This window comes from Ictidomys tridecemlineatus, chromosome 10, assembly GCF_052094955.1.
Source record: "Ictidomys tridecemlineatus isolate mIctTri1 chromosome 10, mIctTri1.hap1, whole genome shotgun sequence".
Taxonomy (NCBI): domain Eukaryota; kingdom Metazoa; phylum Chordata; class Mammalia; order Rodentia; family Sciuridae; genus Ictidomys; species Ictidomys tridecemlineatus.
Genome location: NC_135486.1, coordinates 123,331,845 through 123,455,405, shown reverse-complemented (window position 1 = coordinate 123,455,405; position 123,561 = coordinate 123,331,845). Strand labels below are relative to the sequence as shown.

General features: G+C 45.0%; 7 protein-coding genes and 1 pseudogene across 18 annotated transcripts; 5 read left to right on the top strand and 3 right to left on the bottom strand.

Annotated features, from left to right (window-relative positions):
• Positions 1-7,588: 7,588 nt before the first annotated feature.
• On the top strand, positions 7,589-38,905 carry Itgad (integrin subunit alpha D). 3 transcript variants are annotated; one of them, XM_078024010.1, is made up of 30 exons: positions 7,589-7,681; positions 9,432-9,537; positions 12,112-12,215; positions 12,351-12,421; positions 12,547-12,661; positions 15,684-15,814; positions 17,090-17,235; positions 21,601-21,754; positions 21,835-21,985; positions 22,167-22,240; positions 23,435-23,564; positions 23,653-23,795; positions 23,960-24,100; positions 24,196-24,405; positions 25,232-25,362; positions 25,485-25,642; positions 26,744-26,898; positions 27,117-27,245; positions 28,376-28,449; positions 28,675-28,816; positions 31,011-31,124; positions 31,235-31,314; positions 31,410-31,493; positions 34,229-34,307; positions 34,466-34,573; positions 34,696-34,773; positions 34,979-35,092; positions 35,218-35,319; positions 35,582-35,692; positions 36,256-38,905. In XM_078024010.1, the coding sequence occupies exons 1-30, from the start codon at positions 7,636-7,638 to the stop codon at positions 36,367-36,369; spliced, it is 3,495 nt and encodes a 1,164-aa protein (XP_077880136.1). In that variant the 5' UTR covers positions 7,589-7,635; the 3' UTR covers positions 36,370-38,905. The 3 variants fall into 3 exon arrangements, with proteins under 3 accessions (XP_077880136.1, XP_005328623.3, XP_077880137.1); XM_005328566.3 differs by having other exon boundaries at positions 31,008-31,124; XM_078024011.1 differs by lacking the exon at positions 34,466-34,573 and having other exon boundaries at positions 31,008-31,124.
• On the bottom strand, positions 36,988-38,188 carry Cox6a2 (cytochrome c oxidase subunit 6A2). Of its 2 annotated transcripts, XM_005328567.5 has the most exons (4): positions 38,074-38,188; positions 37,730-37,866; positions 37,520-37,632; positions 36,988-37,210 (listed from the first exon to the last, which is right to left on the bottom strand). In XM_005328567.5, exons 1-3 carry the CDS (start codon positions 38,144-38,146, stop codon positions 37,552-37,554), a joined length of 291 nt encoding a protein of 96 aa, XP_005328624.2. In that variant the 5' UTR covers positions 38,147-38,188; the 3' UTR covers positions 36,988-37,210; positions 37,520-37,551. The 2 variants fall into 2 exon arrangements, with proteins under 2 accessions (XP_005328624.2, XP_077880139.1); XM_078024013.1 differs by lacking the exon at positions 36,988-37,210 and having other exon boundaries at positions 37,508-37,632.
• A 16,994-nt stretch (positions 38,906-55,899) lies between the features above and the next one.
• Armc5 (armadillo repeat containing 5) lies at positions 55,900-63,862 on the top strand. Its single transcript, XM_005328565.5, has 6 exons — positions 55,900-57,914; positions 59,270-59,377; positions 59,478-60,264; positions 61,351-61,850; positions 62,544-62,676; positions 62,777-63,862. The coding sequence occupies exons 1-6, from the start codon at positions 57,446-57,448 to the stop codon at positions 63,573-63,575; spliced, it is 2,796 nt and encodes a 931-aa protein (XP_005328622.2). The 5' UTR covers positions 55,900-57,445; the 3' UTR covers positions 63,576-63,862.
• Positions 63,863-65,555: 1,693 nt separating this feature from the next.
• Positions 65,556-71,343, top strand: Tgfb1i1 (transforming growth factor beta 1 induced transcript 1). 5 transcript variants are annotated; one of them, XM_005328563.4, is made up of 11 exons: positions 65,556-65,790; positions 67,038-67,153; positions 67,267-67,319; positions 67,428-67,570; positions 67,735-67,822; positions 67,940-68,045; positions 68,156-68,350; positions 69,554-69,727; positions 70,020-70,101; positions 70,351-70,499; positions 70,673-71,343. In XM_005328563.4, exons 1-11 carry the CDS (start codon positions 65,673-65,675, stop codon positions 70,937-70,939), a joined length of 1,491 nt encoding a protein of 496 aa, XP_005328620.2. In that variant the 5' UTR covers positions 65,556-65,672; the 3' UTR covers positions 70,940-71,343. The 5 variants fall into 5 exon arrangements, with proteins under 5 accessions (XP_005328620.2, XP_021584298.1, XP_077880134.1 ...); XM_078024008.1 differs by lacking the exon at positions 65,556-65,790 and adding an exon at positions 65,797-66,130; XM_078024007.1 differs by lacking the exon at positions 65,556-65,790 and adding an exon at positions 66,138-66,414.
• Positions 71,344-75,332: 3,989 nt separating this feature from the next.
• Positions 75,333-82,035, top strand: Slc5a2 (solute carrier family 5 member 2). Of its 3 annotated transcripts, none has more exons than XM_078024005.1 (14): positions 75,333-75,457; positions 76,039-76,110; positions 76,191-76,295; positions 77,083-77,247; positions 77,558-77,663; positions 78,419-78,499; positions 78,640-78,869; positions 79,193-79,328; positions 79,561-79,668; positions 79,815-79,965; positions 80,103-80,271; positions 80,344-80,559; positions 81,339-81,468; positions 81,555-82,035. In XM_078024005.1, exons 1-14 carry the CDS (start codon positions 75,377-75,379, stop codon positions 81,779-81,781), a joined length of 1,977 nt encoding a protein of 658 aa, XP_077880131.1. In that variant the 5' UTR covers positions 75,333-75,376; the 3' UTR covers positions 81,782-82,035. The 3 variants fall into 3 exon arrangements, with proteins under 3 accessions (XP_077880131.1, XP_077880130.1, XP_077880129.1); XM_078024004.1 differs by having other exon boundaries at positions 75,342-75,502; positions 78,419-78,493; XM_078024003.1 differs by having other exon boundaries at positions 75,342-75,502.
• Rusf1 (RUS family member 1) lies at positions 80,747-93,305 on the bottom strand. The gene is made up of 13 exons (XM_005328562.5): positions 93,009-93,305; positions 92,488-92,602; positions 88,826-88,871; positions 87,711-87,743; positions 87,515-87,620; positions 86,447-86,548; positions 84,497-84,567; positions 84,233-84,417; positions 84,094-84,151; positions 83,616-83,686; positions 82,864-83,007; positions 82,693-82,770; positions 80,747-82,201 (listed from the first exon to the last, which is right to left on the bottom strand). Exons 1-13 carry the CDS (start codon positions 93,303-93,305, stop codon positions 82,104-82,106), a joined length of 1,404 nt encoding a protein of 467 aa, XP_005328619.1. The 3' UTR covers positions 80,747-82,103.
• Positions 93,306-93,352: 47 nt separating this feature from the next.
• Ahsp (alpha hemoglobin stabilizing protein) lies at positions 93,353-101,327 on the top strand. Of its 3 annotated transcripts, none has more exons than XM_005328560.5 (4): positions 93,353-93,766; positions 100,389-100,487; positions 100,661-100,739; positions 100,977-101,327. In XM_005328560.5, exons 3-4 carry the CDS (start codon positions 100,665-100,667, stop codon positions 101,208-101,210), a joined length of 309 nt encoding a protein of 102 aa, XP_005328617.1. In that variant the 5' UTR covers positions 93,353-93,766; positions 100,389-100,487; positions 100,661-100,664; the 3' UTR covers positions 101,211-101,327. The 3 variants fall into 3 exon arrangements, with proteins under 3 accessions (XP_005328617.1, XP_021584296.1, XP_021584295.1); XM_021728621.3 differs by having other exon boundaries at positions 100,366-100,487; XM_021728620.3 differs by having other exon boundaries at positions 100,337-100,487.
• A 6,567-nt stretch (positions 101,328-107,894) lies between these two features.
• Positions 107,895-118,790, bottom strand: LOC101974389 (uncharacterized; annotated as a pseudogene).
• Between the last annotated feature and the right edge of the window lie 4,771 nt (positions 118,791-123,561).

Sequence of the window (123,561 nt, the reverse complement as noted above, 5' to 3'; positions counted from 1 at the left end):
CCAGTTATGGGATTCCTTAAAAAAATTGGACCTGGTTATACCACTAATCAATATATATCTAAAGGAGTTAAAATCAAAATGTCATTCTTTTATCATGCCACCTTTCCATCATAGAGCTCACCACGGTGCCTGGCAGTTAGCTGGGGATCAAAACATGGCAAGCCATTCTCTGCCTTCAAGAGATCCTACTGGTGCTGCCACCACCAAGGTACTTGGGCCATATATGTTTCAAATAGGAATAGAACAAGGAGGCAGTTGATCATAAGATCTGAAGGGAAGTTCACCTCAATCCAAAAATATCCTCCATTCACCATAATAGGGTCAAAAATTCCTTTGGATTTTGAAGTTTTGAGTCCCCAGAATGATCAATTATTGTGCAATGTCCCCTGGCCCTAGAGTTGTATTTCCCCAAATGTGTTTCATAAAACCATTAATGATCTCCTAAGTGGTAAATTTTGGAGAAAAAATAAAGCAAGAAATGATTTTATCCTCATAGATCTTAAACACTTGGAACTGGCAATTTGAATAGAAATAGTGCTGCCCCCTTAATAATTGTGTTCTTTTTTTTAAAGATTATCTTGTTCTTAAAGCTTCCACATGGCTCTGAGGACTGCAAGGGCTCTTGTTTAACATTCAGGCAACAAGATATAAATTTCATATAATATTATGTTATTTTTTATATCCATTACATTTGCATTTTGGGGGTGCTATTGTGTTGTACTATATCCCCAAATCACAAAAATGAACCAATGGATTAAAACCCTGAAATTTTTAATAAAAATAACAATTAATACAATTTAGAATAATGTCATCAAAATCAGCATTGACTTTGAGTCCAATGCACACATAGAATAAAAATATATGCGGGGCTGGGTTGTGGCTCAGCAGTAGAGCACTTGCCTAGCATGTGCGAGGCCTTGGGTTCGATCCTCAGCACCACATAAATAAAAATAAAGATATTGTGTCCAACTACAACCAAAAAATAAATATTAAAAAAAGAAATATATGAAATCTGGCATGAGTGATTTTTGAGTCAAAAACTAAAATATATCTAGAAATTATTGTACCATCTAAAAATTGGATTTTCTTGGTCAAGGTGCAGGTTGTCTAATTCATTGGTTTGACAATGACAATAAGATGCAGATTCTGACAGGTGTGGTTAGTCCTAGCTACTAGGGAGGCTGAGGCTGGAGAGTTGCTTGAGTTCAGGAGTTTGGCACCAGCTGGGGCAACATAGGGAAACCCTGTCTCAATTTTTAAAAAAAGATACATATTCTATCCAATTTTCCATCAGCCACCCAACCTGCCTAATGGGAGACAATATTTGCAATTAGTGTGGCTTTTGTCCTTACCATTCTCTTTTGGTTTCAAGAGGGATGCCATAACTCTGGGCATTATATTCTCAGATACTTTCAGATAACTCAGATAGGAAAGAAGGAGAGTTTCAACCCACATATCTCTTTATCAAGGAGGTTCTTTTAAAAATATATTCTCATGTTTCCCTCCTCCAGGATTGATTCCACTTCCTCACTGTATGAGAACATGATCTTCTGCTTTTTGTAGGCCTAATAATAAGAGGAAACTCTGCCAGCCATGAGGAATTGCTGAGGTGAGGCTGGTGGTTGTTGAATAGATTTCCCACAGTGTCTGGCAAATATTTTGCTTGAAGAATAAGCTATGGGCAAAAATTCTTCAGCAAAGAAGAGCTTGGGCATTGTGTGATGTTAGGATTGGCTATTGAAATTTCTTAAATTTCTTAATTTAAAATTCATTTAAATTAAAATGAAATTATGTTACATACTTTTCCCTGATTTGAAGTTGTTATTTACTCATTAGGAAAACAAATAACAAATGACACATCATTGGGCATAATCAAATGTGACCTAAGACAGGATTAAGGTCCATTTACCACTATCCCTAAATCCAGAACTTAACTCTCCCTTTTAGAAAGCTCATTGACTTAGTACTTGATGAAGGTCTGAATATAATATGAGAAACTTCTCTATAACTGAGGGATTCATGTTTATCAGAAACTCCAGAGCTATCGTACACAGCTGTCAACACATGGCACCATTCCTGGTGACCTATGATTGATTGCAAGTTAGGATTTTCATGTTTAGTCAAAGAATAAGTGAGTAACGGGACAACCTGCCGAATGGGAGACAATATTTGCAAATTATTCATCTGACAAAATATTAATATACAGAATATATATGGAATGCAATAGTAAAAACCTCACAATATGATTAGGAAGTGGGTAAATGATCTGAAGAGATATTTGTCCAGCAAATATATGGAAAATGCTCAATATCATTAATTATTAGGGAAATGCAAATCACAATCACAATGGTATATCTTCTTACTCTAGTTACAGTGGATAATTATTTTAAAAAACCCAAAGCTAACAAATGTTGGCAAGGATTTGGAGAAAGGGGTACCCTTGTTTACTGTTGGTGGGAATGTAAATCAGTACAGCCACATTGAAAATAATATGGGTGTTCCTTAAAAAATTAACAAGAGAACCATAAGATGTAGCAGCCCTGTTACTAGGTAAATATCCAGAGAAAATAAAATAATTATACCTGCATTCCCATGTTCATTGCAGCACCATTTATAATAGCCAGAATATGGAATCATCTAAAGTATCCATTGACAAATGAATTAAAATAGAAAGTGTGCTTTATATACACAATGGAATGTTTATTTGGTCATAAAAATGAAATCCTGTCATTTGTCACAATGTGGATGGAAGTGGACATCAGATTAAAAATAATAAGCTGGGCATAGAAAGACAAATACTGCACTCTCATTCATTTATGGAAGCTAAAAATAATTGATCATGTAAAAATATAAGTGGTCATTATTGTGAATTGAGCTGCAATAAACATTAAAGTGACCATGTCATGGTAGTATGCTGACTTTTAAATCCTTTGGGTATAGACCAAGGAGTGGGATAACTGGATCAAATGGTAGTTTCATTCCAAGTTTTCTAAGGAATATTAATTCTGCTTTCCATAGTGGTTGTATCAGTTTGCAGTCCCAACAGCAATGTATGAGAATACCTTTCTCCCCACATCCTTGCCAACATTTATTGTTACTTGTATTCTTTATAATTGCCATTCTGACTGGAGTGAGATGGAATTTAAGTGTAGTTTTAATTTTACTTCTTTAATTGCTAGAGATGTTGAATATTGTTTCATAAATTTTTTAACCATTTGTATTTCTTCTGCTATGGAACCAACCTCAGTGTCCTTCAACAGATGAATGATAAAGAAAATGTGATATATATATATATATATATATATATATATACACACACACACACACACACACACACACACACACACACACACACACAATGAAATATTACTCAGTTATAAAGAAGAATGAAATTATGGCGTTTGATGGTAAATGGATGGAACTGGAGAATATCATGGTAAGTGAAATAGCCAATCCCCCAAAACCAAAGGCCAAATGTTTTCTCTGATAAGCGGATGTGGATCCATAGTGGAGCAGTGTAGGGGGAGGGTGGGGAGGAATGAAGAAACTTTGGATTGTGTAGAGGGGAGTGAGTGGAGGGGTGGGGTGGTAGGGATGGGTAGGATGGTGGAGTGAGACAGCCATTGTTACCCTATGTACATGTATGATTGCACTACTGGTGTGACTCTTCACTGTGTACAGCCAGAAGAATGGGAAGTTGTGCTCTATTTGCATACAACATGTAGAAATGCATTCTGCTCCCATGTGTGACTGATTGGAACAAAAAAAAAAAAAAAAAGGAAGACCAGTAGAATAGAAGAAGGGGAACAGGGAGAGGGAGGAGAGGGAAAAGGGAGGGACTTGGGAATGAAATTGATCAAATTATACTGTTTTATTGTGTGAATGTATGAATATATTATAACAAATAAAAGGAAATTTTTTAAAAGAATAGGATCCTAAATAGAATAAGTTATACTCAATGTATGTATAATATGCCAAAATATATTCTACTGTCATGTATAACTAAAAATAACAAATAAAAAGTAGTGGTCATTAGAAATGGAGAAAGGAAGGGGTAAAATGGGATAGAGAGGAATTAGATAAGTATCAAAACACAGTTAGTTAGACAGAAGGAATTAATTCTGGTGTCCTATGGCAGAAAAGGGTAACTATAGCCTGAAAGAAGACTCCATAGGTTCCCAACACATAGAAATGAACAGTATCTGATGGGATGGAAATGCTAATTTCCCTGATTTACATATTTTAAACCTGTACAAGCTATTGGACTGTACCCCATAAATATGTGTGTGTGTGTATTTTGGTGCCAACGATTGAACCCAAGAGCATTTAATCACTTAGCCACATCCCCAGCCCTTTTTTGTATTTTATTTAGAGAAAAGTCTCACTAAATTACTTAGGGCTTCACTAAGTTGCTGAGGTTGGCTTTGAACTAATAATCTTCCTGCCTCAGTCTCCCGGGCCACTGGGATTACAGGTGTGCATCATCCCATCTGGCAATATATATAATTACTATGTGTCAATTAAAAAACAAATAAGAACAAACAAAAAGACAAGAGGAAAGAAGCAAAACACAGCACTGAAAGTGTCACTTAAGCTGTGAGGACCTGTAACTCAGGCTCTCCATTACTGGGGCAGGCCTGGGTCATTCTGGTAAAAAGTTATGAAAAACAAATATACTTCCTCACACTGATTTAAGATTATGAGATATGTGGTTTGATTATTTTTTAGAAATAACTTTTAAAAAGTTATTGAAAATTGGTGATTCTTGTAGTTATAGAGATCCTGGGAAATCCTCTGAGGATGCCCTGAGCTTGGGAAACATCACCACAGCTTTGGAAGCCTTGGCAGCTCTGAAACTGGACCTGGAAGGAAGATGTCTTCATGGCAGTGTGTGGTGTTTATAAGTTTGAATCTTATTGCATTCTGCCCTTATTGTTCTCTAAAAATGAGTGGGAAAACAAATAACTTTTGCTGAGATAAGTGATAATAAAATGGAGTCAAAGTTGGACGCTTTAGCAATTGTTGAAATCAGCAAAACTTTGGCCTCAAGCACAATTTGTGAAAGGAAGTCCAAAATTAATGATTATGTATGAAATGTGATACCATTCAAGATTGTGTCTAAAAGATAAGATGTGACGAAAATGGAGGAAACGAAAAGACCTTTAAATTTTTGCATTAAACAGAAAAATCAGAAAAGTTATTTTGTGGTTCCAAACTCAGAGAGAAGTTCACAAACTCATTGAACTGATGACAAGGTGCTTGCAGGTCGCTCAGTACGAGAGGGAGAAAGCTGCCTTTCAACCTGGCTTGACAGCCTTTGCAAGGAAGTAAGTAAATCAGCCCCAAAGTCAGTAATCACTGTCCTTGGCCTAGTGTCCTCCAAGGGCATTGTCCATATGTCAGAATTATTTTTTTCTGTCCATTAAGCATTAGCTTGAGTAAATTTAAGTATTTTTTTTGTTTAGAAAAGTTTTATATTGTTCATTCTTGAAAATCCATGTTTTAAATGTTTTAAATAACTGTCACTTATAACACAAAATAATTTATGCCATAGGTGGAGATTTTGTCGTGTGTGTGTGTGTGTGTGTGTGTGTGTGTGTCCGTGTATAAACAAATAAATTAATAAATCTTTTATGCTGGGGATTGTACCCAGGGTCTGTCATATTTTAATCTTTAGTATGTTTCTGAGCTTTTTTTTTTTCAGGTTGATGCACTGTTTTTCACGATGGCATATTTGTACACGCACAATTTCAATCCCCATTACCTCCACTTGCCTATCCCTTCTCCCTTTCTCTGGTCCCTTTACTTTGCTGGACTAGTCTCCTTTCTATTTTTACAAGATCTCTGGTTTCCACATATGTGAGAAAACATATGACTCTTGACCTGAGTCTGTCTTATTTTTCTTAATATGGTACTCTCCTCTTTCAACCATTTTCATGCAAATGACATAATTTTGTTCCTCTTTATGGTGGAATAAAGATCCAGTTTGTATATATATACCACATTTTCTCTACCCATTTATCAGTTTAAAAACACTTAGGCACTTTCCAGACTTGGCTATTATGAATTGTGCTATTATAAACCTGTGTGTGCATGTATGCTGACCTTAATTCTGTGGTTAAATACTGAGGAGTGGTATCATGGTCATAAGGTGGTTTCGTGTCTGATCTTTTGAGGAGCCTCCATTGGTCTCCACAGTGGCTGAAACAATTTATCATCCTACCAACAGTATATTAGTGTTTCTTTCCCCCCAAAGCCTCACCAGCATTAACTGTTGTCTTCTTGATGATTGCCATTCTAACTGGAGTGATTCACATTTTTTAAAAAATATTTTTTTTAGTTATAGTTGGACACAATACCTTTATTTTATTTATTTATTTTTATGTGGTGCTGAGGATTGAACCCAGTGCCTCACACGTGCTAGGTGAGCACTTCACTGCTGAGCCACAATCCAGCCTCATGATTCTCATTTCTAACTGGAGTTTTGATTTTTCTGATGGGTTGAGATGTTGAACATTTTTTTCATATAATTGTTGGCTATTTATACTTATTCTTTTGAGAAGTGTCTGTTTAATTTATTTGCCCATTTATTGAATGAATTTTTTTTGGTGTTGAGTTTTTTTGAGTTTTTTACATATTCTAGATAGTAATCCTCTGCCACAAGAGTAGCTGTCAAAGATTTTCTCTCATTCTGTAGGTTCTCTCTTTGCACTGTTGTTTCCTTTGCTGTGCAAAAGTTTTTAAGTTTGACGCCATCCCATTAATCAATTCTTGGTATTATTTTCTGAGTCATATCTTCCTGGGCTTTCCTACATAGGATGCTTTTTTCATGTTTTTGAGAAATATTTACTTATTTGTGCTTAATTGCAGAATATTTTGAATAGGCATAAAATCATACAGAATAAATAACAACCACTCATTTATCTACTTGTCAAGCTCCTCCCCAATTAAGCAAATATTAAAATATGAAGTGTTGAATGATAAGTTTAAGAAATGTTAAACAGTCCCTACCCCAACAGAGTCAATAGCTCTTCTTCATAGATTAATTTTGCCTGGTGCTCATTATGCATTCTTCTGTCTTTCATTTAAGATGAAACTGAATTCATTTATGTGGTTGCCTACTTCTCTAGTCTGTTTCTACTACTCCTGAGTCCACTGTATGAAGTTATATAACATTTTGATGATCCATCCTCCTCTTGTGGGGGCCTGCTTTTTAACCAACACCCTGACCTAGGGGAAGGTTACCTCCACCTCCCCAAGCCCTTGACACTCTGGGGTGGTACCCCACACTTCATGCTCCCATCGCTGTGTTGGGGCCTCTACTGCTACCTATCCAGCTTCCTTCCCTTCTACTTATGTGCAGCCCCAGGAAGTCCCAGAGAGCTAGGGGAGGGTGGTCTACTGAAAGAAAGAAGTCAGAACCCTGTAGGTGGTGGTAGTGGGGAGAGTAAGAGGCATTTTTTTCCCAGATTGTCTTTGGCCTCTGCCCCAGGTCTGTTCTATGATTAACCAAGATCCTCTTCCCCACTTGCTCCTCCTCCCACCCCTTTGAGGGCCTGAGTCATTATTTTAACAACCCCCCAGGAGGCTGAACCCCTTCAGTGCTCTGTTGTCCTGCACTTCACTTCCCAGTCAATGTGCTGCTCAGTGATGGTTTTCAGAGTTTTGCTTCTCCTGAGTGGTGAGTTTGGGGCTTTCAGGACTGGGGAGAAACTCTGTGGAGCTGTATGTGTCTCCTGTAGGTCGGGCTGGGGGCTGGCGTACAGTTCTTACAGTTCACATGAGTTGCGAAGGGAATGGTGTTGGGAGGAGGGATTGCTCGGAATTTGGAGAAATATGATCTGAATGAAGGTGAGGGGGAAATGGGCTTATGAGTTATGCTCAGTGGAGAATGAACATCTCTCCAGTTAGCCATGTTTTCCAAGGTCTTTCTGCTCCTCATTCGTGGAGGCCCTGGTGTGGGTGGTGTGTAAGAAAGAGAAGTCTGCCCTAGCATAATCCTGGGTGAGAAAGGCCATAGAAACCACCAGGGAGGTGGTCAGGATACTATCTCTCTGGGCCTGATTTTCCCCCAAGTCCTGATTTCAGACATGCTATCCTGTTGAGAATATAGTACGCAATTTGACAACTGTCAGGACCATATTCATATGTCATTTAAAAAATGAGATCTCACACAAAAACTCAAGATTTACATCTTCTCCTTAGAAATTGAAAGGCCTGGCAGTTCTTGTAACTAGATCCTGGTAATGGCTGCCCCCCCTTAGAAAAGGCACAAGCTCTAAAGGATCATTATTCCCTTGTGCTCACTTCTACCCCACTTCACTACTGAAGTTACCTGCCTAATCCATGAGGCACTCGACTCTGTGCCCCTTGATATCTTCCCACTTATTACATATTAAGAACTTCTTTCAGGCTCAGAAACAGTATAACTTGAAGGTATGGAATGTGAGGCTTCTTTGCATGTGGCCACAGTAGCGTCCTGACTCCCTAAACATTTGGTCTCTTCCCAGAATCCCAGCGTTCAGGTGTCTCTCTGTCACCACCTCTCCAGATACTTATCCCTCTTAGAATTCCCCTATTCTTGGAATTGGAGTTGACTCCTCAATCCAGAGACAAATGGAAATTCTAGAAAAATGGGAAAGAAAGATGGCTGCTTGGGAGTAAGAAAAAAAACCTATTGATCTAGGGGTCACCTCCTGATGCTTTGGAGCTTAGCCACCAGCAAAGGGATGGTGACCAGTTGACGACTGGGAGAGCAGGTTGGGATCCTGGCTGTGCCAGTGACTTGTGCTGTTCAGAATCAGTGAACAAATCGGAATTAGACAGCTGTGAAAGGCACTATGTCAAACACTGAAAAACAAGAAAAAAATCTTTTCCTCATGTTGCACTGAGAGAGGGGACATGAGAAACACAATTACAAATAATTAATCACAAACTTCTAAGTCTGTTCCCCATCTGATTCTTGGGGTCTCTGTGTAATGAGAAGATGGAACAGGATAGTCTTTATGGAGGGTGCCCAAATGCCTTGGAGAAGTCCCTGTCACATTGTTAATGGTGTCCCTTTTACTCACAGAAGGTCCCATTTTAGACAATAAATTTTATGGGCACCTTATTTTTAAGGGACATTTGTAATCTAACATACCAGGAAGCAATTGGCAATTTCAGATCCTGGATACCCTTTGAAGTAACTTTGAGGGGGGTATTTCCTCAGATTGCTGTTCTTTGCCTCGAGGTTTGATCATATTTGAGGTAGGCAGAGGGATGGGAACCGCGCAGATGGCAAATCAGTAGGCACAGTGGAAGGAGTGGCTTGGTCCTCCTGGGCAGGTGAGAACCAAGTTAGAGTGGGGTGGGGTATCAAGAGTCCAGGAAGACAGAGAGGATGAGGCTTTTAGAATCACTTCCAAGCCCCTACTCCTTGTATTCCTCAGTCCTGGCTTCTTATCATGGATTTAACCTGTATGTGGAGGAGCCCACAGTCTTCAGCGAGGATGCAGCTGGCTTTGGGCAGACCGTGGTGCAGTTTGGTGGATCTAGGTAAGCCCTGCTCACTTCCCCACTGCCATTCCCATTGGGTCCTGTAGGAAGGGTGGCATCCTAGGAGTTGTCCTGGAGGAAGGGTGGCCTGGGTGAGGAGTCTTCCCATGTCTCTTCTGAGGCCTCTGACATCACCATATGTACTATCACAATCCCAGGAAGGGCCACAAAACCCTAGGAAAGATCCATCCTTGAGAGGAAAGCCTTGAACCTGCTGTCCAGATAGGGCAGCTTCTTGGTTGGCAAACTGTGTAGTTGCACAATGCCCATACTCATTATACTGGGAGTTTGATGATCTGCTCTCAGGCTCTTGAAATTCTTAATGATTTTATTTTTGTAGATATATATTTTCTTTAGTAAAGTCTGATGGGAGGGTGGAGATGTGCTAGGAGTTTAGGGTCCTCACCTTATGAGAAGCCCACCTCCCACCACCTCCTTGGGAAGGAATTTCAGCTGCCTGCTCCCCTACCCCTGTCCAGTGACTGCTGGTGCCCTCCTCCCCTGGCATGAGCTGGGCAAGGTCAGAATTGGGTGCCCTCGCCTGGTAAATATCCTGGAGCTTGAGTGTGACACTAAATAGAAAATAGAATGTACCAGAGAGAGAGGGAGGAAGAAAAGGGTGTGTGTGTGTGGGGGGAGAGAAACAGAAAAATGGACAAAGCTCTTCTCAACCCCAAGAGGCTCCACATTTTCATCTTGCATTGGGACCCATAAATTATGTACTATCCCTGCCCCCGCCCTAGGAGTTTCCATTCTCTTGTTCCAAAGATGGGGACCCAAGGAGTTCAAGTCACCATGTGACGCAGGTGTGACAAAAGCATGGGAAGGCCAAGAGGGGAGAGAGCAAACCCAGGAGGGGAATTCCAGGAGGCCCACAGAGGAGGTGGTGTTGGCTGAGAGCCAGGAGGACAGGTTTTTGATTGAGTTTCAGAGGTCACTGGGTTCTAAATGAACATCCCTCCCATTTCCTCACCCAGCCGCAAGGCGGGGGAGATAGAAGCAAGTTTCAGGGGTTAGGTACAGGGATTTTGTTTATCTAGATATCTATCTATCTTAGAGATGTGATGCATACACCAAAGTGCATAAATCTGAAGGTTCCAATTCAATGATATTTTGTGGGGGGGGGGAGATACTGGGGATTGAACTCAGGGGCACTTGACCACTGAACTACATCCCCAGCCCCATTTTGTATTTTATTTAGAGACAGGGTCTCACTGAGTTGCTTAGTGCCTCGCGGTTGCTGAGGCAGGCTTTGAACTTGTGATTCTCCTGCCTTAGCCTCCTGAGCCACTGGGATTACCGGCATGCTCCACCATGCCTGACCCCAACTCAATGATATTTTTATGCTTGTGTATACTTGGGTAACTACCACTTAGATCTGGCCTTCCCCCGGTCCTGCCCCTCCTAACCACTCAACAAATGTAATCACTATTCCAGCTTTCATCACCATTAAATTGTTTTCAGACCCTATTAATAAAAAGGGATTACAACACTGATTATTATTTACCAATATTAATTACCAATATTATTATTTACCAAACAATATCAATAAACACTAAATAGTTGATGATATCCTAATTACTACTAAGTTATTGTTCTTCCTGGCTTCTGTTGAGTTATAATCCAAATATTTAAAAAATTGAGTGCACCTGTAAGGAATGGGTTGGATAAAGAAAATACTTGCAGGTTGACAGTTTAGACTAATGCTTGTTCTGCGTTTATGCCAGCAGCTTCGGATCCAAAGCTGCTACTCCTCTGGCCATCTGTAAGGTTTTCATCTGAAAAGTTTTAGATATTCAATGAGTCATGATGCAAAGGAATTGGGACTTTCTGTGAAGAAACAGCTCTCCTAAAGGAACCCTAAAACTGTCCATTTAACTAAGCCTTGCTCAGCTAATTAAAATACCCCAGTATTCTGTCTAATTTTCTCCTCTGGGTGGGGAAGTTGTTGGTAGTGATGTTTCCAAAATTTAAAAAAATTTTCTTAGGGAATTTTGCAAATAAAATATTTGCATGAATATGATAATAGATGTGGATATGGATTCTGATATAGCTCCTATAAATTGTGCACCCAATCTAAATTATTTACATTGTGTTTAAATTAGTTCAATTGTTTGAAAAATCAACTTTTTTTTTTTTTTTTTGAAAACGTGTGGCTTCCTGAAATTGTTCCATTTAACTTGAGGTGATTATTTTGGGAGTGGATCAAAATGATAACATCTCAGGAACACAATGTACTTACCAGTATTTGGGAAATGTCAGTTTTATTTTCAGATAGTTTTTCAAGGGGCAGGTGGGGGGCAGGTAGGTAAATGTTGTAAAAGTCCAAAACATTTATATATCCAAAATACATAAATATTTTTATGTGTGCATACTGAAAATCAAACGAAAACCCCAGCATGGTCCTTAGCATTTGTAGTTAAACTCAGGCCCTGATTTTTGAACTGCCGCTCAAGAAGCAAATACCAAGAACTTCCCTCACAAAGTCTCTCACTTCCTCTTTGCAAGATACTTCCTTGCTTCCAATCTGCCATTCTCACACCTCCTTCTACTCTTTCATGGTTATACCTCCAGGCTTGTGGTAGGAGCCCCCCTGGAGGTGGTGGCAGTTAACCAAACAGGACAGTTATACGACTGTACGTTTGTCAACGGCATGTGCCAACCCATCTCATTACACAGTGAGTGATGACCCTGATATCGGGACCCTCCACTCTCCTAGGCCCAAGCATCCCCCCTCAGCAGCTTCCAGCCCAGGCTCTCCCCCTAAATGAAGGTATGCTGTTGAGTGTAACCATGTGTATCTGTCCTCTCAGTCCCACCAGAGGCTGTGAACATGTCCTTGGGCCTCTCCCTGTCAGCCTCCAGTAATGGCTCCTGGCTGCTGGTGAGTTGCTCTGGGTCACCAGGAGGGTCACAAAGGGAGGAGCTGGGGCTGGGGGAGGCTGGGGCAGAGAGGAGGGGAGAAGGAGGGGGACTGGAGGCCTGCTACTCACAGGTCTCTATCTCCAGGCCTGTGGCCCAACTGTGCACAGAGCTTGTGGGGAGAACATGTATGCAAAAGGCTCCTGCCTCCTTTTGGGCTCCCATATGCAGATCATCCGGACAGTCCCAGTTGCCCTACCAGGTAGGTCTCTCGGAGACAGGGATTCTCTGAAGACATGCTGGCATTGAGGTGTGGGTGGAGCATGAAGACTTCTTAGCCCTCTGTGCCCATGTTCCTCTCCTAGAGGACTGTGTGTGGCTAAGCAGAGGCTCAGCAGGTCCAAGAGGGCGGGAGGCCTCAGCTGGTAGAGGGGGGAAAAGGTCTAATGAAGGCAGAGAAGCCCATGCATTGACTGTGGGAGGTCTGAGGGTCTTACAGTTGCCGACAGGTGTATGGACACTTCTTGGGTTTCAGATAAAAGGCCTTAGATGGTAAAAACATGCAGTAAGGATGAGAAATCCATGAAGAGGCAGTTCTGGATGGTTCCCTGCTGCACTGCCAGGATTCTCCAAAGGAACTCTTCCCCTGTAAGGGGAGCAAATGTCAGAGTTTTGAGAAGTGTGATGGACAATTTTGTCAGTGTCAATGTCTTCCACAGAGTGGGACCTTGGCCATGACAGCAGCATCTCTCTGAGAGTCAGTCTGCATAATGGTGGTAACCAAGTTTAAATTTTCCACGTCCATGTGCAACAGTTTAATTTTCTATGTTTCAGTTTCCTCACTGGTAAAATGATGCTTAATAATCATGGTGATTGTAGGGATAAGGTCATGGCTCAGTGGTGGAGCACTTGCCTAGCATGCATGAGGCACTGAGTTCAATCCTCAGCACCACATAAATAAATAAATAAATAAATAAATAAATAAATAAATAAATAAATAAATAAATAAATATTAAAATATAATAATCATGTTGATTATAAAGATTAAAGGATTTAATGTATATAAGGTACCTAGATCCCTGCCTGGCACATAATAAATATGTAATAGCGCTTATGATCATCTTCAAGCTGAGGACTCTTAGGACTAAGAGGAGGATACAGATAAACTTCCTCATCTGTAATACAATTAGGAATTCCAGCGGCTACTCAGGATGCTGACTGAGAACAATGCTTTAGATTAGAGAAGACACAAAGCCAGGCATGGTTTTGTGGTGGGCTTTTCACCAAAAATGAAGCAACAGAAGAAATATACTGAAACCAAATTGTGAGAAAAAAATCTATACAGGAGACAGAATGGAAGAGGGTTGTCCAGGGGCCTTGGGGAGGGGGACCATGTCCAGTCTGAGATGTCTGTGAAGCCAGGGATAGATAATGTGGCATTTAAACATGAGGAAATAGCTGTCTTCTCACAGATGCTTCTGGAACTCATAGTGTGAGATACCTAATGGAAATGAACATAGGATCAGAAACCTGGTACAGCAAGGCAGGTTTGGGTAGAGATGGAAAGGTTCACTGAGGTCCACTGAGTACCACCAGAGTACCAGGAAGTCCATGGTGCCTGATAGACATCATCTTATTACATCCTTACAAAATCCCTGGGTGGTAGACTGGATGATTCCCATTTAACAGGTAAAAACACAGATTCAGAGAGATAAGTTCCCACCAGTAGAAAGAGGCAGAGCTCAGAGCTTGAGCCAACATTGCTGACTGCCTTAGACCTTTTTCAAAAGGTGCTCAGCTCCATCCAACCAGCTGTTGGAAGCCCTGTGGATACAGTAAGAGGAGCAGGAAACAGGAGAGATATTGTGATTAAGGCTTGCTGGTTTGATAAAGGACAAGGGTGATGATTGCAAGGTATGGGTGAAGGAGGGGGTCACCTGAGGGATTCTCAGTTTGCTGTGTGGATGATTCGATTTTCTAGTCATCAAAGAAGCAGGAAGGGAAGTGATCTTCCACTTCTCTTCAGCATCCTTAAAGCAACAGGCAGTGGAGCAGGTGGGGTAGGGGCAGGGCAGGGAGAGAAGAAAAGACTGTTTTACAGTAGAGGGCAGGAGGCAGTTACTGCTGCTCTGTGGTACAGGCTTCACACCTCAGTGCTGTGGTAGCCCACTCTTCTAACACCCGATAGAGACACAGGATGTGGGTGTTGGTGGAGGCACCAACTGGGTCTTACACACAGGACATGAGCCCCTGCATGAATGCAGGGCAATCTAAAATGTCTTATTTGTTTCTCTGCGTGTGGCATGTCTTTCCCATTATAGTGTGAACTCCACTAGAGCATGGATGATGCCTTTTAAACTAGGATCTCAAGGTCAGATTTTCCCAGAAATAGACTCCTAAGTTTCATTTGGGAATGTTCTGGAGCAATACCTGTGAAAGGACTGGGTTGAGACAGGATGGAGAGTGATGCAATTCTAACAGAGGCCTTAGCCCACTCCTGGAGAGTGTGGATGTGGGTTGCCCCCAGTGTAGGAAGGTGTAACCCCAGGCAAGGCCATTCCCTTCTGCTCAGGTGATTCCTGGGAAGGACCTCAGCTGAGAGCATTGGCAGCCCTGTAGCTAGAAAGGAGTGCTTCAGTCTTGAAGTGGGGTGGGCCTGGGTGGCACATAGCAGGATCCACCATAAGTGTATCCAACAGGCCTTGAAAATGCCCAACACACAGTGATGATAGTAATAACAGCAACACTTACAGAGGGCCAGGCCCTATCTTAAGCTCTTTATATACATAGTAATTAGTTTTATTCTTGCAATTATCAAATGTGATAGGCACTATTTACAGACAGGAAAATTGGAAGCCCAGAGAGATGAACCAATTTGCCTGAAATCACCTACTAATAAGCAGGAGAACTGGGATGTAGGGCCAGGGAGGTGCCCAGAGCCAGGGAGGCTCCAGAATGTGCACTTTGAACCACTTTGATAAACTGCCTCCCCACCTTCTCTAATGACATCCCTAGAGCATGTGTTTACTGACTGAATGAATGTGGAGCTCTATCCTCTCTACCTCCCCTTTTCCAGGTCATGTGGAAGGAGGGGAGCAACAGGGGCTCCATTGAGGGGAGGAGAAACTGGAGTAACAGATTGGGGTCTTTTCGGAGGAGGGGTTGGGAACTGGGTGGGAATGCCATGCCCAGCCCCCTGACTCTGTTGAGTGGGAAGGGATTCTGGGCCCCAGGAGATTAAGGGGCTTGCACAAGCATCTTTGATTCCTCTTCCCTCTCTGCAGAGTGTTCAAATCAAGAGATGGACATTGTCTTCCTAATTGACGGCTCTGGTAGCATTCATGAAAGTGACTTTAACCAGATGAAGGACTTTGTCAGAGCTGTGATGGACCAGTTTCAGGGCACCAACACTCTGGTAAATACTGGGCACTGAGACCTGATTAGGGGAGCAAGACAGACCTGGGAAGTGGGCCTGGCATCACTGGGGGTGGGTTGGCTCATGGAGCTGTGTCATGATGAGGCTAGAGCCAGGGTCAAGGTCCCAGTGCAGGGCCAATTTGAGTCTGACCAATGGCATTTAATATATATCTGTATACCACATGTTGTTTAAAAACTACAAGAATGAGATCCTAACTAGAATAAGATATACTCCATACATGTATAATATGTCAAAATATACTCTACTGTCAGGTGTATCTAAAAAGAAAAAAAACTTTTAAAAGAAAAAAAAATCATTGAAAGGAAGCTGGGTACAGTGGTGCATGTCTGAAATCCCAGTGATATGAGATGCTGAGACAGGAGGATCACAAGTTCTAGGCCAAACTTGGCAACTTAGAAAGACCCTTAACAACTTAGTGAGACTCTGTCTCAAAAATAAAAAATGAAAACCAACTGGGGATATAGTCCAGCAGTAAAGTACCTCTGGGTTCAATTTCTAGTATCAACAAACAAACAAAAAACCAAGAAAAAAAAACACTTAAAGAACATAAAAATAATAATTTTGAGCTGTGCACGGTGGCATGTGTCTATAATCCCAGCTACTCAGGAGGCTAAGGTAGGAGGATGGCAAGTTTGAGGCCAGCCTGATCAATTTAGCAAGGCCCTGTCTCAAAATAAACTTGAAAAAGGGCTGGAAATGTACCTCAGAGGTAGAGTGATCACCTAGCATGTGAGAAGCCCTCAGTTCAATCCCTGGTACTGTAAAAATAAAGGAAATAAAATAAAACAAAAATAATTCTGCTGTGAAGTTTGGCTGAAAGTAACTCAGCCGAGTGAGTGGTGCTTTCTTCATTATGTTTTATGTATAACTCATGACTTCTTTATTACTTTCTAGTAACTAATTTGTATGTAAATACAAATTCTTAGAAAGAGAGGAAATATCTAAATTGATTTCAAGTGTTATACATTTTTTAATGTAAGTTTAACAAATATTATCTTTGGCATGGCTGTTCTTTGTAAATCATGAAAGAAGCATTATTTAATTTTGATTTTCCCAGTTTTCTTTTTGTGTCTTTAGAGCAATTGTCCCCTTACCCTGTGTTTCATTACATTATTTGTAGGGCCTAAAACATATGGGAACGGTTTGTAAATCCAAAGTTTTTCTGAGATAAAAAGTCATTCACGAAAAATAACACCAAGGGTAACCCACAACAAGCTCTGATCCCTGGGCCCTCTGCCTTGATCTTTGCAGTTTTCTCTGATGCAGTACTCAAACCTCATGGAGACTCACTTCACCTTCACCGAATTCCAGAATGGTTTGAGCCCTCAGAGCCTGGTGGATCCCATCATCCAAAAGAAAGGCCTGACGTTCACGGCGACGGGCATCCAGAAAGTGGTGTAAGCAACCCCCCTTGCTGTCCCTGGATGTGGCTGCCATACACTTCCTAATGCTGAGTCAGCACAGCTCACCTCAGGCTGTGGGAAGCTCTGAAGAAAGAGGTTAAAGGGGAGTGTGGGGGCTGCAGCAGAGTCCTCCCTGGAGGGCCCCTGGCCCCTCAGTGCTAGGTTTCCCTGATATGGGACTAGATTTCTCTATAGCTGAGTTTCCCCTTTGTCTGGTTTTGGAGATGCTGAACTCTGGCAGCCCACCTGGGGCATTCAGGGGCATGGGCTTTGATTCAGATACATCTGGATTCTCTTGCTTGCTACTTGTCTGATCTGGGAGTTATTGACTCTAACTACCAGAAAATGTTAAAGAAGGGTAGACTCACAGCTTGTCCGCAAGAATTAAATGAGATCCTATGTGTTAGGGGCTTGGACCTGGGTATACAAGGAGGTGCTAAATAAATGGCTGAGGTTTTAATCCAGAGAATGGCACCGCCCCTCTTTACCTACCAGGCAGTGACAAGTGTCTTTTTTGTATCTTTCTTCCCACTAACCTCCTTCCGTCTCCTCTCTTCTCATCCATGCATGCCCTCTGTGTTAACGGGGCACTTATTCTGTGCCTGCCCACCTCGGAGTCAGGTGGTCCATGTTGAAAATGACTTAAAAGGTGGAGCTAGAAAGAAGAGGATGTGGTTTTTGTGGGAAGGAGCTGGTCTGAATGTCTTGAGTCCTTGGCTTCCTACACACCTCTGAGTGCTGTGCTGGGTTTTGTGCTGGAATGTGGTGGGAATCATCCCAAATAAGATATGCTGCAGACAAATGTAACCTCTTTGCTTCTGGGTGGTTCTTCTGCCTTGGACACTGATCCTTTGGAACTGGAAAACCAAGAGGCAAACTTCTGTGAATTTAAAGTCACACAGGAATAGTCCTCTTCCTGAGTTCCTTCCTTAACATTCAAAGTTCTTCCAGTGGTGGGGCCTGGGAGGAAAGGTAAAAGAGACAGAGGTGACATGGTTCTAACCAAGTCCAGCCCTCTTCCTCCTGTCCCAGAGTGCACTGCATTTCCTAGCAGTTTCTCTGCTCCCCAGAGCCAAGTCCATCTCAGAGCTGGATCAGCTACTGCTGGGTCCTCCCTGATATTAACTGTTTTTTTTTTTAAATGAGCAATAGATTATTTTTTATTTTTCTCATGATATAGTTCCTATTCATAATTTACATTTTAAATCAAAGGCTTTTTAATATAGGATGTGTGCCCATTCTAGAAAACTATAAATATGGTAGAAATAAAAAAAATATAATTGTGTCACCAAAGACAACTAAAGTCAAAGTTTGGTCTATTTCCTTTTGATATTGTTTCAGGTCATAGCTGTGTATTATATTAACAACTTTATATTACCACTACTGCAATTAATGCTACCACCATATTTACCATACACCATTTACTGAAAGAAACATTATATTGTTACCAGTCACACTACATATAAACCTGACAGTTTCATATTTTTTAAAAATACCATTTACAAATAATAAAATGTAAATTCAGAAAAGTAAAACAAGTTTTATAGGTGACAGGGCTACAGTTGTAACTTCAAAGTCTTTTTAAAAAAAAACACTTTTTACTTTTTGGTACCAGGGATTGAACTCAAGGGCACTTGACCACTGAGCCACATCCTCAGCCCTATTTTGTATTTTATTTAGACAGGGTCTCGCTGAGTTGCTTAGTGCCTTGTAGTTGCTGAGGCTGGCTTTGAACTTGTGATCCTCCTGCCTCAGCCTCCCGAGCCACTGGGATTACAGGTGTGCACCACCGTGCCCGCTAAACACATTTTATTACATAAAATTTATCCTAAAAACTCTTCTGTATTCTGCTTTTTCTTAAAAATGTTTAATCTCCCCCTTATAATCTCCATCAATACTGTTTATAAACAGAATTTTTCATTTCTACTTTAAATTTTTTATCTTTTAAAATGTTCTTATGACTGAGACATAGTTATACGTAACAGTGGGGTTCATTTTGATATAATCACACGTGCATGCAATATGATTTGCTACATTGCAGTTTCCAGGTCTTCCTCTTTCCCTCCCCTCCTCCCTCTCCTGGTTCTCCTTCTTCTACTCGACAGCAATTCTTTCTATTCACTTACTGTTTTATTAATTAATGCTTTGTATATATGCATAAAGGTAGAATTCACTATGGTATATTCATATGTGTACATAGTATAATTTGATTAATTTCATTTTGCAGTTCCTCCCTTCTCCCATCCCTCCTCCCTGTCCTTCAATCCCTTTCCTCTACTGAATCACTCACTTTTCCCTTGTTTTGTCTAACTTCTGCATATGAAAGAAAATATTGATGCTTGACTTTCTGAGTCTGGTTTATTTCACTTAGTAAGATGTTCTCTTGTTCCATCCATTTACCAGCAAATGCCCTAATTTCATTCTTCTTTATGGCTGAGTTAAACTCTATTGTATATAAATGCCATTTTTTTTAATGCATTCCCCTGTTGAAGGGCACCCGGGCTGGTTCATCGCTTGGCTATTGTGAACTGCACTGCTGTAAACATTGATGTGCCTGCGTCACTATAGTATGATGATTTTAGTTCTTTTGGATAAATACCAAGGAGTAAGTTTCATTACAAAAAAGACAAAATGAGGATAAGATTAAGAAAATTTTTTAAAGAATTTTTATCCACAGTCCCTCTAGTTGACCACCTTATAGTTTTTTAAAAATTTTTATTTTATTTTTTTTAAATGAGAGGGATAAATAAATAAATAAATCCCACCTGCCTAGCAAAGGGTAATTTTCATCCTTGTCTTTATTCAGAATTTTTCTATTTAGTTCCAGTAAGGGAAGAAACTATTTTCTTTTCTTTTTTTTTAGTTGTTGATGGACCTTTATTTCATTTACTTATTTATACGTAATCCTGAGAATCAAACCCAGTGTCTCACACTCTTGTAAAGGCTGACCTCCTTTATAAAGCAAGCGCTCTACCACTGAGCCACAACCACAGCCCTAGAAACTATTTTCATCTTGTTTTTAAAAAAATCCAGATCAGGGCTGGGGATGTGGCTCAAGCAGTAGCACGCTCGCCTGGCATGCATGTGGACCGGGTTCAATCCTCAGCACCACATACAAACAAAGATGTTGTGTCTGCCGATAACTAAAAAATAAATATTAAAAATTCTCTCTCTCTCTCTCTCTCTCTCTCTTTAAAAAAATTCCAGGTCATGTAACCTGTTTCACATTTTATCACAGTTTTCATTTGAAAAGGATGTTTATCTTTCAAAAAAGGAACTAGGTCATGATCTCCTAAATCCTTTCCCTAATGTTGGGCATTTAGATGGTTTCCAGTATTACATTTAGCATGTGTTTATTATTTAGCCTGTGTGTGCATGTGAGTGTGGGTGTGTTCATTCTGAGCTTATAAAGTTATATGAACATATATGTACATTTTTAACATTTTTATAGCTATTATCTAATTAATGCTTACCTGTAGGCCATTCACTGTTGTAAAGGCTGACCTCCTTTATACTTCCAAAAAACCTGACACTATTTCCTTCAGTTATCTACTGTTGCTTAACAATGCATTAACAAATACAGTGGCTTCAGTAATAACACTTTTATGATTTTTCACAATCCCAGGGATGAGGCTGGCTGCCTCCTCTGCTGCCCTTGTTTAGGGCCTCTTGTGGGGCTATGGTCAGATTTCTAAGACTGGGCTCTTGAGAGCTTCATTCATATGTCTGGTGCCTAGGAAGGATTGGCTGGACAGCTGGGCTCAGTTGGGGCGGCTGGGCCCCTTCTGTGGTCTCCTTCCTTGTGTCCACTCCATGAGGTGCCTCCAAAAGGGTAGCCAGACTTCTCTCACTGTGGCTCAGGACTCCCCAAAGTGCAAAAGCAAAAGATATGAAGAATTTTTGGGCTCACCAATGTCATAGTGTTGCTTTTACTGCATGCTACTATTCAAAGTGAGTCACAGGCCAGGCCAGGTTCACTGTGGGAGGAGAACCAGCTGTGGTTCTGTACTCTCCTCTGGTACAGAAAGAAGCAGAGGTTCAGAGGTTCAATAATTTACTCAAAGCATGTCTGACTCCAGAGCTTCCACTTTGAACCATACTGCCTGCTGGGACTGAAGTTCAGTAATAGAATTTTAAGAAAAAAATTATATGAGTACTCTTAATATTTGTCTTACTAATTATTGCCAGTTTGTTTTTTTTTTTTAAAGACTGAATCATTTTCTTAACATGCCTAATAGAGTCTGGCTGTCCTGGGGTTAGGACTCCTCAGTTTTTCCAGATGAGCTTCTTGTGCTACAAATGATGTCTTTTCATAATCAATCATTCTCAATAGAGTCATTTTCCTTTCCTTTCTGACAGGACAGAGCTATTTCATAGCAAGAATGGGGCCCGAAAACATGCCAAGAAGATCCTCATTGTCATCACAGATGGGCAGAAGTATAGAGACCCCCTGGAATACCGTGATGTCATTCCCCAGGCAGAGAAAGCTGGCATTATCCGCTATGCCATTGGGGTATGGCCTCTTCTACATTGCTCCCTCAGACTCAGTAAAGGCCAGTGGGTTCCTTCTCCTCAGCTGCCTCTCTGCTGCAGGTGGGAGATGCTTTCCAGGAGCCCAGTGCCAGACAAGAACTGAGCACCATTGCCTCAGTACCCGCTCAGGAACATGTGTTTGAGGTAGACAACTTTGCAGCACTCAGCAGCATCCAGAAGCAGCTTCAGGAGAAGATCTTTGCAGTCGAAGGTACTTGAGCATTGGAGTTGAAGGGTCCCTACCCAATTGTCTCCTGTAGTCTTGACAGAGCATCCCTGTTTACAACTAACCCCAAATTAATCCCTAGAACCTGAATCACAAGCCTATGATCTCTTCCTTCTGCTTTGAAGCTTCATGATCTCATGGCTTTGAAGAACCTGTTTCCCTACAGGAACCCAATCGAGGACAAGTAGCTCCTTTCAGCATGAGATGTCACAAGAAGGCTTCAGTTCAGTGCTCACAATGGTGGGTACAGTGTGTACTTGATAAACAGGTCTCAAGCATCAGCTCTGGGCCAGCCCTGGGCTGGGAGCTGGAACCCAAAAGTAAATAAGAAGCAGATCTGGTCCTCAAGTTCACTGTCAGATCAGGGAGAAACATCAGGCAGTGCATTTGGTGCTAGAAGAGGAAATTCGGGGCTTCTGTACTCCTGGAGGGCATAATCTAGCGGGCAGAGAATACAGACAAAAGAGTTTTGGACTGTGCTGTTGGGGTAGGAAAAGAAGGGTGGTCAGAAGAGGCTGAATGATTAAAAAAAAAAAAAAGAACAAGCCTATGGAAAATCTGGGGAAAGATTGCTTTAGGTAGAGGCAAAAGCAAGTGCAAAAGTCTTCAGGCAGAGACAAAGTTACTGTGATTGAGCAATCAGAAGGGCCAGCATAGCAGGAGCAGAGGGAACAAGAGACAGCAAGCAAGGAGAGGATTAGAGAAATGGGAAAGACCAGACAGGGCAGACCAGAGAGATGACAATACAGTGAGACTTGTCTGAAAATAGATGTGTGTTCAAATTATCCAGAAGGATTGGTTTCAGAATAATTTGCAGTGAGCAGGGAGTGGTAGACATTAAACAAGGTTGGTCATGAATCGATCACTGAAGCTAGGTCAGGGTTATTAGAGGTTAATGAAATCAAAAGTTCCAAAAAGCAATAAACTAAGTTCACTGAGGAGAAAATGAGAATTGTTTCCTGAGGGTGCTAAGGAATTAGTCACAGAGGAGATGGCTTTGAGGTTGACGGTTGGAGAGAGAGAGGAGCGGAGAATAAGGGAGAGAAGTGGCTAGGTCAAAAGTTTAGTGGGGTTCAGAACAGAGAATAACTTCAAGGGTTTGCTTGCAAGGAGTCCCAGATGCCATTCTAAGGGCTTGGCAATGGTTTTCCAGCAGAATGATGCCTGCACATTTGGGTTTGGGGATGTCGATTGCTCGGGTAAGAGAAGGTAGAGCAGACAAGAGCAAAGTAGGAAGCAGAAAGGGCAGGGGTGAAGGTGGGAACAGTGGCAGTGGGGATGGACTTAGACATACTAGTGGTTAGGGTCATAGGGTGCTGGTGAGCTCTAAAGAAGAAAACTTGAAATGATCAGAGGAGTTAGGGGAGGGCATTTCTTTGGCTTAGGCTGCCCTCTTGCTTTGTTCTGCTCAGCCCTGGAATCTTTTCCTCCCAGGATGGACCAGTACTGGGGGCTGTGGGGAGCTTTAGCTGGTCTGGAGGTGCCTTCCTGTACCCCCCACAAATGAACCCCACCTTCATCAACATGTCTCAGGAGAATGTGGACATGAGGGACTCTTACCTGGGTGAGAAAAGGCTGTGGTGGGGGACAGGTAGGTGACAAGCTGTGGGAAGGGGAGGGGAAGCCTTAGTGCTGATGCTGGGCCCCCTCAGGTTATTCCAGTGAGCTGGCCCTTTGGAAAGGGGTACACAGCCTGGTCTTGGGGGCCCCTCGCCACCAGCACACTGGGAAGGTTGTCATCTTCACCCAGATATCCAGGCAATGGAGGCCAAAGGCTGAAGTCACAGGAACCCAGGTTGGTGTGGAAGACCATGTTGGTGGAACATGAGGGTGGGTAGGGTGGCTAGGAGCAGGGAGCTGATAGGGCAGGTCCTGGTACCTGGGGAGAGGCAGGACCTGGCCCAGAAAGGAGATGCCTCTGGCAGGGGCAGGCAAGATGACTTCAGACTCTCCCCCCAGGTCGGCTCCTATTTTGGGGCCTCCCTCTGCTCTGTGGATGTGGACAGCGATGGCAGCACCGATGTGGTCCTCATTGGGGCCCCCCATTACTATGAGCAGACCCGAGGAGGGCAGGTGTCCGTGTGCCCCATGCCCAGGGGGGTGAGTGGTGATGGGACCTGGGCTGGGTGGGGCCCGTGTGGGGTGTGAGGTGTGGATTGCCTGGATTGGACCTGGCACTGGTTTTTGTTCTGTAGAGGAGCAGGTGGCAGTGTGAGATCATTCTCCGTGCGGAGCAGGGCCATCCCTGGGGCCGCTTTGGAACAGCTCTGACAGTGCTGGGGGATATCAATGGAGACCATCTGGTAGATGTGGCCATTGGGGCCCCTGGAGAGGAGGAGAACCAGGGTGCTGTCTACTTATTTCATGGAACCTCAGGACTAGACATCAGTCCCTCCCACAGCCAGGTGAGAGCCCCTGTTTTCAGCCTTGTGTGGTCCTCCTTCCTTTCTACGATGTGGATTTACTGAGCACAGCCTCCTGTCACTGGCCTTAGGAGTTGTCATTTCCCTTCTTCTTTTGGTTGCCCTTTCGTTCCTTTTCTTTTGCAGGATGGGGGATTGAACTCAGTTCAAACTCAGTTTACCTCGCACATGCCAGGCAAGCATTCTACCACTGAGCTACATCCCCAGCTCAGTAGTTTATTTTCTGCAATTTCACCAGACCCAGCTAAACACAAATCATCTGTCTTTGGTTCCAAATAGCCTTCAATCTATTGTGAACAGCTTAATGGTAAGAGATCAGACTTTGAGGTCAGACCCCATGTCAAATTCCTGGCCTTACCAGCCATCAGTAGCTGTGTGGCCTCAGGCAAGTGGCTAGCTTAGCCTCTGGGAGCTTTAGTGTCCTTCTGTGGAACACGACAACCATCAAACCAACTCCCCCGGCTTCTTGTAAAGAAAACACAATGGATGCACTAAGCACGCCATTCATCAAATATTTATGAATGAACATAGCAAATGATGAATAAGCAAATTGATTATTTTGCTATTTTTAGGCTCCTATTTTATTGTTAGCCTGTAGCCTCAGGATGAGTTGAACCAAAAGCTCTCCCTTCCATCTGGGGGTCCCTGAGGTCCTCACCCTGTTTTCTTTCAACTCCCGCCCCTTTATCTCTCCTTTTCAATTTCTGTATTCAGGTCTGCTTTCACTGCAAGCTGTTTCCAAATCTGCTTATCAAATCTTTGCACTCACCTCCCTTGAATTCCACTTTTTCTTTCCCTCTATGGCCAGCGGATCACTGGCTGCCAGTTCTCCTTAAGGCTCCAGTATTTTGGGCAGTCGCTAAGCGGTGGTCAGGACCTCACTCAGGATGGACTGGTGGACCTGGCTGTGGGGGCCCAGGGGCACGTACTACTCTTCAGGTGACAACTCCCCAACATGCTGCCCTCGCCTGCTGTGTGTGTGATTAACCAGTGCTCTCCCCTACCTTAGCCCCCTCTCAGAGGCCAGTGTCCTGCCCTCAGCACCTACTTATGCCCCTCAGGAGCCTGCCAGTGCTGAAAGTGGGAGTAACTGTGAGATTCACACCCATGGAGGTGGCAAAGGCTGTGTACCAGTGCTGGGAAGAGGTGACCACCTTCCTGGAAGCTGTGGAGGCCATGGTCTGTCTCACTATCCACAAGAGCTCACTTGACCAGTTAGGTAAGGCCCAGTCCCTTGTCCCATTAGAGGACTCCAAGGCTATTCTAAGAGCAGAATGGGCTCAGGAATCCAAATCTCATCCCCGTGTCTGCTCAGCTACCTGTGTGTCAGAAACCTGGGTCCTTTCCCTCCCTTCTTCTCACACCTACACCTGGGGTTCCATCCCCAGGCTAGGTATGGAGTCTGCCCTCTTCTTTCTTCTGGCCCTAGCCACTGCCTTCCTGTAAGCCACATCTTCTCCTTCCCACCTACACCAAAATAAAGACACTTTGAGCAGTTCCTCTGTCTATTTTTGCACCCTCACTCATTCTTCACAGATGAGGGGATATTAGAACTCATTTGGTCCTAATATACAAATCTGGGCTCCTCAACCCTACCTCTTAAGACCCCTAAATTGCTCCCACTTGAAAAGACCTGAATCCTTCCCTGCAATGTTCTCTCTGACTTGGTCCCTCCCTCAATCTTCTCTCACCTCATTCCACTTTTCTCTCCCTCTCTCTCTCTCTTTTTTTTTTTTTGCACCCAGGGGTGAAAAACATACCCAGCCCTTCTTATATTTTATTTAATGACAGGGTCTCACTGAGTTGCTTAGGGCCTACTTAAATTGCTGAGGTTGGCTTTGAACTAGTGATCTTCCTTCCTTAGTCTCCTGAGCAGTTGGGATTACAGGTGTGTGCCACCACGTCTGGCTCACTCCTCCTTTCTCTATACATTTTTGGTAAATGTGCCAGCCTCCCTCTCCCTTGGAGTCTTAGCTACTCTAGCCACAGTCTGGAACATTCTCCTCTCTGTGCTTCACCCTCTAGGTTGTAGCTTAGATATGGTCTATCTAGGACAGCGTCCCTGACCAAGATACTACTCATGCTGTGACATTATGGCCATATGACAACATATGACATATGTTTGGCTCCTTTTCTGGAATATAAGCTTTATGAAGGCAGGGTCATATCCATCTTCTTCTCAGTGTGTATCCCCAGCACTTGGTACAGTTCATGGCCCATAGAAAGTGCTCTGCAAATATTCATCACATGAACAAATAAATGAAAAGAGAACATTGTAGGTTTTCTCTGCCTTTCCTTTTTTCTACTTCTTTTACTTCAGGTGATGTCCAAAGCTCTGTCAGGTATGATCTGGCTTTGGATCCGGGTCGTCTGATTTCTCGTGCCATTTTTAATGAGACCAAGAACTGGACTTTGACTCGAAAAAAAACCTTGGGGCTTGGGGATCACTGTGAAACCGTGAAGTTGCTTTTGCCAGTAAGGACTTTGGGTTTTGGAAAAGGGAGAGGGAGGAGGATCCCAAGGCTAGCCTATAGAATCCATGGATGAGGACACTGGGTCTGGAGAGAGGAAGGTTGGGGCGGGAGGACTTGGCTTCACAGCTTGGTTGGGCTACTGTCTAGATGGCAGTGAAAAATCCCCAATGGTGGAAAGTAGGAAGGATAGTGGGTTCTTGAAAACCCATTCTCTTTCAGGACTGTGTGGAGGATGTGGTGAACCCCATCATCCTGCGCCTCAACTTCTCCCTGGTGAGAGACTCCACCTCATCCCGGAATCTTCACCCTGTGTTGGCTGCAGGCTCACAAGATCTGTTCACTGCTTCTGTGAGTCTTCCAATGAAGTCCCAGAGATGTGATGGCTTTCTTAAGAGCCCACAATAACCCACCCACCACATTTCCTAGCCTCCACTCAGCGAAGGAAAACCCTGCCACGTTTGGACCCTGAAACATATCCCAGTTGGTTACCTACTTTACCATGACATAAACTTTCTTGTTCCCATTCTACTGATCCTTCCCAACATTTTTCAGCCCTCCCTGTCAGACTTTGTATTCTATCCCCAATTTGAAAAACATTTCCTCCTTCTATCTAAAGGATCTTCTCTAATTCTCAAAGCTCTGATCTTGACACCTTCTCTTTTTTGGGGGGAGGGTGATTACTGAGGATTGAACTCAGAGGCATTCAACCACTGAGCCACATCCCCAGCCCTATTTTGTATTTTATTTAAAGACAGGGTCTCACTGAGTTGCTTAGTGCCTTGTGGTTGCTGAGTCTGGCTTTGAACTCGTGATCCTCCTGCCTCAGCCTCTCAAGCTGTTGGGGTTTACAGGCATGTGATACCACGCCCAAAGACTCATTCTCTTTTGAAAACCTGCACTCAACAGTTCTCACTTCTCTGGCCCCCAATTACTCCATGATCACAAAAACATCCCAGATATACACATCAGGGGAATCATAACCATCTGCATATACATTTGCATCTGTCTTGGGGATTGTATATTCCTTGAGTACAAGAACCACATCTAATTTGCCTGAAGTTTTCATTTCCTCCAAACTGCCAAGCCTGTCCTGTTACTGGCACTTAATGTTTGTTGAATAATCTGATTTGATACAACTGGACTTTATTGTCCTTGAAGCCAAGGATATTGTCTTTCTTTTAAAAGTTTAGTTGTAGATGAACACAATAACTTTATTTATTTATTTTAATGTGGTGCTGAGGATTGAACCCTGTGCCTCACATGTGCTAAGGCAAGTGCTCTACCACTGAGCCAGAACCCCAGCCCTTATCTTTTTTTATATTCTAACCTCCACACTCAATCTCTACTCTTGCTAGTATCAGTAGAGTACTGGGTGCAGAGGTTCAGTAAGAGTCATTGTTGATAAGCATGTTTAATGAGGGGGCTGAAGAAAAATTAAAACATGGAATGAGAAGAGAATATATACTGATTTTCTGCAGCTTCCCTTTGAGAAGAACTGTGGGCAGGATCACATCTGTGAGGGGGACCTGCGTGTCAACTTTAGCTTCTTAGGGTGAGCTCCATCTCCTTTCATATCCAGATATTCAAGTTTCTGAGTTTACTAAACTCCTAGGATGATTTTTGCTTCTCTTCAGGTGTTTGTCAAACAAAAATGATTCTGACAGGAATGTTATTGGTACATGATTCATGAGTTCCCCCAAATCCTGTTCCTGCCCCTCGATCCAATTACAACCTGCTTCCAGAGAAGTCACACTCCCAATCTTGTCCTTCCCTTCAGCCTTCAGACATTGATGGTAGGAAGCTCCCTGGAGCTCAATCTGATAGTGACTGTATGGAATGAGGGTGAGGATTCCTATGGAACTGTAGTCAACTTCTACTACCCAGCAGGACTATCCTATCGCCGGGTGTCAGCAACACAGGTAAACACCTTCCTTGGGCTCTAGCTGACTGGGGTCTTGTATTAGTCTGTTTTCTGTTGCCTGTAACAAAATGCCACACACTGGATAAATTACAAAGAACTGTTTATTTTGGCTCACTATTTTGGAGGTGCATGATCAAGAGGCCACATCTGGTGATGGTTTTCTTGTTGGAAGAATCCTAAGATAATGCAAGCCATCATATGGCAAGAGACAGAAAGTAAATGTGTGTATGTGGGTTGCTCTAGTCTCTCTTCTGTTTCCTATAAAGTCACCAGGATGCAATTGTGGGACCTCCACCCCAATAATTTTATCTAATCCTAATTGCTTTCCCAAGGCCTTGCCTCTAAATACCATAGTCAGATTAAGTTTCCACACTCTTAATACATAACAATGGAGATTATATTTAAAAGCATGGAACATTCAAACTGTATCCAAAACAAAGCAGGCCCCTCCACTGTCCTATACTTTCTAGGACTTACACACACATACACACACACACACATACACACACACATAGAGGGAGACAGAGAAGTCATTAAGCCTATGTATAGTTTAATAAATTATATTAAGCAAAAGCTCATAAATTTAGCACCTGGGTCAAGAAATAAAACACTGCTAGTTTTCTCAAAGCCTTCTTACCATGTACCTTATCCTATTACAATCACAACCTTTCCCCAAGAGTAATCACTATTCCAACTTTGCAATAATAATTTCCTTGTATTTTAAAATAATTTTACCAATCCATGGGTGTATCCCTAGATAACACTCTTCAGTTTTGCTGCTATCTGAACTTTATATGAATGAAAACATGTTATATGTACTCTTTTGTGCCTTGCTTCTTTACCCAATTTATGTTTGTGAGATCCATCCATGCTGTTGCATGTGGGGGTAGAACATTTTCATTGTTATACAGAATTTCTTTGTATGAAATGTATCACAATTTATTTTTCCATTCTACAATTAATGGCTATTGAATTGTTTCCTGATTTTGGCCATAATTGAGTAAATTCTGGTGTACCTATACATAATATTTTGAAGACACAGAATTACTGAGTATATTATTAATATATATATATATATATAAAATGACACGCATTATATAAATATATACATTATATATTACATTATATATTATATATACATTATATATAATGTATTATATATACATTATATACTATATAATGATATATAATATATTATATAATAATATATTATATAATATATAATATATAATATATAATATATATCATGCAATATACAATATATATTTATATAATTTTATATAATTTATATAAATTTAAAAATAATTATATAAATATAATTTACATTAAATATATAAATATATGGATATATAATATGTTAAATAATTTATATATAATTTTACATTTATATATTATATAAATGTATATATTATAATATATATAAAATGTGTATTTTATATATATATATATCTTCAATTAATAAGTAAAGTCAAACCATTTTTAAAAGTATTTTCACTTCCGTCAGTAGTATGTGAGAAGTCCTGTGGCTTTCTTTAACACTTGACATCATCAGACTTTTAAATTTCCGTCAGTCTGGTGAGTGAGTAATACTCTTTCCTTACAGTCTTAATTCTGTAGAGGTTGAGCAAATTTGCATATATTTCCTTGTCATTTGGATCTTTTCTTTTGGAAAGTCTCTGTTCCCATCTTTATTCTATTCTTCAAGTGAGTTGCCTGTATTTTTCCTATTGTTTTATAAAAACTCTTCACATATTCTGGTTATTAATCCTATTCCAATTTTATATGTTCAAATACCTTTCCCATTGCCTGTCTTTTATAATGTCTTTTAAAAAACAATGTCTTAATTTGTTGTTGATTTGTGTCAATCTTTTCTTTTGTACTTCATGTTTTTGTGTTAAGTAATACTTCGATACCCCCAAGGTTATAAAAATAGTCATCTATATTATCTTTTAAAATCTTTAGTTTGGTTTTTTTCACATTTGAGTCTTTCATACAGTTGTAATTTATTTTAATGTATGGAATGAGGTAGGAGTCCCACCTTTTCTCTTTTTTGGTATAGGTCAATTTTCCTAGCGCCTTTTGTTCAAGCGTCTGTTCTTTCTCCAACTGCTATGCAATGCCACTACTGTGACATATCAAGACTGTATATGCATATGGGTAACTTTTCAGAATTCATTTTCCTTCCCTAGAAGCAACCCTATCAGCGTCCATTGCGCCTGGCATGTGAGGCAAATCCCACTGGGAATGAAGGCCTGAGGAGCAGCAGCTGCAGCATCAACCACCCCATCTTCCGAGAGGGTACTGCGGTCAGTGCTCCCTACAAAACCTCATCACTGTTCTTCCTTGTCCTGATCCACTCCCTTCCCTTACTCCCTGCTCCTTCCCTATCCCTCTTCCTTCTTTCTTCTTCCCTCAGGGCACCTTCATTATCACCTTTGACGTTTCCTACAAGGCCACCCTGGGAGACAGGTTGCTTGTGAGGGCCAATGCAAGCAGGTGAGCTCAGGCCATGGTATGTCCCTCACTCTCTGGTCAGCAGGAGACTCCTCTCCTGGATTCCTTTCCAATTGGGTTCCCTTCTCTTTCTCCAGTGAGAATAATAAGCCTACAACCAACAAGACTACCTTCCAGCTGGAGATCCCAGCGAAATATGCAGTGTACACAATGATCAGCAGGTGCTTAATCCCTATCCTTCCCCTTAGACCTTAAACCTTCCTTGAAGCCTAGTTTCTTCTGCTGCAGGTCAGCCTTTTGGTGTTGGGCATCTGTATTAATCCATGTTACTATAATGGGCTATCTGAGGCAGAGTACTTATATAGACCAGAGGTTTATTTAGCTCATAGTTTCAGATGCTGATTGTCCAAACAGTGTACTGACAGTTCTGGTGAGGACCCCCCTTGACTACGTTGTGGCAGATAACACCAAAAAGTGTGCCAGAGGATGAGATCGCAGGATGAGATAGGAAGCTTGAGCAAGGGGGAGGGGCCATCTTACAACATCTCACTGGGACCTGCCTCTTAAAGGTCCCAGCACATCTCAACATTGCTACACTGAGGCCCAAGGACCCAACACATGAACTCTTGCAGCATGAACTCAAATCATATCTAAGTTACAGCAGTACCTAAATCATGTCCTCTGATTTCTCCTATGAGAATGATTGTGTGGGTGGCCAGCCGTGTTTATAGTATAACATGATGGGCCACACAAATTCTTGCCCGCTGGTGGGACACACATACGCCTTATCAACACTGTCCATTTTCTCCTCTCCCTCAAAAATTCAGGCTTCTTTTAACATGAAGGCAATCCTTTCCTTTGGGCCAAACATGAACATGCTAAAGTAAAGCTACTAGATTGAGACCACTATAAGCACTCTGAATTGGGCAACCAACAGGATATGGTCTGTCACCACATAGAGGAAAGGAAAGGTCAGGTTTCTACAAAACTGAGAGGAGGGTAGAGGTGTGAGAAACTGTTGGGAAGGTCTCTAAAAGTTCAAAGCCAAGGAAGGCCACAGGAGAGGCAAATGTAGGGCCATAGCTATGGGTTCTGAAGATGGGTGAAGGAGCTGGGGCCAGCCAGGCTGGAAGCAAAGCGAGGAACTCCACACACTGAATTGTACTCCAGAGGGTTAAAGTACACTATTATAAGAAGCTTATAATAGTGACATGGGACAGAGCTTGCTGCTGTTGCTGTTAAATTTATAGAGGAACTAGGGAAGGGGATCAAGCAGTGTTATTATTGTCCATCTAGGACTCATGAACCACATTTGTCAGTTTCCCCTTTTATCCACAGTAAAATACTTACGATAAAAGTTTACAGTTATATATACTATGACAAACATTTTTTTGTTATCATTGTGGGTTTTTTGCATTGTTTTTATATTCATTTAATCCTCCCAATAATTGTATTGTTATCTCCATTTTATCAATGAAAAATTAAGAGGTTAAATAACTTGATCCCACCATTCACCAGGTAAATCATATTGGATGCCTTACAAGGATACCCTGGGAGACAGGTTTTTTGCTCGTGAAGGCTAATACAAGTTAGGGAGCCCAGATGGTTTGATTCCAGGGCCTGTGTCCATGGCCATATGCTATATGCTTCTCTGAAAACTCAGGAAAGTCGGATGATTTTCTTAAATTTAAAAAAAAGAGGTTTCGAACAAGAAAATTTAAAATAAGAAAACTAAAGCATAGGAGGCAGGGGAGCAAAGAGAAAGGCTAGCACAATGAGAGAAAAGTAAATGCTAACATTTATGGAGGACTCACAGGTGCTAGGTGCTGCTATAACCCCCATCACAAGTCTGCTACAAGTAGGCAATATTATAAGCACCCCTATTTTAAGGAGGAAAAAAAAACTATAGGTCTCCAGAGAGGCTAAGTTGCTTGCCTCAAGTTACTTGAGTAGGAAGTGCTAATCTGAGATGTGAACTCAGGCAGCTTCTCTGTGTTCTGAGGATAGGATTCAGGGCCTTGCACATGCTAAGCAATTGTTCTACCCTAGACTACAACCCCAGTTCCTGTGTTCTTACTTAGCAAGTAATAAAATGGGAAAATTGCTGGGGTCCACAAAGTTTCTGTGTAGCTGGTTTGGCTTTTGTGCTCTGGGTGCTAGGGAAAAGTGCAGGTCTTTATTCTTGACTGTTTGATTCTACTGAGATCTTAAAGCTCTGAGAAGGCAGAGATTGTGGATTAACTGTTGAATCTCCATGGCCATCCACATAGCCTGGTATATGGTAAATATTTTCTGAAAGAAGCCATAAGTGGAGGGATGGATGATGGATGGATAGATGGATGGAAATCCTACTGTGGCCTGAAACACTTACGTCTCTTTTGTAGGCTTAAGTTCACTTACTATCTTCCTTCACATTTACTATCCTTCCCCAAGACGACCACATTTATCTTCTTCATTGCCATCACAGAGTAGCCATTATTTCGCTTTTTCTTCAGCTGTCACTCCCTGGATTCCCCTTAGGGTTATTTGTTCTGGCAGCAGCCCCTGCAAGCATCATCTGAGGCCAGTCCTGTATCTACTAGAGAAAGCAATGTGAATGCCTTTTTCCTATAGGAAAAATTTTAGATATTCTGAGAGGTGATGTTCAAATTGAGCGTTTAAAAGAAAATTTCCAGAAGAGGAGTGGGTAAGGACATTCCAGGCGAAGAAAGAACTTGTGCAAAGTCATGGGGATGTGAAAGAGCTACTGGTATCAAGGGAAGATTTGGTAGTTTTGGGTGACAGAGGCAAAAGGCAGTGAGGGGAACAAAGCTGAAGCTGAGCTGCAGAGGTATGTGGGACCTTGGTGTTTGCCTAGGTCACTTTCTGGGCCCAACATTGCTCTCTGCAGCAATCTAGGGCACAACTGGGGATGAGGGTAGGGCTGTTTTTTCACCAACAGGCCCTTTCTCTCCAGACAGGAAGAATCCACCAAGTACTTCAGCTTTACTATTTCTGATGAGAGCAGCAGAAAAGAGGCAGAACATCGATACCGCGTAAGAGCTGGGACATATTCATGTCTGTCCTTCCTGGTGTGCATGGAGTTGGAAGTTGGTGGGAAAGATGCAGAAGACCCCAGGGCTATCGCTAAGAAAGAAGTGGGATTTGGTATGTGCCAGGGACTATAATGTCATTTGGTCTCAATTTTCTGCAGGTGAATAACCTAAGTCAGCGGGATCTGGCCATCAGCATAATATTCTGGGTTCCCATCTTGCTGAATGATGTGCCTGTGTGGGATGTAACTGTGATGACCCCTTCACAGGTGCTTGCCTGTCTTTCCTCTCTCTCCAGGAACTGATCCCACAGGTACTGCACACCCTCTTATCAGGGAAATGTTGATCCTTATGCTGCTAAGAATTTTTTTTTTTTTTTTTTGTCAACTAGAGTCTCCCCTGCATGTCAGAGAGGAAACCTCCCCAGCATTCTGACTTCCTGACCCAGATTCCAAGGAGTTCTGTGCTGGTAAGAAAGACCCTGAGTCCCCACTATCGGACCAGCCCATATTGGGGGATATAGCAAAAATGTATTGCTAGATTATAGAATTATGCATTTATCTTGTAATTTTTCATCTATTTTCCACCCAAACTCTGCATCCTTTATTTCGTTTTATGGTCCCCCCCACCCTAAGTGAAGATCTTCCTCAACTTCTTTCCTCTCCTGTCTCAAGAACTGTTCCATTGCTGACTGCATGAGGTTCCGCTGTGACATCCCCTCCTTCGGCATCCAGGAGGAGCTTGACTTCATCCTGAAGGGCAACCTCAGCTTTGGCTGGGTCAGCCAGGTGTGTAGGCCCTTCCCCTAGATTCAAATGGTACCTGATGGGTCTGCACCAAGTCTTAGGCCAGGTCATTTGCTGAACTCTAAGCTTCCCTCCCCAGATCCCCTCACCCTAACACTGTCTTGCAGACATTGCAGAAGAAGGTGTCGGTCATGAGTGTGGCTGAAATCACATTTGACAGATCTGTGTATGCCCAGCTTCCAGGACAGGAGGCATTTTTGAGAGCCCAGGTAATGACTGTGGGGTAGGCAGTGGCCAGGCTGGTAAGAGGCTCCTGATACTAAATCTGTGCTGCTGGTGGGGGGTTGAAAACTTAGAGGGAGGAGGGAGGAAAGTCCCTGGGCAAGACAAATGTCCTGAAGAGTCCTGAAGCTCCTGCATCTTACCTCTTGGAGCAGGGCCTAGGGAAGGAGGGAAGGGAGCTAAAGTTTGGAGAACCCTGGGAAAGTCTGAGGCAACATGAAACCTCATGCTTTCTGATCTCCAAATCAGATGGAGACACTGCTAGAAGAATTTGAGGTCTATAATCCCATCTCCCTCATTGTGGGCAGCTCTGTGGGAGGTCTGCTGCTGCTGGCTCTTATCACAGCCACATTGTATAAGGCAAGTACTTTATTCCACTCCTAACACTACCAGTAGACAAACCCAGCTCTGTCACAGACAGGATAATAGAGTGAGAATCTGACTATAGTGCCAGACAGGACTAGGCACACATTTTGCCTCTAGAATTTATTTACTGTATGTTAGCAAGTTGCTCAACCTCTCTGAATCTGTTTCTCATTTTATTTATTTATATGTGGTGCTGAGAATTGAACCCAGTGCCTCATACATGCTAGGCAAGTGCTCTTTACCACTGAGTTACAACCCAAGCCCCTTGTTTCTCATTTTTTAAATGATAATAAGGCTTACCTCATAGATTACATGAAATTAGGCAGAAATGAGGCCAGGGTATATGTATAAATCTGCCTGCCTGCAGAATCTTTGCTTTTCTATTCTAGATTATGTGTATAATACTGTGCTCAGCACACAACAGATATTCAATATATGATAGCTGTTGTTCATATAAATGTTCTGGCACAAAAACATAAGCTTACTTAGTTCTCTTCTTCTCTCTCAGTTTCTTCCTATTCTCATACCCAGTATTTCTGATTTATTTCTTTTCACAGCTTGGCTTCTTTAAACGTCAATACAAAGAAATGTTAGATGGAAAGCCTGAAGATACTCCTACATTAGGAGGGGAGAATTTCACCTATGAGGCACCAAATTTGTCTTTGTCTTAATAATCCACTTTTAAAATTTATCTCTACTTCCATGAGTTAGTTTTGTCCCTACCTATGAATCTACTTTCACATGGATCTGGACTTGCCTGAGCAACCTATCAGGTATTAAGCCACCTTTCTGAGGAGTTGAAAGGTTTTTATATCTGTACATATCTCTTGGACTTTTTCAGGATCAGATATGATGCCAGCATAAATTTTCATATGGATATTTGTCATACAAACTGAGAATGTTTATCACATTTTCCTTGTATGGAAGAGTTCTAACCCAGGGATGAGGTTCTAGAAATAGGTAGAGAAACCAAATTGTGGGATTAAAAATGTCCTCTCACTTTCTCTGGTACCTGGGAGTATCAGGGGAGAGATTTAAAGGAAGTGTGTGTGTGTGTGTGTGTGTGTGTGTGTGTGTGTGTGCGCGCACGCGCGCCAGGAGCATATTGGTCTGTCATGGGCTATGCACAGGCTTCAGAATCTTTAGTCATGAAAAGTGGGAAAGGTGGTGGAATGTTCAGTCACAGCTCATTTGAACCCAAGTTTCCCTTGAATGGGACCCCAAAATCCAGGAGAGCCAGGCTTCCAGAAAGGACTCCCTCATTTCCAGACTAATACAGAAAAGCTTCATAGAGAATGACCAAAATATTTCAAATCCAGAATTAGGTCATGACACCTCACACAGAGGACGGCAGGGCCCACATTTGAAATTAGGGCTATCTGTAGATAGCCAGGATTCACAGATGCCTGGGTGTGTCAGGGGAGAGTTACTTCAGGTCTACGCTCCTGGGTTCCCATCGGACCTTTGATCAGCTGCAGACAATGAAGTCGCTGAGAATCTTAGGTTCCTCCTCTAGAGAAGAGGAACAAAATTATATCTGGATTCAGTTATGTGAAAACCCTGTACAGCCTAGAGACCTAAATATTAATAGGTAAGAGAGGGGGACGGAGATTGCCTACCTGTTCACTCAGGTCCCTCGAGCACCTGCCATCATAAGCAACTTGGGAGTAACACGCTAGAGCAGCCACGCAGCCCGCGCATGCGCCGAGCCGACAGGCCGAGCCCTGGATAATCCGTGCAATCGGTGCAGCCCAGCGGCGCCCCACCCAACCCTTCGCTCCCGCTGTCCCCAAAAAGCCTAAGGACACAAAACTTTCACACCTTTATTGTGCTTGGGATTGTCCGCTGGGGCTTCAGTCTTCGTAGCCCGTGGGCAGAGGGTTGAAGTGGGGATTGTGGAAAAGAGTGTGGTTGCCGTCCCCCCAGGCGAAGGGCTGTAGAGAGAGCCGAGAAGGGACAGAGAGTGTCAGAGCGGCCCCGGCCAGGGGGTGTCCCCGCACCCCCTTTGCCAGCCCTCTGGGTCCCGCATACCTTGGTGCGAATGCGGAGGTGGTGGTAGGGGATGAACTCTGGGCGCTCGCGGTGGCCTGCGTGCAGCCAGCAGTTGACGGTGCACAGAGCCACACTGGGGAGCGCCAGCACGAAGGTCAGGAGGCGCCAGGTGTTGGCTGGGTGAGAGCAAAGGCGAGGGTGAGAGAGAAGGTCAAGGCCTCCAGGCGGAGGCCCTCGGAAGGTCTGGGGTCGCTTAGCCCGAGTAGGGGGTTGCCCGGAGGCCAGGTGTGTGTGTGTGTGTGTGTGTGTGTGTGTGTGTGTGTGTAGGAACCAGGTGGGCAAAACCAGTAAGCAAGAGGGTCAGGCATGCTGGCTCCACTCACCTCCTGCCCCTCCGTGGTCTCCCTTGGCTGTGCTGGCCAAACCCCTACTCAAGGACCCCAGAGGCAGAGCCATTGTGGCAAGAGAAGCTGGGAATGGCACTGTCCTTCCACTCTCCTTCACTGAGGCTTACGTTCTCCTCCCCTTTTTTGAGCCAATCACCTGTTGAGTCGCAACTTGGGTGGCTATTTTTAGGGGTCTTCTATATTTAAAGTGGGGCCTGACTGGAAGGAGATCCTCTCCAGGCGGTGGGTTTACTGTGTCTTTTATTTTGACAAGGGGACATGTAAAGTGCAATATGCTGTTTTTAAAATAGTTGCGGAGAACTAATTTATTCCATATTCCCAGTGGATGGCACACAGTAGGCCTTTAATAAGTATTTGTAGAATAGACCAAGGGTCTTTTTGAATCCTTTTTTCCAACTGTAAAGTCTATAATTTGTACTTAAATTATTTTTTCTAATGAAGTTTAAGTAAAATAGAAGTGTGCCAGTTTAAAGTCTGACACAAAACAGTCATTTAGTATATGTTTTAATCACAGTTCCTTGCAAAGAACAGAACTCATAACTCGTTTTGAAAGATAAGCAGCTGACAATCTTAGTTAGCTCAGGGTATTTCTGGTACAGCCAGAGAGGCCTCAATCTGCACAGTGAGAAATGAACCGTTTTGAAGACCACTGCTAACCCTGGATGCCAAAAACTTCCATTTACACAGCTTTGGGAAGCTAAATTTGTCCATCCTCACCCTGTTTTGAAAATGGTTTCCTTGTGAAGTTTGTTTCCACGGGTTTTCTCTCTTTTTAATCAATAAATCATGTGGGTGCACCAATTGGCAATACCTGGTCATTTTGCTTGTGATCTAGTTGCAAGAAAGTCTGGGAAGGTGAGTCTTGGCTTCTGTCTTAGGCAGGCAGGAATTATACTGTGGGGAAAATCCTCAAGAATGGGAAAATTATTCAGAAAATTCTGGGTAGCCACAAATCTAACAAATGTCTTCTGCAAAATGTGTTATTTCACTCGACTTTTTTGGAGAGAAAAAAGAAAGCATAGGCAGGCCTGCACGCAGCTTATATCAAGGCAGGTCACCATAAAGCTAGGGGACCAGTCAGGGATGACATCTGCTTTGTTCATTGTCATATCCTCAGCACCCAGCATGGAACCTGGCATGAAGTAGATGTTCCAAAAATATGTATTTAATGAATGTTTGAACCATCTTCTTTTGGTTAACCCTATATAAATGTCTTTTCAGAATTTAACAGGAGGCCTCCAACATTTATCAAAGGCTGATATGCTGAATATGAATTTAAGAAAAATGAAGAAGGTACAATTTCAAGAAGGGGCTCTATAACTGTACCTCCTCTTGGTTCTAAGCTGAACCACTTCTTCCTTCTTGTCCTCCCTCCCTCCACGCCTTCTCTTCTTCAATCTTGTTGAATGGTCAAATGTTACATAGCGTGGCTAAATTATTCCTGAGCCCTCACTGAGCTATAGAATTCTTTCAATTGCCTTTTCCTAGTGACTTTGGAGTAGCTGTGGAGATGGGACTTTAAATTTCCCTGGCATCTCCCTCTATTCACAATCCATCAAATCCCTTCTCTTCAGTATGCCAACTGTAGCTCCTGAAGAAACAGAAATGACAAGGGGGTGTGTTTAATGGGAAGGCTTGTAGGTTCTCTTTCTTCCCTGAATAGCCCCTCAGGTTTGTTTGCTGACGGTTACCAAACACTTCACCAACCCCTTTGGTTAATGCCCCAAGGGCTGCTACTTTCCTCTGCTGCTGTCGCCATCGTGTGGTGCATTTGACCAAGTACCCAAAGACTTGTACTTAGTTTGTGCTTTTCTAGGCTGATCATACTTCTGTCCTAACTGCCTCTGTGGAGAGGCAGCAGTCTTTGTACCTACCATTATTTCTTAAGTTCTCTCTCACATAAATTAATTGGCTTTCTGCCGAAGCTTCCAAGTTCTAGAGGTTTCATTTGTTCTTTATTTTAGGTAGAGGGAAGAACAAACTTTCCAGTTGTTAAATAGACCCCAGTGAGTAGCATTCCCATCCTTTGGGAGACATACTTCAGCTACTGGTGGTGAAGGCAGAGGGACAACTCTGTCAGTTTCTTTTATGCCTCTTCCTGGGACATACTATGACTAGATTTTCCAAAGCCAAGATCAATCACAACATGTGATCTATTAAATATAAATTTTGTGTGTGGTGTCCTAGAATGGAATACTCGAAATTGGAGATGTCCCACAAAAACAATTATATGATGACACAGAACATGGGTTAACTAGGATGAACAGTAAAGAGAGTTGGAAACAAGACAGAATCAATAATGGCAATAGAATGATAGGGTCTTGTGTCATCTGTGAAGAAAAGGACAATAAAATACTATGTCCCTGAAGGGACCCTCCCCACACCCCAAAACCTAGCCAGGTTAAGGGAACAATGAGAGTGAGTCTAGGCTCAAATATCCAGATATAAATTATCCTGAGGGACACTGGCTTTCTCTCGTATGCTGGGAATTAGGGCAAGTTAGTGTTATCAGTACAAAGTGGCTTTTTTGCATTCACAACAAGTTCCTTGGGATGCTGGTCACAGGTAAAAGCAAGCTAAATTGATGATGTCACTACGTTTGTAGCATATATACAACCTCTTTTCTTGTGGTATCAGAGCACTGTGGAGAAGGTGTGCTTGTCCAGCTGGCCCTCACTGTACAAAGTGTTGAAGGGGGTCGGAGGCACTATTTTATGGTGAAGCACTGGAGGCACCTTGTGAAATGGAAGCACCTGTCCACCCCATTGCCATTGAGTTTTCTGGCCAGGCATCTAGACTGTTGCCATTGGATCTTCCCCATAAGTGTTTCTTAGTAAACCTTATATCTCACATCCCATCTTTAGGTGTCTTCTTTGGTCTCTCAGCAACCTACCCCACTACCCTAGCCCAACTGGGCTGTAAACATTACAGGCCTCAAGAGGGGTTGTTAGCTCCCTCTACCATTGGGAGGGCCTATAATCATGTTATAATGGACATCTATTATTTTGTATCATGTGCTCAATATATCTGTAAAAGAAAAACTTTAAACAAATTAAACATAACAGAGTTTATTTGAACAAAGAATGATTCATGAATAGGGCAGCACTCTAAACTGAAAGGTGTTGAGAGCTCTCCTGTGCAGTGTAGGCCTTGAGCTTTCATCGGCTGAATAGCAAAGTGAAATACAGAAACAACTTGACAGGGTATAGTTAGGCATTTGCCTTTATTCAACATTGCCTGACAGTTGGTTGCCTGTGATCGACTGGATTTGGGTTGCTTGTGGTGGGCTGAGATTTTGCTGTTACAAATAACAACAACACTCCCAATTTAGATTTTGGTAGTTTTCATATTAAATTCGATTGTAGTTTGTTGGGTAGAAACTCAAAGTATGGAATAGTCTCAGGCCAATGGACTCTTATTTATTGTATTTAACATATCCATGTCTTCTTCTTCTGATAATTGTACCAAAGAGTCTCTTTGTGAAACTACTGCCTTTTATTTCAAGTTCACAGTCCATTTGTGGTTGACTTCCTTCTCAGGCTCTATGAGGGGACACATGATCCAGGCCTAGGCAATTAGAATATTCTGTTCTCGTGGTTATGAGTGATTGGTTTAGGGAAGAACTGAAGTCTATGGGTCATGAATTTTGGGACTTCTTTCTTATACTATTGAGACATGGAGCTGCTGGAACCTCAGACTGGAGCAGTAGACTGAAGCCAATATTGGGACCATTTTTAATAGCAGACCAAAAGATGGGGAAAGATTTTGCCTTGTTTTTTGGATCCTAAATAAAGATGTGCCAGAATTGATAAACTTCTGTACCCTGAATTTTCAGTTATGTGAAATAACAAATCTTCCATTTTTAAAACTCAATTTGAGATGGGGTCAGGCATGGGAGTGCCTGCCTTTAATCCCAGCAACTCAGGAAGTTAAAGCAGGAGAACTGCAATTTTGAGGCCAGCCTGTTCAACTTAGCAAGACCCTGTCTCGAAATAAAATTTAAGGGCTGGGGTTGTGGCTCAGTGGTAGAGCACTTGCCTAACACAAGTGAGGCACTGGGTTTGATCCTCAGCACCCACATGAAGAAAAATAAACAAATAAGGTAAAGGTATTGTGTCCATCTATAACTAAAAACATTTTTTTAAAAAAATAAAATTTTAAAAGGGCTGGGGATGTAGCTCAGTGACAGAGCACTCTTGGGTTCAATCCCCAGTACCACAAAAATAAATAAATTTGAGTTGAGGTTTTAAGTCTTAGTTTATTGCTAAAGTCTGTGAAACTATAGCATATCTCTAAACTTTTATCAGCAAATTTCTAATTTGTTCCCTGTACTGTGATCCATGTTTTATTGAGGATTTTTTTTTGCCTTCTTTTGGAGATAGATAAATGTTCTGGGGTATGTATGACTTTAATGAATTAAATGTAATGGGCACTTGAGGGAATTTAATATTCATTAAAATAAAGTTAGTCAAACAAATTACACATTGGGAGATAGCCCAAATTGCAAAATATGTAATGGTTGAGGCTTTATACTTTTATTTTTTCCATTTCATAATAGTATAATGTTACATTACAAAATAAATTCACATGCTACAACCTGGTTTCCCTCAAATCTATATCTAATGCTGAGGACACAGGGTTTTGGCTGAGCTGACCACATCTGCACACTTGTGCTCAGTTGATCTCATGACTGGTAGAACTCAAGCCAGAGCTAGAATTAACCATGGGACAGAGGTTGAAGTGGCTATTCCCTTGTGAGACTTTTGTCTACATTCTATATGCTGTGTGCATTAGACAGTATAAAAGGGGCCCTGAGATCATGGCTTATTAATCTCAGATATTTTCTAAACCAGTATTTTAACATTAGCAAGTGCTGATTATTAAAGAGATATTTTGAAGGCCTTTTTCTATTATCCCTGATGCTGCTAAAAATTTGATGTGACCATCTGGTAATTTGTGGTAATCTCATTACTCCAAGTTGGTGGATGAAATGCACCTGACCCAAATAAAGAACATTGTTTTTAGTTGCTTTTCTCTATTATCACTGTAGAATAACCATAGAATCATTGAATGACAGGCAAGGTAACCAGGAAGACATAGATTGGGTATCATCACCTTCATGATCACCTTAGTTAACCTTTTAAGTAGGTTCACATTGTATCATAGGAGACAACAATGATAAAAAAAAAAAAAACCTGGATCTTAGCATAAAAATTTGTGTAGAGAAAAACAAAAAGAGAGACAGAGAAGCAAGCAAGAAACAGGGGCAAAATAAAAAGGGGCTGTTCATCTGAGCTGCCAGCTTTATTTATATCTATAGGTTTCATTAGATCATTGACGTCATTAGTACATATTGCTTATTGTATAAAGTTACTGTTCTGTGGGCAGGTTTAGGTGCAGTGACACATTGGTTTTGTCTAAGAGAGTTCCTTTATTCCCAGAAGCTGAGTGTTTGAGATTAAGGTTGAGGCTGATAAGACTCTAGTCCAGAGCCTCCTCCCAAAGGACATTACCATAGCAGCTAGGCACTGAGCATGTATTAGTCATCTTACTAGTTCCAGGGAGGAACTGTAGAATATCCAAATGAAGATAACAGAGCACCTGTTACCCTCCAGGAGTTTTCTCACCAGAGGAACGCTGCCTTGTACATATCCACAGCCAGAATCCTTACAAACTTGACCACCTGGTAAATTAATTAGAGTATAAACGAACAACACTAAGGACCAATGAAACAAAGAGTTGGTTCTTTGAAAAGGTAGGATAAAACCAAGGTTGATAAACCTGTGGTCAAACTAAGCAAAAGAGAGAGAAGACCCTAATTAATATAATTAGAGACAAAAGGGATATTACCAACAGACACAACTGAAATCCAGAGGATCATTAGGAACTATTTTGAAAAGTTAAATCCTAATAAATTGGAAAAATACAGAAGAAATGGATAAATTTCTATGACCTACACAAAAATCTAAACAAGCCAATAATAGGCAGTGAAATTAAAACAATAATAAAGTCTCCTGACAGAGGCTGGGATTGTGGCTCAGTGGTAGAGCACTTGCCTAGTACATTCGAGGCACTAGATTTGATCCTCAACACCACATAAAAGTAAATAAATAAGATAAAGGTATTGTGTCCAACTACAACTAAAACAAAAATATTAAAAAAATAAATCTGCTGACAAAGAAAATCTCAGGACCAGATGGATTTGTAGATACCTTTTACAAGAACTAATACCAATGCTCCTCAAATTATTCCATTTATAGAAGGGGAAGGAGCACTTCCAAACTCATTCTATGAAACCAGTATCATGATGATTCTAAAACTGGATGATTATACATCAAGGAAAGAAAATTACTGATGAACATAGATGTAAAAATCCTTAATACTTGCAAACTGAATTCAACAATATATTAAAAAGATCATATGTCATGATCAAGTTGGTTTAATTCCAGGGATGCAAAGATGGTTTAACATATGCAAATCAATAAATGTGATTCATCACATATGTAGAATCAAGAACAAAAGTAACACGATCATATTAAAATATACAGAAAAAGCTTTTGACAAAATTCGACACCCTTTTATGATATAAAAAAATCTGAAGAAAGTAGGAAGGAACTTGCCTAAACATAACAAAGTCTATATATAACAAACTCAAAAGCCAACATCATATCAAATGAAAAAAAACTAAAGGAAGAATTTCCTCTGAAGTCAGGAACAAGACCAGATGTCTACTCTCAGCACTCCTATTCAATACAGTACTTGAAATTTTAGCCAGAGAAATTAGGCAAAAGGAAGCTGGGTATAGTGGCTGCAATCTCTGTGGCTTGGGCGACTGAGGCAAGAGGATCACGAGTTCAAGACCAGCCTCAGCAACTTAGCAGAGACCTGGTCTCAAAAAATTAAAAAAGGGCTGGGGATTTAGCTCAGTGGAAAAGTACCCCTAGGTTTAATGTGCTCTACCCCCCCCCAAAAAAAAGAAAATAAAAGAAATAATTTAATATTAACCATTATTATTAATACATCACTTTATATTACTCATGTCCATACCAAGAACATATTTCAATAATATACCTTTGTTTACCACCTGCCTAATTCCTTTACTCTGTAGACTGTGAGATTTAAGGAAAAGGAGAGCAAAGAATTCAAAGGGGGAAAAACCCCAAAAACAATGACAAGAAAAAAAAACTCACCAATATACAAAAAAACCCAGCATTTCTGAGGACAATTGATGTGTAAAAGAAAATCTTTTAGAAGCTAGTATGGGTAGAAGAAAGGAAATGTATGGCTGTTCCACAGGTGTACCTGAGAGGCTATACAAGGTCTCACTCAGACCTGCACTGCATGGGTTCTTTGGTGTCTGGCAAGGTTAGATGGCTGGTTGGAAATCTTCCCACACTGGAGGCACTGGTAGGACTTCTCTCCAGTGTGTGTTCCATGGTGGTGGAGTTTGGTGCTCTAAAGCCACACCCACAGTTGTTAGAATGGATAGGACTGGTCTGCACTGAGTCCTCTAGTTTTGATTCAAAGTAGCCTGTTGCCTAACCACTTCCCACAAGTTTCATACTTGTGTAGCTTCTGGGTCTCATCACCCTCAGCCTCCTGAGTAGCTAGGTGGGTAGTCTGATGGTGCCTGGTCAACTTCTAGGCCTCCTGGAAGCACTCTTGGCACCTGGGGCAGGTAAAAGGCCATTCCCCTGAATGCATGTTCCTGTGGTTGATCAGGAGGACATGCTGAATTGAAGCTCCAGCCATACTCCACACAAAGATGTGGTTTTTCAGCTAAAGTGCATCTTTCTGTGATGCATCAGGAAGGAACTCAGAGCAGATGTAAGGCTGCTCATCTGTATGGGTGCATTGCCTGGGAAACTCTTCCCACACTGAGAACAGGTAAACTTGGCAGCCATTGCTTCTGGTTCACCACAGGGATAAACTTGGAATCTGGATTCTGCATGGGTCCTGGGGTAGATGCAGCACTGGGAAAGGAGAGTAGAGGAGGAATGGGGGAAATTTGATATGTTGGGGAGTGGAAATGGGTACATAAGTGAAGGTGTAAGGATAGGGTGAGGTAAGGAATCAGGGGAAAATGGGTCTGATCAGAGGTTGGAGACTGAGTAGGGTGGGCGGCAGAATCAGTCAGTGTGTTTGAGGGGATAGGATAAAGGGCCAAGCAATATGGTAGTTGAGTTTGGTATGGAGGCTGAAGCTAAGGCTTCTCCCCTGTATGCAGGCAGAAGGGCTGGGTGAGGGAGGTCTTCTGACTAAAGCTATCTCCTCAGGTGGAGCAGTAGAAAATACATTGACCTATATAGACTCTGGTGGCATATCAGCTTCAACTGATCCCTAAAGCCTTCACATACTGGGGACAGACATAGGACTTTAACCCAGTATGCATTCCCTGTTGAACCAGCAGCAGAGAGCTGCCCATGAAGCCCTTGCCATGTTCCCCACAGATATAAGGTTTCTCCCCAGAGCGGATTTTCGGGTGCTTAATGAGTTTGGAGCTTTCACTGAAAGTCTTACTACACTAGGGACATTGGTAGGGCCTTTTGCCAGTGTAGACCCTTCTGTGCTGGATAAAGGATGCATTCTAAGCAAAACCTTTCTCATAGGACCTTCTTATCTCTCTAGCAAATCTGCTGATGCTGGAATAGGTTGGAATGTTGGCTGAAATGTTTTCCACAGTTGGGACAGGATTAAGGCTTCTCACAAACATGACTTTGAAGATGATGGGTTAGAGAGTAACTGTTCAGGAAACTCTTGCCACAGTCAATGCAGCTGTAACATTTCTCACCAGGCATAGGTTTCCTGTGGCCAGTGAATTCACAGTCTGAGAGCTGTACCCAGCCCCAAAAGTTTTGGCAGTCTATGGCACCAAGCAGTTGCCTTGAGATTTTCCTAATTTAAGATTCTGAATGTGTTTCTTGAGACTGAGTCCCCAAAATAGGTAACACTGTTCTTGGGCATATCCCTTGATATCCTCCATCACAGTGTCCTTCCTCATGAATAAGCTTGTCCTCATTGTTGTTTCCAGGTCCTTGGAAGAAAATAGAGATTTCAGATTCATTATAATTCTCTTCAGAGAGGAAAAGTAAACTATAGAAGGCATTTTTACTATAAATCTGCAAAGGATTTGAGCATGGTGGTGCATGCCTGTAATCTCAGCAATTTGGGAGACTGAGGCAAGATGATAGCAAGTTGGAGGACAGCTTCAGCAATTTAGCATGACTCTCAGCAACTTAGCAAGACTCTATCTCAAAATAAAAAATTAAAAGTGCTGTAGCACCAATCCTCAGTGGCCCTCTCCAACCAACAATAAAACCCCAAAACAACAAAACAAAAAAGCTGCTGCAAAGGAGGCTTTGTTTTCAGAATCATATAATCAATGTGGCTTTTTTTTTTTTTTTTTGGTACTGGGGACTGAACCCAGGGGTGCTTAACCACTGAGATACATCCCCAGTGCCTCCTTTTTTTGGTGCTGGGGATTGAACACAGGGTCTTGTGCATGCAAGGCAAACACTCTACCAAATGAGCTATATCCCCAGCCCTGACCTCCAGGCCCTTTTTAATTTTTATTTTGAGACAGGGTCTCACTAAGTTATTAGGGCCTCACTAAATCTCTGAGGCTAGCCTCCTGAGATAACTGGGAACCAATGCTTCTTGATTGTAAGATTTATTTTAATGTATCACCTGGGGTTATCAGATTTCTAGTACATAATGTGTTCTATTTTTAATGATTCCATTTATATGAAATTTGACAAAACTAAATTTATAGAGGCAGAAAGCAGGACCAATGGTTGTTATCTAAGAGCTGGGTCGGGGAGGGAGCAGCGGACTGCAGAAAAGAACTTTGATGGATAATGAAATGTCCTTTATTTTGAGGAGTTGAGATGGTGGTTACACAAGTATATATACTCATCAAATGATGAAATCATACACTCAAAATGGGTGCCCTTTATATGAAATTTATATTTCATTAAAGCTGTGAGCAAAGATGTGGTAAACTTTTCTAAGATATATAGTGGACAGGAGTGTCAGTGCTGACTAGTCAATTATTTTGAAAAGATTTTATTAAGGTATAATTAAAACCAAAAGTTTAAAACACTAATACTTATAAAGTACTTATGTGCCAGGTACTGTTCTAAGAGTTTCCACATTGATCAAACTTCACAACTCTCCAAAATGATGTGTTCTTTCTTTCTTTTTAACTTATGAACATTTTCTGATTATTGTGTTTTTTCATATTTATTCATATAATCCTGTAATAATTTCATTCTTTATGGCTGAGTAAAACTCCATTATGGATATATACACCACATTTTCTTTATCCATTCATCAGTTGATAGGTTTATTCCATAATTTAGAGATTGTGAATTGTGTTGTAACAAACCTAAGTATTGTATTTTATTCATTTCCATTATTGTGGGAATACATCATTAGCACAGAGAATGCTGTCATTAGTATCTTCGTGGCACTGCGAAGAGGTCATTTTTTCCCTTGTTGAATATTTTGTGTAGAAATTATTCCCAGGAGTGCAGCTGCCGCCCCATATGAGAAAGGGAAAAACAGAAACTTTTATAATAGTAAGAACTGCCGGTCTGTTTGCTAGTACCCAAGACTGGTCTAGGCACAATGACCATGATCCATTTTATGGTTTTGAGAGCCCCTAAGAAGACCAAAGTAATCCTGGCAACTCTTCTGTGGAAACCAGCAGGGACATGATAGTGACATTAATCTTTGTGACAATTACAAGTGCCACCGGCTACCAAAATTTTTGATATAGTTAACCATCATAACTTGTCATTCTTTCTGTATTATTATAGCTGTCCCTTCCTACATTCACTGTCACTAGTCTAGACCAGGCTTTATTTATCCCATTCATTCCTAGATGATCAAGTTTTCTAGTTGGTCTTTTTTGGTTTGTTTTCTCTCTCAATTATCTTGTACAGGTTATCAGACATGTTTGTTATTGTTAGGTTAGTGCTTCCTGTATGCCCTACAGGGAACACAAAGAAAATGTTACAATTTGAGCAGTACACTGGGATGTTAAGGCTGCTTCCAGACCAAGATTAAAGCAGTGGTTCTCAACCCTGGGTGCAAGTTAGAATTTTTACCCAGGACCTTTAAAATTTTATTTTACCCAGGATGCACCAGGAGTGATTGCCAAGGTTGAGAAATTTTGAGTTAAAAGGCTACTCATCCTCAGTTACCTCCACAGCTTATTCTTCTTTTACGTCAGGGTAAATTTAGTTTCCCCTATTGTTGAATTTCATATAAATGGAAACATGCAAAATGATTCAGGATATTAAGGCTGGACTCAACAGTAAGATAATGGCAAAACTTAACCTTACCATATGGAACAAACTTTTGGTCACAATGATGTGGTGGAAGTTTTGAGAAAAAGCTACGTAGTCAGAAGGTGGGCGTTTAGGCCTCTATATATACAGGGGCTGGCAGTGGTGGGATTAAGGGCTGAATCCCATGAAGGACTTGGGCCAGTAGTAGGAGGTCGTGATTCCAAGGCCAGGTCGGGGTGCGTTGCAGCAGGTTACCATTTAGGATATGTTACAGCGGGGGAACGGGTTAGATCATGGGATAACTGGGCTCCAGGAAGAGCATGTAGATGGTAAGCTGAAACACTCCAAAGTGTTTGCGCAGATTCTAAACCTTCTCGGGATAGGGCTCGGGGCCTTGGCAAAGGCACATGTTCACATATGCCCCCTTTCTTCAGGTAGCAGGCATCAAGCCCAGGCAGCTGCCCTTCGCTCTTACCCATGGCTGCCTGCCTCCTGGAGGTGCAGTCAAGCGGGAGCTAGTCACCCTCTCTCTCCTGAGAGGATCGGACCCTAGCTCTGCACCCTAGCAGCGCCAAGAGGGGAGGGAACGAGGCGAAGGACCCTTGGCAGCAGCCTTCGTGGGCTTACTGGGAAGGGAGTCCCCACAAAGGGCCCTGGGAGCGGGAGGTTGACCGGGGCGCCTTAAGGCCATCCATGTGGAGGTCCCCACAGCCCCACAGAGGGTCCTGAGCATCCTCAGCTACCCCAGCCAGGGGAGCTCCATTCCCGGCCGCCTTGCTTTCATCTCTTTTCCCCCAAGAACTTTCCCCTCCTTTCTCACTGGATTCCCAAGTTGGACGAAGTGTTCAGGGCAGTCCGTACACCACCACCGCGAAGAGCTGCCTAAGACCCGCCCTGTTCCAGCCCCTAACAAGAAGAGGGAGAACTAGGAGCCATCTTTCCTCGGGGAAAAATTTTAGATCCCTGCACATCACATTAGGCCACGTCAGTTAGGGATCCTCCCAGCTGCACTGAGCAGGTCACGTCACACAGAAGTGACCGCGCCGGGGAGTGGAGTCTGATCTGTGCGCTCGCGACAGCTCCGCCCCTCCCGGAGTGCGCTCCTGCCACTGAGCTTCTAGAGGGTTGGTTCACCAGGGAATCAGAAGTTTGAGGCGTCAGGCAGAAAAGCCTTCCAGGAAGCCGAGAAGGTTTGCCCAGGTTGAAGGGGAACACTGGGTTGCTGGAATGTAATCTCTTGGTGAGATGAGGCATTGACCTTTGGCACTTGGCACGTTAACTTCTGGCACAGAATTTAAGGAGGCGCCAAAAAAAGCTTTAGTAATTAATGTGGGCAAGGAGGCCCATGCCTGTAATCCCAACAACTTGGGAGGTTGAGGCAGGAGGATCACAAGTTTGAGGCCACCCTGGGCAACTTAGTGAGACCCTGTCTCAAAAAATAAAAAGTGGTGGGGATTAGCCCAGGAGTAGAGTGTCCCTGGAGTCCCTCAGTCTGGGAGTAGGGAGACTTAGTAATCAATATAAACAGCATTTTAATTTCAATAACTCAAAAAATTACTGCAAAAAAAACCCCAATAATGAATAAAATACCTAAATTCTAAGAGACTATTCTACCCTGCATTTTCATGACCCTGACTTACTGGTCTCACTATAATGCCTGGCTGGCCCTACATCCAATAAATCTTATTTACCAAAACAAGTGCACAGGCTGTGGTTTGCTGATTGTTTAAATTTTGCATTAAAATATTATTTCTCTTGATTGCTACTTTGGCAGCCACTTAAATTTTGCATTAGAGATTAGTGCCTCACTTTTACCCTATTCCTGCTTCTGCCAGATACCCTGAGATCTGGGAGCCACATCTCGGTCCTGGAATCAGGCAGGAATTGGGCTTCAAATGGGCAGCACTCTGATAGTCTGAAATTTGCCACCCATTCTAAAATACTTTGGGCCAGTTGTGCCCCACACCAGCCTCAGTCTGTTATGAGCAGCTTAGCCTAGGAATCTTGCTTGATTTCCAGTTGGCTGGATTCCTCCACATGCCTGCATAGGAAATAGGCAAAGGATGGAAAAAATGAATTTTATGCAGTTTGATTAAACTGGGGAGAAGCAGCTAGACTGCTTCTCTGCCAGCAGTTACAATTAATAGAAACAAAAACCAGATAATGGGGCTGGGGCTGTAGCTCAGTGGTAGAATGCTTGCCTAACATGTGTGAGGCCCTGGGTTCGATCCCCAGCACCACAAAAAAAAAAAAAAAAAAAAAAGTAAATAAGTAGAATAAAGGTGTTGTGGAGCCAGGGGAAGTCAGGTAATGTACCTAAGTAGATTTAGCCAGGCTATGTTAATCAGAAACCTGTCAGTCTTAACTTTCTTGGCCCTTAGCCACAAGGAGAGTGGGGTGTGCAACCCTTCAACCTTTACTTTTGTTACAGAACTGGGGCCTTCCAGGAAACTGAGGCAGCATGAAGACCCCACTTCAAACCCTAATTTTTGGAATCAATTCAGAAAGATTTCAGACATGTTGATCAAAGTAACAGAAATGAGTTTATTAAAGGGAACACTCTCAAGGAGAGAGAGTGAATCCTCTCAGAAGAGAGGCAGAGTGCCTCCCTTGCACTCCAATTTTATTAGGGATCCCAGAAACACTTCCAGAGTCCTGCCCAGGTCCACCTCTTGACTTTTGACAGCAGGATGACATCAGACTTTTAAGTCCCCACTGCCACAACTTCAGTTCTAATTGTATTCTTAATCATTTTTACAGGTACTCTTTCATAAAAAAGGTTTTTTTTTTTGTTGTTGTTGTGACTGGGCATGAATGAAACCAGGGCTTCATGCATGCTAGGCAAGTACTCTACCAACTGAGTTGTCTCCAGCCCTCATAATACAAAATGTTTAATAGGATTAAGATCTTTCCTGGGAGTTGAGTGTATGAGTTTGGGTACATGTGCTTGGAGAACTCTGATTTTTTATTTCCCAGAGGCCTCCTTGACATCACTCTTGGAGCTTAGCAGGATTCTGGATGGGGAAGGCTGGCAAGTCTTGGGGAGGTCACACTGATATCACCGGTTATTGGTGACAAGTTCTGCTTCCTCATGTGTTTAAGTATAACATTAGAGAAGCATGCAGAGGCAAGCATACAAAGCAAGGTTTATTTAAAAAGAGGTAATACAGACTTCTTCTGGGATGGATGAAGAGGCCAGAGCTGGTATCCCAAGAAGTGAGAGCATACTGCCTTTTATACATCCTAGATTTGTTCTCCTGCTTTCTTCCTTCTTATCTCTCTCCTTCCTGTATACATGACTAGGCTCATGAACATACTAGGTTCAGGAAATGCTCCTATGGAATGGCCAAAAGGTGAGAAGCAAATGGGTTGGAGGGGCCAAAGTAGAGTGATCCAGGCAGGAAGGGGGTCCCCTGCATTAATTAACAACTTTTACAACTCCCTATAGGGAGGAACAACCCCTGGAACAGGTTACCTTAGCAACAGGTTGGAGCAGGGGCAGGTAATTTTGATAAAGGTGGAGAAAGAGCTCTCAAGGCTTTAACATTTCAGTTTCTCAGGGGTGGTCTCCAACTTGCCAGACCCAAGTGGCCTTCACTCTAGACCCAACCAGGATCACCTACCTATCTGTACTGACTGTTTTTAATTCTGGCTTTAACACATGAAAGTCCTCATCACCAAGTTCTTCACTCTCATGACCCCAGTTGGAGCTTCTTTTCTTGCCTCCTCCCTTCCAACTCTGAGCAACTATAGCACAAGGGCTGAATTGGGTCTGGGAGTCAAGGAAGGTGATAGGCAGCATGTCCATGATCTGGAGAAGCCAGTGTGGGGAAGCAGTGGAAGGAAAGAGGAGGGGAGGCTTTGTGGACATTTCCCAGAAGTAGAGTCATAACTTTTGAATTTCAGCCCCCAAACCAGGACTTACCTTAGACATTTTCAGAGATCTTCACACTCCTAGGATTAAACTTGGCCAGGGTAGAGAGGGAAGCATCTTATCAGGTGAGAAGGGGTTGTCACATTCCTGGACTTCTTGCTAAGGACTTCTCCCCTACCCTTCATGGGTTGCTGAGGGGTCAGAAAATCCCCAAACTCCTCTTTTGCCTTGGATCTGGTCAGCAATCCTCTTGCCCACAATACTATTTCCAAGTGATCCCCTTTGCCCTTTCCCTTTGTCTTTGCCCTTTCCTAGGCATTCCCCTGGCCCCAATGCAGAAGTTAACTGCTCTGGGAACTTCAGCCTTTTGGCTGGGCTGGGGTAGGAAGTGGGCAGGTCTTCCCTAAGCCAGCTCATCCATTCCTGGTACAGTCTTCCCCTCTTCTTCTACACCCTTGGGAAATAGACTTGTTATGGAAATTGCACTCAGCAAGAGACCAAGCACGTCTCAGAGAGTTGCCTGTGGACTGAGATGAGCTAGTGCTCTTAAGTTCTGGGACTGGAGCTGAGGTTACATGGGGCTTTTATAGGAAAAATGACATCATTTCTTAACTGTTACAAGATTAGTGGGTTTGAATTCTTGGTCTGTGAGACCAAAGACCATGCAAAGGAAATTTATGATAAGAAGTTCAGAGGTGTAGAACAAGACAGTAAACACTAGTGAGTGTTATTGTGATATGGCCTTCACCACAGGCAGCAGCAACTCAAGATGACTGAGTTTATCTCCCTAAGAACTATATTTCTAAGAACAAAACCTAAGAGGTTATAGACAGTAGTTAATTGGCATAGCAATTAAGTGTGGAGTTACATTCTAGAGTTCAGAAAGTTTCAAAACATAAGAAACAACTCTTTTTAAAGGAACCTATCTGGCCTTGAAAGCCTACCATTGGGATATAAACATTCCAAGAGAGGGAGACTCCTAGAGAAACCTATTTACAATCCTATAGGTAGGTTCCCTGAAGAGAAGCTGACATTGGGGAGTGGGAGGATTAACTTTTTCTTCATCAGACCCACATCCCAGGGAAGAGAAGCTGCTAGACAGCAATTAGGCCTTTCTCAGGACTCTCTGTACCTGCCCATACGGATGCTGGGACTTAGCAGGTACAATGCATACACAGTCCCTATGCTCCTGGAGTATGTTTATGGCCAAGTCCTGAGAAGGGAGTTGTCCTGGGGTAAGGGGGCACTGCTCCAGCATCCCATAACATCACAATAACACTCACTAGTACTTACCAGTTCAGCTTAGTGATAAGTAGGACTCCTGTTGTCAGACCATGGCCATGTGCAACCCCACAGCACCAGCTTTTGCATGATCCACTAGACTCACATGGGGGAACCTAGATACCAGGTCTTTATGAGATCAACAGAATTATAATTGTACCACAATCATTCTTATGTCCAGAACTAGATAGATGACCAGCCATCCTAGGAAGACAATGTTATCTCACTCCCAACCCTCCCCACTCCACTCAGGCCTTAGCATTTAAGAGTGCTTCCACACTTGTTTGCTTGATTCCCAAAATAACTCAGTGAGGAATGTCTGGGATGTGGCAGGTACATCTCCTTGAGGCCTACAGGGCCCAGTACTCTGACCTCTGATCAAAGCACGTGAGTCTGCTCTGCCATCTTTCAAATTCGGAAAGGAGCTTTAATAATAGACTGAAATCACCATACAGGGCTCAATTCAGGGGACAACTATGGATGGGGAGCAGGAAGTCAGGTTCAAGTCTGTCACTGGGGGGGGGGCAGTGAGGGGAAGGGGAAAGGAAATAGGAGGACAGGGAGCAAGAAGTGATAGAAGATCTTTCTCACCCATGATAGTAGTTTGGGGACTGTAACCCCAAATGTATTCTGTAGAGGTCAGATGAGTAACACAAAGGAAATATGTTGAGTCAGGGATACAAGGAGTGGTGGGGGCTGTGTGTGGAATAGACACAACTCAACAGATTATATGTTATGATCAAATGTTGCTGAATCTTTTACTTAAAAGACAAAATACACAAAGAAACAATCTCCTCCCCCAGAAATATAGATTGTGAAGTCTCCTGATTTAAATGTTATTTAAATAACACACACACACAGTGAGGGACCAAACAGATGTATTTGCCATCTGTGGTCTAAGGACTGGTCACATGGTCCTACTCCCAGCTCAAGGAACAGTAAATGCTGGATAAATGCTGTTGGATTAAGCTGTACCTCCTGCTTCTGAGGTCTGTTTCCTTTTCTGGTCAGGACCTGTTTTCTGCCACTGGAGAGGAGAGGGGGCCCAGGGCTATTTACCCTAATGTGAGAGATTAGCTTTCAGTTCTCTGAAAGGGATTTTGTAAACAAATCCTGTTTCCATGCTCCCCTGTACCACATACACAATATTCGTATGTAGGTACATTTACAATACTTGACACTTGCTCAGTGCAATTCTGAGGAAGCCGAGGCCCAAAGATCACTAGTAAGTAGTATAAACAGGACCAGATCATAGCAACTATTTATTGAGAGCCTATTAGGTATGCACTGGGGATAGGTATACCCATGGAATCTTCACTACAACCTTGTGAGATAGCCCTCATCATCCATTTTACAGATTAAGGGGGGAGGGGGAAACGAGGCCCCAGAAGAGGTACAGATCACACAGCAGGGAAGAGGCAAACCTGGGCCCTCTGTGCTAGAAACTGAGGGTGGATCACTTCAAATTCCTTCCTTCCAGCCTCTTCTTTGTGAGCACAGAACTAGATGCTGCAAGCCTGATTAAAAGTGCCAAAATTGGGGGGTAGGGGTCCAGAGGCCTGGGGATGATAGAAAGACTATCCTCTAGGAGTGGGCATTAGGTCCTCAAGACAGATAACCCTTCTCAACTTCAAAAGGGCTATTTTGTGCCTAGTCCAGGAACACTAGTAGCTATTAGAAGGAAATGGACTCTCTGCTTGAGGACAGAGTACCGGAGTGCTTTGAGAAGCCTACCTCCTGGCTCCAGTACACAGTTTCACTAGCAGAAAGAGATTTGTGTGGGCAACCTTCCTCCGTGCCTTACAAAAGGGTTGCTTAAGCCGATATGAGTCACATCGGAAGCTTTTACCATATTTGTCACGCTGTAACTGCTTTGATGATGAATTTTGCCTCAAATGCCACAATTTTGGCATTGGAGGATTTTTGAGATTGTAGGACCATTTGGTCTTGGCAGAAGCTTCTTCCTCCCCAGCGGCAGAGCTTGACCTATATAAGTACTGCAGGCCTAGCAGCATTTCCTGGGCGGCTGGCTGCTCTGGCCACACCAGAAAGGGCTGTTCAGGCTGCACAATTTCGCAACGCAGGGGCAACCGGAGGGCTCCCCGGTAGCCTGATGTTCTATTCCCCTGAAGCTCCACCACGTCCGGATTATCCCTAGCCACATAAGGCGCCGTCAATTCCATCGCGAGTGAAGAGTGCCCGTTTCCTAGACGTCAGTTACTCTGCTCACAAGCAAACCCAGAGCAAGGGTAAGATATAGGGGTCCAGCACCGGAAACGGAAAGGTCCACAAGCCTGTGCCCCTCTAGGAAGAGGCTGCGAACCTTCTCGGTAGGTTTAACCCCTCATTCACCTGGTCGAGCGAGAGCTTTCCATCAGTAGCCGCTGTCAGGAACGTCGGCCTGGCTCGGGGTTCCAGGAGTCCATCAGCCCGGACTTCGGGGCCCCGACTATCAAAGCAGGGCTAAAGGAAGAAGGGCGGTCGCTGCCAAGGACATACCGGGAGAAGAGTTAACAAAGTCATTCAGAGCGGCACAGCACAAAGACTCCATGGTCGGACGTCTGGGTTCTCCAAAGCACACTTCGAGGCCCTAGGAAGAAAGTTTCCCTTCCATCTTAAAAGAGGAGTGTTAAGCTTGGTGCTGACTACATATCCCAGCATACACCTCACGCGCCTCTTAGACTCGCACAACATAACTACCATTCCCACGAGCCTTCTGCGGCTGTGCAAGAACCAGAGTTCCGGAAAAGAGAACTACGGTTTCCGACTCGCATGATAACTGCGGCGGCGCTATTTAAGAAGCGTCAGCAAGGAGTAGTCTGACCACGCCCCTCTCTTCCAGTTCCGCTGTCTCAGATAAGCGGCGAGAAGCGGGGCGGAGCCCTAGGCCCGAGCCAAGATGGCGGCTGCGAAACCAACCCTTACGGACTCGCTCTCGTTTTGCCTCGCGCAGCTCACGGCGGCAGCAGGGGAGGGTCAGGGTGGGGAAAAGGACCCAGCTAGCAACGAGACACCCCTGGGCCGCGCGCTCTTAGCTCTCCGCACGCGCCACATCAAGGCAGCGGGGGGAATCGAACGCTTCCGGGCACGCGGCGGGCTCCGCCCCCTTCTCGCGCTGCTACGGCGAGCGGCTGCAGCGGACCCCGCCCCGTCCGAGGCAGGTCCTGGCTCCGCCCCCTCGTCGGTTGCGTCAGCTGCTTCTGGTCCCGCCCCTTCCTCTGACTCCACCCACTCTGTTGGGTCGACGCCTTCGCCGCCAGTGCGCCTGCGCAAGACGCTGGACTTGGCGCTCAGCATCCTAGCCAACTGCTGTACGGAAGGGGCGTGCCGGGCTGAAGTGCGCAGACTCGGAGGCATTCTCCCTTTGGGTAAGTGCTCCGCCTCCATTTCCTAGAATGATTTCACCCGCGCTTCCCCCTTGTCTAGTCCTAGACTGTTTTGAGTACTTTGTGTCAAACTCTGGAATAACGTGCTTTATGACGGCGCCGCCCACCTATCTCTCAAGATGTCACTACTCTCCCATGACGTCACTACTTTTTCTGTAGGTTATACTCGAGCTCAGACCAGATAATTACAACCATAATCTAGGTGTTGGCACCTCTCCCGCATCTAGGCAGTTGGAGACTAAAGGGTTATTAATGTTACTTCAGATGATTCTTGTCTTGCATTTATGATATTAATAGTCTGACCTTGTGCGATGGACTGAAACCCCCCTTGGATGAGCTGCAGGCAAAAAGATGAAGTTCAGAAATTGGTGTAGTTAACTATACCAATAAAGGCACCTAACACCTCCAAAACTAGGATTCCTTGTAAAATGAAATAATAATAGCCACCTTGCATAATTGGAGTATAGAGAAAACTTAATGCAAAGATAGAATGCATAGACTCTATGCACAGGCAGGGTATTTCGAGTAATTAAAAACTCATACAATATAAAAGAACCCAACAAAAGCTTTTCTGTTTACCAGATAAATTGGTGCCTCCTAGTGGCATGCAAACGCAGTATACCCGTATACAGTACACCGTGCAAATGCATTATACACGTCATGCCTGTCTTCTGAAATTATTCCAGTTTTGATGTAAGCTCAATTTTTTGGATAAAGGGAAGCATTAATATATTTAAAACTTGCATAAAACATATGTGGACTATAATGAGTTTGACAAGAGCCTGGAAGATTAATAAGCCCCTCAGTAAGCAATAGAATTTGTTATCACTCCCATCATTCAGTCACTATTTTGCATTTTAAATATCTCTGAAATCCATCTCCTCCTGTGTTTCCACCATGTGATCAGAGACTGCTTGTTCTCAGCAGTGCAGTAACTTATTTGGTTCAGACCACTATCCATTCTCACCTGGCCTCTTTGTGACTCTCAGACTCTATTCCTTTCTCCTATAATACATACCCCCCATGGTTGCCAGATTGTATTGTATTGCTTCCCTTCTTAAAATCCTGTGTGTCTCCTGTGTGTCCTGAGCTCTTGATCTGGCATTTGAGCCCCTTCATTAGATCATGGCACAGATCCTCGGTGTTACCTCTGGGCTCTTGCAAAGGCTGCTTCCAAATCCAAAATGACTTGTAATATCCCCGTCCACCATCCTTCTAGTAAATACCCTCTAGACCCAGCTCATGTGTTAGCTTCTTTCAGAGACTGTCCCTGACTCTCTCAAGCCATATTCTGGAGGTGACTGATAGACAAATAAAAGGCTAAACTCTCTTTTCAGTGACCATTCTTCAGTGTGTGAAGACAGATAGCATCCAGAACCGAACAGCCCGTGCTCTGGGGAACTTAGCCATGGAACCTGAGAGCTGTGGGGATATCCACTCTGCTGGTGAGAAGGCTATGAGGGTGGGGTTAACTGGGAATTAGGGTGGGATAAGGGCTTAGGTAGACGACTTTGCTCACCCTTTGTCCTCCCCTTTCCTCTCCAGGTGCTGTTCCTTTGCTCGTTGAGAGCCTGACAGCTTGCCAGGACTCACAGTGCCTGCAGAGTGTGGTGCGTGCCCTTCGCAACCTGGCAGACTCACCACAGCACCGCCTGGCCCTGGCACAGCAGGGAGCAGTACGCCCACTGGCTGAGCTCCTGGCTGCTGCCCCAGACCCTGCGCTAACCTCAGCCCTAGTCCGTGCCCTCCTGGAACTCAGCCGAGGCTGTTCCCGAGCCTGTGCTGAGCAGCTAAGTCTGGGTGGGGGACTGGGCCCACTTGTCAGCCTGACTTCTCACCCAAAACGGGCAGTACGTGAAGCAACCATCCTGATCCTTGCCAACCTGTGTGCCCAGGGCCTAGTACGGCCTGCACTAGGCAATGCTGGTGGTGTGGAGGTGTTACTAGGTGAGCTCCGGCGGCGTCGAAGCACCAATGGAGCCAGCTCGGCTTCCCAGCAACCGTTGGTGCGGGCTGTGTGCCTTCTGTGCCGGGAGGCTATCAACCGTGCCCGGCTTCGGGATGCTGGTGGTTTAGAGCTGCTCATGGGCCTACTGAGGGACCCTCGTGCCAGTGCCTGGCATCCACGTGTTGTAGCTGCTCTTGTGGGCTTTCTTTATGATACTGGGGCCCTGGGCCGGCTACAGGCTCTGGGACTTGTACCTCTCCTGGCTGGGCAGCTGTGTGGAGAGGCTGGTGATGAGGAAGAGGAGGGAACAGAAGCGGCTTCTTGGGACTTCCCTGAGGAACGGACCCCTGAGCGGCCTGAGGCTGGAAGCTTCCGAAGCCTCAGGTGAGTCCTTACCACAGGGCCTAGGAGGGTGGGTGATATATTTTGGGATGGGGGCTTGTCTGCTTTGGCCCTCTTTACACCTCCACCCTCCATTCTGTCTCAGTAAGATTTTGTTGTTGTTGTTTCTAACTCCTGATTCCTTCTTGTTCCCTGACAGGACTACTTTCCAGTCCTGTTAAACACAGCTTCTATCCCTTGGATCTGCTTTTTAACATTGGTTCTATCTCATCACCTTGAACTTTGGGCCCCAGACAAATTCATTGGGAGGTAGTACATACATTGATTATTTATAGTGGTATGTTCTGGAATACAAGTTCTTATTCTGTCACCATCACTTACAAACTGAGACATCAGGGGAAGGCTAATTAACTTCTCTGGGTCTCTGATTCTTTGTGCATACAATGGAGGATAACAATATACCCTACAGGGTTGTTGTAAAGATTAATGGCACAAAGCAATGTTCAGTAAATGTCAGCCTTGTGAATTCTGTGATTCATCTCTGATCATTGTCTGTGGTGCCTGTTGCACTCTTAGAACTGGTCTCCTCCTTATTTTTGAACATGACAGGAAGATGTTATCTGAGGACCTCTCTGGTTGCTGTTCTGTCTGCTTAGAATACTTTTCCTCTTGCATGCCTTCATCTCTCACCACCTTCAAGTCTTTGTTCAACTCTTGCCACGTTTGTAGGGGATCCATCACCACTCTATTTTAAATTTCAACTTTTGCCTGCCTTGGATCTTTTAATAACCTTTTCTTTTCACTATTATTACTTCACACCACACTAACATGACACTAATCTACCATACGGTTTACTTACTTAGGTTGTCTGTTTCCCTTCAGTAGAACATAAACTTCAGGAGGGCAAGAACTTTGTTTTATTCAATGCTTCTCCCCAGCACTTAAAAAGGACTAGGCACACGATTAATATCAGTAATTACTGAATGAGGATTTATTATTATTATATTATGTATTATTAATACAACCTCTTCTTCCCCTACTGGCTTTACCTTCTTTTCACAGTTCTTTTGACTCTATTCCCTTGCCTTGGCTCTGGGTTCAGTCTTCTTTTCTTTTTGCCCTCTGCAGGTCATGGCTGATCTCTGAGGGCTATGCTGCAGGCCCTGGAGACATTTCTCCAGACTGGTCTCCTGAGCGTTGTCCATTGCCAGAGCCAGCAGAGCCAGTCAGTCCCACCCCTGGCCAGACCTCGCTGCAGACACCACGTACACTACGCATGCAGGGTCGTAGCCCTGCTGCTTCTGCCCCAGAGGAGCCTTGGGGACGTGAGGGGCCGGCACTACTGCTGTTGTCACGCTTCTCCCAAGCTCCTGACCCAAGTGGTGCACTTGTGACTGGTCCGGCACTGTGTGGCTTGCTGGCCTATGTGACAGGTGCACCAGGCCCACCAAGCCCACGTGCACTACGCATCCTGGCACGTCTCACCTGCAACCCTGCCTGTCTTGAGGCCTTCGTGCGCAGCTACGGTGCAGCGCTGCTGCGAGCTTGGCTAGTGCTCGGTGTTGCACCAGACGATTGGCCTGCACCACGTGCCCGGCCTGCACTCCAAAGCCAGCACCGGGAACTGGGTATGACTTCTGTCTTTCTGCTTACATTAGTGACCCCATTTTCCTCCTGTGCCTTCTGTGGGCCCAGAACCTTGACTTTACTGCTCATCGGCCCTCTCACTGTCCTCTCTAGCCCACCATCCAAGCAACCCTAGACACCAGGTGTTGGGGGTGTTGAAGAGAACAGGAGGTCTTGGGACTATCCCTTCTGCTCCGTAGCATGTAGAGAGAGTTCTGTTCTACCATCTGTTTAAATCTTGAATCTCAGATAACCTGACCTCAGGCTTGGCTCCCAACAACCTAGAATCTTGCCTGTCTGCATTTCTTTACTCAATAGGTTCTGCGTTGTCCTGACTGCTTCTGCCCTGGGCACACTGACTTGTGAACCCAGACCCTGCCACCATTTTCAACACTGCCAGGAAGTTCCCTGTCTTCTGTGCCCTTATGGTAGATTCTTTTAGTCCTTGAGGGTCAAGAATCACATCCCCTGTTGGTCAGGGAAAAGCTTTTTTCTGTTCTTGCCCTTGATTTCTAATCCCTAGTGTCTTAACCCTCCCTCTCCAGGGCCTAAAGTCGTCCCCCTCTTCTGTGCCTCGATTTCTTGTCCTGAGGTTTTACCCCTTCCTTTCAAGAGCCCAAAGTCCCTGTATTATTCATCCTACCCCAGTCTTTGACATCAACTCCCAATCTGACCTGGTCTGCTGGCCCCTGCAGGTGAGATGCTGCTTCAGAACCTGACCGTACAGGCTGAATCGCCCTTTGGAGTCGGTGCCCTCACTCACCTGCTGCTCTCTGGGAGCTCTGAGGAACGTGTAGCCTGTGCACTGACCCTGCCCTTCATCTGTCGGTGAGGGGGATGTGGGTGTCTTGTAGGGGTTGGGGAAGAGGGTTGCTGTTCCAAGTCCTAACCTTGTCCACCTTCTGAAAGACCCTCTTTCTCCCTTTAGGAAGCCCTCTCTGTGGCGCCGGCTACTTCTGGACCAGGGTGGCCTCCGTCTCCTCCTCACAGCACTTACTCGGCCAGCTCCACATCCACTCTTCCTCTTCTTTGCTGCGGACTCCCTTTCCTGTCTCCAAGGCCTGGTGTCTCCCACTGCGAGCCCAGCCTTTCCACCTGCAATCCCCTTGGATCTAGAGCCACCCTCCCCTTGCCTCTATGAACCTATGCTGGGCCCAGCCCCGGTCCCAGCTCCTGACCTGCACTTCCTCCTGGACTCAGGCCTACAGCTCCCTGCTCAGAGAGCTGCCTCAGCTATGGCCTCCCCTTTCTTCCGGGCCCTGCTGTCTGGCAGTTTTGCCGAAGCCCAAATGAACCTGGTGCCACTGCGAGGGCTGTCACCCAGCGCAGCCTGGCCTATCCTGCATCACTTGCATGGTTGCCGGGGCTGTGGGGCTGCCCTGGGACCTGTGCCCCCACCAGGCCAACCCTTGCTGGGCTCAGAGGCAGAGGAAGCCCTGGAGGCTGCTGGCAGATTCTTGCTGCCTGGGCTGGAGGAGGAGCTGGAAGAGGCTGTGGGCCGCATCCATCTGGGTCCTCAGGGTGGCCCACAGTCAGTGGGAGAGGTATTCCGCCTGGGCCGGCCCCGATTGGCTGCCCACTGTGCACGCTGGACACTGGGGCCAGGGCAGTGCCCAAGGAAGCGGGCCCTGGCCCTTGTGGGGCTTGTGGAGGCAGCAAGTGAGGAAGCAGGGCTCTTGACTGAGGCTTTACTAGCTGTGGTGATGGGGATTGAGTCAAATGGCTAGGGACCCAGCCTAGACTGTTGATGTCTCTTGGGAGAGGACCTAAAGATGGATTGGCTGTGCAGGAGGCCTCCCTCAGAGTGTAACGAGAGAAGCCCGAGCAGAGTTATCATCGAGGACTGAAGAGAGGATGGACCTGGACCTCAGTATGGTCTGAAGACCCAGGAGTGAGAAGTCAAGGCCAGGGTCTGGGCATGGGGCCCAGAGGAAGGAGAAGAGCCCAGGGACCCGGGCATCTGACTTGGCCCAGCACTATGGGGTTGAGATTAAAACTTGGCAATTGAATATTATTATTGTCTGTGTTTCTGCTTACTTTCCTGTAGGAGTACTCCCACCCCTTCACACACCAAGCATGGTCTTGTCTAGATCTCTTTGTCTTGATACAGGCCACCCATAGCATGTAGAAGTTTATAAGTAACTTTCTAGTGGTTCCTGGTGCCCTGAAATAGGGTGGAGTTGCCAGTTTCCTCCCTGGGATGTGGTTTTGGGCCCCATCGGAAGGATCTCATTGCTTAGAGACAACCACCTTGACACATAACCTGGTCAGGGCTAAAAGAATGCTGTAAAGTAGAGTTTAATGCCTTGGCATCACTTTTTTCTGTTGGGCCCTTAGTCTCAGAGTCCATTTTTGTCTCCTGGACCAAGTTTCCTAATGCTTTCTGGGTGAGGGAAGGCCTGCTGTGTTCCATATATTTCAAGGTACTGTTTTAATCATGTCCAGAGAGAGCCACAGCCTTGTGCTTGCATTCAGGTGAAGGAAGGACTCACATTGCTTTGGTCTCCAAGGTCTCTATCATCTGCCTTCCAGATCCTTGATTACTTGACAGCCTGACTCTCAGGAGAACTCTGGATTGGGCCTGCCTGGGTCTGCTTTGGGGAAACTAAGGTTGGCACATGCTGTTGCCTCTTTGGATGTTAGTCTAGGTCTCTGGTTGTCAGGCTGTGCAGACATATTTTTTTAAAAAATATGATGCCTGTGCCCTTTTGGATGGAATTGTACTGGAGGGCTGCCCTGGGCATCAGTACTTTTTTAAAAAAAAAGTTTCCCAGCTTCTGACTTGCTCCTGGGTTAAGACCCATAGTTCAGTTCTCAGGTGTATCTACCAGAGTGGCTGCAGGACAGCTGTCCTTGCCCATCTCTGAGTGTCACTTTTTTTTTTTTAAGAGAGAGTTAGAGAGAGAAAATTTCTTAATATTTATTTTCTAGTTTTCGACAGATACAACATCTTTGTATGTGGCGCTGAGGATGGAACCTGGGTCGCTCACATGCCGGGCAATCGCGCTAGCGCTACCGCGTGAGCCACATCCCCAGCCCTGAGTGTCACTTTTCTACCTTGAGTTCTCAGAGTGTCGGTCAGGGGAAAGCTTTTGGTTAGTTTGGGGCTGGAGTCTCTGTCTTGCTTTCTTCTCTTTCATCAGAATCTTGGGAAGGAGCTACTCTGGAATAGCCTGGGGCACCTCAGGGTTGGGGAAGGGCTTAGTCTTGCAGACTGACTGGGAGTGCTGAGTCTGTTTGGGGCTTGGGCTTGGGTTTCATTTTCCTTGTTCATTTGTATATCATTTTCCAGGTTTCTACCTTAGAGTCTAGTTGGGCTCAGTATCCTCTGTCTCTGATTTTTTTTGGGGGGGGTGGTGGTCTAGTAATGTATACCTCTTGGAGTGCCTGTATTTGATTGTCTGTCAGGGTCTCCAAGGGAAGGTCTCTGAACCTGGGATCTGACAGATCCTTAGAACAGCACTCCTGTCCCCAGCTCAAAAATTCTGTCAGTTGACAAGCCTCTCAGGAATGCCCTGGGTGGAGGGGCCTCTGTCTAGGGCTTAATACTGGCTTGGGGCCGGGAGTAGTCTGTGGTTATGAGTTTCATTAGACAGGGGCTCCACAGCCTGATCTGGAAGAGCCACTTCGGGCTCTGGCTCTGGCCGCCCTGGGCTCTCTGTTCAGTTTAGGCCAGTGCCGGGGTGTGGCCGTCTCCGCGGCAGGCCAGCGGGCTGGGTTTGGGTGGGCCCCGGTGCTCCCTTTTCGTCCACGCCCCCACCCCGGGTTCCCCGGTTCCTCGTCACTCCCCCCATCCCCATCCCAACGGGTCCCAGCTTCCTTACATGGTCACGGCCCGGCTTCCAGCTCCCGGACGTCCCCCCGCCCCCCGCCCCCACCGGACACGGCCCCCGCCCTGCTCGCCCCGCGCCGCCTGCCCGCGCCCCGCCATGGAGGATCTGGGTGAGTGGGGCCCGGAACCCGGGGTCCCCAGCTTCTCACCACTGCCTTGAAAACGCTTCCCCACCCTTGCACTCCGCACATCTCCCCATCCCTGTCTTCTCACTCCTGCTTCTTTCTCTGTCCGCTCGAGACTCCTTTCCGACTCCACTCCACGTCCCCCTTCCTGCCTCTCCCTTCCTGCCTTTCCTGGGCTGGCCGCTCCCTCCCTTTTCCTTCGCTCGGCTCCTTCGGTTCTGACTTTGGATGGTCAGGGAAGTGCAGCGCCTGGACTAAGAGACGCTGGAAAGGGAGGGGTTAAAGGAGCCTTAGGTTCCAGGGACTGGGAAAGGAAACCGGAGAGGTGTGTGACATCAATTTTGGAAATAAAAGTGACCAGCGGGCCTGCGCCAGGATTTCGGGAAGGAAAGAGTTAAGGGCTCCTAAGTATGGAAAAGGTCAAGTCCTTGGGGCAGGATAGAGAATAATAATTGAGGAGTGCCAAGATGCTACAGAAAAGTGAAGGGTTCCACCAAGATGTTCAGAGAGGAAGAGTGAAGGGGCAGGGGCTTCTAGATTCTGGAAGGGAAAGAGTTCAAGGCACCCGAATCTAGTGTGGGATGTTTGGGGGCAAGAAGAAGGACCCAGGTATCTTGTTCTCTCTTTGCTGAACTGGGGCAGAAAGGCTGCGTCTTCCATGTGAGACAAGATGTTCAGGCACCCTGCAGTAGAGGGTGCTCCTCAGTAGAGGGAACTGGTATTGGTACCTGGGAGAAGAAAGGAATCAGAAAGCTGGTCCCAGCAAATTCACCAATGAGGAGTTTAGGGTGGGACTCAGTGGGGCTGGGAAGGGACCAGGCTGGGCAGGGCCTGTTTAGATAGAAGGAGGAATTAGCAAGTATCAGGAAGTTGGGTGCCAGGCAAACAGCCAATTGAGCAATTTAAAGTGGATCCAGATTTGGCTCGAGTAGAGTCAATTTTGACTGCATTGGGAAAGACGTGGAGAGTAAATGAAGCAGGTGGCTGGGTTTGTGCTGGACTCTGGGTTAGCTAGTCTGGATGTCTGCTCATAAATACTCCTTGCTACCCTTCCACTTCTCTGCCTTGGTCTGGCCCCATGTTTATGCGTTTTGATCTCTGCTCTTAATATTGGCTTCTGCCCTTTCCAAATAATGCCTACTTGGAACTATTATCCTCTAATCAATTAAGGCCCTGTCTCTGCCCTTAACCTTAACTCCTTAATCTCTCACCCTGAGGGCCTCTCCCTGCAGATGCCCTGCTCTCTGACCTGGAGACCACCACCTCACACATGCCAAGGTCAGGGGCTCCAAAAGAGCGGCCCCCAGAGCCACTCACACCTCCCCCACCCTATGGCCACCAGCCGCAGGTGAGATAAGATATGGGGGTCTGGGGCAGCCACTCTGGCCTAGGAGAATTTGAGCCTGTATGGGGCAAAGCACAGACCTGTCATTCCACACATGGTGTCTCTTCTCTCTGTAGACAGGGTCTGGGGAATCTTCAGGAGCCTCTGGGGACAAGGACCATCTATACAGGTGAGGGACCTAGGAAATAGGGCACTGAGAAGGGGAAGCCTCTTGAGGCACAGGTGAGGAGGCTTGCATTACCCACTCCTAAACTCAAGCTCCTACCCTGTTTCTCAGCACGGTATGCAAGCCTCGATCGCCAAAGCCTGCGGCCCCCGTGGCCCCTCCATTCTCTTCTTCCAGTGGTGTCCTGGGCACTGGACTCTGTGAGCTAGACCGTTTGCTTCAGGAACTTAATGCCACCCAATTCAACATCACAGGTACCAGGGTTACTGAAACAGACTTTGATGGGATGGGGGCAGGGCAGGGCAGAGACTAAGGGGCACAGACTTTCTAAATGTCCAGTTAAAGGGACACAAACCTTTGAATGGGAGGGTGGCTTGAACATGGCCCCATGCCCACTACTTATCTCTTATCTCTCCAGATGAAATAATGTCTCAGTTCCCATCTAGCAAGGTGACTGCAGGGGAACAGAAGGAGGAACAATCTGAAGACAAGAAAAGACCCAGCCTGTGAGTTTGGCATTGTTGGGAGAGCTGGAAGAGAAGTGATGGGTCTTGGATGTTTGAGTTATTAAAGGGAAATTACTCTGGGAGGCTCTGAGATGACACCAAATATGATTTTTGCAGTCCTCCCAGCCCATCCCCTGTTCTCCCAAAGCCTTCAGCCACCTCGGCCACTCTGGAGCTGGATAGACTGATGGCCTCACTCTCTGACTTCCGTGTCCAGAACCATGTGAGTCAGGCCAGGTGTGGGCTAGTGTGAACTTTGACTCCTTGACCTATTTTAGACCCTTCCACATCTACTGCCTTGTTGACTCAACTCTTATGTCCTCTCTACTGTAGCTTCCAGCCTCTGGGCCAACCCAGCCACCAGTGGTGAGCTCCACTAATGAAGGTTCCCCATCCCCTCCAGAGCCAACTAACAAGGGCAGCCTGGACACCATGCTGGGGCTGCTCCAGTCTGACCTCAGCCGCCGTGGTGTTCCCACCCAGGCCAAGGGTCTCTGTGGCTCCTGCAGTAAACCTATTGCTGGGCAGGTAAGTGGATTCCTGTGAGAAAGGAGATAATATCCACAGACCCATCCTTATTGAGAATCAGGTTCAGGGTTTTTCCCGTTGTTCCCTTTAAATAAATAACATTGTAAAGGGGATATTATTTATTTATAATTTTTGTTTTTCTGATTTTTTTTTTTTTTGGTGCTGGGGATTGAACCCAGGGCCTTGCACACGCTAAGCATGTACTCTACCACTGTGCTATACTCCTAGCCCACTATTTATGTTTTGTGGGTGAACTGAATCTCTGACTCACACAGCAAATAAGTGGTAGAGAATTCCAATCTAGTTACTATTGTGGTCTTACTGTCTGCCAGGCACTATGCTAGCTCCTTTCAAATCCCCATCTCACAAAAGGCTCACTGGCTTTATCCAGCATCTCTCAGGCACCCACAGGCTTTCTTTTCCCCTTTAGAGTCTGGTCTGGTCTGGGAGCTCTGATTCTTGGCTTATGACTGAGCAGATGTCGCTAACAACAGCTGTGCCCAGTGGTTGACCTAGAGTCTCCTGATAGATAATATGCTTGATTCCTATCCCAGGATTGCCAGTCTCAGCAAAGTTGGGTGGCATTGACTTTCTTGGGCTCTAGGCATTTTCATCTTTATGGGTCCCTTCTGCTATTTAAAAAAATCATGCCTGTGCTATGCTGGTATAAAGATGAAAATATTGACATTATATATTAAATCATTTCTTTTTTAATTTATATATATATACATATATACATACATATATATATATATATATATTTGTTGTAGATGGACAAATACCTTTATTTTGTTTATTTATTTTTATGTGGTGCTGAGGATCCAACGCAGGGCCCTGCACATGCTAGGCCAGCACTCTACTGCTGAGCCACAACCTCAGCCCCTTAAATCATTTTCTTTTAGTTCATCTTTTGTTGTTCTGATTTTGAAAGAAATTAAAACCTTTCCATGAGCCCCTATAAGTTTTGTGAGCTGTATGCACTGTGCCTGGCATACCTTGTGGATAAGTCAATCCTGGGGCAAAGTTGCAAGAACTGAGTTGAATCTCCATCAATTACAGGTTGCAGGACCTTAAATGTTAGATTTTTTTCATCCTAGTCTTTCAGAGATAAGACTTGAAAAGTGCCTTGTAAAGTGTCCAGTGCTCAATGGGCATATGGCAGTCTTAGGGCCACTCGGTCCCAGACCTCTCCCCCAATCTCAGGTGGTGACAGCCCTGGGCCGCGCCTGGCATCCGGAGCACTTCGTTTGCGGTGGCTGCTCCACCACCCTGGGAGGTAGCAGTTTCTTCGAGAAAGATGGAGCCCCCTTCTGCCCCGAGTGCTACTTCGAGCGCTTCTCTCCACGATGTGGCTTCTGCAACCAACCTATCCGACACGTAAGCCCCGCTTGGCCCTTTAGATTACATATTTGTCTCATCTAGAGCACCTGTGAGGTGGGCGTCACCCTGATTGGTTCCACCTACCCACCTGCACCTCCACCGCAACTCTATCACTCCACAACCTCCGTGGCCCCTTGGACTTGGCTTTCTCTCTTTGACTCTAGAGTTTCGTGTTAGATCTTATGCGCCTCAGACTAATTCCTCAGCCCAGTCACCCAGGTTCCAGGCGGGAGCAGGAGGGGAAAAGGGACAGAGGGCCACGCTGAGTATTCCCTTTCCTTCTCCGTAGAAGATGGTCACCGCCTTGGGCACCCATTGGCATCCAGAGCATTTCTGCTGCGTGAGCTGCGGGGAGCCCTTCGGAGATGAGGGTGAGAGCTGCGCACCCACCTTAACAGCGTAGATTCACTGGCTATCTAGCCGCTCCCAGACTTCTGCGGACCATGACTTTTCTCCTGGACCCATCCCCTCTCATTCTGCTCTCGCACCAGACCCATCCCTGAGTCCCTACCACTCACTCACACTGCCCCTCTGCTGGTGCTGCAGTCTCAGATCTTTACAGGTCTTCAGTCCTGCCCGCACCATTTTTTTTTTCCAGTCCTTTCGATTCTTGCTTCCAGGTTTCCACGAGCGTGAGGGCCGCCCCTACTGCCGCCGGGACTTCCTGCAGCTGTTCGCGCCGCGCTGCCAGGGCTGCCAAGGCCCCATTCTGGATAACTACATTTCAGCGCTCAGCGCGCTTTGGCACCCTGACTGCTTCGTCTGCAGGGTGCGGTGATGTGGGACCCGATTTTGCAGGGAAGGGTCAGCGGGAGGCAGGACTAGGAGGGCGGAGGGGGCGAGGCTTAGCAGGGGGTCACGGGTGAGTTATTCCAGTACTAACTAGTTATCTGGTCCGGGCTTTGGCTGCTGACTCATTCTTTCGCGGCCTTCCTTCCCTAGGAATGCTTCGCGCCCTTCTCCGGAGGCAGCTTTTTCGAGCACGAGGGCCGTCCGCTATGCGAAAACCATTTCCATGCGCGGCGCGGCTCGCTGTGCGCCACGTGTGGCCTCCCAGTGACTGGCCGCTGCGTCTCGGCCCTGGGCCGCCGCTTTCACCCGGATCACTTCACTTGCACCTTCTGCCTGCGCCCCCTCACCAAGGGCTCCTTCCAGGAGCGCGCCGGCAAGCCTTACTGCCAGCCCTGCTTCCTTAAGCTCTTCGGTTGATCCGCAGAGCTTCCCGTTCGTGAGGCCGTGCTCCCGCAAAGAAAAAGAGCGAGTCCTCCAGACCCCAAGGTCTTGCTTTCTGAACTTACGGCTGTTCCCAACTCCCGCTCTTTGTAGCCCCACCTGCTGAAGAGAGCCGTCCCTAAAGTACACTACGTCCCCCGGTGGCCAAGTTCAGAAAAGGCCCCACCCATCCTAACCCACACGCCCAAAGAGGATCTTAGGCTGAAGAGAGATCCCGAGTCCTTCACTCTATTCCCACCCTTGAAACAGCCCCCTGACTGGAGGAAGCATCCTTGCAATTCCGACCAATCAGAGGCCAGATCAGGACATCCCTGCTTCCCGCTCCCTCACCATTCTGTGCACTTTTTTTCTACGTACATAAATACACATTCCACGTCTCATTGGTGCTGTGTACTCTGCGCCGAAGAACCTTGCCATCGAAGTCCCCGCCCCTTGTGCGGATCGGTCGGGAGTTAAGTTCTAGGCCGCAACCCTGTGGCCAGAGCAGGAACTACAGCCTCAGATCTTAGCTTGGGTATTTCAAATTATCAGTTGAGCCCCAGGCTGAAAAGGCCAGCCACCTGCTTAGGATTGTACAGATAGTGGCAGAACCAGGACAGCAGCCTGGGGCCCTATTGAATCTTCTACCCTCATTCCTCCTTTCCTCAGCTTCCTCTATCCTTGAAATAAGGAAATTGCTGTTCTTTCTTTGCTTTCCAGATTTTATCCCCTTAAAGTAACCTCAGAGATTGTGCTCCTTCCATAAGTGCCAAGTTATATCCACCGTTTGGATCGGTGCTCTTTGCCTCTTACTAGTATTAACTCCCCCCACCCCCATATGTTCTACCCCCTGTAGGTGTCATGTAGACATGGCAGGGAAGTCAGCACGTTCAGACTCATTATTTTCTTCCCCTGCTGGTTCATCAGTAACTCCATCAGGCATGCTGGGTGGTGCTGAGTACACAGAGATAAGTCATGCCTAGGCAGAACTTCCCAGGCTGGTGGAAGAGATGGATGACACGTGGTGTGGCCAGGAGAGTGACTGAGGGAAGCTCTGGGGGCTGTGGGAGATGGAAGGAGGCTTCTAAATGAGACCAGGAGTCAATGAGGGCTTCCTGGAGGAAGTGATACCTGAGATAAGTCAGAGCAGAAAAGGGTGGGATCAGGGGTTTTCAGGTCTGGAGGAGTTCTGACTCCACGGAAGTCCTCAAATCCCAGAGACCTTTATGAGTCTTAGAACCTTTACCTAGGATCCTGCAGTTCCTTAGGGAGGGCGCCTAGACCCCTAGGAATACATGCTGGCCTCTGGCAGATCTTCTGATCTTTTCTTTTCCAAGTCTTCCTGGTTCTTCCCAGTTCTGCTTTTCCCCTACCACATATCCTCCCTGGGGAATGCTGTCCATTCTCTAGTGTCAATTACCTCGCTCTCTTGAGGATGCCCAAATTGGCCATCTCCAGTCTTGATTCATTAATCCACCAAATTTTTACTGAGTCCTTACTGGGCCAGACTTGGGTGGGGGTGAGGGAAAATGGGTAACCCAGCAGATGTGGCTTCTTCTCTTCAGGGAACGAAAATGTAGTAGGGAAGACAGCTGACAAACAAGTACATGAGTGACAAGTGTAATGAAGGAAAAGGACCTTCCCTGTCAGCTCTTCCCCAGTTTCCATCTCATGGCACCTCCCTAGCTTCCTCATAGCACTTATCATTTGTGAATAGGTGTTTGTTACTTGTTTTTGTCTGCTTCTGAATCTGGAACGAAAGCTCCTGAGAGCAGGCAACCTGTTTATTTGGCTGACCATTGTTTCTCCAGTGTCTGGGATGGTGTCTAGTATATAATGAGTGCTCAATAAATGTTTGTCAAGGAAGGAAGGAACAGGGAAGAAAGGAAAGGAGGGAGAGTGAAAAGGGAAAAAAGAGAACTAAGAGGAGGTGGGGAAAGAGCCAGGGAGTTGGAGAAAACCTCTGTGAAATGTAATGTCTAGGCTGAGACTTGAAGATTGAGAAGATGCCAGCCAAGCAAAGAGCCTAAGAACATGCACTCAAGGCAGAAGAAACAGCAAATGCAAAGGCCAGGGGGTAGGAAAGAGCTTGGCATATTGGAAGAAAGGAAATAAAGCCAGTGTGTCTGGGTTAGAGTGAGCTATGCCAAGAGTAGCAGGAGATGAGATCAAAGAGAAAATAGATGTTATGTCATGAAGGGCCTCGTAGGCCCTTGTTTAAGGAATATGTCATTGTTATTGTTTAAGGAATATGTCATTATTCCTTAAACAATAAGGTACAACAACTATGTATACAGCATTTACATTGCATTAGGTGTTACAATCTAGAGGTGATTTAAAGTATATGGGAGGATGTGAGTAGGTTATATGCAAATATTATGCCATTTAATCCAAGGGAGTTGATTGTCTCTAGTTTTTAGCATCTTCAGGGGCCTCCTGAAACCAATTCCACACAAATACCAAGAGATGAGTGTACATCAAATATTAGATAAGCCACAAGCTGGAAAGCTGGTGACCTCTGCAAGACTATACAGATAGTGGTGAAGCCAGGACAGGAGCTCAAGCTGGGGCCCCAGTTGTAAAGTACACACACACACACACACACACACAGAGAGAGAGAGAGAGAGAGAGAGAGAGAGAGAGAGAGAGAGAGAGAGAGAGAAGCAAGCAAGGTGCAGGGGTAAAGTTAAAGGGCTGCTCCTCTGAGCTGCCAGCTTTATATATATATCCATAGGTTATATTAGGTCATTGACGTCATTAGTACATATTGCTCATTGTATAAAGTTACTGTTCTGTGGGCAGGTTTAGGTGCAGTGACACATTGGTTTTGTCTAAGAGAGTTCCTTTATTCCCAGAAGCTGAGTGTTTGAGATTAAGGTTGAGACTGATAAGACTAGTCCAGAGCCTCCTCCCAAAGGACATTACCACAGCAGTTAGGCACTGAGCATGTATTAGTCATCTTACTAGTTCCAGGGAGAAACTGTAGAATATCCAAATCAGAGCACCTGTTACCCTCCAGGAGATTTCTCACCAGAGGAATGCTGCCTTGAACATATCCACAGCCAAATTCCTTACACCCAGTGAATCTTCCCACCTCCATTCCTCCCTCTTCAGCTCCCCGTATCTTGAAGTAAGTGTGATTTGCTCCCCATTCTCTGCCTATTTTGGTTTCAGACTTTTCTCATCTGAGGGATTTATTTTGAAGAAACCATATTAAAGCATTTCTTAAGCAAATTCATCATGTTCCCTAAAATATTTTTCTCTGTTTCCCATAGCAAGGGTGATTGTAGTTGCCATAATCAGATAGGAGTCCCCCGCCACCATTTCCTGACTTCCAAGTCTGGTCAGTCCTAGAAAGGCAGATGTGCAAATAATCACCATCTTTTCTTACATCTGGTCCTATGCTGAGCAATGGGAGTCTAGGGGTGAATTGGATCAGTCCCTGCTCTTGAGGAGTCTCTAGTTTGTTGGGGAGACAGACCCAGACAAGGGTCACACAATGTGCTCAGAACTCTATCAGAAAAATCAGAGAAATCTTTATAGACTTCTATATAGGTGTCATAGACTAGATACTGAGCGCTGAAGAAGAGCTGGCCATTTGGGAAGCAGGGAGGTGCTCTAAGTAGAAGGCACAGCAAAATTAGAGGGGCATGAAAATTTCCAGTTCAGGAATAAAAAGAGAAAAAAAAAGATAAAAGAAAGTCTGGGTTGGATAGGGCAAGAAAGTGGTAAGGAAATTGTGACTTCATTCTAGTTTTGGTATGGAGAAGCTAAGGGGCTAGGCAGGAATCAGGGCTTGGCAGACCTGGAAAATTGAGCCAAGGAGCTTGTACTTCTCCTGAGTGTCTTGGGGAGCTATGGAGGATTTCTTAGCAGGGGAGTGATCCTAACAGATTTGGGTTAAAAATAATCTCTCACCAGGCATGGTGGTGCAGCTCTGTAGGCCGAGGCAGGAGGATTGCTAGCTTGAGGCCAGCTTCAGCAATTTAGCAAGTCCCTAAGCAACTTAGGGAGACCCTATCTCAAAAAAAATTTTAGGGCTGGGGATGTGGCTCAGTGGTAAAGCACCCCCGGGTTCAATCCTTGGTAATCCCCACCACCCCAAATCTCTCTGAATTAACAGAACCTGGATCAGCAAGTTTTCCTAGGCTGAAGGGGATAACATTTTTAGGGGGTGAATGAGGTTACTTTGAGCCTGGGACACTGAGGAGGGGGTGGAGGCTAAGGCCCAGAGAGGAGTGTTTCTGAACTTGAAAGGGCTCAGCTCCCCAGGACCAGCCTTCGGCCTTGATATGGCCTGATTCAGCTAAATAAATCTGCAGAGGGGGGACAAGACCTAGGAGACTTGTCGGCTCATTGCCCCTGAGGTAACCATTAATCCCTCCCCGAGGGGAATCCAGATACTGGTCCCTTGAGGAGCAGATCCTGGGCAGAATGGAGGAATATATAGAAGCAGGCTCTGAACAAGGAATAGGGGACAAGAGGGTCCTAATCGACAATCCTGCTGACATCTTGGTCATTGCCGCTTATTTCTTGCTGGTCATTGGTGTTGGCTTGTGGGTGAGAAGTTGAAGGGGTATTGGGTTTCTGGGGCCTGGGGGAAAAGGTCTTATTGGATACCCTGAATAGGTGTGGGGGAAGGATGCCTGGATCTTTGAGGGAGAAACGCAGGGCTGGGAAGGCAATCAAATCTTTTGAAAGTCTCAGTGATGCCTAGCCAACATTAACTCCTTGTCTTTCAATCTTCGGATTGTGCTAGATGAGGGGGGATCAATGGATTTTCATTAAGTTTAGCACTCTGAGGCCTCTGTTCCTTTGTCTACATTACGGCTGACTATCAGCCTACATCCCAGGTCCTCAGAAAAGTCAGGTTAAAGAATCCAGCCACACTCAGGCTTGAGTAGTTGGACACCAGGATTGGGGCCTGGGTCACTCTGGATGCCTGGGAGAAGGTTGGGGGTGGGGGTATGAACAAACAGGGGAGCCGAGTGCTGGTTAATCTTCAGCCTGGAACAAGGCTGAGGAATGTGTTGAGGAGGCTAATGAAGTCCAAAGATGTGCTCTGAACCCAGGTTTCCCCCATTTTTGTCCCCCAGTCTATGTGCAGAACCAACAGGGGCACCATTGGTGGCTACTTCTTGGCAGGACGAAGCATGATTTGGTGGCCGGTGAGAGCGGCTCAGCCATGGGATGGGGAGGAGGGACTCTAGAGAAGCCGCCTGGTTCATCCCCATTTCTGGTCACCAAGGTTGGAGCCTCTCTCTTCGCCAGCAACATCGGCAGTGGCCACTTTGTGGGCCTGGCAGGGACTGGTGCTGCAAGCGGCTTGGCTGTGGCTGGATTTGAGTGGAACGTGAGTTTTCATTTTCCACAATAACCCCATCCCAGCAGGAACCCCTAGAAGGGTCCTTGGGGAAGCTCCTGGTAGGGGGGCATATGAGACTGGGGTGGGATATCCAGTCACGGATATCTGACTTTCTATATATGAGCAGGTACCAGCCTCTACCCTCTCTAGGTGTTGATGCACTGCTCTCTGAAGTGGCCCAAGCAGCTCAGAGGCAGAGAGGCACATGTTCTGAAGCTGGGCTCTGTGAGGATCTCTGGTTCAAATTAAAGCCCTTTGTTGAAGTTGATGAAGAGACAAAGCTCTGGGACTAGGGCTGACCTTAGAGGATTGGGGGAAATCAAGGCTTTGAACTCAGGGCTTCCTCCCTCTGAGCTGAGGCTGGACAGACAAAAAGTTTGAGTGGGTGAAGAAGAGAGGAGAGACAGCCATGCCTGACAGATGCTGAGGTCAGTCTGCAGGTTCTGTGCTTGGGTTCATATGCTTGAGAAGGCATGGAGGAACATAAGGATCCTCCTGGGAGGGACTGATGGGGCATGGGGTGGAGGGGGGTGGTGGTGGTAGCCTGAGAGGGACTAAAGGGCTCTAGTTAAGGATCCAGTAAGGTGTCAAGATTCCTTTCCTTAATGCCTAGGGTCGAAGGTCATCTTTTGCAGTTGTCCTCTGGGCCCCAGGTGCAGACCTTCCTGGGACCTTCTTGTTCTGGAAGAGAAGGTCTCTCAGGTCCTTTAGGGGCGAGGCGAGACTCAGGATGCTAGACATGGAGTCACCCTTAACTGTCACGCTGCACCCACAGGCGCTGTTCGTGGTGCTGCTGCTCGGCTGGGTCTTCGCTCCTGTGTACCTGACCGCAGGTGTCATTACGATGCCGCAGTATCTGCGCAAGCGCTTCGGTGGCCATCGTATCCGCCTCTACCTGTCTGTGCTGTCACTATTTCTGTACATCTTCACCAAGATTTCGGTGCGCATGCGCAGCGGGCAGTACTAGCTCCTAGAAGGGCGGGGCCACCTAGTGGAGGTCTTTACAGATCACAGGAGGGTGCGGGACCTAGGAGAGATCGTTTTAAGAATCATGATAGGGGCGGGGTCTGAAAGGAATAGGTTTCAGGGGCTGTGACCACATTGGGTAGGACCTGAGAAGGCCGGGGCTTTGAAAAAAGAGGGAACCTTTAAGGTTTGGCCACATAAAATTGTGGCCTGGGCAGGAGGTGAACTTGGTCATTGCCCTTGCCCCTGGGTCCTGACCTGTATGCTTGCTCTTCTTCCCCAAGGTGGACATGTTCTCCGGTGCAGTATTCATTCAGCAAGCTCTGGGCTGGAACATCTATGCTTCTGTCATTGCCCTCTTGGGTATCACCATGATATACACTGTGACAGGTAGTTACAGCAAGGCCTTAGGTGGAGTGGGCATGGGGTTGGGAGTTGGCTTTAAAATGTGCTGGGGACTGTGATTGGGGTTTAGGAAAGCCATTAGAGGAAAGTGGGACAAAGAGGTTTGGAATGTGATATGGTCCAGTCAGAAGGAACTAACTCTTTGGAAAACAAGCTCATATTCTGTCCCTTCTGTCCCTTGGATTTGGCCTGGAGGTTTGGGTGCCTAGTTGGTGCTGGGCTTAAGAGTGGGGACTGAGGATAAGTGAAAATTTTGCAGCTCTTGCTCTTCTTGAATAGACATAGTGGCTTGGCTATTCTCTAATACCTCTAGCAAAACTCAGTGCTGTTCTGAGGATCCCAGGGTGGAGACCAAGGTCAGAAACAGAATAAAGTAGGTGGTGTCTGGTGCTAAGGCAGGCTTGTCAGGCAGTCTCTGGGGATGGGATGAAACAGAATTAGACCTTAGAGAACCACCCCCTTTTACTACCTAAACAAGAAAACATCCAAGAGGGATCTATAGCTGGGATACTGCATGTGGGTGCTTTTCTAAGAAGTGCATCAGTGGGCCCTAAAACTCAGCCACCCTCTGCTTGGTCCAAGCCCTGCTTCTCTGTACTCTAGTGCATGAGCCTGGAGAATGGGCCATCATTTTGAGATATATTCTTCAGAGAGGGGTTCCTTGTCAAATTCTCAAAAAGACATCGTATATGCTAGGGATCAGGAGCTGGGCAGTCTCCACTAATTCAGGCCTGTTGCAGGAGGACTGGCAGCACTAATGTACACGGATACTGTGCAGACCTTCGTCATTCTGGGGGGTGCCATCGTTCTCTCAGGTTACGGTATGGGGCTCAGCCAATGGGGGAGGGGCATGAAGATCTCAACCCAGAATCAGGGACAGGATATTGCAAGTCACTAGTATGTGGGTCCTAAGGACGGTATTCGTATTGGTGTTAGTCCCCTGATGGCCTTGTCTGCACAGCTTTCCACGAGGTGGGTGGCTATTCAGGGCTCTTCGACAAATACCTGGGAGCAATGACTTCGTTGACGGTGTCCAAGGATCCGGCTGTGGGCAACATCTCCAGCTCCTGCTATCAGCCACGGCCCGACTCTTACCACCTGCTCCGGGACCCTGTGACAGGGGACTTGCCTTGGCCTGCACTGCTCGTTGGGCTTACCATCGTCTCAGGCTGGTACTGGTGCAGTGACCAGGTGTGAGGTCAGGGCATGGACCAAAGTGGATTTGGGGTAGAATCCTAAATGCCTGAGCAGAGCTGAGATGGGTGGTGCCTGACCCCATGCCCTCACACCTCACCTCTGCCCCTGGAATTATGTAGAAGGCATGGTTTGATGGGGGTGAGAGCCATGCCCTGGTGGAGCTAAGACAGAACCAGGTGGCAGGATCTGAAGATGGAAACCTACAAGGGGCATCTCAGAACCAGAAGCAGGGTGCAAATTAGAGCTGGGAGGGGGTGGCAAGGCCTGAGGGGTGGGGTGTGGGGACAGTACATGGTAGTTGAATGCACCTCTCATAGGTCATAGTGCAGCGCTGTTTGGCTGGAAAGAACCTGACCCACATCAAGGCGGGCTGCATCTTATGCGGCTACCTGAAGCTTTTGCCCATGTTTCTCATGGTCATGCCAGGCATGATCAGTCGCATTCTTTACCCAGGTAATATCTGCATTCTTGTCCTGCCCAACAGTCTGTGCCCCATCCAGCTCCCTTCTTATGCAAGGATTCAAGTGCCTATGTCCTATTTCTTGCTACTTTTTTAAATTCTGGGAATCCAGTATCCCAGTCCCACCTTCCACCAGGGACCCCATCTCTCGCCTCTGCTGGTATTCCCAGTATCTACTAGGGAGGCAGATTCTCTGTCCTAGCCTGTTGTGACTTCTTTTTGCAGATGAAGTAGCCTGTGTGGTACCGGAGGTGTGTAAACGCATATGTGGGACTGAGGTGGGCTGCTCCAACATCGCCTACCCACGGCTTGTTGTGAAACTCATGCCCAATGGTGAGGACAGGTACCTGGGATGCTGCCTGCCCACATGTGCAGGGAGGCCAGGAGACTGCCAATGTAAAGGGTCACTCCTTGCCAAGCCTGCACCCACCTTGCGACACCCTGGAAGCCCCATCCTCACAGCTCCTGTTGATGCACAGGTCTTCGTGGACTTATGTTGGCTGTCATGCTGGCCGCACTCATGTCCTCGCTGGCGTCAATCTTTAACAGCAGCAGCACACTTTTCACCATGGACATCTATACACGCTTGCGGCCTCGAGCAGGCGAAGGGGAGTTGCTGATAGTTGGACGGTGCGGCCTAGGTTCCCTCTACCCTCCCCCAACTCCTGCCCCACAAATGAGCCTGGGGTGGGGGCATAAAGCACCTGCAAGGTTATGGGAGACAGGAGGGAACTGGGTAAAAATCTTTTGATGGCTCCCAACTGCAGGATCTGGGTAGTGTTCATTGTGGCAGTGTCAGTGGCCTGGCTACCAGTAGTGCAGGCAGCACAGGGCGGGCAGCTCTTCGATTATATCCAGTCAGTCTCCAGCTACTTGGCACCACCTGTATCTGCAGTCTTTGTGCTTGCCCTCTTTGTGCCCCGTGTTAATGAGAAGGTAAGCAGTGTACTTGTGAATGTGGGGCAGGGCTTGGGCATCCTGAGCAGGCTAATGATGTTTCTTCCACAGGGTGCCTTCTGGGGACTGATTGGAGGCCTGCTGATGGGCCTGGCACGCCTTATTCCTGAGTTCTCCTTTGGGTCTGGCAGCTGTGTGAGACCCTCAGCATGCCCAGCACTCATTTGCCGGGTGCACTACCTGTACTTTGCCATCATGCTCTTCGTCTGCTCTGGCCTCCTCATTCTCATAGTCTCCCTGTGCACTGAGCCTATTCCTCAAAAGCATGTAAGTGTTGGCCTCTGGACAAGCTGGGTGACCAGACTTGCACTGTCTGAGCCAGAACCATCTTCATCCCCATCTGTTAGTCTGATTCAAGAAATACCCAGTGGGGGAGGACCTGAATTTCTATGCTAAGGATTAGTAGGAGCTGGCTGGGAGACCAGTTTGAAGTTGCATTTATAGAGCAAGCACATTTTTATTTAAATGATATTTATTTGAAGTAATGGGGGGAGGGTGAGCTGAACATTTTCGAGGGTTGGCAATTAAAGTTTCCCAAAGCCAATTCTGGGTATGGCCTTTGGAACTCAAATGCAGAATACAACTAGTAGCTGAGAGGGACAGAGTATCATCTTGTAAGAGTTTGGTCTTATGCTGAACCAAGGCAGGTACTCCAGAGCAGGGCTGATTGAGGCAGGCAAGACAAAAGGGCTGGGCCTGCAAGGACGGGAAAGTTTCCTCAGCAGCAGGAAAACTGTGAGCAAATGCCCATAGGAAAGGAACACTGTGAACAGAACTATAAGACCAGTCTATAGTACTACAGTTCTGGGTGGGTACAGGAGACTTGGCGTGTAGAAGCAGGGGGTGAGCAAGGTCAATGGTTTTAAGTACCTCGCTGAGCAGCTTAGGGTTTGAGTGAGCTAAGCCTGGGTTAGATATGTAGACTGGACAAGGGTATGTGAGGGAGGGCAGTGACAAGGCTGGTATGCCACTGTAGGCAAGAGGCCTTAGGGACAGAAGTGGGAGAATGAAACTCCCACTTGGTCTCTGTTCCCACCCCTTCCCAGCTTCATCGCCTGGTTTTCAGTCTCCGGCACAGCAAGGAGGAACGAGAGGACCTGGATGCTGATGAGCTAGAAGGTCCAACCTCTCCGCCTGTACAGAATGGGTGTCCAGAGCATGCAGTGGAGATGGAGGGTAAGTCATTGCCTAGGGAGGTGGGCCCTGGGAACTTGGGGGGCGAATTTCCTTCAAACTAACCGTAGTACCTCAATTTCTCTTAGAACCTCAGTCCGTGGCACCAGGTTTATTCCGCCAGTGCCTGCTCTGGTTCTGTGGAATGAGTAGGGGTCGTGCAGGTGGTCCTCCACCCCCTACCCAGGAGGAAGTGGCTGCAGCAGCCAGGCAACTGGAGGATATCAGTGAGGACCCAAGTTGGGCTCGTGTAGTCAACCTCAATGCCCTTCTTATGATGACTGTGGCCACATTCTTCTGGGGTTTTTATGCATAACATCAAATGTGTTGGATACCATGAGCCATAACTAGGGTAGGGCTCATCCTCACAATAACTGGGGATGGAGAACCTATAGTAGTTCCCAGGGAAGGGAGGAGAAGGGGCAAAAGTAGAATGGGAAGGTCTTCGTTCTTCCTGCCTTATCTCTGCCTGGGGTCCAGTCCATCTGATTGGCAGTCACTTCCTATGAGGCCTTGGCCAACCTGCCATATCAATTCACCTAAAGCAAAAATAAAGTTGCCTTTCCTATGTCCTGTTGTGGTCTAAGTGTCCTTGCTCCATGCTCCTGTCCTGGGCCCTGGGCCTTCATCTGGACTGCTCACAAGACCTTCTTTTCTGGAGACAGGAACCACGTGGCCCTCCACTCATCCACCTCTAGCTGGTGCTTCTCAGTCTTCCAGCCAGCTGTCTGTAATCCTGGGGAAAGGTCACAGGATGATGCTACGAATGGTGGGAGGAGAATCTGGGCTGACCCTTGGAAGGTGGGTAAGGAGAGGCACAGCCAGATGCAGACTCTATGCACTACTTGGGCTCCTCTGCTGGGGGAGGTTGAAATGAGGCTGAAACCTTATCTGGTTGCAGCAGAATTCAGAGACAGCACATGGAAAAGGGGCAGGATGGAGTAAGTACTGGATAAAAGGACATCATAAGTAAAGGTGAGCCCTCTTCTCTCCCCCCCCCCTTTCCTAAATTCCAACTGGGATTACACAGACATTCAATATCAACACAGCCTCAGAGACATCCTAACTTCCTTATCTTATCTTATCGATAGGGAAACTGATTCCCATACTTAAGGTTACAGAGAGAAGTCAGGTCTTTTATGTCCCAGGTAAAAAGCATGGGGTAAGGATAGGCAAGCACCACAGGAGAGGGCTTTAGGGTCTAAGAAGCCACAGGGTCAATGTTACCTTTCAAGAACTTTGGGAACAGCTTGTTCAACACTTGATGTGTCTTTCTGATGATGACCCAGCTATCTTTCTCAGCACCTGGGGTGGGATGCAGAACCAGCTCTCATACCTTACCAGGACAGATGTTCCACCCCTCTGAGTCATCAGTAGTCTAGACCATGAGGTGCTTACCTGCCCGCACTCGGTTTCTTAGCTCTTCCAGTTCTTCAGGAAGTGGTCCATCTTCTTGAAGGGCTCCAAGTACCAGCCCGTGTGTGGCAGCCCTTAGGATTGTCTCAGGGCCTGCCATCTGGCTCAGAACTACCTGTACTTGGTCTGGAGAGACCCAGGGGAAAGATGGGTATTAGGGAAGGGCCACTGACCCAAAAGTCCTTAACCCTACACCACTTATGCTTCACCTGTGTTCCTCCAGAGGCCTTAACCAAATATGGAAGGCTCTCTTCCCACCCTTTCCCAATCTGACTACATCTCCTGTTGCTTCCCAGTGGTCAAACTGAAATGCTCAATTCACAATGCAATTTCACAGCAGCCCACTGAAGTGGGTTTATTTTGCTAGTGAGGATTAACACCTTTTAACACACATATCAACATATCAGCAATCTCGAGGACTTGTTTCTCCAAGAGGTGACTCAGGATGGGAGAGAAGAATGATTCCCCAGAGATAGCCAAAGATCATAAACTTATTTGAGTGTGTTTATGTCATCACCTTATTTGACTTTCAGAAAAATGCTAAAGGTAATAAGGCAACTACTATGGCTCCATTTTACAGAGTGATAAAATTAATTTCATAGGGGCGTGTAGTTATAAATTGAATGCATCAAAGTTTTAGTTTAGGGTGCCCTCAAAGACACAGGCTGTCTCTAAACTGTCCACAGAGGAGTAATGAAGGTGGGTTTAAGGATAGGAGAATGTGGCACACTCACTTCGTGACTGGTTCCAGCAAAGGAGGTAGGGTTCTTGATGCCCCTCAACCAGCTGCTGCAGCTCAAAGACACTGGTGGAGAGAGGAATGCAGTGGGGGGAGGGGAAAGTGAAGGGAGGAGTCCTCATCTGGTCAAACTGTTAAGGGTGGGTCCTTCACATAACTGTCCATACTTTGTCTTTCACTCACTTCCCATCTATTCCTTAGCCATAACCGATACACCTCAGATCCATCCTTCCTTTCTTCTTATATGAAATCACCCATTTTCCCACCAGCTTTCCTTCATTCAATAAACCGTATTTCTTTTATACACTATATTATATACCCTGCTGCTCTTAAGATCTCATGCTGACCCTCAAGTCTGTTCAGTGAAAATGAAAAACATAGAATAGCAAAGTGGAACCTGGTGAGGAGAGGCAATTCCATGTCTGAGAATTGTAGGAAGAAGCAGCATTGAGTGGGATATCTGGGTGACTCACCTGGAGATCAGGCGGTGCAATGGAACCCCCAGGGAAAGAGACAGAGATGGCCAGAAACCTGCGGGAAGCTGGAGTTACTATTCCCAGGCATGGGGAGAGGCTGGGAAACACTGGTTTTGAGACCAAAGGGTTGGGTCACCTGTCCACAATGGCTCCATCTGATTGGCTGAAGTGGGGTCAAGTACCTCTCCCCTCTGAAGGAAGTGCTTCAGGACCAGCTGAAGCCGGCTTTCATTCAAAGTCTCTATGACAAGGGCACGGACTGCCCGGTAGTTGGCATAGATGTGGAGAGTAGTGAGGAGGAAGAAACATCCAAGGCTGAGGCTGGGGCAACAGAGTGAAAAGGCCAATGGGGGTAGAGACCCAGTTGGGCATCTGCTCCCCAGTCTTGCTCCTGGCTTACCTAGGGCAATCTGACACCAGAGGAAGCATCAAGAGGCTGACCAGGAGCCCTGCTAGGTTCACCAGCGTCTCCTGGAAAATGGCAGAGGTGTCAGGAATTGGAAGGCTCCCATCCAGGCCAGACTTCCAGTTTTAAGTAACTTTCACTGCATGCCTTCCTACTCTGATGGGGGTACTGAGTAAATTGCTAACATTTTTGGTGAGAGAATCTGGACAGCTACTACTCTGCCCATGTACATTCAATACCCTTAGAACTGCCCTGGAACATGTCTTCTTTGTTTGCAAGTCATCCATACTTAGGCACTCCCTGCTGTGTGAAGAACTACTTTTAAATAGTCATTTTAAAAGGCAAATGACTCTCAAATCTCTTGGTATGCAATAACTGACAAATCTGCAAAAGGGTCAGGAAACCACACTGCAGGAAAGGAACAAAAGGGCCCAAACCTCTTCCCTTGTGAACTCATGTTATCAGAATATGCTGATGGCCAGATGGAGGATATCATATGTGAAAAGATCCCAGACTGCCTGACTCCAAATCATCATGAGGGAGGAGGAGGAGTCTGGATTGGTGTTCCTGACTAGCTGGGGTTCCAGGGAGAATTGATCCTGGCACAAAGGTGTGCAGAAGCTGGAGGGCTCTTTTTATCTAGCCTTCCTGGTATGGTGTGGGCTGTGGAATGAAGGGTGTGCATGGGGGATCAGGGCCCTTAGAGTACAGGAACAGAGGAAGCTCCTCTTTTGTAGGCAAAATAGTCATTTCTAGTAGCTACATGGAGTGGCAACAAAACAACATCATCAGAAATCAGGGTCTGCTGTGGACCTACAACCTAGTGCATGTTGCCCGTGTGTATTACTGCCTCACTGAGGAAGCCCTGGAACCTTGGAAAAAAATTGCTTGGGATGAGGCAGGGCTGGGAGCCAGTGAGAGACCAGGTCAAGAAGCTGGGTGATCCTAAAGAGAAGGGCCCAGTATTTATTTTTTTCCACTTTTAACAACCTTGTAGAATTAGAACTGGAAGAGACCCTACAGAAGAACTAGTTCAACCATTTCTTGAGAGAAAGGACTTGCCTAGGGGCACTTACATGGATTGGACCTCTATATTCTTTACTTCCTCATCTGTACAATGGTCCTAATGAATATTTACTACAAAATAACACTAAGGATTTAAGGAGTTTTTAGAAAAGAATACTTGGCATGTGATTAGTGCTTTAAACATGTTAGTTTGTGTTAGTATTATTGAACAAAACAATATGGGAGAAGGCAGGAAAGTAGGACTGGAGGGAAAAGAAGTTGCTTCAGTGTCAAAGAAAACCACCTCACATCTCTGGAGCCTCCCTGGGCCTTATTTTTGTCATCTGTTAAGACAGGGATAATAATAGTATCTACCTTAGAGGGTGTTTGAGAGTTAAATGATACAGTGCACATGAGCACTGAGCTCAGGAGTTTGGGGAAAATCTAATACCTACAGGATTCAGTTTTAAGAATGTCCCTATCCCCCTTTTCCAGGCTTCATTGGTCAGGGCCTGCTAAACTGCTAAGTGGAGGTCTCTGGTTTGTGATCCTAACAGCCCCATGTTGAGTACATTTTGACTTGCCAAGTGTCTTTGTATGCTGGACCTCCTGTGATCAGAACATCCAGCTCCTGAGGTGGGATATGGCCTAGAAAGCAAGGGTAAGGGCTCACTCTTAGTCATAAAGGCAATGGGCAAGGGCTGAGATCAGTTTGGCTTTGTTGACACCAGAGTGGTGTCCTCAGACATGTGTGTGTGTGTGTGTGTGTGTGTGTGTTTGTGTGTGTATCCTGACAGTCACAGTAGGCAACACTTCCTTGGTGTCTTCCATCTGTTTCCTTCCCAGGGGCACTCAGGTACTTCTCTCCATACTCCCAACTTGTGCTCTGGTCTGACTTCTCCCCTGCCCTCCCCAGTCCCTCCAATCCTGGTTGCTTACCTGGCTGCTATCCTTGGCTGATACATCGGCCATGTTGTTTCTCCGAGCCTGGTGCACAGTCAGTGCAGCTCGAGTGGCCCCACCAGCCACACTCACAATGCACTGGGTGGGGAAAGGAAAGAATGAAGGTCACCCTTTCTGTGGGTAAACCAAGTAAATGACTCATACCAGTTTGAGAAAACAAGTCCTGAAGTGACTCCCCAGCAAAGCACTGAAGGCTGCCCTGGTATCCAGTTCTCACCCTGCACTCTTCCTAGGTACACCTTTCCTTTACTGTTCTAGGAGAAAACTAAAGTCCTGCCTGCCAATATCTCCGTGTGAACCTGGCCCCAGGAACCTCAATTTCCTTCTTCAAGAGAAGCTTAAAGATCATTCTTGGCTCAGATATTCAACTCCTACTTTGGCTACATCCTCCATCTTGCTAAGCAACCAAGATAAGTCTGGTTTCCAACTTTATGCCTGCCTGTAACATCTCAACTCTTTCTGTCCCAGTTAAGCCCTCTTTAGTCTTTCAGGATAATTCAAAACCTATACCGGAGGCCCTGACCTCTCATCACCTTCATTCACTTTATGTTTATATTCACTATATATTTAGCCCCTTTTAGATGCCAAACACACAGCAAATGTTCAATAGATTTTTTAATATATATATTTTTAGTTGTAGGTGGACACAATACCTTTATTTTATGTGGTGCTGAGGATAGAACCCAGTGCCTCACGTGTGCTAGGTGAGCACTCTACCACTGAGCCACAACCCCAGCCCTCAATAGATATTTTACTCAAAGAATGGAAAATGGCCAGGAAGCTTGACTCCAAATGTTGATAGAAGACTAGTACTTACCCTCAGCTTAGAGCTCCCTCACTAGTGGTTCTGAACCTGCCTTGGACTGATGACTGAGTAGGGCTATCTGGCTAGAGACAGATCAGAAAACTTGGCTGGGTCTGAGTAGAAATATCTTAACTTTCTATTCTTTTAGAAATACCTTGAGCACAAGCCCAGATGAGCCCACACAGAGCACTACTAAGGCAGATGGATCTTGGGCAAAGGGGTGCCCTAGAGGTGGATACCTTGGCCAGGTTGCTGGTGCTGACGGTCATGGTGAAACAGATTGGGTAAATGGGAGCCATAATCTCGAGGAACATGGCTAAATCGTTGAGAACGTCAGCAAAAAGCCTGGTGGAAGGATCAGAGGTTAGAAGTCAGAGACAAGAGACCTTCATAGTAGAAGATGACTCCTCCTCTCTGTCCCAGTCCCTTCCTCACCTCCACTGCTTTGCATTACAGTCCAGTTTGCCCCTGCAGGGAAGAAAATGTTGTTGCAATTTAGAATGAAGGAGAAAAAGAAGAAAAAACATCCTGTGGGCACTTTGGGGAGTCCTAGGCCATGACAGATCTAAAGAGTTCAAGGAAAACACATATCTCTAGCCACATTTGTCACTGCTGCCTAAAATGTGACCATTAAGTGGGAGAACCTTCAGGCAACTGTTTTCCCCTTACTAATCCATGACTTACCAAGGGAAAAATCTGTTTTGTGGCTGACCCCTAACCTTTGCCATCCTTTGAGTGAGGCTGTTCCTGGGTTCTTCACCTCTTTCCTTCCTTCTTCATTGAGGATATCCAGAAAAAAGTCCATATATTTTAAACTGGTAAACACTAAATTCAGTATAATTCTGCATGTTACTGATATCTGATACAAATTCTCTTGGATCACATCCACAGTGGGTGCAGATGGGAGAAAGGCCAAGAAAAGAGCTGGGGTCTAACATACATAGAGGATATTTCTGTTATATGACACCACAGATGGCTACCTCTTCTGTCCTTGTGTCCCTGGCCTGTGCATAAACACTTGGATACCGTTTCTCTAAAATCCCAGTGGCAGGAAATGCTGCAGCCCTCAGGCCAGTTCAGAATTTACAGCATTAGTCCCAAGCCTTAATTTGAAATCTCCTGGAGGAAAAGAGAGAGCATTCTTGGGTAGGGTATACAGCACATACAGGGTGGAACTTCTGAATATATGGGCCTGATTGGGGGTTCTGCCCAATAAACCAGTTGATACCATGGAAAGAGTACAAATTTGGGTTCAAATCCTATTTCACTAATACAGATCATATGGCTTAGGTAACAAGCCTCTTCTAGGCATGATTCACATCTTTAAAATGTACACATTCAATTATAAAGTTGTTATAAGGATTCAAGAAATATATACAGTGCTTATGGGACACAGTTGAGTCCTTATTATGTGCCATGCAATGTGCTTAGCACATTCAGACTATTGCATTGATCTTTGCAATCATCATTGAAGGTGACATTATTACTATCATGACTACCACAACTGGGGAGTATTGCTTTAGGTCTGCTGCCTAGGAAGAGAAACTCACCCCTTCCACCAGGCAAAGATGATACGGCCCAGCATGCCAGTTGAATCTGGGGGAGAAAGGCATTGGTAAGGAACAAGGAAGAGATTTAGGAGCTGCAGAGCCTGGCAGACTCTAGCATGGAACTGGCTAATTCACCCTGGGTCACACTGTCCTTAGGAGGTGCATGTAGTATGATAAGTTCTGAACAGACATAGCTGTCTGATGTGGTCAGAAGTGCCCAAGAGAACTATGTACACATATACACTGAAAGACACAGACAAGAAATATTCTTTGCAACATTGTTAAAAACAGCAAGAAACTGGGATACTGCAAATGCTCACTGAGAAAAGAATGTATAAATTCTGGTGTGTTCACTCAGTGGCATATAAATAATGCACAACGAACCCCAACTCCTCTCATCAACATAGATGAACACTAGTATTAAAATCTTGCATGAAGCCTAGATAGCACAAGATAATTTTTCAGAGAATTTTAAAACTAAAACCACATAGTGCTTAGGAATATATATCTATTTGGTAAAACTCTTTAAAAGATCTGTTTATGGATTGTCGTGATTGTTTTTGTGACACAATGATTGAACTGAGTGGCTATGACTACACACCCTGCAATGGGTAAATTATTTATCACCTGGCTCTTTATAGAAAATATTTTTAATTCAGGTCATATCTTATACTGAGATAGCACCCATTAAGCCCAGCAAGGGGATCACAAGGAAGGAATGTTTGAGAACCAGATAACTGGGAGGTACTCACATGGTGGGCATTGGAAAGGACAGGTAGGATAGGCAGAGAACTCCAATTTGCTTGAGCTTGAGGTGATAGACCCTCAAGAGAAGGATCCAGAGAGAAAGGAAACTAGGTTGTGGGAATGAAGGGTAGAAGCATCCTAAAATATACAAAGGTGGTGACATAGGCCAATGAAAACAGATGTGCAGTAACTTCTCTTCTTGGGCACTGAGGTCTTTTAATGGACATGCTTCACCAACTATGGACTTGAGGGAGACTGTTAAGCACTCTGGTGGACACCTGACATACCTACACCTATCAATTTTCACTCATCCTATAAACTTGGGAGGGATCATTCTCTTTCACAGACAAAGCCACTGAAGTTCAGAGAAGACTCATGAACAAAATTGGGATATCTTTATAAGAAAAATTGAATTTCTAGCTTTTCTGGAAGACTTTGAGGACATGACTTATTTTCTGGAAGACTTTGAGGTCTTACTTCCCTTACTATCACAATCAGCTGGGGTTGAGCAGTGGCTACCTCATTCAGAGGATGCATGTATATAACCCATTCCCATCCAGTCTATTCTACTTCATTTCTGTCCCCTTTCTGACCCTGGAAGTAATACCCATCAAGATGGCTTTATAGGCTTCCTCTTTTCTGCCACTCACCTTATCCTCTTCCCTCAAGTACATTACATTCTAAATAAAATTCTCATTGTTCCATTTAAATTCTTATACTGGATCAACTTAGTGACTTAAAAAATGGCAAAACCACTTTTATTGGTTGAGAGGGAGGGGAGCCCACTGGGCCAGACTCCATTTATCTTTCCTTTGACTATACAGTCAACAAATTGTGTATTATCTTCCTCAGCCACTTAACACAAAGGGAGCCTACTCTACCTTTCTTTGAGGCAGTTTGCAGGGCACCCATCAGCACCTGCAGGTTGGCATAAGGATGCATTAATAATAATACCTCCCTTAATATGTGAAAGTCAATATTGTCCACCAGAAAAGGAAACTTAATTCCCACCTACTCTTCCTTATCTCACAATTAGCAGAGCTGTAAAATCTAGAAACGTCTGAGTCTAGTAGGAATCAGCTGTCTGCAAACTATATTTGACTCTACTCTAAAATACTAACTGGCACAGTATGATAGTGAAGAGTGGAACACAGGCATCAGTCAGCCTGGATCCAAATCCTGGCCCTAAGTGAACTTAGACAAGTTACTTAACTTTTATGTGCCTCAGTTTCTCCAACCTGAAAAATGAATAATGGTATCCAAGGCTGCTGCAGGGATTAAGACACATTTACATGTACGTGGGCAAAACACCTGGCTTGCAGTAGGCTGTCAAAGTATTAGCTTCTAGTAGTAGTACTATTACTAATTATAACAATTAACCTCATTGCATGAGGTTTGTAGCTGAAAATGTTCACATCAAAAAATTACAAGAGAGTTTCTTACATGATCCTCTGCATACAAATTTCTTATGTTTGATGGAAACAAACATAAAATCCTTGTAAAATCCTAATTAAGAGGGCTTCTTTTAATATGAAAACAGATTGTAAAATAAGTAGATATTTTTTTCATACCTTCAAATTGTCTTATTTTTTCTTAATAACTTATCTGAGTTGAAGACATACATAGGCAACATACTGAGGGATGAGACTGGGGTGCTAAGAAATGACATATAAAAAAACAACAACAACTACTGACCCAAATTCCAACTGCTTTCCAAAAACTGAGCCAACAGGAGAGTAATGGAAAATATTCAAATTCAGCAGGATATGGTAACATGAAAATAGACTCTGGAGGTAAATCACTTAGGTTCAAGTCCATGCCCTACCACTTGAACCTAAGTATTTAACTCCACTTAAATTGGATGTGAGCAATGAGTTTCTCATCTATAAAATGGGGATAATGGCTATATCTATGTCAGAGCTACTGTGAAAACCAAATCAGCATACAAAGACTGACAGTAAGCACTGTTAGCAGTAACTATCCTTGTTTTCATTAAACAAAGAGACAATCAGGACAATAAGCCAGATTACCATCACCTCTCCACTAGCATGCACTATCAGAGAAAGTTTTCCAGAGGTGACTCTAATCTGGACAGTTTGCTCAGCCTTATTAATAAGATATTAGCAGAAGCTTCCTGATTCTCCAAAAGATATAGAAAGGCTCACCAGAGGTGTGGTCAGACAGAAGCTAGGAGAGAATGCACTTCCCCTTAGATTTGATTTAAACATCCATTAGGAATAGAGGTGAGGGACAAAGGACAGTGGCCAATGTGTACTCCTGAAGAATGAGTGGTAGTTTCCCTTTTATTCTATTCTTCACTTTGTAGGTGACACAGTACCAAACTATCTTTTTTTCCCCCTCAGTGATTTTTTTAAAAAATTGTACACACTCAGCAGATGGTCACTATAGTTACCACTTACAGTAGCATCTAGTATCTTAGAGGATACAGGATACCATTTATCCTTTCCAGAACCTTCTTTTACTCAGGACCAACTATATCCTTCTCCCCCCATGAACTAACCAATTTCCATAAAAAAAATCAATCCTAGGCGGTCGGTTTTATTTAAAAAATTACATTTTCATGCAAATCTCTACAGAGACTTGGTGTAAAGGGGAGGGGGCAGTTAATTTGGGGATTTGGGATCCAAATGATTTAGGGACTCTGCAGTTTGTATGGGCAACTAGTGCTGGGGCCGGGCTGGTGTAAGGGATGAAGGTATAAAACGCTGTTCTAAGCACTGGGGATACTTGGCTTTTGTATGCTACCTGCAGCATACACATGTCAGAGCCCAGAGTTGGAGGTCCAAACTCTGATCAAGTGGGAAAGCAGGGCTAGGTTTTGCAGTGGAGGAAAAGGAGGCCAAAGAAAAGGCATAGCTGAGAGCAACAGGTGAGGCTCCAGGGGTCCTGCTCACCTTTCACAAGCCAGGTGGCCGTGGCAGCTGAAACAGAGGCTTTTGCGTTCCCCACACCTATGCCCAGCAAGACTGCATGCGTGGCCAGGGAGCCGGACAGGCTGGAAGCAAAGGCCTGAGGAAGAAAAGAAGGGGAGTGAGAAGTGGTCGCAGGAGCAAGGCGGTCTACGTTCTATTATCGATTCTTCTTGGTGTATGGCCTAGTACATGTCATAGTTACTCTCTGGGATCCAGTCTCTCGTTTATTTATTTATTGGAATCAGGGATTGAACCCAGGCTTAACCAAATAGCCACATCCTCAGTCCTTTTTTATATTTTATTTAGAGACATGGGCTCGCTAAGTTGCTTAGGCTGGCTTCAACTCGCGATCTACTCTAGCCTCAGCGTCCAGAACTGCTGGGATTACAGGTGTGCGCCAAGGCTCGGCCAGTCTCCCGTTTATAAATGAGCAGGGAGGTGGCCTTCTCCGTTCCCTAACCTCCAGTCATATGCCAACATCTGCCCCGGACGGCTGGGCTGACCTGCACGGAGTCCCATATCTGGTAAGGCAGATAATCGGGGCTGACGCTATCGGGGAAGCCTTGAGGCAGGAAAACGGCCTGCAGACCCGACAGAGGGAGTAAAGCGGGCCCAGGAGACCCCTCTCCGTCCCCTTCACGTCCTCTGGGTTTCACCGCGAAGGCGGGGAACCTCCACCAGCGCCTTTCCTCCGCTTCCCATTGCAGGCTGCCGTCTGGGGCGGCGCGGCAGCCCCGTGCAGCTCCGGAGCCAAACTGTTCCGAGCACAGTGGGGTTTCAAGACTCGCCACGTCAGCCATCTCTACCCGCTTGGTTGGAATCTTGCTAGAAGACAGGCCAGGCGACACTTCCGGCTCGGCTACGGCGGCTGCGGAGAGGCAACATTCTTTCGCTAATTGGCGGCGGGCTTCTGCAACCCTACTTGAATACTGCAGGATTGATCCGGATTTTTTTTTTTTTTTTTTGGAGGGGGGGTGGTGTCGGAGGCGAGGTAGCAAATTGTATTTGGACACAGAAGCAATGGGAGCTTTTGGCCTTGAAAGACATTTTAATTCTTTGTGACCTGAACTTTCACTTATGGGGAAAAGGAAAGAAGTTATCTCTAGGGAAATGGTTTTAATCGTTAGTCTTTGTGGGGCTGCACAATTTTAGCTGTGTGGCTTTGGGTTAATCAGTGTCTCTCTCTCTCTCTCTCTGCATCTTGAAGGATGTACAGGCTTCAGATTCAAATCCCTTCCAATTGATCTCCTTTGCTATGAGGGTAAGGACAATATTCTCTCTCTCTCTCTCTCTCTCTCTCTCTCTCTCTCTCTCTCTCTCTTTGTTGTCAGTTCTACCTAACTCACAGTAGATGCTAAAAGATACTTATGAATGAATGAATGCATGAAGAGAAGAAATTTCACAAGATGATCCCTGAGGCCCTATTGAGCCACTCAGTTGCCCTACTCTCTTCTGGTGTCCCTATGTAACTCAGGGAAAACCTAAATAAGCCCTTTAGCTTTACTAGCTTTTAGTTGTCCTTAAAAATAAAAAAAATTTTGGACGTCACAGTAGCTGAGCAATATATAATTAATCTCCCACTAACTTTGCTGTAGATAACACTTTTAGACCTGTTGGTTATGATGATAACAGTTTTGCCTAGGTTATTCTCCAGGGACTTGAAGGCTGCTTTTGCTGAAGGCATTGACTCTTCACTTAGGCCTGCAGATATCCGACTGGCAACTAAAATAGGATGAAAAGGCTTGGCTTCTCTGCCTTCATACTGAATATCTCCTTGCTACCTTAACTTTTAGATTAGAATGTTTCTGCTCAACTCTGCATGTTGACATATTAATCATTTAAGAAATGTTTCATCTGAGCTGGGGATGTGGCTCAAGTGGTAACGCGCTCACCTGGCATGCGTGCGGCCCGGGTTCGATCCTCAGCACCACATACAGGCAAAGATGCTGTGTCCGCCAAATACTGAAAAATAAATATTAAAAAAGTTCTCTCTCTCTCTCCCTCTTTCTCATTCTCCCTCACTCTTTCTTAAAAAAAAAAAAAAGAAATGTTTTATCTGGAACAATAATACAAGATTGATTTTATCTAAATTTACCTAATCTTTCTCTTTGTCTTTGAGACTTAAGACACCAAGGTAAGAGTAACTAAGATAATGTTGGGTTCCAGGCCACTGGAGCAGCACCTAGAAGTCTTTAGTCATCAGTTTTTCTTGAACAATGCTCCCCTTGCCTTGCTTTTCTTCCCTAGAAAGCCTCTTTGCATACTTGAGTTCCGTAAGATGGTCTTGGTTAGAGATAGCCTCCCATTCTCTTGGGTTTGCTGGATTTCCAAATAAATCTCTTTCATTGTCCCAATAATTTGTCTTCAAGTCATTAGTCTTTTAGAGGGACTTTTCAAGTGAGTAGATGAACTTGCTTCAGTAACACCTAGACTTGACTAGAAATTCTCTGCCCTTCAGACATCCCTAAGACTAGGAGAATATTATTTCTGAAAGCCTCCTAAGGAGTTGAAGGGATGAAAAATATCAAGAGATTGCAACAATAGTGTCAGATAACAAGATAAACAGGACGTTTTTGTGTGTTCATTGGGGAGAAGGTCCATGAAATTGGGAGGAGAGTCCAAAGACAGAATATTTCTTTCCCTTCCAACTCATATTATATGCTCCCTTTTTTATCTTCTAATGCAGTGTCTTCTCCAAGAAGTAGAAATTTGCCAGGAGCATTCTCTTTGTTTTAAGTCAGAAAATAAAATATCCTGGTTCCTTAACCTGACATTCTTGGACTCCCCTCAATCCAGTTTGGTCCCAGTTAAAAATTCTCTCCCTAAAACTTCTGGTTCTCCCAAACTACCCCCTTCTCATGGAAACCTTTCTACCACATCTCACCTTATCTGACACCTACATAGAGTCTCTCTGAGGCTGAGATAAACCCAAGTACTTAATTTTTTTTTAAATTGAGTTTCCTGGTGAAAAATTGAAAGGTTATAAATACTTCATTAATTTTTAAATATTAATTTCTGTGAGTGTACCTAACTCTGAGAGCAACTTCTATGAATGAATTCCATCCAAAGGCCTTACCTTTGGATGGAATTCATTCATAGAAGGTTCTTTTCCACTATGGTTGTACCTGTGAGATCTTAGACAAGTTACTCATTTTCTGCTCTTTAGTTTCTTCATTTCTACATGGGAACAATATTAGTGCTTACAACATATGGTTAAGATGAGGATTAAGTGAGTCACATGTGTAAAGCTCTTGCACTGTATATGGCACAAAGGACATACTATTTAAGCATTAGCCATTGTTTAAGTGTTTCAATGTGAGGCCCTTAGCTTCATGTGAGGCAGGCCAAGTGACATTCATAATTAGTTTCATTGTATAATTTATTGTCTAATCGAGGACTTTTGAGAGTGTCATCAAAGAATTACTATTAGTAATTATGTTTATATAACAGGTCTAAAGTGGAGCTGTCCTGGGTTAACTGATATGGTCGCAATATTTATAGGATTTCTTCAGCTTTACTGACTATCAATGTCACATTGAACTATCCCTGCTCAGAGACCATGGCAGTCCTTATTCATTGTAATACCTGTTTGGCCCTTAAAATGCTGCCTTGAGCCACTTTGTATCTCATTTTATTAGTTATCTCTGTCATGTCCCAGGTGGACTTTAAGTCTTTGAGGACAAGGACTTATCATACACCTCCCCTGACCCAAGGGTGCAGATTAGTGACTTGAAAAAGAAATAATTCCACTTCCTTTACCTTTTGGTAGCCTGCCCCTAACTCCTGGCACCAAGTAGTATATTATGCCCTGGGAAGAATAGTCCAAACTCCTCATATTATTGGTTTTACTCTCATTGATCTCCCCAATTCTACTCCTGCCTATATATATATATATTCCAAAGACCTCATAACTTATAATTCCCTTGCTTAAAATCTTTCAGTGGCTTTTCATTATTTTTATGGAAGGAGATGGCTTTTCATTATTTTTATGGAAGGAGATTTCGGTATTGAAGCTCTTCAATGACTTTTCTTCACATTTGAAAATAAACCCAAACTTCTTTTGATGGCCCATAAAGCTTTGTAGATTGGGTCCTGCCTTATCTCTCACAGTTTGCCCCTTATAATTCATTCCTTCAAGTCCCCAACTAGAGGTAAGCTCCAAGAAGACAGGAACTTTATCTTTGGTGTCAATATATTTTGTTGCCTCATATCAGTGCCTGGCACAAGGTAGATGCCAAATATCTACTTGTGGAATGAATGAATGAATTTTTTCCCAATAATTCTTATAAAATAGACATATTATTATTTTATTCTTCCTTCACAGAATAAAATCTGACACATATATTTAAAGTGAATTCATCAACATCACAGAGCTGAAAAGTGGCAAAACCATTCATTTATTCATTCAACAAATATTTAGTGAACAGCTATTAATCTGCTAGGAAATGAAGCAGGATTCAAACCTGAAATGAACAATTTTTAAAATACCCTCCTTTACTTTCTTATATTACATTAATTTTAAGAATTAAAAAAAATTTTAAAGATTTTTTTAGATGTTGATGGACCTTTGTTTTATTAATTTATTTATATGTGCTGCTGAGGATTGAACCCAGTGCCTCACACATGCTAATCAAGTGCTCTACCACTGAGCCACAAACCCAGCCCCTAAAAAAACAGATAATTTTTTTGCTATAAAATAATTCAAATAATACTAAGAGGTAAGGTCAAATTCTCCCTTGCAAGAATTCCTCCTTCCATTTTCCCAGCCAATAACAGTCCCTCTCTAGAAGTTAACAGTCTATCATTATACACATAAATAATTTTGAAATTAATTCCTACTCCAGTATCCTGCCCTGGTTTAATTTATTCAAACTATAGTTCATTTAACATTGTCTTAAAGATATTTTATATTAGCACATATGTATCTACACTTTTTTATTTTATTTTTTATTTTGGGGGGGACAGGGGAATTGACCTCAAGGACACTTAATCACTAAGCCACACCCCCAGCCCTTTTTATTTTGGGACAGGGTCTCTCTAAATTGCTTAGGGCCTTAATAATTTGCTGAGTCTGGTCTCGAACTTGCAATCCTCCTGCCTCATCCTTCCAAGTCACTGGGATCACAGGCATGTGCCTTTGTCTGGCTTTCATTTATTTTATTAGCTCCACATCATGCCATAGTTTCTTTCAAGAGTCTCTCTATTGATAAAATTTTATATTATTTCTACCTTTTCATCTGTACAAACTTGGATGGCAAATTCCTTGTACAAGCATATCTATGTGTTATAAAAGTAGAGTCCAAGGTAGAATCCAAAGCAGAATCATTGGATTGAAACACATATGTATTTTAATTCAAAGAATTGTAAAATTATCCTTTAAAAAGTTTTACCAATTTATACTCCTTCTAAAAGTATATGAAGTTGCTTGTCATAATCAAGATGTTTGTGTGTGTGTGTGTAAAAAGGGCAATCAGCCACTTCTGCATTTTAATTCTCACACTTTATTCTGACTCCATGTAACCAAATTTGCTTTCTTCCATTACAGATTAATATTGCCTATTCTAGAACTGCATACAAATAGAATTATAGTGTGCTATATGTAGTTTTATAGCTGTCATCCTTGGACAGCATGTTTATGAGATTCATTCATATTATCATATTATCAAACATTAGTCTAATTCTTTTAAAAAATTGCTGAGGAGTATTCCATTGCATGAATATACTGCAATTTGTATAGCCATTCTTTGGTTTGTGATGTCCAATTTAGGTCAATGATGAATAAAGGTGCTATGAACACCTGCATTTGCATTTAAGAATTTTGTAGACATATATATTCATTTATCATGGATAAAATACCTATGAGGGTATTGCTGGGTCATGTGGTAAGTGTCATGTGTATCATGGATAAAATACCTATGAGGGTATTGCTGGGTCATGTGGTAAGTGAACTTTTTAAAGGAAATTGCCAAATGGGAATGGTGGTAACTATAAAAGAGTAACACAAAGGAGTTTTTTTTTTTTTTTGGAGGGAGTGATGGAAATGCTCTGTATCTTATTATGGTAGTAATTATGTGAATTAATATGTGTGTTGAAATTAATGAACTAAACCAGAAGGCACGTGGTTTTGCTGTATGCTGTTTTTCAAAGTGATAGTACCATTTTACACTCCCAACAGTAATGTATGATAATTCTAAATTGTTCCACAACCTCACCAACACTTAGCCAGTCTTTTTAATTTTAGTCATTGAAAGGGGCATGAAGTGATAACACATTTTCCTGATGAGTAATGATACTGAACATCTTTTTCATTTGATTATTATCTTTTTGTATATTTTCTTTATGACATGTGTTCTAATATTTTGACTATTTGAAAGATTGGGTTATTTGTTTTATTATTGAACTGTCAGAATTTGTTATTGTTTCTATATATATGTGTTTTGTTAAGTTGTAGTGTAACTATTCCTCCTAGTGGTAAACATATTTTCTGCTCTAGATAAATGAAAACATATTCACACAAAAACTTGTACACAAATGTTTATAGAATTTCTATTCATATTTGCCAAAACTGCAAACAATTGAGATGTCCTTCAGTGACTGAATAAATAAATTGTGGTGCATCCATACAACGTACACTCAGCAATGAAAAAGAACTTATAGATACTTGTAACAATTTGGATGAACCTCAAAGTCATTATGCTAGGAGAAAGAAGTGGGTCTCAAAGGTTATTCATTTTTTATGATTGATTCCATTGACATGACATCTTTAAAAAGACTGAACTGTAGTGATGGAGGATAGTGATGGAGGATGTTTAGTTATTGCCAGGTTCAGGAGTGGAATGGAGGTGACTACAAAGTGAAGGAGTATCACAAAGAAGTTTCTTTGGGTGATGGAAATGTTCTATATCCTTATCGTGGTGACAGTGATGTGAATCTATATAAGTCTTAAAATTAATAAACTGCACACCAAAAAGAAGTCAATATTGTTAAATGTTTATCAAGAAAACACTGTAATCAAAAAGCAAATTAACAAGTCACTATGAATATATAAGTGTCTATGAATGTTGTTTTTTAAGAAATATTTATGCATTTATTTATTTATTAGTTTGTATGTGGTGCTGAGGATTGAACCCAGTGCCTCACACATGCTAGGCAAGCACTCTACCACTAAGCTACAACAGCAGCCCCTGAATGTTGGTGTTTGAGTGGCAAAAACTACAACAGGAAATACATACATCCTTAATGCTGGTTACTTCTGTGTGGACAGAAAAATGATCAAAATTTCCAGTGTACACATTTGTATTTCTTTGATTATTTTGATTAGTATGTAGTGATTTTGAAATTTGAAAATAATCTGTTAGAATGGAAAACATTAGGAAAAAAATTAAAAATAAGAAAAAGTATTTCTATTTCTGCTTTATTGAATACTTGATGATATGTCTGAGAACAAGATAAATACATCTCCATTTTTTTGTGGAACATATCCTGATCCACATCTCATCAGCAAAATATGTCTAAAAGGATCCTCAAAATAAAGATAAATAGTACATGTTTGAAATAGTGCCTGGCACAAATGAATAAATGTAATGTAGCTGTTATTAGTATGTCATCTATAGATAGCGAGAAGGATTGCCCTCACACTGTGTTGATGATGTAAAGGTGCTTGTCACGTAACAAGGGCTCAGTTAATGTTAGTTTCTTGAGTACTTGGATGGGATATTGGATATTGGGTTGAGGGGCGGAGGGCAAACATATGTTCCTGGTTTAGTTTTTGCAATTTTTGGGTCTCTTCGTTTATCTATTTTTCTTGGGCTGTCTATCTCTCTAACTTCAGGGAAGCCTCACCCTCCTTCTCCACCCTAGGCTGACCTATCACCCTCCCTCAGAACCTAGATATGTGGCGGTTTTCTTCTGAAGTGAACACTTGACTTCGTGCCTGCATCTAACTCAGCACAAAGGACATAGGGACTCTGTTAGACTTGAAGGTGAGTCCAACTTGGGAAAAATGTGACTTCAGAGCAGAGCAAGATTTGAAAAGTTTTGGAAAGAAGGTGTACCTGCAAAGCACCAGGGACCTTTAAAGGCAGTGAGAGAACTGAGGGAAATAACCAAGGGTGAGGGAAAGGGATATTTAAATTCTACCTCTTTCTCTATACAGGCAGATGGCCCATCTTCAGTCTAATAAGGATCTCATTTCTTCGGGAATGAAGGAATTTAATGTTCTGCTGAATCAGCAGGTAAGCCCAGGCACTGTTTCAAAGGACAGGCCTGAAGTACGTGTGTTGGGGTGAGGACAGAGAAGGGAGAATAATTTGAAACTTGAGGGTGATGGTGGTTAATGGAATGAACTAGAGAGAGGGAATATAAATCAGAGAAAAGAGACGTGAGAGTTTGTGAGACTGTTCTGGTATTCCTGAATCACATTGCTGACCACATTCTTCCTTGCTAACTCTCTCTCTCTCTACTTTCCCCAGGTCTTTAATGATCCTCTTATTTCTGAAGAAGACATGGTGACTGTGGTGGATGACTGGGTGAACTTCTATGTCAACTATTACAAGCAACATATGAAAGGGGAGCAGCAAGAGCAAGTCGGGGCTCTGCAGGAACTCCAGCAACAGTTGGACATTCTGGCAAAATCTTTTCTGGTTAAATATAAGGACTTCCTGAAATCCCATGACCACCCAAACCATAAGCTTCCTTCCTTCTAGCCCAGAGATCCAGGCCTTCATCTCCAAGAAGCCCTTAAATTCTGGCTTTGTAGATCATGTACTCAGGACGTGCTTCTTCATGATACCCCAATAAATACCAGTACTGGTTTTACTGGACTTCCTGGCTCTTTTTCCATTGTCTGGCCCTGGCTTATGAGGGCAGTTGGTTTCTTTTTCTTCAATCCTTCTTAGATATGATCTTGGAGACTTAATTTAGTAATAGAGGTTAGCAGGTTTAAGTAACCACTGGGCAGTACTAAAATAGGCTGAACTAAGGGCCAGGAAGGTAGGGACTAAAGAGAAAGTGCTGGGATGAAGTGGGTGGTAGAAAAAGGGAGATAAAAGCCTTCCAGAAATTATGGTCCAGTGATATGTTACTCTAGCAGAAAGCTGTTGCAAGTCTCCTTGGTTCAACCAGAGCCAGGTTTACTGCCACGATTATTCAATCACCTGCCCTTAGCTCCTACTTGAACAATATTCTAGGATTTTCTGATTCCAAGGCTACTACAGAATACCTTTGGGGGTACTCCCCGGAGTATCGCAGGAATTCAGAGTTAGAAAGGATATTGGGAACCATTCAATACGTCTGGTATATTTCAGATGGCCAAATCTTTACCCTTTGGCTCCACCATCCTTCAGACCCAGATCCCAGGACTGGGAAAAATCAGAAGCCAGCCTTTCCCACTTCTTAAGCCGTCTCTGTCACTTTCCTCCTTTCTCTCAGACCTCCTGACTCCTATTAGAGCTCTGGGGTGAAACCACAATTGGGTCAGGGTCATTACTTTTGAAAAACGAAATGAAAAAAAAAGTCACAAAACTATAAGTAAATAGATCAGTAAGGTACAGGGAAGGGAAGGGGGAGGAAGGATAGGAGGGAAAGGGAATTGGGAAGTACTGGGGACTGCATTAGAACAAGTTATATTCCATGCTTTTATTATTATGTCAAAATGAATCCTAATGTTGTGTATAATTAAAAAGAATAAAAACAAAACGAATACGAAATGAAGGTTTTAGATTGCAGCGCTAACTCGTCTGAAAGCCCCGAGGCCTTAGAGACTGCGCGGGGCAGAGGGGCGGGGCGAGGAGGTGGGTCACGTCAATCAGATCCCGCTTGGCGCCGCCTAGAGCTTTTCTGTGTTTCTTCTTGGGTGGGGAAAGTTTCAGGGCTGAGGCGTCGTTCCCCAGTTCCTGTCACTAGCAGGCTTTCTCAGATCTGTGCACCCCCATCTCTTTTTTTTTTCTTCTCCTTTGCAGTTTGGTTTACCCTGAACCAGACCTCAGTTCAGTGTCCCTAGCCATTCTTCCAAAGTGTGGATGTGTGGAGGCTTCAGACTCTGCCAGAAAATGCTGGCCTCCAATGGAAAGAGGCTGCGAGCACCTCTGAGGTGGAGCCGGTGCCCTAGGCAGGGGCCAGTGCCTGTCTTCTGTACCCCTCAGAAAAATCTCAGTCTGTTAACTGGGACCTGGTGCTCACTCACTGGGACAGTAGTCAACATCCTCTCCTTTGGACTAGTGTGCATGAGTGGAAGAAAGTGATGGAGAAACTACATGAAAAAAGTTATTGGAGTTACACTGTTGCTGTGTGCAGTGTAGCTGAAAGGAATAGTTGGAAGCTACTTTGGTTCAATTCGCAAAGATGCTCTTAAATTTAGAACTATCTAACCTTGGGAACTATTTAGATGACCATTCCTCAAGTGTTCAAAGAAAGATAACCAATTAACAGGCATGTGGTAAGAAATACTTTAAAAAAATTATTATTTGAAAATATTTTGCTTGGGAATGAAATTTTGTATTTTATATTTCGTATAGTGACATAAGTATAAGTTTTGGTACAAAAGATTCTTACAGCGGGTGGAAAATTCAACATCTAACTCCATTTCAACCGTTTGTAAGCTGTGTGAATTGGAGACATTGCAAAAAAGTTTCTTTTTTGACAGAAAACCTTTTGATGACTCTGCGTATTCTAGCATTCATATTATTTGTCTATTTAGAAGTCTATTTAGAAGTAAAATTTGGAAAATTTTGTCTTTTCAGAAATGGTGGTATGAATCATCAGGATCTGGTGATCCATGAGAATAAAAATAAAGTTACTGAAGCAGTGAATACCCTCAATCCATTATTATTTCTGAAAAATTAACCAGAAATAGCAAAAAGGATAATGCTTATTTTGTTTGACAGCAGTGCCTGAATCAATTCTAGAAATAGGTGAATTATTACAGCCATAACCCTTCTTTATTCTTATTTTGATGTTGATTCTCACTTTAGGGCTGACCCTGAACTTGAACTCACTTTTAATTCTCCTTCAACTCTCACACCCTGCTTCCTACCTGCTCTTAACCCTGAACAGGATAGACACCTTACCCTCAATGATCCTGAACATGACAGACATTATTTTCAACCTCACACTGCTCCTCATGATGAACTAGACCCTAACTTTAATCCTGACTGTGATCCTGACACCTACCTGAATATTACCTTGACCTTTATCTCTGACCTTCATTATGTTCATGAGCATGACCCAGAACCTCACCCTAGCAAGGACACTGCAAATAACTCATCTTGATTCCAGAACCTGACTCTGATCATGAATCTTATGCTCAACATAGCGACACCATAAACCGAACATCAGCCTCATTCACCTTGTTGGTGATTTGAACTTTATCATGAACCTGACCCACACCCTGATACTTCCCTGACTCTCCCTCTCACCCAGTTACTGTTATGATTTGGATATAAGGTGTCCCCTGAAAAGCTCATATGTTAGGAAATGTAGGAATGTCTGTAATATCATCAGAAGATTAAACCACTTGCCGATTAATAATTTAAATGAGTTACTGGGATTGTAATTGTAGGTCAGTGGGATGTGGCTGGAGAAAGTAGGCCATTGGGGACATAGCCTTGGGGATTATATTTTGTCCCTGATATTTTTTTTTCTCTCTCTCTGCTTTCTGGCTGCTATGAGCTGGAAGCTTTCCTCTGCCACTTCCTTCCAGCCAAACATGGATGGAGACCCTCTGAAACTGCAAGTCCAAATACACTTTTCCTCCTCTAAGTTGTTCTTGTTTTAGTCACAGTGACAAAAATCTGATGAACACACTTACCTTTCACTCAGGCCCTCAACCTGACCCTGATACCAACTCATATGCTCACTCACTTTCATGGATGTCCCTTACACTGAACCTAATTCTAACTTTGACTTTAACACTTACCCTTCCAAAGAAAATCCACCAGACTATGACCCTGGCTATGACTCTTATCCTGGTTCTTACCCTTCTCCTTATTCTGACTTAACTGACCCTAACTCTGTTTTTTATACTCTTGTACCTCACTATGTTACAATCCTGATCCTAATCTGACCTTAACTCTGACTTACCCTGACCACAAACTCTGATTCTGACCACAAAGCTCATTTTAACCTTGATTCTAATTCTTATCCTCACCCTGACCTTGGAAACTGTATTACCCTGATTCTGACACTGAACACTATTATTTTAAAAAACTTATTTTTTATAACAAAAATTTAAAATATACAAAATATTTTGAAATATGTATACATTGTGGAATGGATAAATGAAGCTAACTACCATATGTATTACCTCACACATAATTTTTTTGTGGTATATTTAAAATCTACTCTCAGCAATTTCCAGAATACACTACATAGTTGTTAACTATAGTCATTATGATGCATATCATAAATCTCTTGAATTTATTCCTTTGGTCTAACTGGGATTTTATGTCCTTTGACCTACATCTCACCAATAACCACCCTCTCTCACCCAGATTCTGGTAACTAGCATTTTACTCTCTGCTTCTGTGAGTCTGAATTTTTTAGATTCCATGTATTAGTGAGATCATTTAGCATGCATCTTTCAGGGATGGGCTTATTTCACATAACATAATGTCTTCCGGGTTCATTGACATTGTTCCCAAAGGCAAGATTTCCTTTTTTTTTTTTTAAGGCTAAATAGTATTCTACTCTGTGTCAGAACCACATTTCCTTATACATTCAACCATTGATAGACAATTAAATAGATTTTATATGTTGACTATTGTGAATAATGCTGAAATGAACATGGGAATTCAGATATCTTTTCAGCATACAGATTTCATAATCTTTGGGTATATAGCCAGTAGTAGGATAGCTGGATCCTTTGTAGTTTGTTCAGTTTTTCCCCCCATCCAACTTAGAGTTTATTTCTTTTTTAAAAAAAATTTAAAAAATATCTACTTATTTTTTTACTTTTCGGCAGACACAGAATCTTTGTTTGTATGTGGTGCTGAGGATCGAACCCGGGACGCACGCGTGCCAGGCCAGCGTGCTACCACTTGAGCCACATCCCCAGCCTCTAGAGTTTATTTCTTGTTATCCTTCTTAGCATGTAGTTTTCTTTCCCAAGATTGTTTTTTTCTTTGCTGCCCTGGTTCACATTATAAATTAATTCACAAATATAGAATTGTGCTAGAAACAATATTCATAAAAGTTCATATGCTTGCTTACATACAAAATTATCCATAAAAATGGCTTTCTGTACACAGAGTAAGAGAGTAGGTAGTCTCTTGTTGTCTTTCTGCATAATGGTTAAAAAGTAATGGTGGCATGATCTTTACCTCATAAGCTAATAATTTTTCCTACTTGCTCTATTTCAAAATAACAGTTTAAAAAATATTGTATCTTAAAGAATACTCAGAAAAAAAGTTTTTTTTTAATAATGTGCATGTAGTCCTGTTTCTAGAAAATTTCAAACCCCAGAGTAAAACTCAAAAAACACGACAGAAAGGCAACTCATTAATGGAACGCTGTTCCTGTGAATCCAACAACCATTCATTTTTGATTAGCACTTTTAAAATAATTTGCTATTCAACAAATAATGACCAAGTGTTTGCCATGTTATGTACCAGGTCTCTGCTGGGTGTAAGAGGGAATGTCAGAGTTATGCAAGGCAAGATGCCTCTGAGAAGTGAAAGGGGATGCTAAGATACATAAAATCATTAGTTTTAAAGATTTTGACCACAAATGGTTTATCATATTAAAAACTATAAAATTCCACTTTAAAATTATTTTTAATAAAGTTCTGACAATACTTTCTTAGGCAAAGAAACACCCAGGACAGGAGCTAAGAGGGACAGACTAGGAGGGGCAGGCTGCCAGGCTGCCATCATCAATTGGTTCAGCAGTCACCGGAGACCTTGGATTTGGGCAGAGAGTGAGGCAGAGCTGGTGGGGTCCACTTTCTGCTTGGGGGAGCATTGCCAGGGACTTCCATTTCAACCAGAATCTCTGGTCAAGTGAGATCCAGTTCCTGCTATGCCTACTTACTTATGTCTGCCCATGATGCAGTTTGTTTAACAGCCAGGATGCATGTTACCAGCACCATCTCTGGAGCCAGGCCCAGCTCCACCATGTGTTCTTTGGGACCTTGGGCAAATCACCTCTCATCTTAAAAGCCCAAATCCCTTGCATTGAAAGCAAGGTTCTGCTGCCACTCCTGTGAGGTGAGGTTTCTGTGGGCTCATGACTGTTGAGTCTAGAACAATTTTTGGTACCTAGGACTGTCTGCACAGTGAGCTAGGCACAGCTCAAGGATTTGTAGTGCTTCCTGGCACACTGATAGAAACTTTAACTGGAGGCCAAGGACACAAAGTTGGAGAATTCCTATAAAAAGCCAAATTACCTGGCTTTTCTAGAAAAACCAGAAAGCTGCTGGACATAGCCAGCTGCTCAGGGAGCATTTGGCTGTTGGGTCCAGCCACCACCTTCAGGTGCCAGCTGCTGACCTTTACCACCTAGCCGCTTCAGGGCTTATTCCAGCTGTCTGAGCACCTTTGAGCCCACCCCCTGGCATAAAGCGACAAGCCTATAGACCCAGTCCCTGCCCTCACAGAGCTCTAAGGCTACCTGCCTTGGAATGCAGGTGGTCTTCTCCCCAGAGGCCCATCTCTAGAAGATGTGTAAAGCTTGCTGGGGTCTAGGAGTTCCCTGCCACCTGGTTCCTCCACGGTAGTAACTGGATCACCCGGGAGCTCAAAGAAATGCAGAACCTTAGCCTCCCCATACCCGGGACTGGGAATCCGCACAGCCCGGGACTCAGGTGTGCTGTGGAAGTCTGAGAAGCAAGGTCTTTCACCTCAGAGCCCTCCCGCGGGTAGTTCTTGACCTTGCCAAGGTTTTAGAAGGGGCTACTGAGTAGCTGCACTGGCCCCAGCCAGGAAGGGGCTGTAGTAGAAAGATCGCTGGCTGCTGCCGCTGCTGGTGCTCAGCGATAAGGTTTCCGCGGAAGCCTCGGAGATGGAGGGGGCAGGGAAGGCGCTGCTGGAGGGCAGCTGAGGGCCCCGGACCCCCAGGTGGAGGCTGTGGGGCAAGCGTGCTGGATGCTCCCGCTGCAGTCCACGCTTAGGGTGCTAAAGAAGGAGCTGAGGCAGGGGGTCGGAGGCCAGCACCGGGCCACCCGGAGGGGACACGGGGCGCTTAGCGCCCTCTGGCTCAAGCGACTGCGCTGGCAGAAGCATAGAGGAAGGGCTGTCTCCCTCCGATGTGCAACCCACTGTGGTTCGCAGTCCAGAGGACAGCCCTTCTTCTGACTTGGACGTCCCTGCAACCAACGCAGAGCTGCCGCTGGCCTTGAAGCGCCGCTTTCTCTTCGTTTCCGTTGTCAAACATCTTCTCAAAGTTTGGATCCAGAGTCAGTAGTTACCTTTCCCTGGGTCGTCCTCATCGCGGGGCACCATCTTAAAGCAGTCTTGAGCGACAGGTCGTGGCGGATGAAGTTCTGCCCGCCAGCCTCGATGCGTTGGTATGGCCGTGCTCTGGAGGGCCATGGCGACGATCGCTGAGTAGAGTGACCGCACAGCCTGCGCGGCTCTCGAGGCGCCCCGGGTGTGTCGGGAGCAGGCTGCGCTAAGGGACGCTTTGGGCGGTGGCTGCCAGTAGGATCTGGCCGCTGCCCCAGGCGGCTGCCCTGGAGGCGGGCAGCAAAAGTCGGGCCAGTGGAGCCACAAGTAGGTGTTGGCAGTGGTGGTCGGCGGCGGCGCATAGGGCGCCCTGGCAGCCCCGGGCGCGTCCCTGGTTCTTCCAGATCTCCAGCCTGGAGACAGCCATTGGGGATTATCCAGCTACTGATTGTGAAAGCCAACCTAATAAATCCCCTTTTTATAATTATACTACCTGTTGATTCTGTTCCTCTAGAGAACACTGACTAATACACTTGGCTTAGTAGAACAACTCTGACACAAACTCAGTGAAAGAACTGCACTGAAGTGGATGAGTGTTGCCACAGGGAGGGGCACAGAGGCTGACACCCTCAAGAATTGGATGCGTGGGGATCCTGTCCTTCAAGACCAGGAGTGACTAGAATTGAGGGCAATTACCCACACTAGTCCATTCACTCCTGTTTCCAGCACTGTGTCCTGGTACCTGTCACTTACAAGGCAGGGAATATACTCTGTGGTTCTGCTGCTGCCCCCACCTGTAGGGGTATTATGGGGCTGTCTTGAACAATACTGTGGCTATGCCTATTGGAATGTCCGCAGAGTATGCAGCTTAAGAAAGTCCGGAGATAAGCTTTGCCTTGTGCTTTTTACTTGCTTCCATGAGAACACGAGCTGAGAGAAATCTTGCCCAGCTCCAACTATACCTTACTCCTGTTCAACCTCTGGTGTGTACTACTGTTGACCACAAAGACAGTGGGCCTCTGTGATTCTGATATGGTAATCATTGTGTCCAAATTCACTGATTACAGTCAAGGAAGATACAGGGATATTATATTACTGTGTTCAGTTACAAATAAACTCAACATTGCAATACCCTAAGACACAAATTCAGGAGAAAGCTACTTACTAAGAAGGCCATTCCATAAAAATGGTAGAAATATCCATTGTATCAGAAGCACAAATCTCAACGTAGGGATGCAAGAAATATGGAAAAACAAGGTGCTGCCCCCATGCGGACAGCTGAACTTAAGACCGCTCTTGTGAATTTGCAGGGACACCAAATAAAACACAGACACAATTTGCCTTTACACAAGTTTCAGGACAGCTTCCCCACTCTCGGCCTCAGGCTTCCCAAATGGGAGAGCAAGAGAAAATCACAAGAGGCAGGTGAGAGAGAGGGGACACGTTCAGAAGTGAGCTTTTATTGGGGGAACTCTTGTTCTTAGAAAGTTCTATCCAAAAAAGGGCAGAAGGGGCAGGACTACAAGGGATGGGTGAGTGTAACTCAACCTTAGGGGCATACCCACAAGGAAGATCCCTTATTATCCGAGCTAGACCTTGCCCAAGTCACAGCAAATGCAGTGGTTGGTCAGAATCTGAGGCATCAGGACTGGAAGGGTGTGGTCATTTATTGTGGCTCCCCACAAGGTATCCTAGCACCTCTGAAAGATCATAACTCTTTAGTAATAGTCCCCAAAATATTGAAGTGAATGAAATGTCTGATAAACAATGTAAAAGAATGATTTTAGAAAAGCTCAATGAGATCTAGAGAATATATACAAACAGATGAAATTAAAAGAAAGATAATGAAAGAAATTCAGCAAAAAGAGATTCTGGAAAATAACCAAACAGAAATCTTGAAAACAAGAGCTCAATAAGTTAAATAAATTCAGCTAAAGGCCTCAACAATAGACTCGATCAAGCAGCAAAAATGATATAAGTGCTCAAAGACATATTTTTAGAAACTTGTATTTAGGGAGAAGGAAAAATGGTGGAACAGAGGAAGGGTGTATTTTACAGCTGCTTCATGGCTCAGAATTCATGCCGCAGGAGTACACCTTCTCAGTGAGGTGGATGACGGAGGGGATTCACTGAAATTCAACATCAGACAGTAAAAGGATTGAAGAGACACAGAAATCCAATTGCATTGTACATAGGACAAGAAAAAGTACTTGGAGCCAGGCCAGTGGTGCCAGTGGCTCCAGTTTATCGAAGAGAGGAGGGGTGACACATGCATAAAAGGAGAGAAACACAGTGAAAATTTTTGGTAATCCTGTGAAACAGAAAAGCAATCTAATCTTAACTGAATCAGAGGCTGTGTGGTGAGCTGGTGTTTGAAAATCTCTGTTTTTCAGTTTCTCAGCGCAGGGCTGAGGTGGAAGCCATCCTGAAGTTGCTGAACTGGCACTTTCTGCTGAAGCTGCCCAGGAGACCATAGAGTCTTACTAGAAAGCACCTGCAACACGGCCTAGAGTGTCTCTGGTGGGGCCCAACAAAAATGGGCACAGAGGGGATTGTGCCCAAGGAGATTCAGGTTGAGGATATGGAAGGGATTGTGGCTTTCTTTCCCCTTGGGTCTGGCAGCACATGGGACCAGCTGGGGAGAGCCCAGAATTTGGTCAGGTGTGTGCAATTGCATCTGGTATCTGATCCAAAGAAGATCACATTTGTGGGTGCTGAAATGGGTGAGACTTGTGGGGCTAGTTATCTCACCCTAGGAGTGGATCTGTGGAGGGTTAGTTGCCTCACCCTGTGGAAGGATTTCTTTGGAGGTCTTAAGATGTAGATACCCAGCAGAGATTGCATTTTCCTGGCCCTAGAGTGTGCTGATAAAATCTCTCAGGTGCACATACTGCCAGGTAAGGTTATAAAGTTCTGATCAGAGCTAGCTGCCAGCTGCCAGTCTTGGGAACTTCCCATTTAGAACTCTACATTAGTCCCTCCTGGGAGTACATCAGTCTAATCTGTCTGGACAAAACTGTGATTGTCAGTACTTCCAATTCTATCCTACCTTATACTGGTGAGAAGGGAAGTGGGGTGCTATTACAACCAGCTGTGATTCCAATTACTGCAGATAGCAGATTGATGAGCAACACAAATAAGACTGTTTTGTTTTTTAAGATGTCTCTAGTTGAGTTTTATTCTTTGATTCCTCTATCAGAGAAGGGGCATGCTAGTTGCATCTCACCTAGAAGGAATGCTATGGGAATTGGGAGGGGGGCGGTTGCAGGTGGAGAAGTTTGATGGGAGTTGTCAATCTTAGCAAATGAATGTAGCTGGTGTATTGTCTCCATCAATCCTTGAGCACCTGGCCTTGCAGCCTGGGGGAATGATCAGAAGAGACTCCTAGGAAGTCCCCAGAGCTTTACTATACTAAGGTTCAGGAGGCATAAACAATAAGGGAAAAGGCTGTTTTATATTTCTGCCCATTTTAGGAGCTGTAGATAGTTTTCTTTTCTTTTTTAAAATTACCTAGGGAATGTAAAGCTTATATTCATAGATGAGTCACTGTTGAATGCCTACCCCAAAAGGTTTCCTTAATGAGTCATCACTTAACTCAGAATACTATAATACAAAGGTCAAAGCTCCAGAGTTCAAAAAGGAAAAACAATTTGCCTGTTGCTCAAGCAATTACCAGAGTTTTAAAAAACAAAATTAAGCAAAAAAGACCTTTTCCCCAAACTATCTTTGTATGACCCATTCCTAAGAAAGCCACATTCCAATTCAGAAAAAACAACTGTTTATGATGGAGTTAAAACAAAATCCTTGCCTTTGTGTGCTTAGTTTTCCTTTACTTAGTTTCTTAAATTAACCTATGAAATTCTTATTTGTGCTGCCTTCCTGAAAACTGTACCATGTTTTTACAAAGAAGAAAGAAAATTGCAAAGAGGTGTCTAATTTGGCAGGTAGTATGTTATGACAAGCAGCTGAGGATCTTCCTCACTCTTTCTTATTGTTGTGGTACATTTGAAATAAATCACTAGGTCAGTCTTGAAGCAAGACATGGAAGTTTTATTTGTTGGCAGGACAAGGGGCAGCAAGAAAGTCACCTCTGCATCCCTTGACCCCTTGCAAAATGTAGGATATCCCTTTTATAGCCCCAAACTATAAGTCACCAGTAAGTCAAAACCATGGCGATGTAGGAAGTGAGTCAGAATGACCCATGTCAGGGTACAGTCCCCTGCCCAAGAAAAATGGGAATTAAAGTGAGAATATCTTACAAATGCATTTCCTAATAATACGTTGTATTAGAATGAAAGAAACATTTTTCAACCACAATGCATTGAGAAACAGAGTGCGTTTAGCAAAAGGTGGCAGAGGTGGGGTTTTCTCACGGGAGAAGAATTCTTATATCAAATGGAGTCTCAGGGTAAAATGGAGTTTTGTCAAGGCACATATAGTTTGGTCCATAATATTATGCAACAAGATGGGTTAGTATGTTAATTTTTTTGGTGTCACATGAGGACTGAGTTTGAAATAAAATAAAATAAAAACCTGCACCACACTTCTCACAGTCATAGAGCTTCTCCCCGGTGTGGATTCTCTGATGCACACTAAGTCTTGACCTTTGCATGAAAACCTTGCCACATTAGTTACATGTGTAAAATTTTCCCCCATGATGGATTCTCTGATGAGTCCATTTGAAGATGGATATGAACTACATGTGAAGATATGAACTACACATGAAGGCCTTCCCACTCATTAAACACACAAGGAAAATCTCCACTCTGAATTCTCTGATGGACAATAAGGCAAGAGAGCTGACTGAAGGCTTTCCATATTCATGGCAGTCATAAGGTTTCTCTGCAGTGTGAATTCCCTGGTGCACAATAAGCTGTGAAAAACAATTGAAGGCTTTCCCACATGCTTTGCACTCATATGGCTTCTCACCAGTATGGCTTTGCTGATGGACAATAAGACTTGCACTATGGGTGAAGGCTTTACCACAATCAGTACAAGCAAAGGACTTCTCCCCAGGGTAGATGTAGCACTTTTCTGTGATGTGGACTTTCTGGTGCTTGGAGAGTTGTCAGCCCTAACTGAAGGCTTTCTTATATTCAATGCACTTAAAGATTTTTTCTAAGGAGTGGATATTTTTGGTGTACAGTCAGATTTGAGCTGAGTGTGGAAGCCTTCCCACATTTTGTGCAAACTTATGGTCTCTGTCCAGTGTGGATTCTCCGAGGCACAATAAGGTTTTCACTGTGAATAAAGGCCTTTCCACACTGACGGCACTCAAAGGGCTTCTCCCCAGTGTGGATTCGCTGATGCATGACAAGGTTTGCACTCTGACTAATGTCTTTCCTCCAAATGCTACACATAAAATGCCAGAACTGTCATAGCCAGGCCTAAATGCCATTTTGCTGCCTTCTATAAAAAACTGTTACAAGATCTGTTTCTGAGAAACTGAAATGAAAGCTGTTTTCTTATTTTAAAAAAATTGTTTTCTGTACTTTGTACCCCATAAAATGCAAATAGATTCTTGCCCCTGCTAACCCCCCTGCTTGAATTCAGACCCAAAATGCAGTTGTCTGAGCTGCTCTGCTAACTGCTTTTTCAGCTTCTGTAATCTGCTTGCTAACTGGAAAATTCCAGTCCTGCTTAGGGCTCTCAGGTTACACTAACTACTGTTTTAGCTTCTGTGATTGGCTTGCTTACATGATGCTAAGGAAACTCCCTGAGCTGTAGTTTTCATCCTTAAATTCTCAAGACACAGGCCAGGAAATTGCTGTTCTCCCACAGAACTTCGGTCTCTAGGGGTGACCATCCCTGACCAGGCAATAAAGCCCTCTAAGTTGTTTTAAATTCAGATTGAATGTTTTCTGAAGCAGCTCCCTATAACAGTCTCAAATCTTTCTTCTCCCTCTTTATTTTCCATCTCTTTGCCTATTTCCTGTTTCACATGATTCTCTTAATTCAGGTCATTGAGTGTCAAATTTCTGGATTCTTCCTGATATTGTGAGGGGTTTTCAGTTTTACTACATATCTCAGATTTTGGTAACAGTAACGGTAGGTTCTTAGTTTCAATACCGGTTCCTCCTCTTCAGATATATCAAGGCCTGAGGCCTCCTCCTGTGGGGTCCCAACTTTGATGTTCTCAGAATGTGCTTGTTGGTTGGATGTCTGACTTAGGAAATTGTCCTCCCCTTTCTCCTTTTTCACCTTCACTGGGGTCATGACCTCTCTCAATTCCATAATCATCTTCTCTGCATAGCAGATCTCCTATAGTGAGGGGATGCCCAGTAAAGGTCAAGCCCCTTCTAATCTTTTAAATTCAAAAGTTTCTTCTTAGGGGGGTGACTCAAAATGGGGTAGGGAGGAAGAACATGAGAAGAAGATTACCACTAAATAGGAAACAGAGGTGGGAGGGAAAGGGAGGGAGAAGGGGAATTGCACGGAAGATAGAAGGAGACCCTCATCATTATATAGAATACATGTATGACGATGTGAGGGAAAAGAAAAGTGTGTCACATTAGATTGGGTAGAGAGAAGTGATGGGAGGGGAGGGGAGGGGAAGGGGGGAAAGGAAGGACAGCAGAATAAAATAGACATTATTATTGCTGTATGTATATACATGACTGCATGACCAGTGTGATTCTGCAACCCGTACACTCAGAAAAATGAGAAATTATACCCCATCTGATTCAAATGTATGATATGTCAAGATCATTGTACTGTCATGTGTAACTAATTAAAACAAATTTTAAAAAGTTTTTTCTTCTTGATTTTCTTCTCAGGACCAGGATAAGTACTGTCAGCATAAGAACAGTGCAGAGGCCTGGCCCAGGCACACCAACTAAGAGCAAGAGGTTGGTGCTGCAAGAAGACCAGTTTAACAACTCCCCAACCCTTGCTCTCTCTCTAAGGGGTACACAGTCCAGGAACAAAGGCAAAGAAAGATGGTGTGGGAGAGGTAGTGAATATTCATCCTTATCAACAGTTTTGGCCACCTCTTAGGAAATAACCTCTTCGTTTTCCATTAAGATTTTGTCTTTGCTTTTTTCCATTATGTGTGTATCTGTGCTGATTGACTCTTGGAGATATATATATATATATAAAATTATACTATTATCTATATGCATAAAATTGAATAAATAAAAAACCCCAAACCCTTCAAAGATAAAACAAAGTGAAATAACAGATGAAAAACAACAAAAATGATATATAAAATTACATATAAAATTATCTATATATAATTATATATAATATATATTATAATTACATGTATAATTATATCTAAATATAATATATAATTATGTTATATATATAATTATGCATAATTTATATATTTACTGTTATATTATGTAATATTTAATAATTACTAATTACATAATATATTTATATGTAATATATAATTAGATAAAATTATATTATGTATAACTATAATTTACATATGATTATGTATGTAATTGTGCATGATTGTATATTTGTAATGATTTCATATTACATAAATATAATAATTTTACATAATATAATTTATGTATTTATGTGTAATATAATTATATAATTATAACATAATATATATAATATATATTATATATAACTATACTATATAATATACTATAATATATGTAAATTATAATATAATTATAATATATAGTTATACATTTTAATATTTTATTTATAATTATTACATACTATATAATTATGATATTATATGTATAAAATCAAACAAACAAAAAAAGCCCAATGAATTCTAACACTTCAAAGATAAAACAAAGTGAAAAAGCAGGTGAAAAAAGCCCAGTTATTCCTCTTCTCAGATTATACCCAAAGGACCTAAAAGCAGCATACTACAAGGACACAGCCACATCAATGTTTATAGCAGCACAATTCATAAGAGCTAAACTGTGGAGCCAACCTAGATGTCCTTCAGTGGATGAATGGATTAAAAAAACGTGGAATTTATACACAATGGAATATTACTCAGCACTAAAAAAGAACAAAATTATGGCATTTGCAGGTAAATGGATGGTGTTAGAGAAGATTATGCTAAGTGAAGTTAGCCAATTCCAACAAACAAACAAACAAACAAACAAACAAACAAATGCTGAATGTTTTCTCTGATATAAGGGGGAGAGACTCAATGTGGGGTAGGGAGAGACAGCATGGGAGGAAGATTATTTCTAGATAGGGAAGAGGGGTGGGAGGGAAAGGGAGGGGAAGGGGAATAGCAAGGATGGGGGAAAGTGATGGTTATCATTATACAAAATATATGTAAGAAGATTTGAAGTTGGTGTCAACATACCTTATATACAAACAGAGATATGAAAAATTGTGGTATATATGTGTATTAAGAATTGTAATGTAAAATAAAAGAGAGTGCATGTATAATGGCATAATTTGGCGTGAACATACTTTATATACAGAGTTAAGAAAACTTGTGCTGTAAATGGAAGAACCTGGAAGTGCGAATCCCCTCTACTTTAGCTCTTGCTATGTAAGAGGTCCCAGTACACCCAGGAGGGAGGGGTCTTCCGCGCACTGTTCGCTCACTCTGGCTGTGGCAGCATAGAAGCTCCCCCCACAAACCCAGGTGGGAGGGGTCTCCCGATTGGAGGGGCGAGTCCATTCTACAGTGGCTGCAGCGGTAGAGTAACTCCCCCTGATTACCCAGGTGGGAGGGGTCTCCTGCCTGGATGGGCGAGTCTCCCTTACCCTGCCTAAGGTGGTATACAAGTTCCCGGTGACACCCAGGTGGGAGTGCCCTCAACCCTGGCTGCAGGGGTATAAGAGCCCCCTCCTCCCTCAGTACCGAGGGGTCTCCTGCCTGGAGGGGCGAGTCGCAGCTACCCCAGCTGCAGCTGTATAAGAACCCACTCTTGCCAGACACCCATGTAGGAGGGGTGTTCCGCCTAGAGGGGCGAGTCCCCTCTACCCTGGCTAAGGCGGTATAGGAGTTATCCCCATTCCCAGGCGGGAGGTGTTACTGGCCTGGAGGTGCGAGTTGCCTCTACCCTGGCTGCCGGGGTATATGAGCTCCACCTGACACCCAGGTGGGAAGGGTCTTCCGCCTGGAGGGGTGAGTCCACTCTACCTTGGCTGCAGAGGTTAAGGAGCTTCCCCTGACCCCCAGGTGGGAGGGGTCTCCTGCCTAGAGGGGTGACTCCCCTCTACCCTGGTGAGGCGGTGTATCAGCTCTCCCAGACACCCAGGTGGGAGGGGTCTTCTGCTTGGAGGGGAGAGTTCCCTCTATTCTGGCTGCTTTGGTTTAGGAGCTCCCCCCATAACCGGATGTGAGGGGTCTCCCTCCTGAAGTGGGGCGTCCCCTCTACCCTGGCTGTAGTGATTTACTAGCTTTCCCTGATAACCAGGTTGGATGGGTCTCTCGCCTGGAAGGTCGAGTCCTCTCCACCCTGGCTCTCCCGCTGACATCCAGGTGGGAGGGTCTCCATCCTTGAGAGGCGAGTCCCCCCTACCTTGGCTGCAGTGGTATAGGAGGTCCCCTCCTGCCTCCAGTGGCGAGTTCCCTTTATCCTGCTATGGCAGTCTATGAACTCCGCTGACAACTAGGAGGAAGGGATCTTCCACCTGTAGTGAGTCCCCACTTCCTTAGCTCTGGCTGTATAGGAGCTCCCCTGACACCCAGAATATGGGGTCTCCCTCCTGGAGCAACGAGTCTCCTCTTCCCTGGTTGTAGTGGTATACACGCTCTCCCAGACACCCAGGTGGGAGGGGTCTCCCGACTGGAAGGGCAAGTCCGCTTTACCCTGGCTGCAGTGTCATAGGAGCTCCCCAGAATACCCAGATGGAAGGGGTCTCCCATCTGGAGGGGAGAGTTCCCTCTACCCTGCCTGCGGTGGTATAGGAGCTCCCCAGCCACCCAGGTGGGAGGGGTCTCCCTCTTGAAGGGGAAAGTACCCCCTACCATGGCTGCGGTGGTATAAGATCTCCCCCTGACACCCAGGTGGGAGGGGTCTACTGTTTGGAGGAGCAAATGCCCACTACTCTGGCTGCAAGGGTATAAAAGCTTCATCCCTTAATCCAGGTGGCAAGGGCCTCCCGCCTGGAGGGGCAAGTCCCCTCTACCCTGGCTGAGGCAGTATAAGAGCTCCTCCTGACACCCACGTGTGGGGGGGTCTTCCGCCTGAAGGGGTGAATCCACTCTACCCTGGCTGTGGCGATATACAAGCTACCCTGACACACAGGTAGGAGGGGTCTCTCACCTTGCCAGGCGTGTCCCCTGTATCCTGGCTGCAGCGATATACAAGCTCCCCACACCCAGGTGAAAGGGGTCTCCTGCCTGGAAGGGCAAGAGTCCACTCTACTTTGGCTGGCGCCATATAAGAGCTCCCCCACCAACCTGCACAAGCCAGGTATCCCCAAACAGTACCCTCTTTTACCCCTCATTGGTCCAGGTTCCTCTCTGAGGATCTACTCACCTGGGGCGGAGGAGCGGAATTGGCTGGTCTCTGCACCCTGAATTCTCCCTGTGGGAAACACAGCTCTGCCAGTCACCTGAGTCGCCTTCACTGCTTGTACCTTGAGGCCTGGCAGATAACATGGACTTGCTCCAACCCAGCCCTGAGCGATCCCCTCCCTTCCCTCCCCTGCCCTCTGGCCTTTCATGCTGCCCCTACCCCAACCCAGCCCTCTTTAACCCTGACCCTTTGTGCTCCAGTCTCCAGGCCTGGGGGCTTGTCTGAGCCCCTGACTGCGTCCCTCATGTCCCTTGGCATAGCATGGAGTCTCTTCGTGTTGCAACTGACCTGGGGGCCCCTAACTTGGGCCCCCCAGCGGGCTCACCTAGGTGCCCCTGGCGCTTCCCTCTGTCTCCTGGTCCTCATGCAGCCCCTACCTCCCTTCCTCTTGTGCTTTTTCCTGGCGCTTGCAGGTCTCCTGCTCCTTGGGTCCCTCATCACAATCCATTGGGTGGGTCCCTTGCCTGGGGGTCTGTCTTGGGTCATGACTCTTTCCCTACAGTGCACCCTCCACGATCCCCCACCGTGCCCTTTCATCGCCCTTCTCCTGGCCCCCTTCATTTGCCAGGCCTTCTTTGCCAGGTCCCTGTCCCTGGATTCTCATCTGGTTCAGAGTGCCTTATGCAAAACTGAGTCCTATCCCTTGCCTGGGCCCCTTGCTCTCTCTGGGCCTTTAGTCCTGCACCCAGAATCCGGACACCTGGCAGTCGCCGTGGGCCAGGAGCCTGCCTTCCCCCTGCCGGATCCCCTGCCATCCCTCCAAAGTCTTGTCCACTGCCCTGAGCCCCCTGCCCAAGCCCTGGCCCTTAGATCTCCATTCCCTGGGCTGCCTCTTTGCTTGAGCCTCTGGGGGTCCTTCTTGCTCCGTGCTTCCCTGGGCTTGGACTGCGGGCCTCACTGGGGCCAGTACCCTACTCCTTTTGGCTTCCCTGAACATCAGAATCCTACTGTCACCGGACTGCCCAGCCCTGCCCTTCCCTGCCCTTCCCTGGCCTGGGCCCTCCTGTTGGTACCTAGCCTGGGCTCCTTTCTGGAGTCCTGGCCTACACCCCATCAGCACCCTTCCTCTGGCCTTTTATGCTGTACCCTCCTTCATCTCTCCTGTTGTCCCTGTCCCTGCTGGGCCCCTTTTCAAGATCCCTTTCCCAGGATGCTCTCCAGAGCCAGGGGACTGGAACTGGGTGTTTGGCCCTGTGGGCTCCCTTTGGGAAAACATAGCTGTGCCCCTTGCCTGGGACTTTGGACTCTCTCTGCCCAGGCCCTGCTCCTCAATCCTGACACCCAGCAGTGAACCTTGGCCTTGAGCCCTCCTCTCCCTGCGCCACCCACTACCCTTGCTCCCCTTTCTCCCCTCCCCAGCCCCGTCTGTTTTCATAGGATCCAGGACTGGGTCCTGGCACTTGGCTCCCCATTCTTGGGCCTGGCTTCTTGAATGGAGCCTCCAGGCACCCTTCTTGAGGACCCTGTCCCTGTTCCTTGATTTCAGGCCCCTTGCTTGCCTCCCCTCCTGTCCCTCCCCTCTGTTCCCCTTGTAGTGTGATATTTTGTCATTACCAGGACCCTGCCCTCCCCCTGCTTCTCCCTAGCCTGGTCTCCTCCAATGGTTGCTGGCTCCCCACGGACACCCCCCCCCCCAATCCCAGACTGCCACAGTCCGGCTGCAGCAAACTAACCAGGGGTGGTGGGGTGGTGGTGGTGGTGACGAACAACTTGTGTACATTGATACAGCAGGAGTGGGAGCCATTTATTGTAGGACAGAAGCGGTATTTATACATTCCACACTGCTTATCTTAATTAACATAAACTAGATACAGCAGTCAACCAATAAGGAATCTCCACACTTAATGGCTCGCTGGCTTAACTTCACAAACCACTCCCTCTGGCAAAATGCCAGGTGCTATCTGGACTTGTTTACAGACTCTAACATTTGCCAGGTGCCATCCTGACTTGTTTACAGACTCTAACACCGGACCAAAGGTATCCCTCTCATTGCCTTCCTTTGGTCCTGGTCTCTCTCTGAGGATCTACTCACCTGGGGCAGGGGAGTGGAATTGGCTGGCCTCTGGGCCTTGAAGGATCCCTATGGGCAATACAGCCCTGCCCCACGCCTGGGCCCCCTTTGCTGTCCAAACTTGGCAACTGGCAGTGGACATGGGCCGAGTGATGACCTTGCCCTGGGCAATCCCCTGCCTTCCCTCTCCTTCCCTCTAGCCTTGCAAGTTGTCCCTAAGCAAACCCAGCTATTCCTTACTCTGACCCTTCACCCTACAGTCCCCTGGCCTGACTGCCAGCCTGAGCTCCTTACTGCATTACTTGAGTTGGGTTGCTTTCTGTGGTCTCTCTTCCTGTCGTGTCTGACCTGGGTGCCCTTTGATTTGGCCTGCAAGCTTGCTCCCATCTGTGCCCTTTGCGCAGCCCTCTGTCTCCTTATCCTAGTGCCAATCCTAACTCTCCTTCTCCTACCGCTTTTTCCTGACCATTGGGTCCCTAATACATTTTGGTAGGGTCAGTCCCTTACCTGGGCTCCTTGACTGGGTCCTGGCTCTTGCCCCTCTCTGCACCCACCGCGACATCCCACTGTGCCCTCCCCTGAAACTTCAGTGGGAGGGGTGTCCTGGCTGGAGGGGAGAGTCCCCCCTACCCTGGCTGCTGCTGTGTACATGCTCTCCAGACACCCAGGTGGGAGGGAACTTTCGCCTGGAGGGGCAAGTCACCTCTACCCTGGCTAAGGCATTATGCAAGTCCCCCCCCTCAGGTGAGAGGGGTCTCCAGCTGGAGTCGCGAGTCCCTTCTACCCTGGCTGGTGCTCTATAAGAGCTCCAGGAACACCCAGGTTGGAGGAGTCTCCCACCTAAAGAGGCGAACCCCTCTACCCTGGCTGTAGCAGTATAGGAGCTCTCCTAGGCACCCAGGTGGGAGGGTCCCCCTCCTGTAGGGGGAGTCCCCTGTACCCTGACTGCGGAGTTATAGGAGCTCTGCTGGACACCCAGGTGGGAGGGCTCTCCCACCTGTAGGGGTCAGTCCCCACTCTCCTGGCTGTAGCGGTATATGAACTCCCCCTCCAGGTGGGAGGGGTCGCCCGCTTGGAGGGGCAATTCCCCTCTACCCTGGCTGCGACAGTATATAAGCTCCCCTGTACACCCAGGTGGGTGGTGTCTCCTTCCTGGAGTGGTGAGTCCCCTCTATCCTGCCTGAGGTGGCATATGAGCTCCCCTGACAACCAGGTGTGAGGAGTCTCCCGCCTAGGGGGGCGAGTCCCCGCTATCCTGGATGCGGTGGTACACGAGCTCCCCCTGCAAGACCCAGAAGGGAGGGTCTCATGCCTGGAGGGGCGATTCCCCTCCACCCTGGTGGTATACAAGCTCCTCCAAAACACAGGTGGGAGGGGTCTCCCAATTGGAGGTGCAAGTCCCCTCTACCCTGGTTTTAGAGGAATACAAGCTCCTCCTGACACCACGTGGGACAGGTCTCCCGCTTGGAGGGGCGAGTCCCCTCTACTTTGGCTGATGCCTTACAAGAGTTCCCAGGACAACCAGGTGGGAGGGGTCTTCCGCATGCAGGGGTGAGTCCCCTCTACCCTGGCTGTGGGAGCTGCCACCCCATACCGAGATGAGAGGGGTCTCGCGCCTGAAGGGGCGATTTCCCTCTATCCTGGCTGCGTTGGGATACGAGCTTCTCCCCAACACCCAGGTGAAACTGTTCTCCCTCCTGAGGGGCTAGACTCTGCTACCCAGCTGCTGTTGTATACTATCCCCCCCCACACACACACCTAGGTAGGAGGGGTCTCCCGCCTGGAGGGGTGAGTCACCTATACCCTGGCTAAGGCATAATACAAGTTCGCCCTGACACCACTGTGGGAGGGGTCTCTCGCCTAGAGGAGCAAGTCCCCTCTACCCTGGCTGCAGAGGTATAAGAGCTCCCCCTGACACCCTGGTGGGAGGGGTCTCCCGCCTGGAGGGGTGAGTCTCCCTCTACCATGGCTGCGGCGGTAATCGAGCTCCCCCCCCCCATACCCAGGTGAGAGGGGTCTTTCGCCTGGTGCGGGGAGTCCGCTCTACCCTGGCTGTAGCGGTATAGGAGCTCCCCCTGATACCCAGGTGGAAGGGGTCTCCCGCGTGGAGAGCGAGTCTCCTTTACCCTAGCTGCGGTGGTAATTGAGCTCCCCGACACCCAGGTGAGAGGGGTCTCCCACCTGGAGGGGCGAGTTCCCTCTACCCTGGTTGCAGGGGAGTACATGCTCCCCCAGACACCAATATGGGAGGGGTCCCTAGCCTAGAGGGGCGAGTCCTTTCTAACCTGGCTAAGGTGGTATACATGCTCCCCGCGACACCCAGGTGGGAGGGGTCTCCTGCATGGAGGGGCGAGTCCCCACTACCCTGGCTGCAGCGGTATATGAGCCCCCCGCCCACCCAGGTGGGAGAGGTCTCCCGACCGGAGAGGTGAGTCCCCTCTACCATGGGTGTTGCTATATGAGCTCTCCCTGACACCTGGTGGGAGGGGTCTCCTGCCTGGTGGGGCAAGTACCCTCTACCCTAGTTTTGGTGGTATTAGAGCTCCCCAGGTGGAAGGCGTCTGCCGCCAGGAGGGGCGATTCCCTCCTAAGCTGGCTAAGGTTGTATATAAGCTCCACACGATACCCAGGTGGGAAGGTGTCCTGCCTGGATGGGCAAGTCTCCGCTACCTTGGCTGTGGCGGTATAGGTGCTCCCCCCACACCCAGGTTAGAGGGGTCTCTTGACTGGAGGGGCGAGTCCCCTCTACCCTGGCTGCAGCAGTATTGGAGCTTCCCCGACACCCAGGTGGGAGGGGTCTCCCGCTTGGAAGGACGAGTCCCCTCTACTTTGGCTGGTGCCCTATAAGGGCTCTCTGGACACCCAGGTGGGAGGAGTCTTCTGCCTGCAGGAGCGAACCCCTCTACTCTGGCTGTGGCAGTATAGGAGACACCCTGGTGGGAGGGGTCTCCCTCCTATAGAGGCGAGTTTCCTCTACCCTGGCTGCAGCGGTATTCAAGCTCCCCCTATCAAACAGGTGGGAGGGGTCTCCCAACTGGAGGGGCGAGTTCCTGCTACCCTGGCTGCAGCAGTATATGAGACCCCCCCCCCACCCATGTTGGAGGGGACTCCTGCCTGGAGGAACGAATTGCCTCTACTAGGGCTGCTGGGGTATACCAGCTCCCATAACACCTAGGTGGGAGGGGTCCCCCCTCCTGGAGGGTTCAGT

What these genes read in the sequence shown, in the direction of transcription:
- Itgad (XM_005328566.3), top strand. Translation starts at nt 7,636, where the DNA reads ATGTGCTGCTCAGTGATGGTTTTCAGAGTTTTGCTTCTCCTGAGTG. An exon ending in GTGCAGTTTGGTGGATCTAG is followed by an intron (nt 9,538 to 12,111) that starts GTAAGCCCTGCT and finishes TTATACCTCCAG; the next exon opens with GCTTGTGGTAGGAGCCCCCC. An exon ending in CTGTGATGACCCCTTCACAG is followed by an intron (nt 34,574 to 34,695) that starts GTGCTTGCCTGT and finishes TTTGTCAACTAG; the next exon opens with AGTCTCCCCTGCATGTCAGA.
- Cox6a2 (XM_005328567.5), bottom strand. Translation starts at nt 38,146, where the DNA reads ATGGCTCTGCCTCTGGGGTCCTTGAGTAGGGGTTTGGCCAGCACAGCC. An exon ending in AGACCACGGAGGGGCAGGAG is followed by an intron (nt 37,867 to 38,073) that starts GTGAGTGGAGCC and finishes GCTCTCACCCAG; the next exon opens with CCAACACCTGGCGCCTCCTG. An exon ending in ACCTCCGCATTCGCACCAAG is followed by an intron (nt 37,633 to 37,729) that starts GTATGCGGGACC and finishes CTCTCTCTACAG; the next exon opens with CCCTTCGCCTGGGGGGACGG.
- Armc5 (XM_005328565.5), top strand. Translation starts at nt 57,446, where the DNA reads ATGGCGGCTGCGAAACCAACCCTTACGGACTCGCTCTCGTTTTGCCTC. An exon ending in CGGAGGCATTCTCCCTTTGG is followed by an intron (nt 57,915 to 59,269) that starts GTAAGTGCTCCG and finishes CTCTCTTTTCAG; the next exon opens with TGACCATTCTTCAGTGTGTG. An exon ending in TGGGGATATCCACTCTGCTG is followed by an intron (nt 59,378 to 59,477) that starts GTGAGAAGGCTA and finishes TTTCCTCTCCAG; the next exon opens with GTGCTGTTCCTTTGCTCGTT.
- Tgfb1i1 (XM_005328563.4), top strand. Translation starts at nt 65,673, where the DNA reads ATGGTCACGGCCCGGCTTCCAGCTCCCGGACGTCCCCCCGCCCCCCGC. An exon ending in GACAAGAAAAGACCCAGCCT is followed by an intron (nt 67,823 to 67,939) that starts GTGAGTTTGGCA and finishes TGATTTTTGCAG; the next exon opens with TCCTCCCAGCCCATCCCCTG. An exon ending in GCAACCAACCTATCCGACAC is followed by an intron (nt 69,728 to 70,019) that starts GTAAGCCCCGCT and finishes CCTTCTCCGTAG; the next exon opens with AAGATGGTCACCGCCTTGGG.
- Slc5a2 (XM_078024003.1), top strand. Translation starts at nt 75,377, where the DNA reads ATGGAGGAATATATAGAAGCAGGCTCTGAACAAGGAATAGGGGACAAG. An exon ending in GGTACTGGTGCAGTGACCAG is followed by an intron (nt 78,870 to 79,192) that starts GTGTGAGGTCAG and finishes CACCTCTCATAG; the next exon opens with GTCATAGTGCAGCGCTGTTT. An exon ending in TGCCCCGTGTTAATGAGAAG is followed by an intron (nt 80,272 to 80,343) that starts GTAAGCAGTGTA and finishes TTTCTTCCACAG; the next exon opens with GGTGCCTTCTGGGGACTGAT.
- Rusf1 (XM_005328562.5), bottom strand. Translation starts at nt 93,305, where the DNA reads ATGGCTGACGTGGCGAGTCTTGAAACCCCACTGTGCTCGGAACAGTTT. An exon ending in GGCCACCTGGCTTGTGAAAG is followed by an intron (nt 88,872 to 92,487) that starts GTGAGCAGGACC and finishes TTTCTCCCCCAG; the next exon opens with ATTCAACTGGCATGCTGGGC. An exon ending in GTTCCCAAAGTTCTTGAAAG is followed by an intron (nt 82,202 to 82,692) that starts GTAACATTGACC and finishes ACCTTTCCCCAG; the next exon opens with GATTACAGACAGCTGGCTGG.
- Ahsp (XM_005328560.5), top strand. Translation starts at nt 100,665, where the DNA reads ATGGCCCATCTTCAGTCTAATAAGGATCTCATTTCTTCGGGAATGAAG. An exon ending in ATGTTCTGCTGAATCAGCAG is followed by an intron (nt 100,740 to 100,976) that starts GTAAGCCCAGGC and finishes TACTTTCCCCAG; the next exon opens with GTCTTTAATGATCCTCTTAT.